A 144,179-nucleotide genomic window follows, 5' to 3' on the forward strand; every position below is an offset into this window, starting at 1 on the left:
GTTGGTGCTACAGGAAATGGGGAGATACATGGGAACCGTGAGGAAGGTGATGCCATGCAATTGACCAGTGCCACCGAGGAAGGTAACTGGCCCATAAGTAGCACTGCTCCTGAGGTAATGGGGGTGAATGGGGAGGCAGAGCCCATAGCAGCTCGGCTGATGGGTTGGTAGAAATCCCCAGGGAGACAGCCTACGTAGCTGCTGTCACCTGCAGTCAGAGTGCCCGGAAGGCAGATAACTGTCTGCCTTCCGGACCCTCCTCAGTCATCAGTGTGACTGAACCAGAGCAGGTCCAAGAGGGTTCCCGTGGGGAAGGGACCCTGACATCGCTTCTGGCTTCCCCTAGCCAGGAGTTTCAGGCCGCTCTGCGCACAGATGCGAGCCTAGAGAATTTGAGACAACTCGCCGAGATGCCCACCTCTGTGACTGTACCGGGAGACAGTACCCGGAAAATCGCAAAAGGAGTGGTTGAGGGAAAGACAGCTGGTCGTCCTGCAGCAATTTCGGGGTGAGTTGTTACGGATTGCCCATGAGATCCTGCTATCTGGACACTTGGGGATCAGCAAAACAAAGGCCCGGCTGTCTCAACACTTCTATTGGCCTAAGATGGGAACAGATGTGTCAAACTACTGCGTATCTAGGGGGGGGGGCAGCCGGGGCATGTGCCCCGGGCGCAGCCGGCAGGGGGGCGCAGTCGGGCCTCCTAATTCAGCGGTCCGCAGTGTCTCCCCCGGCGGCTGCATTCTGCCGCCCCCGGTCTGGGAGTCAGCTGTTCTCTGTGCCGACTGTCAAGCTGACAGCCGGCACAGAGAAGCTGCAGAGTGCCGGCTCCCAATGTATGCAGAGGGGGAGGGGAGCCCCTGCAGAGTGGCTGCGGCGGGCAGGGAGAAATCCCTGCAGCTCCGCTGCCCAGCGATCTGTCTTCCTGCTTCCTCTTGCTTCCTCTCACCAGTCATCATTCAGCGGCCGGCTGTGTCAGAGGAAGGCGATGGAGCTGCTGCGGCAGAGCGCGAGGAGAGGTGTGTGTGTGTGAATGTGTGTGTGTGAATGTGTGTGTGTGTGTGAATGTGTGTGTGAATGTGTGTATGTGAGTGTGTGTGTGAATGTGTGTATGTGAGTGTGTGTGTGTATGTGAGTGTGTGTGTGTATGTGAGTGTGTGTGTGTTTGTGAGTGTGTGTGTGAATGTGTGTGTATATGTGTATGTGTCTGTGTGTGTGTGAATGTGTGTATGTGAGTGTGTGTGTGTGTGTGTGTGTGCGTATGTATGTGAGTGTGTGTGTATGTGTGTGAGTGTGTGTGAATGTGAGTGTGTGTGTGAATGTGAGTGTATGTGTGTGAGTGTGTGTGTGAATGTGTGTGTGTGTGTGTGTGTGTGAGTGTGAGTGTGTGTATGTGTGAATATGTGTGTGTGTGTATGTGAGTGTGTGTGGCTCAGTATTGGGTGTGTGTGTGTGTATCGCGCTGCAGGGGAATGTGCAGAGAAGTGAATGGTGTGTGTGTGGGGGGAGGAGAGGGCAATGATGGGGCTGACGGGGAGAGAGCAATGATGGGGATGGTGGAGGAGGAGAAGACAATGATGGGGCTGACGGGGGGCATATGTCCTTGGGGCGGGGGGTGCCAAAATGAATTCTTGCCCCGGGTGCCAGAAACGCTAGATACACCTCTGGGATCATGGTGGACATTGTGGCCCCACTGGCCATCCCCAGCAGCTCTGGAAAGCAATACATCCTTACTGTGGTAGACTACGCTACCCAGTACCCAGAGGCAGTAGCTCTGTCGTCAACTAGGGCAGATAAGGTGGCGGATGCCCTGTTGGCTATCTTTTCACGTGTAAGATTTCCCAGGGAGATGCTCACTGATCAAGGGACCCAATTCATGTCTCGCCTAATGGAGGCTCTCTGTAAGAGAATGCAGGTGAAGCACCTGGTATCGAGTGCGTATCACCCACAGACCAATGGCTTGTGTGAACGCTTCAATGGTACCCTCAAACAGATGCTACTCATGCTGGTTGAGACACAAGGGCGCGACTGGGAGCGGTACCTCCCACACCTGATGTTCGCTTACCGAGAGGTTCCGCAGGCCTCGACGGGGTTCTCCCCCTTCGAGCTCCTGTACGGCAGGCGAGTCCGGGGACCCCTTGGGTTGGTAAGAGAATCCTGGGAAGAGGAGCCGAACCCTTCTGAAGTGTCCATAGTGGAGTATGTCATGCGCTTCCGTGACAAGATGCAGACCTTGACGCAGTTGGTGCATGACAACATGACGCAGGCTCAGGCTGACCAGAAGCACTGGTACAACCAGAACATCCGGGAGAAGACCTACCACGTGGGTCAAAAGGTATGGGTGCTGGTCCCCGTACCAACGGATAAGCTTCAGGCAGCCTGGGAGGGCCCGTAGGTCGTCCACCAACAGCTCAACCCTGTCACCTACGTGGTCACGCTTGACCACGCTCGGGGTAGGCGAAAGGCTTTTCACGTCAACATGATGAAGGCTCATCACGAACATGAACCTTTCGTCCTACTGGTCTGCAGCTTACCCGAAGACGGGGAGGAAGACACCCTCCTGGACATGCTGGCCCAAGCCAAGGCCGGTGGGTCCATTGAGGACGTGGAGTTAAGCGCCTCGCTAACTGAACCACAGCGGTTGCAGTTGCAAACCACACTGGAACCCTTCCGGGTTGTGTTTTCCAACCGACCTGGAAGGACTGAGTTAGCAGTCCATGAGGTGGACACCGGGAATCATGCCCCACTACGGAGAACACCCTATCGAATCTCCGACCAGGTGCAGCAGGTTATGTGCCAGGAGATCAATGAGATGTTACAGCTGGGGGTGATTCGACGGTCAAAGAGCACGTGGGCCTCACCTGTAGTTCTCGTGCCAAAGAAGGATCGGACCACCCAGTTCTGCGTGGACTACAGGGGGCTCAACGCCATTGCAGCCTCTTATGCGCACCCAATGCCGCGCATCGAAGAGCTGCTTGAGAAGTTAGCTGATGCAAAATACCTGACAATAATGGATCTGAGTCGAGGATACTGGCAGATTCCCCTGAGCCCCGAGGCGCAGGAGAAATCTGCCTTTATCACACCCTTTGGACTGTACGAGTCCACGGTCATGCCCTTCGGCATGAAGAATGCCCCTGCCACTTTCCAGCGGATGTCAATCTCCTGCTTCAGGGACTGGAGGAGTACGCCGTGGTGTACTTGGATGACATTGCCATCTTCAGTCCCTCCTGGGAGGAACACCTGCAGCATCTTGAGGAGGTGCTCAGGCGAATTCACCGAGCAGGACTATCAAGCCGGGAAAGTGCCAGATGGGCATGAGGGAGGTCCACTACCTGGGGTACCGGATAGGCATGGGCACCATGAAGCCAGAGCATGGCAATGTTGATGGGTTGGCCCACTAGGGTGAACCTGCTGAGGTGCGCATGGAGGAGCACCATGAGGTTCTGCCTCCGTAGCGCAGACCAAAAGCGGGAGGTGTGAGGATAATGTATAATATGTTTTAGTTTCTTGCCTGTTCGTGCCATGCTGTGGGCTAAACCCCCCCTTCTCTGTGTGCTTGCTGGAATGTGTGTGAAGCTTTTCTTTTCAATGGGGGTGGAAGAGTTTTTATTGCTCTGGCTGTAAACTCCGGACTTTGAGCAACTCACCCTTCATGCCCCTCCCAAAAGAATTTTTACGATCGCTTGGGTAGGCTCAAACTCTCCTCCAGCTAGAACTGGATTAGAAGTCTCCAGGATCCATGAGGGTCTTTGTTCTAATATAATAAGATATTGGGCCAACGGTTTTGTCTAGGAAAATGATGGGTCCAGTTTATGAATCTCCATCAATGGCTCTATCAGCCACGATAAAAGCGGGCTTCTAGTTCAAACAGGGACAAAATACGGATTTCTCTGGAACTGAGTGTCTCTACTAGCCCGAATTTAGTATCTATAGAGAGCAAATGTTAATACAAGATGAATGCTGGGTGTGTTATGATTCCGACATGTTCTGGAGCGGAGATACAGGCATTAGACAAACTTGTGTGGAATTTAGTTAAACTGAAGAGATAGGAGGGTCTTGGAAAACCAACCCTTTTTGTGATGTCATCAGGCTGAGCTATAAGTCTGCCAGGCACCCCAGCCTGTGGTCTGTCTGCTGGAGCCTATGTGAGTCTGACTTGAAGAGCTGTTCCTAACCAGAGTCCTGATGCATTGGGACATATGGGAACTCCACTAGCCTGGTTGTCTCAAATGATCTGAACACATGTAAGTGTTATTTCTCATTTAATCCCTGTTTGTTTTATAATTACCTTGTACATATTTGCAATTGTCTCTTTTTGAAACAACTTTATAATATTTTTCTATAAACACTGCCTAAACTTTAATGGGGTGTAATATTTATTACTAGATTCGTTCTTCATGCTCTAAAACATACCCTAAGTCTTCTGAAGGGAATTACGCTACTGTTTTGGGTTAGCTTCGGACGCGTTTAATCGAAGCTGGTGGCAGCAATACCGTGCACTGTGCCTTTGGGAGTCGTTGTAGCGACGGCGACATTGATAATTATTGTTCCTGCCTGAGCGGGAGTATTTATATCGCCTCGTTGCAGCGTGCCCAATAGCCAGTACATAGCAGGCAGCCTTTCTGGCGACTAATTACCCTAGGTGCAGTACCTAATCTGACCTGAGAGTAAGGGGGGCGCCAGAGAGCTGCAAGTTTCAAATGGAACTGTAAGCGGGATATACATAAATCCCTGCAGTTCGTGGTATATTGAAGAGCAGTGGGATACCTAAAATAAGCCCCTGCTGTAAACTAAAGGTACCGTCACACTAAGCAACGTCGCCAGCGATCTGTGACGTTGCAGCGTCCTAGGGAGCGATATCGCTGTATTTGACACGCAGCAGCGATCAGAATCCCGCTGTGAAATTGCTGGTCGCTGCTAGAAGGTCTGCACATTATTTGGTCGCTAGGTCGCCGTGTATCGCCGTGTTTGACAGCAAAAGCAACCATACCAGCGATATTTTACACTGGTAACCAGGGTAAACATCGGGTTACTAAGCGCAGGGCCGCGCTTAGTAACCCGATGTTTACCCTGGTTACCAGTGTAAAAGTTAAAAAAACAAACCGCACATACTCACCAGCGCGTCCCCCAGCGTCTGCTTCCTGACACTGACTGAGCGCCGGCCCTAAACTGAAAGTGAAAGCACAGCGGTGACGTCACCGCTGTGCTGTTAGGGCCGGAGCTCAGTCAGTGTCAGGAAGCAGAGGCTGGGGGACGCGCTGGTGAGTATGTACTGTTTGTTTTTTTAACTTTTACGCTGGTAACCAGGGTAAACATCGGGTTACTAAGCGCGGCCCTGCGCTTAGCAACCCGATGCTTACCCTGGTTACCCGGGGACCTCGGCATCGTTGGTCGCTGGAGAGCGGTCTGTGTGACAGCTCTCCAGCGACCAAACAGCGACGCTGCAGCGACCGGCATCGCTGTCGCTATCGCTGCAGCGTCGCTTAATGTGACGGTACCTTAAGAGGTTAATAGCCTTGTGTGTTTTTTTTTTCATCACATTGTAGCAGTGGAGGGATAACTAAGATAAGCCGTGATAGCCGTCTGTTGGCCTAAAGTCACCCCGATCCGTGACGTAGGGGTGATGGTCACAGTGTGAATCGTGACATATTGGTGGCGGCGGTGCAGATTCGTGACAGATGGACACATTGGATTATATGAGAGCAGATGATTCAGAATAAATTGGTGGACTTGTAACAACTTGCAAAGAATATTTTCTTCTTTTCAAATGTTGACCAGACATTGATATCAGTATAATTTGTTCTTGCTTGCTTTTATAATCCTATGTACCACTTAGTCACTGTCATTGATTAGTGCCACTTAGTACAGCAGACCTGTACTATGGCCTCCATACACGTTAGACTACCGTTGGCCGGACTCTCCAATGTCAGCTTGGTTGACCAACAGTCTAATGTGTATAGGGCCTTCCTGACTCTCTCCAACAGCTGATGTCTGGGGAGAGAAGGGTCCAGCCTACTGGGTTTTCAGCAGCTGATCCTTTTATTCTCCAGTAGATATGCTGCTGCCAATGTCGTCTGGCAGAGGATTTATAATAGAGAACATGGGAAGGCTCTGGTGTATGGGTGAGTCGGGGAAAGTAGCTGTCAGCTGGAACATCCTTTGACCAACCGCTTTCTATTGAGTGTATGGGCCTTGAACCCAGTTAAACATTACCACAGCACAACTATGGTCGATACAGTATATTGGTTAACTGAGTGTATGGACCGTGAAATATAAAAATAAACCAACTCACAAACACACTAAAATAAGAGGTCCCACTATGGGTAAAGTATCAAAGGATCAAAGTGCTGGGGTGCGCGTCTGCAGGGGTGGACTATATATCTACCTGCTGTGGCTAAACCACCACCTACATAATCCAGCCCTGTTATAATAGGAAAGGCCACAGCTGACAACTGTATTAAGATAAATTGTAAAAAACAAACAAACAGATAACTATTTTATAATAATAAACATCTGAAAACATCATCCATGCAATTATTTAATGTCTGGTGCAATATATAGCCTCGAACATCAAACTTCCTGTGATAAGAAAAGTCCTGGAAGGCATCTTCCACCAAATATCTCCAAACTCCAAATTAATCTCTGCATCCTCTCTTACACATAGCCTCCAGTACCAACCTGGAGACATCCTGGCCTATGATCTGGCGGTATCTTTTTTTTTAAAGGGTGGATAAAAACGTGATTGACCACAGTTTTGTGCACCTCTGACAAGGACATCGCTTAAACAGAGGCCAGATGGGGTCCAGAGTAACCATGCTGCCTCATTACAGTGAATGGATTCCTTGTGGGTTTCTTCTGTATCACGTCACTCAGATATTTAGATTGAAAACCCCAAATAAGTGCTCTGTGTAGAGCACAGGATAAACGTGATCCAAAATGTTATGTAAAATGTTCCCAAAGAAAGCTTCAAATTAATACACAAAAAAAGCAAGTCCCCACTCAGGTTCGTCATCTGTTAAAGGAAATATAGGGGGCTTCCACATTACAGGTAGTACAAAGGCTATGGAAAAAGTAAATGACTCCTCACCCCCGAAAAGAAATTCAGCAAATTCATGGCTCCCAAATCCAAGTGCACCTCTCCCTTCTAAGACCACAGTGTGCCACTTTATTTTTTTAATAACTGCAATTTTTATTACATTTTACAAAATGTAACAATGAGAAATAAGAGAGAACAATCACAATTTGGCTTACAAATTATAGAGAATAAGAAAGAATGGAGTACAATGAGAGTGAACTCTTGGAAGACATTTCCCCCTAGTGGCATCTAAACATATTGTGTAATAGAACAGAAAAAGACATAAAGTACAAAAGAAGTTATAATTTATGCCAAGTTAGGTGACTCCATCCCCATGCTCATATTGCAATTCTTGTAAAACCACAACACTAAATAAGAAAAGACACACACACATGGGGGGGAAGGGATAAAGAAACCTGTTTAAAAACCAACATGATCCTAATTGTTGCTTTGGGCCCTAAAATAGTCCCAGGGAGCCCAGGTGGCCTCAAATCTATCCAATCTTGCATTTAATAAGGCTGTCATGTGTTCCATCCTGCGAATGTCGTATAGTTTATTCAATAACTTCTGATAAGAGGGGGGAGTTGTGTGTCTTCAGTGAAGGGCAATCAAACACCTAGCTGCCGTCAACACATGTGGCAGCAATCTGACCGAATTCTTCTCCATCCCTCAAGGAGAAACATTTAGTAAGTATATAGCAGGATCCAGCTCAACCTCCGTATAAAGAACCTTTTTTAATAGGGTTGTCACCTTTTCCCAGAATCCAGCCAGCCCAGAGCAAGACCAGAAAATGTGGAACTGAGAACCCGGCGCTGAGCAACAACGCCAACAAATATTTAGGAGCTGATGGTTCAGTCTGTGAAGGAGCTCCGGAATTTGATACCAAAACATCAACACTGTATATTGGTTTTCCTTATAAAGGGTGCAAATAGACGATTTGGCTGCTTTTTCCCATATATTCTGCCAGCATTTGGGAGATAGTGTCCTCCCCGGGAGAGACTCCCAAATAATCAGATAAGGATGTTTCAAAGGGGGGGTCAGTCCGAGGAGAACCCAAGTGTTCTGTCCTCACTAAATGAGGCAGGCTCATTGTAGCTATCCAGTCAGCTAAACCGCTATACCGGGGTCCAATAAGGAGACTGTGGTTGAGTCTGTGCTTTATTAAACGTAGTGGTATATTGATGCGGTGAAACTGTGAACAATGATATACATGGAATCAGTACATGGTATAGAACGATACATACTACACATGATAAACATTATGCATTACATTTAGAAGGCTAGTAACTGAACTAGGAGTGCAACTGGTTAAGCTAGGCTAATATAGAGCAGAAATATCTAGAGAAAAAACATAAAGACATACCGGCAATGCAATCGCAAGGGGAATGAAGTGTAAGCGTCTTCCCTGGAAGGCAAACTAGAGGAAGTGAATGAAAACTGGAGGGAAATGTGGGCTGAGCTACCATAATGCATTGCAAAGGAGGATCAGACATAAAAAATACATAGCAGAAAAATAGAACAGTCAACATATCTCTGACCGCTAGAGGGAGCCAAAGCACTACAGATGAATAAAGGCATGAATATATCAATACTGTATACTGAGAAACTGCGATTATGCAAACAAATAATTGGAGGCAACAAATTAGATGGCGGAGACAGAACACTCCCCGTCTGACATCAACGGATGTCACTACTCCTTTCTTCCGAAGGCAACAATAGGACCAGTTCAGATACCGGTCTGGAAAATGTCTTAGGTTCATTCCCTTTGGTCATCCTTAGTTCAACTTTGCGGACATTGCCATCCTTGCTGGGGAACGTTGCGGTAACTAGACCAAGTGGCCACTGGTTCCGGTGAATTTGACAGTCTTTCACAAGAACAAGGTCACCTACGTTCAGATTAGGTTTAGTAGATTGCCACTTCGTACGTGGCTGCAGGGTAGACAAATATTGTTTGCGCCACCTGTCCCAGAAAGTATTTGCAAGACTTTGTACCTGTCTCCATTGGCGCTTGTAGAGGTCCTTAGCGTCGAATCCTCCTGGAGGGGCACTGGACAGTCCCGTTTTCTGGGTAAGTAGAGTAGCTGGAGTCAATAACAAGGGCTCCTCAGGGTCGTTAGGAACTGGAACCAGGGGTCTTGCGTTAATTATAGCTGCAGCTTCTGCCATGAAGGTGATGAGGCTTTCATGGGTGAGCCTCGCTGCCCCTTCTTGAAGAAGAGTGGAGTCAAGAATTCTCCGTACTAGACCAATCATTCGCTCCCAAGATCCTCCCATATGTGAAGAATGAGGTGGGTTGAATGACCATGTGCAACTTTGGTCACTGAGGAACCTCTCAAGAGTCTTATAGTCTAGATTTGAAGGTATTCCCAATTCCTTTGCTGCACCGACGAAGTTGGTACCTCTGTCTGAGCGTATGTGCTTGATAGGACCACGGATGGCAATAAAGCGTCTTAAGGCATTGATGAAGCTTGACGTGTCGAGGGACTCAATGACCTCTATGTGGACGGCTCTGATTGACATGCAAGTGAACATGACTGCCCAACGTTTACTATTGGCTTGGCCTCTAGTACGACGTGTAACAACTGACCAAGGCCCGAACACATCGAGACCAACGCTGGTAAAGGGAGGGTCTGGGCTGAGTCTATCTGCTGGTAGGTCAGCCATCTTTTGAGTTTGAGTCGAACCACGAAGCTTACGGCAGGTAATACATTTGTAGATGACACTACTGATGAGTCTCTTTGCACCAACGATCCACACACCGGCAGACCTGATGGCTCCTTCAGTAAATAGTCTTCCTTGGTGCTTGACCAGATTGTGGTAATGTTGTACGATTAGGTAGGCAACATGACATTTTCCGGGAAGTATAAGAGGGAATTTCTCCACAAACCCCATCTCAGCTTCTTTGAGTCGGCCTCCTACTCTCAGTAGGCCACTGTTGTCGATGAATGGGTCGAGTTTTCTCAATACGCTGCTCACTGGTATTGGAGCTTTGTTGATAAGACATTGGATTTCTGCAAAGTAGGATTCTCTTTGAACAGTGAGGATGATGTGATTTCTAGAGAACTCTAAGTCGGAGGTAACATAGGTATTTTTACAAAGATGCCAACCTTTACATTTTTCTGTGCCACAAGTTCTGGTGGTCTTGAATGAGCGAGCTATATGAGTCAGGCAGGTAATAGCTCGAGTAAGTGACTTCCAACTTGAGAATCTGTCGAACCTGCAAGATCCAAGCTGGATGACAGAGGTCATTGTATGAAGTGTAGACACCTGAGGGCGGATTTCAACATCTGAGTCCTCTCCTACTAGTTCAAAGGTGTCTGGAAAACATTCCTCAATGTGCAATAATTTTGGTCCTGACAGCCACGTTGTGCTTCCTAGTCGACTTGCGTCAACTGCTCTAGTTGCATGATCTGCAGGATTCTGGTCTGTGGGTATGTAATGCCACTGCTTTGGATGAACTGATCTCCTGATTCGTAGCACTCTGTTATTGACATAAACGTAGAATCGCCTGGTTTCGTTGTGGATATATCCCAGGACTACTTTGCTGTCCGAGTAGAACTTGGCCTGTGTCAGGTCGATATCCATTTCGGATGTGATGAACTCTGCTAACTCAATGGCTAGGACTGCGGCACAAAGCTCTAACCTGGGTATAGTGTGCTCTGGTTGTGGTGCGAGTTTGGCCTTTCCCATAATGAAACCAATGTGGCACTGACATTTGGAATCTACAGTTCTCAGGTAGGCAACAGCGGCAATCGCTTTGACAGAAGCATCTGCAAATACGTACAGTCTTTGGCTTTGTATTTCAGTAGATGGCACAGGGGCGTATGGTCTTGGCACATTCAGGTTGGAGAGTGCCGCTAACGAGTTCTTCCACTCTTCCCACTGGATCCTCTTATCAGGTGGCAGAGGTGCATCCCAGTCAGATGTTTCCCTAGTTAAGTCTCTTAGTAGGGCCTTGCCTTGTATAGTAACAGGAGCTGCGAAACCTAAGGGATCGTACAGACTGTTGATGGTAGACAGGACGCCTCTACGTGTGAAAGGCCTTTCTTCCTGGTTGACCTGAAAGGTGAAAGTGTCTGACTGTAGATTCCAGAGAAGCCCAAGGCTGCGTTGCATTGGTGCGGGGTCTGACCTCAGGTCCAGGTCTCTGAGACCATTACATAGGTCCTGAGAAGGGAACGCTTCCATGAGTTCTTGGCTGTTTGAGGCTATTTTATGAAGCCTAAGGTTCGAGCAGGCAAGCATGTCCTGGGCTCTCCTGAGAAGACTGATGGCAGTCTCAATTGAAGGCATTGCTTTGAGACAGTCGTCGACATAAAAGTCCTTTTCTATGAATCTTCTGACATCTTCTCCGTATTCTGCTTCTCCTTCCTGAGCTGACCTTTTGAGTCCGTAAATGGCGACGGCAGGGGAAGGACTGTTGCCGAAGATGTGCACTCTCATGCGGTACTCTGTGACTTCTTTAGTAGGATCATTGTCTCTGTACCAGAAGAATCTTAGGAAGTTCCTGTCTCTCTCTCTCACAAGGAAACAATGGAACATTTGCTGGATGTCAGCGATGAAGGCAATGGAATCCTTACGGAAGCGCATAAGTACTCCCAGCAGTTTGTTATTGAGGTCTGGTCCTGTTAGTAGAACGTCATTTAGGGAGACATCATTAAATTTGGCACTGGAATCGAACACGACTCTAATCTGGCCTGGTTTCTTAGGGTGGTATACTCCGAACATGGGTAGGAACCAGCATTCTTCAGAGTCTTTGAGAGTGGGAGCTAGTTCTGCGTGACAGTTTTCAAAAATCTTTGACATGAAGGAGAAAAAGTGATCTTTCATCTCTGGTTTCTTTTGCAGATTACGTTTGAGAGAGGAGAAACGTTGTAATGCCTGATTTTTGTTGTTCGGTAGACGTGGTCTGTGGGTTTTGAAGGGAAGAGGTGCGACCCAGCTGTTGGTCTCATCTTTAACGAGTCCCTTGTCCATTACCTCTAAGAACAACTTGTCCTCTACCGACATTGCCACTTGGTTGTCCTGTTTAGTTCTCTGGAAGACTGTGCACCCTAACTGATCCTCATAGCTTCCCGACACTATACTGCTGTCGTGAGTAAAGTCTATTAAATGATTGGGCAGTTGGATGCTGTGTGGCAGTTCCCTGACATGGAACTCATTGTTACAAGGTTGAAACAGAGATGGTCGTCCTTTCTCCAATGTATTTGTCAGCATGCTTGTCACAGAAGATGGGGCGTGCATGTGTCCCAAGCATACGTTGCCAATTATGACCCATCCTAGGTCTAGCTTTTGGGCATAGGGAGCATTGTGGAGTCCATTGATATGACGTCTCACTTTATGAACCTGCAGGATATCTCTCCCCAACAGCAGAATTATCTGGGCCTGATGGTCGAGTTCTGGTATAAGGTGTGCTATTTGCTTTAAGTGAGCGTGATGGATTGCTACATCTGGCGTAGGGATTTCAGATCTGTTGTCTGGGATCTGGTTACATTCGATGATCGTAGGTAGTGGTAGGCAGAATTGTTCGTCTAATGACTCGATTTGGTAGTCTGTAGCTTTCCTGCCCGCTGTTGTCACAGTACCTGCACATGTCTTTAATGAGTAGGGAGTGCTTGGCCCTTTGATGTTGAATAGGTCAAAGAAAGTTGATCTAGCCAAGGATCGATTACTTTGATCATCCAAGATAGCATACAGTCTTACAGCCTGGTCTCTATGGCCTTTTGGGTATACTCTGACAAGGCATATTTTTGAACAGGACCTACTGTCTATTGTCCCTTTGCAGACCTCGGTACATTGTGAAGTGATCTCTGGCATAGCTGTATCAGTGTTCCTTTCCTCCCCGCCATGCTCACTGTCAGCTGGCGTGTTTTGTGCACTCCATGGAGCTGGGCCTGGGTGTAGAGCAGTGTTATGGTCTGTGGTGCCACATTCTGTGCATTTTACACTGACCTTGCAGTCCTTGGCGAGATGAGTTGTGGACGAGCAGCACTTGTAGCAGATACCGTTCTCTTTCAGGAAGCTTCTGCGGTCTGGCATAGATTTTCCTCTGAAGGCTCTGCATTTCAGGAGAGGATGAGGCTTCTGATGAAGTGGGCACTGCTTGTCAGGGTCCTGCACCTTTGTCTCTGATTGGGAGCAGCCAGCAAACCTGTAATTAGAACCTGGAGAAGAAACATAAGTCTTGTGTACTGCCACAGATGTTCTGCGTGGATTTGCAGGTGGTGACGGTGTGGCATATGGCATTGCAAAGTCAAAGCTGGGATCGTTTCTAATTCTCGCTTGTTGGTGTATAAAGTCTACAAAAACGGAGAAGGGGGGAAATGGAACACTGTGTTTGTATTTGTACGTGGAACCATGTGTGAGCCACCTCTCCTGTAGATTGTAGGGCAACTTCTGGACTATAGGGTTAACACCTCTGGCTGTGTCGAGAAATGCAAGTCCCTGTAGGTCGTCCTCGTATTTGGCAACTTGGACTTCCTTTAGTAGGTCGCTTAGCTCTCTAAGTTTCTGGAGACCTTTGTTGGAAATTTTAGGAAAGTCATCGATTCTTTTGAACAAGGCTCTTTCTATTACTTCTGCTGAGCCGTAACACTCATCCAGCCTCTTCCAGATCTCTTTGAGGCCGGTCTCAGGGCGGTTTATATTAATGTCTCTGATCCTTACTGCGTGTTTGACTGACTCTCCTCCCAGGTATTTGACTAACAGGTCTATCTCTTCCCTGTGTTGTAGCCCCAAGTCTCTAATGACATTTTGGAAGGAAGCTTTCCAAGCTCTGTAACCTTCAGCTTGGTCAGTGAATTTCATGAGTCCCTTGGCAACCAGTTCACGTCGTGTGAAGAACTTGGCAAATTCTGTTGTGAACCGGTTGTCGGTGGAGTACACTGGTGATGGATCGCCCTGATAGTGATGTGAGGTGCGTTCATACCTGTTAGTGTCCTCAGGGTGGCGCCAGCCGGTGTCGTATTGCTTCGGTCTGACGTACGGTGTGTCAGCAGGGTGATCCACGTTGGTTACCTGGTGAGGGGCAAGGTAGTCATTAGCAGAGTCGTTTTGTCTCACGTTTTCGAGTTTGTTTCTGTCCTGGAGCTGAGCCTCGTGGTGACTCTCGCTCACTTCGCTGGAGACGTCGTATTCTCGTTCTGGTGCTGGTTCAGGGTTATAGTTTGGATCAGGAAGTTCATTAACATACTGAGATGTGCGTTGTGGTGTGTCTTGTAGTGGAAACTCCAGACTTGACGTACTGCTTTGGCTATGCAGCTTGGGGCTTTGCGCGGCTTCTAGCGATTCCGCTTCAGCGAGGGCTGCGGCAGCTTCCCTTTTTGCTGCTAGGCTTTCTAAGGCGGCATCCACACGTGCTTTTTCTAACTGCATCCTTCTCTCTTGATCGGCTCTCTCATGATCTATGCGTGCTCTCTCTAAGCGTGACCTTCTCTCTTCATCATCTAGGCGTGCTTTTTCTAATTTAAGTTGCATCTCTTGGTCAGCAAAGCTCGCACGTATTTTGGCGGCTTCAGCATTTGCGCGGGCAATGGCAACCGCGCTGGTGATGGATGTTGTCTTTGAGGAAACGGAAGTAACAGATCTTGTTCTATGCGATTTGTGAGACATGGTGTCTTGGGAAAGTGCTTGGCTGTGCAGAGATTGCTGTAGCTGTATTTAGTCTCTGAGTAGCCGGTGACTTGAATCCCACTAGTTGGATGGCTGCCGTTTCACTGTTCTGTCCTCACTAAATGAGGCAGGCTCATTGTAGCTATCCAGTCAGCTAAACCGCTATACCGGGGTCCAATAAGGAGACTGTGGTTGAGTCTGTGCTTTATTAAACGTAGTGGTATATTGATGCGGTGAAACTGTGAACAATGATATACATGGAATCAGTACATGGTATAGAACGATACATACTACACATGATAAACATTATGCATTACATTTAGAAGGCTAGTAACTGAACTAGGAGTGCAACTGGTTAAGCTAGGCTAATATAGAGCAGAAATATCTAGAGAAAAAACATAAAGACATACCGGCAATGCAATCGCAAGGGGAATGAAGTGTAAGCGTCTTCCCTGGAAGGCAAACTAGAGGAAGTGAATGAAAACTGGAGGGAAATGTGGGCTGAGCTACCATAATGCATTGCAAAGGAGGATCAGACATAAAAAATACATAGCAGAAAAATAGAACAGTCAACATATCTCTGACCGCTAGAGGGAGCCAAAGCACTACAGATGAATAAAGGCATGAATATATCAATACTGTATACTGAGAAACTGCGATTATGCAAACAAATAATTGGAGGCAACAAATTAGATGGCGGAGACAGAACACCAAGATCCTGTAAATATCTGATATTAATCCTTTAGCCTTTCTGACAGAGCCTCTCAAGTTAAGTTGTTTGAGAAACCGTCAATGAGCCACACAATGAAGACATAAGATGCTTAATCTGCATGAACTGGAAGAACTCTCTATCAGTTATATTAAATTTAGATTTTATAGCATCAAACGAGAGAACTTGCGGCAAGTGTACAGTCGAAACCTGTGTTTACCACAGCAAGGGATGTGATCATATACAGGTGCATCCACCTGTCCACAGCCAACGCGGGCAAGCTGACATTCACTAAAATGAACCAGGCATGGATCTCACGGAACTTGTCCGTAGCTTTGATTTACTAGAGAGAGAAGTATACCAGCTGCACTCAGTCATTGTTAAACTCCACCGCAGTTTGTTTGTTCTATTTGCCATTCTTATTGTTTTGGGGCCTCCCCAACTTAAAAAAATAAAATGAAAACCAAAAAACAGTGTTGACTACCTCCTACTTCGCTTCTTCCACCTACACCGCCATGTCAACCTCCATCTCCTCAACCTTCTCTTCCACTTGGACCTCCACCTCTTGGTTCAAGATTGTTATTAAGAAACAAAAACACTGTTCGCTACCTTCTCCTCTTCCACATATAGCACCATGTCCGCCTCCACCTCCTTATCCACTTGGACTTCCTCCTGTTGGTTCAAGATTATTATAGTGCTTTGGCACAAAGCACTATATTGTTATTCCATCGTGGTAAACTTCTTATTATTATAGTGCTTTGGAACAAAGCACTATACTGTTATTCCACCGTGGTAAACTTCTTATTATTATTATAGTGCTTTGGAACAAAGCACTATACTGTTATTCCACCGTGGTAAACTTCTTATTATAGTGCTTTGGAACAAAGCACTATACTGTTATTCCACCGTGGATAACTTATTCTTATTCTTATTATTATTCAGTCCGCACGTAATGCGGCCCGAACCGCTTCACTCACAGACTCCAGTGAGGTGTCATTTCGAAGCCAGCGTCCCCAAGAGGTGTGCTAAGTATTTTTCGTGTCGATCGGATTTGTAGTTTTGGCGCAATTTGCGTTTGAAAATGTTTTTTCCCCTCATTGTAATGCTTTTCAATAGGGAAATTTTCCCATAGGTTATAATGGCCGGGTTTCTGAGGCAATTTGAAATGTACCTGCCACCTGGCTGATTAGCTCATTGATATGCTCAGTCAGGCCCAGTTACTATGCCAACGCCTGCGAACTGTACATGACCCTAGCAGGACAGTTTTGGCAGATAATATCAGCTCTTAAAGTGATAGCACAGCACAATTTCAAAGCACTATCTATAGTCTTATTATAGTGCTTTGGAACAAAGCACTATACTGTTATTCCACCGTGGTAAACTTCTTCTTATTCTTATTATTCAGTCCGCACGTAATGCGGCCCGAACCGCTAAACTCACAGACTCCAGTGAGGTGTCATTTCGAAGCCAGCGTCCCCAAGAGGTGTGCTAAGTATTTTTCGTGCCGATCGGATTTGTAGTTTTTGCGCAATTTGTGTTTGAAAAAAGTCTTTCAATGCGTTTCAATAGGGAAATTGTCCCATACGTTTATAATGGGCTGGTTTCTGAGGCAATTTCTAAAAATAACTGCCACCTGGCTGATTAGCTCATTGATATGCGCAGTCAGACACAGTTACTATGCCAACGCCTATGAAGTCTACATCAGCTCACCAGGTCACAAGTTTTGTCAGATAATATCAGCTCTTAAAGTGACAGTACAGCACAATTCCAAACCACTATCTGTAGTCTTATGATTATTAGACTGTGGCCCGATTCTAACTCATCGGGTATTCTAGAATATGCATGTCCACGTAGTATATTGCACAGCCACGCAGTATACAGTGCAGAGCCGCGCAGTACACAGCGCAGAGCCGCGCAGTACACAGCGCAGAGCCGCGCAGTACACAGCGCAGAGCCGCGCAGTACAAAGCGCAGAGTCGCGCAGTATAAAGCGCAGAGCCGCGCAGTACACAGCGCAGAGCCGCGCAGTACACAGCACAGAGCCACGCAGTACACAGCGCAGAGCCACGCAGTACAAAGCGCAGAGTCGCGCAGTATACAGTGCAGAGCCGCGCAGTACACAGCGCAGAGCCGCGCAGTACAAAGCGCAGAGTCGCGCAGTACACAGCGCAGAGCCGCGCAGTACACAGCGCAGAGCCACGCAGTATACAGTGCAGAGCCGCGCAGTACAAAGCGCAGAGCCACGCAGTATACAGCGCAGAGCCGCGCAGTATACAGCGCAGAGCCGCGTAGTATACAGCGCAGAGCCCCGCAGTATACAGCGCAGAGCCGTGCAGTACACAGTGCAGAGCAGCGCAGTACACAGCGCAGAGCCGCGCAGTATACAGCGCAGACACACGCAGTACACAGCACGGACACGCGCAGTACACAGCGCAGAGCCGCGCAGTACACAGCGCAGAGCCGCGCAGTATACAGCGAAGAGCCACGCAGTATATAGCGCAGAGCCGCGCAGTACAAAGCGCAGAGCCGCGCAGTATACAGCGCAGAGCCGCGTAGTATACAGCGCAGAGCCGCGTAGTATACAGCGCAGAGCCACGCAGTATACAGCGCAGAGCCACGCAGTATACAGCGCAGAGCCATGTAGTTATACTGCCCAGTCACGTAGTATATTGTCCAGTCACATAGTATACTGCATATCCCTGTTAAAAAAAAAAAAAAGAATTAAAATAAAAAAGTTACATACTCACCTCCTGGAGCGGCCGGTATCTGATGGTTGTTGCACCTCCTAGAGCGGCCGGTACACGATGCTTGTTGCACCTGGAGTGGCCGGTACCCGATGCTTGTTGCGCGCTCCGGTCCCAAGAGTGCATTGCGGTCTCATGAGATGATGACGTAGCGGTGTTGTGAGACAGAAAGACGGAAGTGCCCTTAGACAATTATATAGTAGATTACCCCGCTCACCAAATCGGACCCCGAGGGGCCCGGCTCACCAAATCGGACCCAGAGTGACCCCGCCCACCAAATCGGACCCAGAGTGACCCCGCCCACCAAATCGGACCCAGAGTGGCTCCGCCCACCAAATCGAACCCAGAGTGACCCCTTCCACCAAATCAAACCCAGAGTGACCCCTTCCACCAAATCGGACCCAGAGTGACCCCACCCACCAAATCGGACCCTGAGGTGCCCAGCCCACCAAATGAGACCCTGAGGTGCCCAGCCCACCAAATCGGACCGAGTGACCCCACCCACCAAATTGGTCCCTAAGGTGCCCCGCCCACCAAATCGGACCCAGAGTGGCTCCGCCCACCGAATCGGACCCAGAGTGGCCGCGCCCACAGAATCGGACCAAAAGTGACCCCGCCCACCGAATCGGACCTAGATTTACCCCGCCCACAAAATCAGACCCAGATTGACCCAACCCACCAAATCGGACCGCCTGAGGGGCACCCAAGTGTGAAAGTCTTGCAGGGGCAGCCCGGGCACCATTCCAAAGCACTATCTGTAGTTCCTTCAGGAAATACCCATATAGTTATAATTATTGCCCCGCTCACCAAATCGGACCCAGCCCGCCAAATCGGACCCAGAGTGGCGCCGCCCGCCAAATCGGACCCAGAGTGGCGCCGCCCGCCAAATCGGACCCAGAGTGGCGCCGCCCGCCAAATCGGACCCAGAGTGGCGCCGCCCGCCAAATCGGACCCAGAGTGGCGCCGTTCGGCCAAATCGGACCCAGAGTGGCGCCGCCCGCCAAATCGGACCCAGAGTGGCGCCGCCCGCCAAATCGGACCCAGAGTGGCGCCGCCCGCCAAATCGGACCCAGAGTGGCGCCGCCCGCCAAATCGGTCCCAGAGTGACCCCGCCCGCCAAATTGGTCCCAGAGTGACCCCGCCCACCAAATCGGTCCCAGAGTGGCCTCACCCCTTTAGGGGCTACAACTACCAAGCCAGCGCCTGAGGGGCACCCAAGTGTGAAAGTCTTGCAGGGGTAGCCCGGGCACCATTCCAAAGCACTATCTGTAGTTCCTTCAGGAAATACCCATCTAGTTATTATTATTATTATTCAGTCCGCACGTAATGCGGCCTGTTGTGAATTTGGATTCTGGGCTCCCCCGGTGGCTACTGGTGGAATTGAACTGGTGTTTTCATCTTCTCTGTTCACCTGTTCCCATCAAGATGTGGGAGTCGCTATATAACCTTGCTGCTCTGTTAGTTGCTTGCCGGTCAACAATGTTATCAGAAGCCTCTCTGTGCTTGTTCCTGCTCCTAGACAACTACTAGATAAGTTGGACTCTTGTCCATGTTTGTTTTTGCATTTTTGTTCCAGTTCACAGCTGTAGTTTCGTTACTGTGTCTGGAAAGCTCTTGTGAACAGTAATTGCCACTCTGGTGTTATGAGTTAATGCCAGAGTTTTAAAGTAATTTCTGGATGGTGTTTTGATAGGGTTTTCAGCTGACCATGAAAGTGTCCTTTCTGTCTTCTGCTATGTAGTAAGTGGACCTCAAATTTGCTAAACCTATTTTCATACTACGTTTGTTATTTCATCTTTATTCACCGCCAATACATGTGGGGGGCCTCTGTCTCCTTTCGGGGTATTTCTCTAGAGGTGAGCTAGGACTTATATTTTCCTCTGCTAGCATTATTTAGTCCTCCGGCTGGTGCTGGGCATCTAGAATCAACGTAGGCATGCTACCCGGCCACTGCTAGTTGTGCGTTAGGTTTAGTTCATGGTCAGCTCAGTTCCCATCTTCCAAGAGCTAGTTCCTATATATGCTTATGCTATGATCTCTTGCCATTGAGATCATGACAGTTTGACCGGCCTACTAAAGGGTTAAATTCCTTGGCTGAGAAAGGAGAGAAATAAGAAGTCTGCTGAGAATTTTTTTTTTTTTTTTTCCTAATCTTTGAATGGCTCTGTGTCCACCTGTTTGTAATGGATCTTCAGAGTGTAACTGCAGGTTTGAATAATCTCGCCACGAAGGTACAAAATTTGCAAGACTTTGTTTTTCATGCACCTGTATCTGAGCCGAGAATTCCTTTGCCGGAATTTTTCTCGGGGAATAGATCTGGGTTTCAGAATTTTCGAAATAATTGCAAATTATTTTTGTCCCTGAGATTTCGCTCTGCTGGAGACCCTGCACAGCAGGTCAGGATTGTGATTTCCTTGCTCCGGGGCGATCCTCAAGACTGGGCTTTTTCATTGACACCAGGGGATCCTGCGTTGCTCAATGTGGATGCGTTTTTTCTGGCCTTGGGGTTGCTTTATGACGAACCTCATTTGGAGCTTCAGGCAGAAAAAACTTTGATGTCCCTATCTCAGGGGCAAGATGAAGCGGAAATTTACTGTCAAAGATTCCGTAAATGGTCTGTGCTTACTCAGTGGAATGAGTGCGCCCTGGCGGCGACTTTCAGAGAGGGTCTCTCTGTTGCCATTAAGGATGTTATGGTGGGGTTCCCTGTGCCTGCGGGTCTGAATGAGTCCATGACAATGGCTATTCAGATCGATAGGCGTTTGCGGGAGCGCAAACCAGTGCACCATCTGGCGGTGTCCACTGAGAAGTCGCCAGAGAGTATGCAGTGTGATAGAATTCTGTCCCGAAGCGAGCGGCAGAATTTTAGACGGAAAAATGGGTTGTGTTTCTATTGTGGTGATTCTACTCATGTAATATCAGCATGCTCTAAGCGCACTAAAAAGCTTGATAAATCTGTTTCCATTTGCACCTTACCGTCTAAGTTTATTCTATCTGTGACCCTGATTTGCTCTTTGTCATCTATTACCACGGACGCCTATGTCGACTCTGGCGCCGCTTTGAGTCTTATGGATTGGTCCTTTGCCAAACGCTGTGGGTATGATTTAGAGCCTTTGGAGACTCTTATTCCTCTGAAGGGGATTGACTCCACCCCATTGGCTAATAATAAACCACAATACTGGACACAAGTAACTATGCGTATTAATCCGGATCACCAGGAGATTATTCGCTTTCTGGTGCTGTATAATCTACATGATGATTTGGTGCTAGGATTGCCTTGGCTGCAATCTCACAACCCAGTCCTCGACTGGAGAGCTATGTCTGTGTTGAGCTGGGGATGTAAGGGGGCTCATGGGGATGTACCTGTGGTTTCCATTTCATCATCTATTCCCTCTGAAATTCCTGAGTTCCTGTCTGACTATCGTGACGTCTTTGAAGAATCCAAGCTTGGTTCATTACCTCCGCACCGAGAGTGCGATTGTGCCATAGATTTAATCCCGGGTAGTAAATACCCAAAGGGTCGTTTATTTAATCTGTCTGTGCCTGAACATGCTGCTATGCGAGAATATATAAAGGAGTCCTTGGAAAAGGGACATATTCGTCCATCGTCATCTCCCTTAGGAGCCGGTTTTTTCTTTGTGTCAAAAAAAGACGGCTCTTTGAGACCATGTATCGATTATCGGCTTTTGAATAAAATCACTGTAAAATATCAATACCCATTGCCGTTGCTGACTGATTTATTTGCTCGCATAAAGGGGGCCAAGTGGTTCTCTAAGATTGACCTTCGTGGGGCGTATAATTTGGTGCGAATCAGGCAGGGGGATGAGTGGAAAACCGCATTTAATACGCCCGAGGGCCACTTTGAGTATTTAGTGATGCCTTTTGGTCTTTCAAATGCTCCGTCAGTTTTCCAGTCCTTTATGCATGATATTTTTCGCGAGTATTTGGATAAATTTATGATTGTGTATCTGGATGATATTCTGATTTTTTCGGATGACTGGGACTCTCATGTCCAGCAAGTCAGGAGGGTTTTCCAGGTTTTGCGGTCTAATTCTTTGTGTGTGAAGGGTTCTAAGTGTGTTTTTGGGGTACAGAGGATTTCCTTTTTGGGATATATTTTTTCTCCCTCTTCCATTGAAATGGATCCTGTCAAGGTTCAAGCTATTTGTGATTGGACGCAGCCCTCTTCTCTTAAGAGTCTTCAGAAATTTTTGGGCTTTGCTAACTTTTATCGTCGATTTATTGCTGGTTTTTCGGATATTGCTAAGCCATTGACCGATTTGACTAAGAAGGGTGCTGATGTTGCTGATTGGTCCCCTGACGCTGTGGAGGCCTTTCGGGAGCTTAAGCGCCGTTTTTCCTCTGCCCCTGTGTTGCGTCAGCCTGATGTTGCTCTACCTTTTCAGGTTGAGGTCGACGCTTCTGAGATCGGAGCTGGGGCAGTGTTGTCGCAGAAAAGTTCTGACTGCTCCGTGATGAGGCCTTGTGCCTTCTTTTCCCGTAAATTTTCGCCCACTGAGCGGAATTATGATGTTGGGAATCGGGAGCTTTTGGCCATGAAGTGGGCTTTTGAGGAGTGGCGCCATTGGCTTGAGGGGGCCAGACATCAGGTGGTGGTATTGACTGACCACAAAAACTTGATTTATCTTGAGACCGCCAGGCGCCTGGATCCTAGACAGGCGCGCTGGTCATTATTTTTCTCTCGGTTTAATTTTGTGGTGTCATACCTACCGGGTTCTAAGAATGTTAAGGCGGATGCCCTTTCTAGGAGTTTTGAGCCTGACTCGCCTGGTAACTCTGAGCCCACAGGTATCCTTAAGGATGGAGTGGTATTGTCAGCCGTTTCTCCAGACCTGCGGCGGGCCTTGCAGGAGTTTCAGGCGGATAGACCGGATCGTTGCCCACCTGATAAACTGTTTGTTCCTGATGATTGGACCAGTAGAGTCATCTCTGAGGTTCATTCTTCTGCGTTGGCAGGTCATCCTGGCATTTTTGGTACCAGGGATTTGGTGGCAAGGTCCTTCTGGTGGCCTTCCCTGTCACGAGATGTGCGAGGCTTTGTGCAGTCTTGTGACGTTTGTGCTCGGGCCAAGCCTTGTTGCTCTCGGGCTAGTGGATTATTGTTGCCCTTGCCTATTCCTAAGAGGCCTTGGACGCACATCTCGATGGATTTTATTTCAGATCTGCCTGTTTCTCAGAAGATGTCTGTCATCTGGGTGGTGTGTGACCGTTTCTCTAAGATGGTCCATTTGGTTCCTCTGCCCAAGTTGCCTTCTTCTTCCGAGTTGGTTCCTCTGTTTTTTCAAAATGTTGTTCGTTTGCATGGTATTCCTGAGAATATCATTTCTGACAGAGGGACCCAATTCGTGTCTAGATTTTGGCGGGCATTCTGTGCTAGGATGGGCATAGATTTATCTTTTTCGTCCGCTTTCCATCCTCAGACGAATGGCCAGACCGAGCGGACTAATCAGACCCTGGAGACATATCTGAGGTGTTTTGTGTCTGCTGACCAGGATGATTGGGTTGTTTTTTTGCCATTGGCAGAGTTCGCTCTCAATAATCGGGCCAGCTCTGCCACTTTGGTGTCCCCGTTTTTCTGTAATTCGGGGTTTCATCCTCGATTTTCCTCTGGTCAGGTGGAATCTTCGGATTGTCCTGGAGTGGATGCTGTGGTGGAGAGATTGCATCAGATCTGGGGGCAGGTGGTGGACAATTTGAGGTTGTCCCAGGAGAAGACTCAGCTTTTTGCCAACCGCCACCGTCGTGTTGGTCCTCGGCTTTGTGTTGGGGATTTGGTGTGGTTGTCTTCTCGTTTTGTCCCTATGAGGGTCTCTTCTCCTAAGTTTAAGCCTCGGTTCATCGGCCCGTATAAGATATTGGAGATTCTTAACCCTGTTTCCTTCCGTTTGGACCTCCCTGCATCCTTTTCTATTCATAACGTTTTTCATCGGTCATTATTGCGCAGGTATGAGGTACCGGTTGTGCCTTCCGTTGAGCCTCCTGCTCCGGTGTTGGTTGAGGGTGAGTTGGAGTACGTTGTGGAGAAAATCTTAGACTCTCGTGTTTCCAGACGGAGACTCCAGTATTTGGTCAAGTGGAAGGGATACGGCCAGGAGGATAATTCTTGGGTGAATGCATCTGATGTTCATGCCTCTGATCTGGTTCGTGCCTTTCATAGGGCCCATCCTGATCGCCCTGGTGGTTCTGGTGAGGGTTCGGTGCCCCCTCCTTGAGGGGGGGGTACTGTTGTGAATTTGGATTCTGGGCTCCCCCGGTGGCTACTGGTGGAATTGAACTGGTGTTTTCATCTTCTCTGTTCACCTGTTCCCATCAAGATGTGGGAGTCGCTATATAACCTTGCTGCTCTGTTAGTTGCTTGCCGGTCAACAATGTTATCAGAAGCCTCTCTGTGCTTGTTCCTGCTCCTAGACAACTACTAGATAAGTTGGACTCTTGTCCATGTTTGTTTTTGCATTTTTGTTCCAGTTCACAGCTGTAGTTTCGTTACTGTGTCTGGAAAGCTCTTGTGAACAGTAATTGCCACTCTGGTGTTATGAGTTAATGCCAGAGTTTTAAAGTAATTTCTGGATGGTGTTTTGATAGGGTTTTCAGCTGACCATGAAAGTGTCCTTTCTGTCTTCTGCTATGTAGTAAGTGGACCTCAAATTTGCTAAACCTATTTTCATACTACGTTTGTTATTTCATCTTTATTCACCGCCAATACATGTGGGGGGCCTCTGTCTCCTTTCGGGGTATTTCTCTAGAGGTGAGCTAGGACTTATATTTTCCTCTGCTAGCATTATTTAGTCCTCCGGCTGGTGCTGGGCATCTAGAATCAACGTAGGCATGCTACCCGGCCACTGCTAGTTGTGCGTTAGGTTTAGTTCATGGTCAGCTCAGTTCCCATCTTCCAAGAGCTAGTTCCTATATATGCTTATGCTATGATCTCTTGCCATTGAGATCATGACAGCGGCCCGAACCGCTAAACTCACAGACTCCAGTGAGGTGTCATTTCGAAGCCAGCGTTCCTGAGAGGTGTGCTAAGTATTTTTCGTGTCGATCGGATTTGTAGTTTTGGCGCAATTTGCGTTTGAAAAAAGTGTCTCAATGCATTTCAATAGGGAAATTTTCCAATACGTTTATAATGGGCCTGATTTCTGAGGCAATTTCTAAAAATAACTGCCACCTGGCTGATTACCTCATTGATATGCGCAGTGAGACCCAGTTACTATGCCAACGCCTATAAACTCTACCAGCCCACCAGGTCACAAGTTTTGTCAGATAATATCAGCTCTTAAAGTGACAGTACAGCACAATTACAAAGCACTATCTGTAGTCTTATCATTATTGCCCCGCTCACCAAATCGGACCCAGCCCACCAAATCGGACCAGAGTGCCCCCGCTTGCCAAATCGGACCCAGAGTGCCCCCGCCCGCCAAATCGGACCCAGAGTGGCGCCGCCCATCAAGTCGGACCCAGAGTGGCGCCGCCCGCCAAATCGGACCCAGAGTGGCGCCGCCCGCCAAATCGGACCCAGAGTGGCGCCGCCCGCCAAATCGGACCCAGAGTGGCGCCGTCCGCCAAATCGGACCCAGAGTGGCGCCGCCCGCCAAATCGGACCCAGAGTGGCGCCGCCCGCCAAATCGGACCCAGAGTGGCGCCGCCCGCCAAATCGGACCCAGAGTGACCCGGGCCACCAAATCGGACCCAGAGTGACCCGGGCCGCCAAATCGGACCCAGAGTGACCCGGCCCGCCAAATCGGACCCAGAGTGGCGCCGCCCGCCAAATCGGACCCACAGTGGCGCCGCCCGCCAAATCGGACCCAGAGTGGCGCCGCCCGCCAAATCGGACCCAGAGTGGCGCCGCCCGCCAAATCGGACCCAGAGTGGCGCCGCCCGCCAAATCGGACCCAGAGTGGCGCCGCCCGCCAAATCGGACCCAGAGTGGCGCCGCCCGCCAAATCGGACCCAGAGTGGCGCCACCCGCCAAATCGGACCCAGAGTGGCGCCGCCCGCCAAATCGGACCCAGAGTGACCCGGGCCGCCAAATCGGACCCAGAGTGGCGCCGCCCGCCAAATCGGACCCAGAGTGGCGCCGCCCGCCAAATCGGACCCAGAGTGGTAAACTTATTATTATTATTATAGTGCTTTGGAACAAAGCACTATACTGTTATTCCACCGTGGTAAACTTCTTCTTATTCTTATTATTATTATTATTCAGTCCGCACGTAATGCGGCCCGAACCGCTAAACTCACAGACTTCAGTGAGGTGTCATTTCGAAGCCAGCGTTCCTGAGAGGTGTGCTAAGTATTTTTCGTGTCGATCGGATTTGTAGTTTTGGCGCAATTTGCGTTTGAAAAAAGTGTCTCAATGCATTTCAATAGGGAAATTTTCCAATACGTTTATAATGGGCCTGATTTCTGAGGCAATTTCTAAAAATAACTGCCACCTGGCTGATTACCTCATTGATATGCGCAGTGAGACCCAGTTACTATGCCAACGCCTATAAACTCTACCAGCCCACCAGGTCACAAGTTTTGTCAGATAATATCAGCTCTTAAAGTGACAGTACAGCACAATTACAAAGCACTATCTGTAGTCTTATCATTATTGCCCCGCTCACCAAATCGGACCCAGCCCACCAAATCGGACCAGAGTGCCCCCGCTTGCCAAATCGGACCCAGAGTGCCCCCGCCCGCCAAATCGGACCCAGAGTGGCGCCGCCCGTCAAGTCGGACCCAGAGTGGCGCCGCCCGCCAAATCGGACCCAGAGTGGCGCCGCCCACCAAATCGGACCCAGAGTGGTGCCGCCCGCCAAATCGGACCCAGAGTGGCGCCGCCCGCCAAATCGGACCCAGAGTGACCCGGCCCGCCAAATCGGACCCAGCGTGACCCGGCCCGCCAAATCGGACCAAGAGTGACCCGGCCCGCCAAATCGGACCCAGAGTGACCCGGCCCGCCAAATCGGACCCAGAGTGACCCGGCCCGCCAAATCGGACCCAGAGTGACCCGGCCCGCCAAATCGGACCCAGAGTGACCCGGCCCGCCAAATCGGACCCAGAGTGACCCGGCCCGCCAAATCGGACCCAGAGTGACCCGGCCCGCCAAATCGGACCCAGAGTGACCCGGCCCGCCAAATCGGACCCAGAGTGACCCGGCCCACCAAATCGGACCCAGAGTGGCGCCGCCCACCAAGTCGGACCCAGAGTGGCGCCGCCCGCCAAGTCGGACCCAGAGTGGCGCCGCCCGCCAAGTCGGACCCAGAGTGGCGCTGCCCGCCAAGTCGGACCCAGAGTGGCGCCGCCCGCCAAATCGGACCCAGAGTGGCGCCGCCCGTCAAATCGGACCCAGAGTGACCCGGGCCACCAAATCGGACCCAGAGTGACCCGGGCCACCAAATCGGACCCAGAGTGACCCGGGCCACCAAATCGGACCCAGAGTGACCCGGGCCACCAAATCGGACCCAGAGTGACCCGGGCCACCAAATCGGACCCAGAGTGACCCGGGCCACCAAATCGGACCCAGAGTGACCCGGGCCACCAAATCGGACCCAGAGTGACCCGGGCCACCAAATCGGACCCAGAGTGACCCGGGCCACCAAATCGGACCCAGAGTGACCCGGGCCACCAAATCGGGCCCAGAGTGACCCGGGCCACCAAATCGGGCCCAGAGTGACCCGGGTTGACCAAATCGGGCCCAGAGTGACCCGGGCCACCAAATCGGGCCCAGAGTGACCCGGGCCACCAAATGGGACCCAGAGTGACCCGGCCCACCAAATCGGACCCAGAGTGACCCGGCCCACCAAATGGGACCCAGAGTGACCCGGCCCACCAAATCGGACCCAGAGTGACCCGGCCCACCAAATCGGACCCAGAGTGACCCGGCCCACCAAATCGGACCCAGAGTGACCCCGCCCACCAAATCGGACCCTGAGGTGCCCCGCCCACCAAATCAGACCCAGAGTGGCTCCGCCCACCAAATCAGACCCAGAGTGACCCCGCCCACCAAATCGGTCCCAGAGTGACCCCGCCCACCAAATCGGTCCCAGAGTGACCCCGCCCACCAAATCGGACCCAGAGTGACCCGGCCCACCAAATCGGACCCAGAGTGACCCGGGCCACCAAATCGGACCCAGAGTGACCCGGGCCACCAAATTGGACCCAGAGTGACCCGGGCCACCAAATCGGACCCAGAGTGACCCGGGCCACCAAATCGGACCCAGAGTGACGCGGCCCACCAAATCGGACCCAGAGTGGTCCGGCCCACCAAATCGGACCCATAGTGGCCCGGCCCACCAAATCGGACCCAGAGTGACCCGGCCCACCAAATCGGACCCAGAGTGGCTCCACCCACCAAATCGGACCCAGAGTGGCCCCGCCCACCAAATCCTCAACCCTGAGGGGCTACAACTACCAAACCAGCATCTGAGGGGCACCCAAGTGTGAAAGTCTTGCAGGGGCAGCCCGGGCACCATTCCAAAGCACTATCTGTAGTTCCTTCAGGAAATACCCATCTAGTTCTTCTTATTATTCAGTCCGCAGTTAATGCGGCCCGAACCGCAGCACTCACAGACTCCAGTGAGGTGTCATTTCGAAGCCAGCGTTCCTGAGAGGTGTGCTAAGTATTTTTCGTGTCGATCGGATTTGTAGTTTTGGCGCAACTTGCATTTGAAAAAAGTGTCTCAATGCATTTCAATAGGGAAATTTCCCCATACGTTTATAATGGGCCTGGTTTCTGAGGCAATTTCTAAAAATAACTGCCAACTGCCACCTGGCGGATTAGCTCATTGATATGCGCAGTCAGACACAGTTACTATGCCAACGCCTACAAACTGTACATGAGCCCACCGGCACAAACGTTTTGTCAGATAATATCAGCTCTTAAAGTGACAGTACAGCACAATTCCAAAGCACTATCTGTAGTCTTATTATTATTATTACTAGATGGTGGCCCGATTCTAACGCATCGGGTATTCTAGAATATGTATGTCCACGTAGTATATTGCACAGCCGCGCAGTATACAGCGCAGAGCCGCGCAGTATACAGCGCAGAGTCCCGCAGTATACAGCGCAGAGCCCCACAGTATACAGCGCAGAGCCGCGCAGTATACAGCGCAGAGCCGCGCAGTATACAGCGCAGAGCCGCGCAGTATACAGCGCAGAGCCGCGCAGTATACAGCGCAGAGCCCCGCAGTATACAGCGCAGAGCCCCGCAGTATACAGCGCAGAGCCCCGCAGTATACAGCGCAGAGCCGTGCAGTATACAGCGCAGAGCCGCGCAGTATACAGCGCAGAGCCGCGCAGTATACAGTGCAGAGCCCCGCAGTATACAGCGCAGAGCCCCGCAGTATACAGCGCAGAGCCGCACAGTATACAGCGCAGAGCCCCGCAGTATACAGTGCAGAGCCGCGCAGTATACAGCGCAGACAGACCCAGTTACTATGCCAACACCTACGAACTCTACATGAGCACAGCACACAAGTTTTGTCAGATAATATCAGCTCTTAAAGAGATAGCACAGCACAATTCCAAAGCACTATCTGTAGTCATATTATAATTATTGCCCCGCTCACCAATTCGGACCCCGAGTGACCACGCCCACCAAATCGGACCCTGAGGTGCCCCGCCCAACCAAATCAGACCTAGAGTGGCTCCGCCCACCAAATCGGACCCAGAGTGGCTCCGCCCACCAAATCGGACCCAGAGTGGCCCCGCCCACCAAATCGGACCCTGAGGTGCCCCGCCCACCAAATCGGACCCAGAGTGGCTCCGCCCACTAAATCGGACCCAGAGTGACCCCGCCCACCAAATCGGACCCTGAGGTGCCCCGCCCACCAAATCGGACCCAGAGTGGCTCCGCCCACTAAATCGGACCCAGAGTGGCCCCGCCCACCAAATCGGACCCTGAGGTGCCCCGCCCACCAAATCGGACCCAGAGTGGCTCCGCCCACTAAATCGGACCCAGAGTGACCCCGCCCACTAAATCGGTCCCAGAGTGACCCCGCCCATCAAATCGGACCCAGAGTGACCCGGCCCACCAAATCGGACCCAGAGTGACCCGGCCCACCAAATCGGACCCAGAGTAACCCGGCCCACCAAATCGGACCCAGAGTGACCCGGGCCACCAAATCGGATCCAGAGTGACCCGGGCCACCAAATCGGTCCCAGAGTGACCCGGGCCACCAAATCGGTCTCAGAGTGACCCGGGCCACCAAATCGGTCCCAGAGTGACACGGGCCACCAAATCGGACCCAGAGTGACCCGTGCCACCAAATCGGACCCAGAGTGACCCGGGCCACCAAATCGGACCCAGAGTGACCTGGGCCACCAAATCGGACCCAGAGTGACCCGGGCCACCAAATCGGACCCAGAGTGACCCGGGCCACCAAATCGGACCCTGAGGTGCCCCGCCCACCAAATCGGACCCAGAGTGACCCCGCCCACCAAATCGGACCCAGAGTGACCCCGCCCACCAAATCGGACCCAGAGTGACCCCGCCCACCAAATCGGACCCAGAGTGACCCCGCCCACCAAATCAGACCCAGAGTGACCCCGCCCACCAAATCGGACCCAGAGTGACCCCGCCCACCAAATCGGACCCAGAGTGACCCGGGCCACCAAATCAGACCCAGAGTGACCCGGGCCACCAAATCGGACCCAGAGTGACCCGGGCCACCAAATCGGACCCAGAGTGACCCCACCCACCAAATCGGACCCAGAGTGACCCCATCCACCAAATCGGACCCAGAGTGACCCACCCACCAAATCCGTCCCAGAGTGACCCGGCCCACCAAATTGGACCCAGAGTGGCTCCGCCCACCAATTCAGACCCAGAGTGGCCCCGCCCACCAAATCCTCAACCCTGAGGGGCTACAACCACCAAACCAGCGTCTGAGGGGCACCCAAGTGTGAAAGTCTTGCAGGGGCAGCCCGGGCACCATTCCAAAGCACTATCTGTAGTTCCTTCAGGAAATACCCATCTAGTTTAATTTTTTATTCTATGTTATTTTAAGTAATTTTCCTAATCACATTAGCTTGCAGGACAATTGTCCTGCTCTTACCACCATTTATTTTGAAACCTTTTTCAGCCCCCTAGCCATTATTACGACCATTTTACAGTACAAAACTTGGGGTCCCCATTGGTTTCTATGGTGTTCAAGATCAAGTTCTGGTACTCAAACAGAACTTTGGACTGCAGTTCAACCGAACATAACGCACCTGAACATCCATTGGACGCATATCCCTACTCGTAACATTACAGAGCGGGTTCGCCGAGAGCTGAGGAGCAGAGGGCAGAAAAGTCATCAATGCTCTGCTCACTCCATAACTGCAGAGTCCAGACCCCTTCTGGTATTAATATCAGCACAAATGCGGCGCTCCTGTAACACCCCAGGTTCATGGTTGTTACAGTGGCATTGCTTTCCTCATGGGGAGAGTGATGTCACGCTTGGAAGCGATGAAGGATTTCTCTTATCAGGTAAGCACAAACATACATGTTCACACTTCAGGCCAGAAGGGGGAGCTCTGATCCAGCTTATGGGTGGCTCCCCTATATACACAGGTGGCGTCACAAACAAACTTTATTATCAAAACCCCTTTAAAGACTATCCCTTTTACTTGGGTGCCCAGGGCAATAGACCGGGTCGCAGCTACCGTGACATCCCCTTCAAGTACCAGACCCGGTACCTAGTACCCCGCGGCCCTGGCGGGCGGCCCATCTTGGCGTCACAAACAGGACTTTATTTCACAAATCCCTTTTAAGACTTTCCCTTTTACTTGGGTGCCCAGGGCCATGGACCGGGTCGCAGCCGCCGTGACATCCCCTTTAAGTACCAGTACCGAATACCCCTAAGCCTTTGCGGGCGTTCCAACTTGGCGTCACGAACAGGATGGACCGACCCGAAGAATCAGGTCATGTGCGCCTAAGAGACTGTGATTTATTGAAAGACTGTGAATTGTAAAGTGCCGCTAAAAACTGCAGCCATTACAGCATCATGTGGCGTGCAGGAGGAATAGGGCATGTTGTCGTGGGCGGCACCTGGAGGAACAGCGCGAAAACCATGGCCGCCCCCCCAGTGGCGTAACTACAAAGTTATGGGCCCCGGTGCGAACTTCCAAATGGGGCCCCCACCTTCCCCCGCCCCGCCCCCCCTACCCCCCCCCCCCCCACCTTCCCCTAGATACGCCTCGGACTGTTGCAGGAATCTCCTGCACTGCAACATGGTGTTGGGTGCCAGCACAGCCCTCACAGTGGTATATCCAGCACAGCCCTCACAGTGGTATATCCAGCACAGCCCGCACAGTGGTATATCCAGCACAGCCCGCACAGTGGTATATACAGCACAGCCCTCACAGTGGTATATCCAGCACAGCCCTCACAGTAGTATATAGAGCACAGCCTGCACAGTGGTATAAACAGCACAGCCCGCACAGTGGTATATAGAGCACAGCCCGCACAGTGGTATATACAGCAGAGCCCGCACAGTGGTATATACAGCAGAGCCCGCACAGTGGTATATACAGCAGAGCCCGCACAGTGGTATATCCAGCACAGCCCGCACAGTGTTATATACAGCACAGCCCGCACAGTGGTATATACAGCACAGCCCGCACAGTGGTATATCCAGCACAGCCCGCACAGTGGTATATCCAGCACAGCCCGCACAGTGGTATATAGAGCACAGCCCGCACAGTGGTATATACAGCACAGCCCGCACAGTGGTATATAGAGCACAGCCCGCACAGTGGTATATAGAGCACAGCCCGCACAGTGGTATATACAGAACAGCCCGCACAGTGGTATATACAGCAGAGCCCGCACAGTGGTATATCCAGCACAGCCCGCACAGTGTTATATACAGCAGAGCCCGCACAGTGTTATATACAGCAGAGCCCGCAGTGGTATATACAGCAGAGCCCGCACAGTGGTATATACAGCACAGCCCGCACAGTGGTATATACAGCACAGCCCGCACAGTGGTATATACAGCACAGCCCGCACAGTGGTATATAGAGCACAGCCCGCACAGTGGAATATAGAGCACAGCCCGCACAGTGGTATATAGAGCACAGCCCGCACAGTGGTATATAGAGCACAGCCCGCACAGTGGTATATACAGAACAGCCCGCACAGTGGTATATACAGCAGAGCCCGCACAGTGGTATATCCAGCACAGCCCGCACAGTGTTATATACAGCAGAGCCCGCACAGTGTTATATACAGCAGAGCCCGCAGTGGTATATACAGCAGAGCCCGCACAGTGGTATATACAGCACAGCCCGCACAGTGGTATATACAGCACAGCCCGCACAGTGGTATATACAGCACAGCCCGCACAGTGGTATATACAGCACAGCCCGCACAGTGGTATATAGAGCACAGCCCGCACAGTGGAATATAGAGCACAGCCCGCACAGTGGTATATAGAGCACAGCCCGCACAGTGGTATATACAGCACAGCCCGCACAGTGGTATATACAGCACAGCCCGCACAGTGGTATATACAGCAGAGCCCGCACAGTGGTATATCCAGCAGAGCCCGCACAGTGGTATATCCAGCACAGCCTGCACAGTGGTATATCCAGCAGAGCCCGCACAGTGGTATATACAGCAGAGCCCGCACAGTGGTATATCCAGCAGAGCCCGCACAGTGGTATATCCAGCACAGCCCGCACAGTGGTATATCCAGCACAGCCCGCACAGTGGTATATCCAGCACAGCCCGCACAGGGGTATATACAGCAGAACCCGCACAGGGATATATAGAGCACAGCCCACATCTCATCCCCCCCCCCGATAATGGCCCCACAGTCCGGTTAAAAAGAAAAAAAAACTCTCCTCACCTTTCCTTTTGCCCGCGCTGCTCCCGACGGCTGCAGTCTGCCCAGGACACTGCAGGTGCGCGATGATATGACATCATCGCGCACCCGCAGTGTACTGTCAGAGGCAGAGCGGGGAATGATGGGAGAGGGAGCGTCAGGTGACGCTCTCTCTTTCATCATTGCATTGAACTATACCGGTGTCATAGACGCCGGTATAGTTAAATGCGGCGGCGCCGGTGGCACGGGGGGGGGGGGGTTCCGGGGGAGGAACAGTGCAGCGGCCCACTACTGGCATCGGCTCTTCTGGCATTTGCCAGAAGTGCCCGATGGCCAGCCCGGCCCTGCTCAGACCTGCCGGCCCAGGGCCCCTGACCTGCGGGGCCCGGTCGCAATGGCGACCGCTGCGACCGCGGTAGTTACGCCCCTGCACCCCCCATCAATACTACTATGTCTGAGAAATATGCCCATCAACTAGAGAAGTCCGCCTCCTAGTCTGGGATGTCGGGAAGAAGAGGAAGAACCGCCCACAAAGACGGACGTGGTAGAATGAAACCGTGGGAAACGAGACCGAGGAGGCAGTGCCGGAAAGCAACATGGCGGAGGGAGGTGAGCGGACACCGGAGCGTGGGGTGGAGCAGGAGGACTGCCCCAGCCAGGACACCCCCAGCCGGAGGCTGCAAGAGCTGTACCTGTCACCAGAGCTAGACCTGGACCTCCTGCAGAGAGAGGTAGAAGGACTCACCCGGCAGCTCATGAAGATGCAGCTGGAGACTGTGGCCGGGTGGAAGGAGGCCTTCATCGGAAGCCTTACCGGACGACCGCCAGCTACCCCGACCAGCCCAGAGCAGAAAAGAAGAACCGGCGCTCCGGAAGCAGAGGTAAGGGGCATGACCCTGACCCCGGTGGTGGAAGAAAAAATAATATTCGGAGGGGTCAAAGAAGAGGACATCTCACATCTTTGCAGCCGTTGCAAAGTAATTTTCCTCTTATTTAAGTCCCTAGATTGTCTTTTCATTGCCCCCATAAAGTATGATGCCAACAAAAGTGTACCCCCCAATCACAGTACGATATCCCAACACAGGCTTGGAGTGGCCCTCAGGAGAGTCCCCCGGTGGGCCCCTGTGCAGGACTGGGCCACTACCCTCTTTTGTGAGCATTACCTGGCACAATATACTAGAATCACTATGTACAGATAAAAGCAGCACCTTATTCATGTGACAATCTACCCAGTTTATTGTCATATACATTTGTGATTGAGGATAATTTCACATTTGCATGTAGCTGAAAAGTGGGGCCCTGGAGTAGGTTACTGGTGGGCCCTTGGTATCCAATCCAACACTGCCCCCACAGTGAATACCTCTAAGTACCCACCACATGCACAGTTTAATGATCCTACTGTACCCCTCTTCAAACCTCTGGCAAAGCATGGTGACCTTAACACAGTATGATGCCTCAACTGTGACAAAAACACACAGCCCTCCATACTACAGTATATAATGGCTCCCACTCCCCTCCACACAGTATGAAAGCCCCTCACAATCCATCACACTGTATAATGGCCCCCATTAGCTCTCCAAACAGTATAATGGCCCCTACATAGCCACCTGAACAGCATAATGGCCCCAACAAAGATCTCCACACAGCGTGATATTCCCCACACAAACTTTCACACTGTATAATTGCTCACTTGCAGGATAATGGCCTTCCACATAGACTTGCAAACAGTATTTTGCCACCCTGCAGAGCCATGCAAACACTATAATGCCCCCTCACATTGTTCTCCATAATGTATAAAGGACCCCACTTAGCCTGCCAAATATTATAATGACCCCCGCATAGCCCTCCATATACACTGACGTGTGACTACCATCATTTTAAAGACAATCTTTTTAGCTATCTCATAAATTTGACTTGCAACTATTTACCATATGATTAGTTTTGCAGATTTATGCAGATCCTTGCCGAGCGTGGGGGGCACTGGTGCCGATGCTAGCTTCGGGCCCTCTCTGACTCATGGGCCCCAAGCAGCCATGTTGCCGGCTTCCATTGGTGGTATGCCACTGGTTGGGGGGATTTGGTAGGAAGATCCACGAAGAGCCCAGACCTCAACAGCATACGACATCTTTGGAATTAACTAGACTGAAGATTGTGCTCCCGGCCTCTCCCCAACATCAGTGTCTGACCTCACAAATGCTCTTCTGGATAAAAGAGTAAAAATTCCCACAAATGCCTCCAAAATCTTGCGAAATTCTTCTCAGAAGAGTGGAGGTGTTATGCTGCATACTGATGTCTATGGATGTAGGATGGGAAGTCAGAAAAGCTATAAAGGTAATGTGGATGTTAAGGGTTCACATATGTCCATTTGTCCATATGGTATGTAAAATTCCTGGGTCATCTTCTAAGACTGGGGTGTAACATTGGGAATTGTTGAGGTATCACCCCCTATTATGTGACAGAAACAGAAGACCGGGTTCCTCTACTTCATTATTATCTCCCTACAGATTAATAAGAATTTTTGGCCTAATTAACGCAGTTTCCCTTTAACTAAACGCCCATTTTTTGTTTTTCAGTACATGGGGTCAAAGATTGCACTCACTGGATTTAGTTAACAAAATCGGTTGTGGCAGAATATTAAAGCAGCAATCAGAGAAGGAGCCATGATCCTCTCACCGCAGAACATACTGGTTCTCCTGCTCAGTACAAGCTTTATCCGCAGCCAGGCAAACAACACCTGTCCAGGTACGTGACATTCACATTCTTATAATTCGGTGTCACATGCCACGAAGAAGCAATGCTATATCTGATGGCTTCAAAATCACATGACCCATGTGAGACAGATAAAAGATGTCTGTCTTCTACTGTCTTATTTTACCCATATACTAAGATTATAACCCCCTTGCTATATCTAATGACCTCCCCTTTGCCCCACACTGTATACAATAAGCTTGGGTTTAATATACAAAATATGATCAAGCTGTGACTCTCTACTGTAAAGTATAACCCTCTTGTATCTAGCTGACATGTACTAGGACCACCATGTGACCCCTGCTATATATTATGAATCTCTGTGAAGTTGAACCCCTCTCACATACTATTAATCCCTATGCCCCCCTCCAATTTACTATTTAATCATAATAACATTTAGGATGAGGGTTATAGCTGATAGGAAGGGGCACACGGATTCATACTACATACTATATGCAGTGGGTACGGAAAGTATTCAGACCCCTTTACATGTTTCACTCTTTGTTTTATTGCAGCCATTTGGTAAATTCAAAAAAGTTAATTTTTTTTCTCATTAGTGTACACTCTGCACTCCATCTTGACTGAAAAAAAAAATAAATTTAGAAAATTTTGTAAATTTAATAAAAAAGAAAAACTGAAATATCACATGACCATAAGTATTCAGACCCTTTGCTCATACACTCATATTTTAGTCACATGCTGTCCATTTCCTTGTGATCCTCCTTGAGATGGTTCTACTCCTTCATTGGAGTCCAACTGTGTTTAATTAAACTGATAGGACTTTATTTGGAAAGGCGCACACCTGTCTATATAAGACCTCACAGCTCACAGTGCATGTCAGACCAGATGAGAATCATGAAGTCAAAAAAACTGGCCAATGAGCTCAGAGACAGAATTGTGGCAAGGCACAGATCTGGCCAAGGTTACAACAGAATTTCTGCAGTACTCAAGGTTCCTAAGAGCACAGTGGCCTCCATAATCCTTAAATGGAAATATTTTGGGACCACCAGAAGTCTTCCTAGACCTGGCCTACAGCCAAACTGAGCAATCGTGAAAAAAGAGCCTTGTTGAGAGAGGTAAAGGAGAACCCCAAGATCACTGTGTCTGAGCTCCACCAGTCGGGCCTTCATGGCAGAGTGGCCAGACGGAAGCCTCTCCTAAGTGCAAGACATGTGAAAGCCCGCATAGAGTTTGCTAAAAAACACATGAAGGACTCCCAGACTATGAGGAATAAGATTCTTTGGTCTCTTGAGACGAAGATAGACCTTTTTGGTGATAATTGTAAGCGGTATGTGTGGAGCAAACCAGGCACTGCTCATCACTTGCCCAATACAATCCCAACAGTGAAACCTGGTGGTGGCAGCATCATGCTATGGGGGTGTTTTTCAGCTTCTGGGACAGGATGACTGGTTGTCATTGAAGGAAACATGAATGCGGCCAAGTACAGAGATATCCTGGATGAAAACCTCTTCCAGAGTGCTCTGGACCTCAGACTTGGCCGAAGGTTCACCTTCCAACAAGACAATGACCCTAAGCACACAGCTAAAATAGCATAGGAATGGCTTCAGAACAACTCTGTGACCATTCTTGACTAGCCCAGCCAGAGCCCTGACCTAAACCCAACTGAGCATCCTTGGAGAGACCTGAAAATGGCTGTCCACCAACGTTCACCATCCAACCTGATGGAACTGGAGAGGATGTGCAAGGAAGAATGGCTGAGAATCCCCAAATCCAGGTGTGAAAAACTTGTTGCATCATTCCCAAGAAGACTTAAGGCTGTACTAGCTCAAAAGGGTGCTCCTACTAAATCTAAATACTGAGAAAAGGGTGTGAATACTTATGACCATGTGATACTTCAATTTTTCTTTTCAATAAATTTGCAAAAATTACTACACGTCTGTTTTTTTTCAGTCAATATGGGGTGCAGAGTGTACATTAATGAGAAAAAAAATGAACTTTTTTGAATTTACCAAATGGCTGCAATGAAACAAAGTGAAAAATTTAAAGGGGTCTGAATACTTTCCGTACCCACTGTAAGAAGGGTACCGGCTGTCGTTATATATAAATGGAGTTAACACAGCAGTCATAGAATGTAGGAGGGGGATACAGGGATTCATGGCATATGGGAAGCGGGACATAGTACAAAAGGAGGGGATACAAAGTCATTACCCCTCTGTGCTACTTCCCCTTGTATACAACCACCCTATGTATGAGTTGTGTACTGCTGGGTGTCCCACCGTCACTTGTCACTGCCCCTCTCAGTCTATCCTCCTCCCTCATTCAACCAATTCTGGCGCTCACTGATTGGTGCCCTTGTTTGGCTGCCACACATGTGCCCTCCCCAAAGGGTGGTTTTCTTTGGCCATGATGGTGTAATGAGGCGGTAGCCGTGGGCAAGGTACTCGTTTCTTACGCCCTGACAGGTTACATGAAAATGGGAGTCCTGGCTGTGTGTGTGGACTTGTGCAGTGAGGGCGCCATGCCCATGCAGATCACATATAACCGATGTTGCTGGTTTGCTAGGACTAGGTGTTGGACAGTTCCATGAGGGAGACCACCAGTCAAAAATAAACGTTTTACTGGTCACCTATGTACTGGATATCATCTAATATATAAAGCTGAATGTGTGTATGTATGTGTGTATGTGTGTATGTATGTCCGGGATTGGCATCTGAACCGTCGCAGCTACAGCCACACGTCTGGACCCCGAGAGCGTCATAGGCTATATTGTGAGGTGAAATTTTAACCCCGCGCTTTCCAATTCACCAAACAATTTTGCCCCTATCTACATAATGGGGAAAAAATGAAAGGAAAAGTGTTGGAGGCAAATTAACAGCTGCCAGATGTAAACAAGGGGGACTTAAAGAATGAGAGCGATGGCGCCAAAGAGTATATACTGTACAGTTGCTAAGGTGGGGCCCCGACATGGGATAATCACCACACCACCAAGGGGATATGAACACACACACACAAAATGCGCCACACACTACCACGTGCTCGAACACATATACCACCCTCAGCGCACATTTCACCACACATACACCAACCTCGCCACATAAAAGTTGAAACACAAAAGTCGCCGCTCAAAACGCGCCACGCGCAAAACTCTCCACATGCAAAACTCGCCACACGTGCAAAACTCACCTCATGGAAAACTCGCCACACGCAAAACTTGCACAAGCGGAAAAATTGCCACATGCACAAAAGTTGCAACACATGCAAAAGTTGCCTCACACAAAACTTGCACATACTCAAAAGGCACCACACATAAAACTCGCCACGCGCAAAACTCGCCATGCGCAAAACTTGCTGCACACAACTTGCTACACTAACCTGTCACATGCAACTCGACACACAAAAAGTTGCTACACGCATGTCGCCACACAAAACTCATCTCACAAAAGTCGCTACATGCATGTCGCCACACGCAACTCAACACACACAACTTGACACACGAAACTCGCCCTAAAACACACACAAGTCTGGTATTATCCTTCAAAAATAAAAATCTGATTAATAAGCTGACAAACTACAAGAGCAACAAATGTACCATATAGGAATCCGGCAGCTGTCAGTCACATTATGTGTATGTGTGAGCTAATATATACTGCCAGGGGGTGGGCTTACTGTTGGCTGGGGATTTATCAGGCTGCCAATTTAGCTTACAAATACTGAGGTAAAAATACTGACCAAATAACGTGTGAACGAGGTCTAATACAGGAGGAGATGACATACAGATATATACTATATACAGGAGGAGATGACACACAGGTATATACTATTTACAGGGGAGATGACACAGGTATATACTATATGCAGGAGGAGATGACACACAGATATATACTATATACAGGAGAGATGACACACAGGTATATACTATATAGAGGAGGAGATGACATACAGGTACATACTACATACAGCAGGAGATGATATACAGGTATATACTATATACAGAAGGAGATGACACACAGGTATATACTATATACAGAAGGAGATGACACACAGGTATATACTATATACAGGAGCAGATTACCTACAGGTATATAGTATATACAGGAGGAGATGACATACAGGTATATGCTATGTATAGGAGGAGATGACATACAGGTATATACTATATACAGGAGGAGATGACACAGATATATACTATATATAGGTGAGATGACACACAGGTATATACTATATACAGGAGGAGATTACATACAGGTATATACTATATATAGGAGGAGATGACATACAGGTATATACTATATACAGGGGAGATCACACACAGCAGGTATATACTATATACAGGGGAGATGACATACAGGTATATACTATATACAGGAGATGACATACAGGTGTATACTATATATAAGGGAGATGACAAACATGTATATACTGAGGGGAAAATGAGAGGTGTGAGGTGAAAATGAAAAGGTGTGAGTGCAAAATGAGAGGAGTGAGGGAAAATAGTGGAGTGATCGGAAAATGACAGATGTGAGGTCGAAATGACAAGTGTTAGGGGGGAATGAGAGGAGTGAGGGGGAAAATAAGAGGAGTGAGGGGGAAAATGAGAGGTGTGAGGGAGAAAATGAGAGATGTGAGGGGGAAAATGAAAGATGTGATGGGGAAAATGAGAGGCGTGATGGGAAAATAAGAGAAGTGAGGTGCTATAACTAACCACAGATATTTACTATGCCCAGGCAACGCCGGGCTCTTCAGCTAGCTTAGATTTACAATCTCCATGCTTTTCTCATGGTCAACTTTATGTGGCCTGTTCAAGAGTTGGAACAGCCAAAAATCTGTTTGTCTTTGCACCTGAAGGAAAAACTAAGAATGTCGTTTATCAAAAGGCTCTCGATTAAGTAGTAGAAGATTACTTCACATTACTTGGCCAATTTAGTTAAATCTGTGTGGAATATCTCTGGTGTTGAAATATATGTTGTAAAATGCTTCTATTAGCTTAGTTTTTGCCTTTTAATAATTACATTTCTATCTATTTGTTTTGTGTTTTTTTGTGCAGAATAAATTTTTGTTAACACAATCTATTTTGCTAACAGCAGTTATTACCCCGGGCGATGCCGGGTAGTACAGCTAGTTATCTATATATTTCTATTTAGTTGGATAGTCTTATTTGGACAATCCAGTTTTTCGTTTGAAGGTGCCCCAGTTGCCTGGCAGGGATCTTCTTGAACCTGTTGTTCACCTGGTCCCATTTTCAGGTCCTGTTGGGCATCAGAGCTCCAGCCAAAAACCATCAACTGTTTTTAAGCAACTGGTTCCTTCCTCCTCTACCGCTGCTCCAGCATTATCTACTGTCTATTTCTCCGGTTGTGCTGGATTGGCAGTTGATTTCCTGCCTTGGTTGCATGCTTTGGTTTTTTTCCTGGCTCTCCTTCCTTGTGCTTTTATCCTGATTCTGACTTTTGATCGACCCTGTTCTTGACCTCTGCTTTGTTCCTGGGTATTTCCCCTACCTCAAGTTTTGGGTTGTTCAACTGGTACCAGTCTACTCCTGACTATGCCACTACCTGATCAGTGCTTCAAAAGCCAATTATTGACTATTCTGGGGACAGTGACCTGAAGACACTCCTGCAGCAAAATCAATACTGTGTTTTTGAGGTTGAGCGTAAAGCAACTATGCACCCCTGTTTAGCCAGCGTCAAATAGATTGTGGTCTAGACAATCCACTACTTTTCTGGTACATGATTGCAGCAGGGCATCTGCCATATTGTGTACCATATTGGGTACATTGGTAAAATACAGATTAAAAATTAAAAAAACCCTACTTTTTCTGTAAATCTCCAAAATGTTGTCCCATATTACAATTAAAACTGATACAAAAAGAAAACCTTTTCTATGCATCTTGTGAGTTAATTTCCCCTTTACTTTTCCTCACTGTGCTGTGTGTGGCTGTAAGGCTACTTTCACACTAGCGTCGGGCTCGGCCCATCGCTGTGCGTCGGGCCGACGTTCCCGACGCTAGCGTTGTCTCCGCCGCACAACGGGGGCAGCTGATGCATTTTTCCAGCGCATCCGCTGCCCCATTGTGAGGTGCGGGGAGGTGGGGGCGGAAAAAACGTTTACGACGTTGCAAGCAACGTTTTTTGCTCCCGACGGTCCGCCACTGCACGACGCATCCGTCGAACGACGGGTGCGACGTGTGGCAATCCGTCACAATGCGTCGCTTAATGTTAATCAATGGTGAAAAAACGCATCCTGCAAACACTTTTGCAGGATGCGTTTTTTCGGCAAAACGACGCATTGTGACGGAATGCAGTTGACGCTAGTGTGAAAGTAGCCTAAGACAACTGACTGCAGCAGAATCCTCTCCCCTTCTTCCCTGTCTCCAGTTAGAACAAAAAATAACCAAGTCACATCCCTGGTATAGACATTACACAAAAGTTTTCTATAAAACTGAATTTTTTTAGCATCATGAAGAAAATGCTAACAAACAGCAAGGACAAAAATATTTCTGATTTAATATAATAAGTTATTTCATGGTTTAATGTTCTTTTCTTGAGTATTTGGACGTGTTTTTTAATAAATCATACAGTAACAGAAAATGTGACAAGCCCTGCTTTATATCTTCTCACAGGTATTAAATTAATGGGTGTTGGGCAATCAGACAAGCTGGCTGTTCTGGGAGGATACCCAGGGATCCCTGGACCTCCAGGACTGCAGGGACCTCCAGGACCCCAGGGACTTAAAGGTAAATCATGTAAATGATTAAAGCAGTCACATATACACAAATGGTCAAAATTGTTGGTACCCCTCACTTACTGACAGAAAACCCACAAATATCGAAGAAATAACTTGAATCTGACAAAAGTAATAATTAATAAAAGATCTGTGAAAATTAACAAATGAAAGTCAGACATTGCTTTTCAACCATGCTTCCACAGAATTTTAAAAAAATAAAATAAAACTCATGAAATAGACCTGGACAGAAATGATGGTACCCTTAACTTAATATTTTGTTGCACAACCTTTTGAGGCAATCACTGCAATCAAACGATTCCTGTAGTTGTCAATGAGACTTCTGCACCTCTCGACAGGTATTTTGGCCACTCCTCAAGAGCAAACTGCTCCATTTGTCTCGTGTGTGAAGGTTGCCTTTTCCAGACGGCATGTTTCAGCTCTTTCCAAAAATGCTCAATAGTATTTAGGTCAGGGCTCATAGAAGGCCACTTCAGAATAGTCCAATCTTTTCCTCTTAGCCATTGTTGGGTGTTTTTAGCTGTGTGTTTTGGGTCATTATTCTGTTGCAAAACCCATGACCTGCGACTGAGACCAAGCTTTCTGACACTGGGCAGTACATTTCTCTCTAGAATCCCTTGATAGTCTTGAGATTTCATTGTACCCTGCACAGATTCTAGACACCCTGTGCCAGATGCAGCAAAGCAGCCCCAGAACATAACAGAGCCTCCTCCATGTTTCACAGTATGGACAGTGTTCTTTTCTTGATATGCTTCATTTTTCCATCTGTGAACATAGAGCTGATGTGCTTTGCCAAAAAGTTCCATTTTTGTCTCATCTGTCCATAGGATATTCTCCCAGAAGCTTTGTGGCTTGTCAACATGTAGTTTGGCAAATTCCAGTCTGGCATTTTTATGACTTTTTTTTCAACAATGGTGTCCTCCTTGGTCGTCTCCCATGAAGTCCACTTTGGCTCATACAGCGACGGATGGTGCGATCTGACACTGATGTTCCTTGAGCTTGAAGTTCACCTTTGATCTGTTTAGAAGTTTTTCTGAGCTCTTTTGTTACCATTCGTATTTTCTGTCTCTTTGATTTGTCATCAATTTTCCTCATGCGGCCACGTCCAGGGAGGTTGGCTACAGTCCCATGGATCTTATATTTCAAAATAATATGTGCAACTGTAGTCACAGGAACATCAAGCTGCTTGGAGATGGTCTTATAACTTTTACCTTTAACATGTTTGTCTATAAGTTTCTTTCTAATTTTCTGAGTAGTGTTGAGCGATACCTTCCGATATTCTAAAGTATCGGTATCGGATTGGATCGGCCGATACCGGCAAAATATCGGATCTCGCCGATACCGATACCCGATACCAATACAAGTCAATGGGACACAAATATCGGAAGGTATCCTGGATGGTTCCCAGGGTCTGAAGGAGAGGAAACTCTCCTTCAGGCCCTGGGATCCATATTCATGTAAAAAATAAAGAATAAAAATAAAAAATATGGATATACTCATCCCTCCGGCGGACCCTGGACCTTAGCGGTGTAACCAGCAGCCTCCGTTCCTATGAATGCAGAGTGAAGGACCTTCGATGACGTTGCGGCTTGTGATTGGTCGCGTGACCGCTCATGTGACCGCTCACGCGACCAATCACAAGCCGCGACGTCATCGCAGGTCCTACACTCACTGCATTCTTAGGAACGGAGGCTGCCGGTTACACCGCTAAGGTCCAGGGTCCGCCGGAGGGGTGAGTATATCCATATTTTTTATTTTTATTCTTTATTTTTTACATGAATATGGATCCCAGGGCCTGAAGGAGAGTCTCCTCTCCTCCAGACCCTGGGAACCATACACTGGGAACTTCCGATTCCGATATCACAAAAATATCGGAACTCGGTATCGGAATTCCGATACAGCGAATATCGGCCGATACCCGATATTTGCAGTATCGGAATGCTCAACACTACTCCTGAGACAACTCTTTCCTTTGCTCCTCTGGTCCATGTTGAGTGTGATACCCACCATGTCACCAAATAGGACAGTGAGTATCTGTAGCCCTATATACAGGCCACTCACTGATTCCAAGATTGGAGACACCTGTGATGCTAGTTAGTCGACACACCGTAATTTAACATGTCACTTTTGTCACATTATTTTCAGGGGTACCATCATTTCTGTCCAGGCCTATTTCATGAGTTTTTTTGTTTTTTTTTAACTTTGTGGAAGCATGGCTGAAAAGCAATGTCTGATTTTCATTTGTTCATTTTCATAGATCTTTTATTTATTATTACTTTTGTCAGATTCAAGATATTCCTGTGACCATTGTGGGTTTTTCTGTCATTAAACGAGGGGTACCAACAATTTTGACCACGTGTGTAAATACATGCAGCCTATTCTGTAATGTTTGTATGTATACCTCATCTATATAGCCACAGGATAGGTGACAACCAGGGGCGTAACGACCGCGGTCGCAGCGGTCGCCATTGCGACCGGGCCCCGCAGGTCAGGGGCCCCGGGCCGGCAGGTCAGAGCAGGGCCGGGCTGGCCATCGGGCACTTCTGGCAAATGCCAGAAGAGCCGATGCCAGTAGTGGGCCGCTGCACTGTTCCTCCCCCGGAACCCCCCCAGTGCCGCCGCCGTATTTAACTATACCGGCGTCTATGACACCGGTATAGTTCAATGCAATGATGGAGGAGAGAGCGTCACCTGACGCTCCCTCTCCCATCATTCCCCGCTCTGCCTCTGACAGTACACTGCGGGTGCGCGATGACGTCATATCATCGCGCACCTGCTGTGTCCTGGGCAGACTTCAGCCGCCAGGAGCAGCGCGGGCAAAAGGAAAGGTGAGGAGAGTTTTTTTTTTTTCTTTTTAACGGGACTGTGAGGCCATTATCGGGGGGGGGGGGGAGATGAGATGTGGGCTGTGCTGTATATACCCCTGTGCCGGCTGTGCTGTATATATCCCTGTGCGGGCTGTGCTGTATATACCCCTGTGCTGGCTGTGCTGTATATACCACTGTGCCAGCTGTGCTGTATATATCCCTGTGCGGGCTGTGCTGTATATACCACTGTGCGGGCTGTGCTGTATATACCCCTGTGCCGGCTGTGCTGTATATATCCCTGTGCGGGCTGTGCTGTATATACCCCTGTGCTGGCTGTGCTGTATATACCACTGTGCCAGCTGTGCTGTATATATTCCTGTGCGGGCTGTGCCTGTATATACCCCTGTGCTGGCTGTGCTGTATATACCCCTGTGCCAGCTGTGCTGTATATATCCCTGTGCGGGCTGTGCTGTATATACCCCTGTGCTGGCTGTGCTCTATATACCCCAGTGTGGGCTGTGCTGTATATATCCCTGTGCGGGCTGTGCTGTATATATCCCTGTGTGGGCTGTGCTGTATATATCCCTGTGCGGGCTGTGCTGTATATACCCCTGTGCTGGCTGTGCTCTATATACCCCAGTGTGGGCTGTGCTGTATATATCCCTGTGCGGGCTGTGCTGTATATATCCCTGTGTGGGCTGTGCTGTATATATCCCTGTGCTGGCTGTGCTCTATATACCCCAGTGCGGGCTGTGCTGTATATATCCCTGTGCGGGCTGTGCTGTATATACCCCTGTGCTGGCTGTGCTCTATATACCCCATTGCGGGCTGTGCTGTATATATCCCTGTGCGGGCTGTGCTGTATATATCCCTGTGCGGGCTGTGCTGTATATACCCCTGTGCTGGCTGTGCTCTATATACCCCATTGTGGGCTGTGCTGTATATATCCCTGTGCGGGCTGTGCTGTATATACCCCTGTGCTGGCTGTGCTCTATATACCCCAGTGCGGGCTGTGCTGTATATATCCCTGTGCGGGCTGTGCTGTATATACCCCTGTGCTGGCTGTGCTCTATATACCCCAGTGTGGGCTGTGCTGTATATATCCCTGTGCGGGCTGTGCTGTATATATCCCTGTGTGGGCTGTGCTGTATATATCCCTGTGCTGGCTGTGCTCTATATACCCCAGTGCGGGCTGTGCTGTATACATCCCTGTGCGGGCTCTGCTGTATATATCCCTGTGCGGGCTGTGCTGTATATACCCCTGTGCTGGCTGTGCTCTATATACCCCAGTGCGGGCTGTGCTGTATATATCCCTGTGCGGGCTGTGCTGTATATACCCCTGTGCTGGCTGTGCTCTATATACCCCATTGCGGGCTGTGCTGTATATATCCCTGTGCGGGCTGTGCTGTATATACCCCTGTGCTGGCTGTGCTCTATATACCCCTGTGCCGGCTGTGCTGTATATACCCCTGTGCTGGCTCTGCTCTATATACCCCAGTGTGGGCTGTGCTGTATATATCCCTGTGCGGGCTCTGCTGTATATACCCCTGTGCGGGCTCTGCTGTATATATCCCTGTGCGGGCTGTGCTGTATATACCACTGTGTGGGCTGTGCTGTATATACCCCTGTGTGGGCTGTGCTGTATATATCCCTGTGTGGGCTGTGCTGTATATATCCCTGTGCGGGCTGTGCTCTATATACGGTACCCCTGTGCAGGCTGTGCTGTATATATCCCTGTGCGGGCTGTGCTGTATATACCCCTGTGCGGGCTGTGCTGTATATACCCCTGTGCCGGCTGTGCTGTATATACCCCTGTGCCGGCTGTGCTGTATATACCCCTGTGCCGGCTGTGCTGTATATATCCCGGTGTGGGCTGTGCTGTATATACCACTGTGCCGGCTGTGCTGTATATACCACTGTGCCGGCTGTGCTGTATATACCACTGTGCGGGCTGTGCTGTGCTGATTATGTATTTCTTCTTACTTAAGGTGACCAAGGACCTCCAGGGGAAACAGGAGACAAGGGACTAACCGGAGCAAAAGGTAAGATCACGTCATGGCAACATCTAATCCATGTTTTTTTATGTTGAGTTTTCTGTTATATGTATTTACATTTGTATGAATATTCCAATACTGGGATGGTTCAGAGCCTGCTACTGGTTACAACAACCTTTTCTTTTCCATTTGGTCAAACGTTCGTGTTTATTTCCCATTGGGAAGATGGAGCAAAGGTTTGAGTTTGGTGAACTCAGCAGACCCCAATATTGACAGGATCAGACAACGTTTATCTCATGCGTACAGTCCACTTTCCACTCAGATGTTGGGTCACATGTCTGACTGCAGAGAGTGGCTACATTGTTGTCTGTTTCCAATGGCAACCAGAATAATTTTGAAAGATGAGACTATGAGTGGAGGAAAATAAATAAAATAAAATCTACAAAAGTAAAAATATTACAAGAGTAATAAGTAATAAGTATATATCATACTTGTTATAGGTAACTTATATTCACTACTTATATTTGTTCAGACCAAGAGTATTGGGAACTCCTAACTCATATATTACTGATGGTGGCTTCCTTTATCCATTTAGAGACTACAAAATGATATGTGAAATCATGTTGTTACTGTTAACTATACTTTCACTGTTTCTTTGAATCTAGGTGATAATGGAGCTTCTGGAGAAAGGGGAAAACAGGGACCCCCTGGACAAAAAGGTAATGTCGGGTGTGGGGAAAATTTGCAGCACCCTTCATCATATGCATTTGCAAGGGCAGGTGAGAGACTAGAAAAAACATGCTTTCCTTCTGGACACAATGGTGCTTATCTATCAAATATTTCTAATTCTTAAATCATGTAAAATTAGAATAGTTGTAGATGCTCTTAAAATGCGCTGGATGTATCCCAGTGGTTCATGCTGTTTGATATATCTGATTTTAAGACTACCTACTCTAACTTTGCATAACCTAAGGCTACTTTCACACTAGCGTTAACTGCATTACGTTTCAAAACGTCTTTTTTCAGAAAAAACGCATCCAGCAAAACTTTTTGCTGGATGCGTTTTTTTCCCATAGACTTGTATTGGCGACGTATGGCGACGGATTGGCATACGTCGTGTACGTTTTACGACGGATGCGTCGAAATTTGGCGACACGTCATCTCAAAAAAACGTAGATTGTAACGTTTTTTGTCTCCGCCTAAAAAACGTGTCGCGACGCATCCTGCGGCATACGTCGTTGGCTGCAATGGAAGCCTATGAGCGACGGATGCGTCGGGACACGTCGTACGACGCAATACAGCGCTGCAATACGTTTTTTTTACACTGAGCATGCTCAGAAGCTGGATTTTGTTGCCAATTGGCCAGACACCCCCAAATCTATATAAACCTGGCCTGGGCCTTCAACCCCACATATGCCTGCAAGACCCAGAGAGGAGAAGACTGCCAGCAAGACCCCAGCCTGACACAAGAGCCAGCCACAGGAAGGAGCCAGCCACAGGAAGGAGCCAGCCACAGGACTCCAGCCATAAGACCTCAGCCACAAGACCACAGCCTGACACAGGAGCCAGCCACAGGAAGGAGCCAGCCACGGGACTCCAGCCACAAGACTCCAGCCACCATAGAGCCAGTGTGAGTATTGCAATTTTTGTGTGCATCTGTGTGCCTGTGCATTTGTGTGTGTATATGAGGTACTGACTACTGAAAGAGCTTAAAACCTGAAGAGAACCTGAGGCCTGCCATCGTCCTGCACCAGCCAGAGCCATGCTAGAGTCCAGATCCACCATGATGCCAGCCACTGTGAAGACCTGCAGCTTCAGCCAAAGGATTGTCAGCCTTTTGTATGTGTGTGTGTGTGTGTGTATGCGTCTTCTGATTGGGTTCACCTTTCTGCCTTTGTTGTACATATGTGTATTTGCCTAAAGCTATGTGCGTGCATGTGTGTATTTTTGTACGGCTGTGTGCTTTTGTATCATGTGCCTGCACCATATTATGCCTTTGCCAATTTTATGCCTGTTCATGTGGGAGGGTATGTGTCCATGTGCAGGATTGCATCAGGGTGTGGTCAGGATTTTCCATCAGTATTTGTACGCCAAAACTAGGAGTGGGTGATAAAAGCAAAAGTATGCCTTTTTTCGTGTTATACTTTACCTAATTTTTACACTCCTGGTTTTGGCTTACAAATACTGATGGAAAATCCTGACCAAATTCTGATGCGATCCTGAATGTGGACACATACCAGGCATGTTTTTTGTGTGCGTCTTGTTGATTGCATGTGCATTTGTCCATGCTGTAATTGGTTATTTGCCTTTTTCTGATGTATTGACTGTATAGTGGTCTGTGCAGCATGTGGTTTTTTTTGTTTTTTTTTTAAATCTGATGTGTTTTTTAAAAAAGTCTAGCGGTCTGCAGCTTGTGGTTTGAATGTGAGTGTGGGTTTTTTCTATTTAATAAAAGTGTTGATTTTTTTTTAAATTACAGTTATAACCATTTGCAGTTGAAGTACTTGTATTTAAAATAAAGAGCATGTCAGCTCCTAATTGTGATTTTAAAAAAAAAAAAGTGAAAAAAAAATTATAATAAAATGTTTATTAAAAAAATGTCCGTAGTATTATTTCATAAAGGTAAATTTAAAACTGGTGTATGTACCAATGGTTACACATGCAATACAGGGTTGGTTGAGGGCTAATTTTTTTAATAAAGGTTAACCTGTAAATTTTTTTATTTTTTTTTTTTGGGGGGGGGGGGGAGGTTATTTTTTTTCACATAAAATGTGTCAAATATATTTTTTCTTGGTGTTAAAATTAAAAAAATTTATTTTATGGGACATGGAAATGAATGGTATAACGTGCCACTTTTTGGGGGGGTTTTGGTGTTCACCTGTATGAACATTTCTGACATCATTTTAGTAGGGTGTTTATCATTGAGCATTACCTAGTTCAGGGGGTGGTCTAACTATAGATCCATTATACATATTAACAGATAAACCAGGACCGCTGCCCACCAGGACACAGCCGCTGCCCACCAGGACACAGCTAAAGTGCTAGAAGTAAGTTTTGAAGACCCCAAATCTGCTACTTCAATGTGTAGAGCAGATTGCAAGTGTCTTTTTAACTTACAGATACACCAGGACCACAGCCGCAGCAAGCCGCCTCTAGTCCCAACCAGGACCACAGTCGCAGCAAGCCGCCTCTAGTCCCAACCAACCAGGACCACAGCCACCAATCTTTTCAAGTAAGTTTTGAAGACCCCAAATCTGCTACTTCAATGTGTAGAGCAGATTGCAAGTGTCTTTTTAACTTACAGATACACCAGGACCACAGCCGCAGCAAGCCGCCTCTAGTCCCAACCAGGACCACAGTCGCAGCAAGCCGCCTCTAGTCCCAACCAACCAGGACCACAGCCACCAATCTTTTCAAGTAAGTTTTGAAGACCCCAAATCTGCTACTTCAATGTGTAGAGCAGATTGCAAGTGTCTTTTTAACTTACAGATACACCAGGACCACAGCCGCAGCAAGCCGCCTCTAGTCCCAACCAGGACCACAGTCGCAGCAAGCCGCCTCTAGTCCCAACCAACCAGGACCACAGCCACCAATCTTTTCAAGTAAGTTTTGAAGACCCCAAATCTGCTACTTCAATGTGTAGAGCAGATTGCAAGTGTCTTTTTAACTTACAGATACACCAGGACCACAGCCGCAGCAAGCCGCCTCTAGTCCCAACCAGGACCACAGTCGCAGCAAGCCGCCTCTAGTCCCAACCAACCAGGACCACAGCCACCAATCTTTTCAAGTAAGTTTTGAAGACCCCAAATCTGCTACTTCAATGTGTAGAGCAGATTGCAAGTGTCTTTTTAACTTACAGATACACCAGGGCCGCAGCAAGCTTGAGCAACAATGTCCTCTTCTGACAGCCCTCCTCCACAGCAACAGCGTGTATCGGTAAGTTAACACAAAACTTTTTTTTTTTTTTTTAAATTTCTTTAAATTACATTTTTATGGATAACTACATGCATAAATTATGTTTCAACAGGAAGCTGAATCAGATGAGGAGCTGTCAGAAGGGGGCGAGACGGGTGGAGAGATGCTAGTGGAGGAGGAACCAAGTGTAAGTAGTGGGGAAACAGTTTTTTCGCACATCACACTGCACCATACACAAAACAGATTTTCATACATAACTAAACACAGAAAATATATGCCTACATTACTGAGAATTTGTTTCCTTTATTTCAGGCTGCTGCTGCTGCTGCTCCTGCTGCTGCCGCTGAAGGTTCTCCCAGACAATCCCAGAGTCGGCGGACTCGTCGCCGCGGTCGGCTATCAGTGAGTTTTTTTTTTTTGGGGAGGGGTATTCTATTGGTACTTTAGTGTTTCAGTGTACTAATTTGTTTGTTTTCCTTTTTTTTTTTTTTTTGGCACAGGCTTCACAGCGTGCTCCCGCAGAAGAGGATGATGATGATGACGACATTGATATCGAGAATCTCATCGAGGAGGTTCGCGAGCGGGAGCCGCTGTGGAACATGGCTGACCGCAGGCATGCTGATACCGGTGTCACCCGTCGGCTCTGGGACGAAGTGTGTCGCAACCTGTTTCCAAGGCGGGAGAGCCTTCATCCTCAGCAGCAGAGCAAACTAGGTAAGTATTCACTTTCCAGTGATGTTTTGAGGTGACTGTAATGTATTGCATTTACCAATTTTTGGTTTTTTCTTTTGATTCTTGTCTTCACAGTTGGAAAGATTAGGAAGCGGTGGCGGTCACTGAGGGATCGCTTTAAGAGGGAATTCAATGATGAGATGAAGGCCCCGAGTGGCTCTGCAGGAAGGAAGAGGAGCAAATATAAATATGGCCAGGCCCTCTCCTTCCTGAGGCGAACCATGCTAAGCAGAGTGTAAGTATTCTACAGCCCACTAATAACCATGTTAACCTGTCTACTTAGTTTGCTTTCAGTCAGGGCTTTTTCATTCCAATGTATTAATTTCATTTGTTTTTTCTTTCACAGCACCTTCTCCAGCCACCGGGCGCCTGCATCTTCCTCTGGAGCGATCCCTCCTGAGTCCGCCACTGAGGGCCACGTCGGTAGGCCCCACACCTCTGTCCCCTCCTCTGACCCCTCCTCTGACCCCTCTGTCCCCTCCACTTCATCCGTCCCAAGCAGTGGAGCATTATTGCAGCCTTCATTGCTCGCATCTGATGCTGAACAGATAGCGTTTCCTTTACCCCACCCCTCTGATCCTGCCACCTCGACACCACCATTAGGTTCGTGGCGGCAGCGACAGAGGGGTCAGGAAAAGAGCTATGCTCCTGAGTTCTTGCACCTGAATGCATCCTTCCAAGGCTCTTTCAAAATTTTGGGAGAGCAAGTGACTGCTGGTTTCAACATGGTGCAGTCACGCATCAGTGAAACAAGCCGTGAAACCAGCAGTCGCTTGGATAGGCTGCATTCAGCTGTAAGTCCCGATCCGGCCAATATTTTTTTTAACTCCATGCTCAGGACCATGGAGAAACTATCTTTTGAGCAACAGATGCGGGTAATGAATACCTGCCATAATGCTCTACTGCAGGCCGTTAACGAGTCTACCCACACACCTCGCCACACCTCCACTCCAATTCCACACCATACCCCCCATTACCAAACCCAGCCCCAATACCCACACCAGCACCATTACCAAACCCAGCCCCAATCCCCACACCAGCACCATTACCAAACCCAGTCCCACTACCCTACCCAGTCACAATACCCAACCCAGTCCCCACAACAATCCCGGCCCCCAGACCAAATTACTTCCCCAATGTTTTCCTTACTCAACTTTTCTCTTCCCCCTACCCCAACACCACCCCCCTCTGGTCAGCCTCTTGGTTTACCCCCCCCCTTCCACTGCACCCCAAACAAGTAGGGTTTCCCCACCTATCGACGTGGTCCAACCTTCCTGCCCCTCCTCCTCTCATATCTCCACCCAACAGTTTCAAGATTTGTAAATACGATGTTTAGGTTTTTTTTGCAAAATCTTCCAAAAACAAATTTGATATTAAAAAAAAATATTTTTTGTTGGCAAAAAAAAAAAAAAAAAAAAAAGAGTTAAAATAAAATTCTGAATATAAAATTCTACTCTGTGTGTGTGTCTGGATTTATTAAGGTAATATAATAAAAAAGGTTTTAATAAAAACAAACACCGAACATTTTAAAGGTATAACAAAACGGTTTTACTAGCAAGAAAACCATGCTTTTTGGCCCTTTTTTTTTTTTTTTTTTTTTTTTTTTTTTTTTTTTTTGGGCAGAAACACATTTTTTACATAAACAAAACACATGGGAAACTGGTTACACAATCATGTCTTGCCACGGGATCCGCCCGACAGGTGAGACAAAATAATCGGCAAACTGGTCCCTCATCCTTGTAACTGAACTTGTAGAGCGAACTGAGCTGCTGCGGTAGTCCCACAAGGTGGTCTCCAACTCTTCATCATCCAAGGAAACGGGCTCCTTTGAAAGGACAAAGTTGTGGAGCACCACACAGGCTTTAACGACCTCGTCTATAGTTGTTGTTTTCAACTTGATAGCCGTCAGCAGAACCCGCCACTTCGCCGTCAATATGCCAAAGGAACACTCCACGACTCTTCGTGCTCTAGTAAGCCGGTAATTAAAGACCCGCTTGGTATGGTTTAAGTTCCGGCTACTGTACGGTTTCAGTAGGTGCGGCGACAGTTGAAAGGCTTCATCACCTACAAAAACATATTCCAGGGCTGGGTCATTGGTTCCTGGCAGTGGTCTGGCTGGCGGTAAATCGTAGCTCTCTCCATAAAGGCAACGACCCATCGGAGAGTTTTTAAGAACTTGTGAATCGTTGGACCGTCCATACGCTCCTATGTCCACGGCAAGGAACCTGCAGTTGGCATCTGCAATAGCCATAAGGACGATGGAGAAATACTTCTTATAATTATAATACTCCGATCCTGTTCCTGCCGGTTTCGCAATCCTTATATGTTTCCCGTCAACTGCACCCACACAATTAGGGAAATTGCAAATTTGCTGAAACTCTTCAGCACTTCGCAACCAGATTTCCATGGATGGTTGGGGGATATACTCTGGTTGCAAAGTGGTCCAAACAGCCCGACATGTGTCCTTCACTATTCCAGAGATAGTTGAAATGCCCAGCCTGAACTGATAATGGAGCGAAGTCATAGATTCACCCGTAGCTAGGAAACTTTAAGAAAAAAAAAAAAAAAAAAAACATATTAGAAAAAATTGCACAGACCAACAAGTTTTAATATGGCACTGTTAATTTTTTTTTAAGGACGGGACACCCAATAAAACCAGCATGAAACCGGTGTAAAAAAACAGTGGAATGTCCGCCAAGAAAACCCAAATTACATGCTGCAGAAAATAGTGCGCAATATGTCAGCGCAGTATTGTCTGCAGCATGTAATATAACATTCAAAATGACCAATGACAGAAAAAAAACAGTTGCATGTCATCAAACCCAAAAAAAACAAACAAAAAAAAAAAAAAAAATGCAGAAAATGCAACGCAATATTTCAGCGCAGTATTTTCTGCAGTCTGTTATCTAACATTCAATATCAGCAATGACATTTAAATAAAGCAGTGGACTGTCCGCAAAGAAAACCAAAATTACATGCTGCAGAAAATAGTGCGCATTATGCCAGCGCAGTATTGTCTGCAGCATGTAATATAACATTCAAAATGACCAATGACAGAAAAAAAACAGTTGCATGTCATCAAACCCAAAAACCAAAAAAAAAAAAAAAAAAAACTGCAGAAAATGCAACGCAATATTTCAGCGCAGTATTTTCTGCAGTCTGTTAACATTCAATATCAGCAATGACATTTAAATAAAGCAGTTGAATGTCCGCCAAGAAAACCAAAACTACATGCTGCAGAAAATAGTGCGCAATATGCCAGCGCAGTATTTTCTGCAGCATGTAATATAACATTCAATATCAGCAATGAAATAAAAAAAAGAGGCTTACCGCAGGGTCACCATCAGCCGCTCCGCCGGTGTGATGGCAAGCCTCATCCTTGTATCCTGTCTTCGGATGACATCCTCCAGTTTTGCAAGCAAAAAATCGAAATGTTCAATCCTCATCCGCACGTAGTTGTGGAATTTGTGTGGATTGTGCCGCAACTCCAGGTACAGAGTGGACTGGACACCCCGGGTCATCCGTACTTGATTAATCGGATGAATCCACAGTCGCCTCCGTCTCCGTTGCTGCAGAAGCATCCTACGCCTTTCCGCTGCCGCCTCCTTCTCCCGCACTATGATATCCAGGCGATTTGTCTCAAAGATAACGTCGGTAACCAAACTAGCAATCCTCCCAAGAACACCTTCCATCGCTGCCACAAAACTAAAACCCACAAAGATGGGCTGTAAATACAGTACTATATAGTTTTTCAAATTTTCCAGTAGCCAATCAAATTTTGGGAGCCTCCCCTTTTAAAAACGGATCTGTCGGAAAAACGGATGCAACGGATGGTAAAACGTATGCAACGTATATAACGCATCCAGTATTTTCGACGGAAACGTTTAGCGGATTTGCGACGGATCCGTCGAAATGCTGGATGCGTGGCATACGTTTGTCACCGTTTTTCACTTTTTTGACGCATCCGTTTTTTCGGCAAAAAAACGGATTTGCGACGTAATGCAGTTAACGCTAGTGTGAAACTAGCCTAATAGTTGGTTTACTGCATGCCTTTAATGTGTGCCACAATTTTGACACATTATCTAACTCCTTTCCTGACATTTCTATGAGGCCCACCTCTTAGTTGGACAAGATGTAAAAAGTGTTTATAATACATCATAAATAAGGAAAGACTTTTTTTGGCAAAAATTATACCAGGATTTTGGCAAATTTAGCCTGATAAATATGCTCAATGTTACTTTTGTTGATAAACATGTCAGGTATTCATATGGTGGGAGTCAGACTTCTTCAACTTCCTCAAAAATATCTCTCCAAACTGCTTTCCTATTACTACCTCACACTAAGTTACTGCTGCCTCACTCTCCTTTTACTGTTAACCTCCACCCGTCATGGCCGATCTGGTGCTTTACCCCCGATGGCCCTTTCCATCTGATTCCTTCTGAGAATGTCCACCCACAGTTATCAATCCAGTGCTATGGTCACACATGCTCAGTAGCTCAGTCCCACCACTCAAATCCTGGTTTACATAAACAATGCGGATGACTGACATTTAGATGGATCTGGGTATCATCTACTTTTATTCTGCCCTTGTCTTGTGTCTACTGACATTTATGTATTACATTATGTATTTTTTATTAATAAAGGTGACCTGGGAATTTCAGGAAAAGCAGGAGACAGAGGACTAACCGGAGAGAAAGGTAGGATCAGGTCATATAAACATCTAATACAGGGGGTGTATGAGGTTAGGAAAATAAAGCTACTGTCTTCTAGACATAGTGTCACTGTTCTCCATTGTCCGTGTGTGGTAATCATATGATAGGGTTGAGGTGTAATACCAGGCACAGCCTACACTATTACATGTTTGCTATGGTGCCACCTGGGGTTTGATTTCTTCTGAGAACATCACCCTATGTGTCTGGTACTGGTGGTCACACATGCTCTGTAGCTCAGTCCCACCGCTCACATTTGTGTGTATGTGTGCGCTGGAGGGATTCCTGCTATTCTACAGGCCTGCCACTAAGAATCATTACACTAGAATTAATTATATCTTGTCAGAATGTATAAATTCTACAAAGCCCCCAGTGAAGACAATTTTTAGATGTTCTGTCCAATTCAATGTATTGGTGACCTTTATTGGCCAAATAAAACCCATGTGGATGACTGGCCTGTAGATGGATCTCAGTATCACCTACTTACATTCAGCTTCTATGGATGGAATCACAATTCTATATAGACACTTAGTTTATTATGTATTTTTTGTTAATTAAGGTGACCAGGGATCTCAAGGAAAAGTGGGAAACAAAGGACCAAAAGGGGGTAAAGGTAAGATCAGGACATATAGATTTCAAATATGGGTGATGTAGGAAAACCTGGCTACCTTGTTCTAGACTCTGTCCCAGTGTTGCCCTGCAATCCCTTCTTCATTAGCTTTTTGTCATATATACCCTGCCCCCAAAAATGAGCATCTTGGCTTGGGTTGGTGGACATCATCGGTAAAGCATTTTGGGCTTTTCAAATAACATCCTACTAAAGAGGAGCGAATCTGTCTGTTGTAACAAATCAAATTCATTATGAATTATCCAAAAATGTCAGCATCTTGGAAATCTGAAATTTTCGAGATTTCACCCTCAAGAATTCAGCAAAATAACAGCCAGCCGTCATTTTGCTGCATAATTTTGAGGGCCAAGAAGAGGATAAAGAATTATAAGCATTATATACTCACCTGTCCAAAGGCCTACCCTCATCTGACCTCTGCTGCTTGTCTCTGCATCTTTCCATGATCCTTTCTTTTCCAGGATTGGCCTCACGGTCATGTGGCTAGTGACGTACAACAATGAGATCAATGATGTATGTCAGCCCCCACATGACCACAGGAACAGAGAAGAGGAAAGGAGAAGAGGAAGGGAACACAAGAAAGGAGAACTGTAAGGAAGCACAGGAAAGGAGACCAGGAAGGGAGCATAGATAAGGAGACCAGGAACTGATCACAGGAAAAAGCATAAAACTTGAGACTAGGAAAGGAGAACAGGAACTGATCACAGGAAAAGAGCACAGGACTAGAAACCTGGAAGAAAGAACAGAAAGTGAATACAGGAAAGGAGACCAGGAAGAGAGCACAGGAAATGAACACAGGAAAAGAGACCAGGAAGGGCACACAAGAAAGGAGACCAGGAAGGAGCACAGGAAATGAACACAAGAAAGGAGACCAGGAAGGGCACACAAGAAAGGAGACCAGGAAGGGCACACAAGAAAGGAGACCAGGAAGGGAGCACAGGAAATGAACACAGGAAAGGAGACCAGGAAGGGCACACAAGAAAGAAGACCAGGAAGAGAGCACAGAAAGGGAACATAGAGAAAGAGACCAGGATTGGAGCACAGGAAGTGAACACAGGAAAGGAGATCTACAAGGAGGCACAGGAAGTGAAAACAGGAAAGGAGGCCAGAAAGGGAGCATAAGAAAAGAAAGCAAGAAAGAAGTACATTAAAAATACAAAGTAAATGAGTACAGGAAAAGAGAACAGAAAAACAGCACAGAAACGGAGCACAAGATTGGCGCATAAGAATGAAACACAAGAAAGGTGACATGACAGGAGCACAGGAAGAGAGCACAAAAAGTGAGAACAGTAAGGGAGCACAGGAAAGCATAACAGGAAGGGAGCACAAGAATAGAACATAGGAAGCAGGCACAGGGAGTAGAACAGAAAAGGAGCACTGGAAGAAAGCACAGAAAATGAGAACAGGAAGATTCAAAGAGCAGGATGGGAGGACTGGGGAGCCTTGACAGCACAAAGATAGGTGAATGTATAACGTTTATTATTTCTTCACTCCTTCCCTCTGTTTATTATGCTTAGGGGTCTGGAGAGACTTCAGGATGCATTTTTTGGTGCAATTTTTAATTCGGACTGGTTTTATTGAGACCTAATCTAATCTACTTGCCGAACTGAGCAAATCTGTCTGAAATACATTTTCTGGTGATTTGTTCATCTCCACATCCTAGTATCTCATCCTATTTTATCTGCATGGTATGTCCGTTGTTTTTACATTGTATTATATTTTTTACGTCTCTGGTATAATGTCTCTGCCATCTGTTGGTTTTTAGTTTATAACTACTAAATACAAAATATAGCAGTAGTACATTATATATTTTTAATTAAATAAGGCAACCAGGGACCTCATGGAAAAACAGGAGACAGAGGACTAACCGGCCAGAAAGGTAAGATCACATCATGTAGACTTCTAATACAGAGGTTGTGTAAGTTTAGGAAAACATGGCTACTTTCTCCTACACAGCGCCACTCTTCTCCATGCCTGACTGAGCTGCAATATCAGACACAGCCTATACTGTTACATACTTGTTAAGGCGCCACCTGGTGTTGGTTTGATTCCTTCTGAGAACATTCACCTCATGTGTCTAGTGCAGGTGGTCGCACATGCTCAATAGCTCTAGAGGAGGATCAAAAATTATCAAACAATTGTACTATCTAAAAGATAACCTTTATTAAATATATTAAAATTCAATAATAATATGGCAATAAAAATAACCATCAGCCCGAGTAGGCTTTTAAGAATTAGTTGTAAGTGGACAATTTATAGGTTAGGAAATAATTACAAAACTAATTCTGCTATTATATCCCTAATAGGACCCTGCCTTACTGCAGAGGTTGGCACCCTGATAACGCAACTGGCACTCTCGCTCAACGAAGATTGGCCCTTATGTACCATATTAAGCATTATAAGACAATTAACTGCCAGCAAGAACGTGATGTACAACAATATAGGCAATGTAAGGCAACCAACAACATAAGCATAATCCAAAAGATCTCTCCAATAGCTGAAAACAGAACATCTGATAATAGGGAATGTCCTGTGGTGCTCTAATTAGCTATTCACCAGTATGGCTTCTGACAGGTCACTGATCCCTCACTGACCTGCCCGCTATTTTACATAATGAATATTATATATATTGAAAAGAAAATCCCCTTCTGCAAGCAGGTGCTGGCAATGGTGCCAGCGCTGCAGCACGATTGCATCTATAATGTGTATTTAATTCTTTTCTTTGATGGTATCCATAAATTCATTATAAAAAAAAAAAATCAGTTTGAAAATGTCACTGGCATTATCTTGCTACAGAAAAAATAAATGGCCTCCTCCAAGATGGCGCCGTTGGCGCCTGCGCAGTAGCAGCTATCGGATCGCCAATAGCTGCTACTGTGCAGGCGCGGCCGGGGCAATTTTCAAACTGATTTTTTTTTAATTGAATTTATGGATATCAAAGAAAATAATTAAATATACGTTATAGAAGTGATCATGCTGCAGCGCAGGCGCCGCCACCTGCCTGCAGAAAGGGATTTTTTTTTCAATACATACAATAATCGGTGACCTGTCAGAAGCCATACAGATGAATAGCTAATTAGAGCACCACATAAAGCCACACCCACAAACTTGCCTACAGTCCCATCCACAGTCCGGCCCCAAAGCACGAGAACCTCATTAACTCAAAACTGAAAATAATGATTAAACAACAACCACACGATGGATTTCATCAACCAAGGTATCATTGTAATCAGTATAATGGTGCAGACCTGACACTGTCTGTAGGTTACTGAGCACAGTCCTGCTGACATGTTCCCTTTAAAGCCGCTTGCGTTACAACACTGTGTTTCATTAGGATTGCGCACATGGAGAAGGTTATCGGTATGCAGGCGTGTGCCAAAAGACTCCAAAGACATACTGATAGGGAATTTACTCCATAAAAACAGAAGAGAACATTTCCATCGTACTCACATTTTAGGAAACCCGTCTTTATTTTCCAGAGTGCCATTATAATGTTGCTCACCGACCAGAAATATCCAGTGCAAATTAAGAGGTGGACAAGCACATCTGATAATAAAAAATCTTCAAGCTTTATTCCAAATACATATCTTTAAAAATTTAGTCACAGAGCAAGAATACTGAGGTGTTATAACCACCCAAAAAACACCAAACCGCATCTTATCATGTGCTAACTAATTAATCAAGTCTTGTAGCAAATTATAAGGGAACACTCTCCATAGTTAGAGTTGGAAGAGAAGAGAGAAAAACCACACAGATAACATGTACACCGATGAAGTGTATCAACAGCTACCAAACATAGAGCATTACTATAATATGGTAAAGACAACTATATATACTGTATACAGTATATGAAGAAATGGCAAATTCATAATTGTTGTAAACTGCATTCAGTATATACACTCACCGGCCACTTTATTAGGTACACCATGCTAGTAACGGGTTGGACCCCCTTTTGCCTTCAGAACTGCCTCAATTCTTCGTGGCATAGATTCAACAAGGTGCTGGAAGCATTCCTCAGAGATTTTGGTCCATATTGACATGATGGCATCACACAGTTGCCGCAGATTTGTCGGCTGCACATCCCAAAGATGCTCCATACAAGGCAGGATGGATCCATGCTTTCATGTTGTTTACGCCAAATTCTGACCCTACCATCCGAATGTCGCAGCAGAAATCGAGACTCATCAGACCAAGCAACGTTTTTCCAATCTTCTACTGTCCAATTTCGATGAGCTTGTACAAATTGTAGCCTCAGTTTCCTGTTCTTAGCTGAAAGGAGTGGTACCCGGTGTGGTCTTCTGCTGCTGTAGCCCATCTGCCTCAAAGTTCGATGCACTGTGCGTTCAGAGATGCTCTTAGGCCTACCTTGGTTGTAACGGGTGGCGATTTGAGTCACTGTTGCCTTTCTATCAGCTCGAACCAGTCTGCCCATTCTCCTCTGACCTCTGGCATCAACAAGGCATTTCCGCCCACAGAACTGCCGCTCACTGGATTTTTTTTCTTTTTCGGACCATTCTCTGTAAACCCTAGAGATGGTTGTGCGTGAAAATCCCAGTAGATCAGCAGTTTCTGAAATACTCAGACCAGCCCTTCTGGCACCAACAACCATGCCACGTTCAAAGGCACTCAAATCACCTTTCTTCCCCATACTGATGCTCGGTTTGAACTGCAGGAGATTGTCTTGACCATGTCTACATGCCTAAATGCACTGAGTTGCCGCCATGTGATTGGCTGATTAGAAATTAAGTGTTAACAAGAAGTTGGACAGGTGTACCTAATAAAGTGGCCGGTGAGTGTATATATTGTGTCATTTCTGTAGTTCTGTAGCATTTCAGGTAACCTATAAAGAAAATAGAAATTACCGCCATATTGTGATGGGTAAATAAGATTAAACTAATCTACTATATAAAGCTGAATGTGCATGTGTGTGTGTGCGTGTGTGTGTTTGTGTGTGTGGATGTGTGTATGTCCGGGATTGGCATCTGCATCGTTGCAGCTACAGCCACAAAATTTTGCACAGTCACACGGCTGGATCCCGAGAGCGTCATAGGCTATGTTGTGAGGCGAAATTTTAACCCCGCGCGTTCCAATTCACCAAACAATTTTGCCCTATCTACATAATGTGGAAAAAGTGAAAGGAAAAGTGTTGGAGGCAAATTGACAGCTGCCAGATGTGAACAAGGGGCACTTAAAGAATGAGAGCGATGGCGCCAAAGAGTATATACCGTACAGTTGCTAAGGTGGGGCCCCGACATGGGATACTCACCACACACGGGGATATGAACACACACACAAAATGCGCCACACACTACCACGTGCTTGAACACATATATCACCCTCAGCACACATATAACCACACATACACCAACCTCGCCACATAAAAGTCGAAACACAAAACTCACCGCTAAAAACTCGCCATGAGCAAAACTCGCCACATGCAAAACTCGCCACATGCAAAACTCACCACACGTGCAAAACTCACCTCATGGAGAACTCGCCACATGCAAAACTTGCACATGCAGAAAAATTGCCACATGCACAAAAGTTGCAACACATGCAAAAGTTGCCTCACACAAAACTTGCACATACTCAAAACGCACCACACATAAAACTCGCCACGCCCAAAACTCACCATGCGCAAAACTTGCTGCACACAACTTGCTACACTAACCTGTCACATGCATGTCGCCACACGCAACTCAACACACACAACGTGACACATGAAACTCGCCCTAAAACACACACAAGTCTGGTATTATCCTTCAAAAATAAAAATCTGATTAATAAGCAGACAAACTACAAGAGCAACAAATGTACCATATAGGAAATACGGCAGCTGTCAGTCACATGACCTCTCTATTATGTGTATGTGTGAGCTAATATATACTGCCAGGGGGAGGGCTTCCTGTTGGCTGGGGATTTATCAGGCTGCCAATTTAGCTTACAAATACTGAGGTAAAAATATTGACCAAATAACGTGTGAACGAGGTCTAATACAGGAGGAGATGATGCACAGATATATACTATATACAGGAGGAGATAACACACAGGTATATACTATATACAGGGGAGATGACACACACATATATACTATATAAAGGGGAGATGACACACAGGTATATACTATATACAGGAGGAGATGACATACAGGTATAAACTATATACAGGTGGAGATGACACACACATATACTATATACAGGGGAGATGAAACACAGGTATATACTATATACCAGACGAGATGACACACTGGTATATACTATATACAGGAGGAGATGACACACTGGTATATACTATATACAGGAGGAGATGACACACTGGTATATACTATATACAGGGGAGATGACATACAGGTACATACTATATACAGGGGAGAAGACACACAGGTATATACTATATAAAGGAGGAGATGACACACAGGTATATACTATATACAGGAGGAGATGACATACAGGTACATACTATATACAGGAGGAGATGACACACAGGTATATACTATATACAGGAGGAGATGACATACAGGTACATACTATATACAGGGGAGATGACACACACATATATACTATATACAGGGGAGATGACACACAGGTATATACTATATACAGGAGGAGATGACACAGGTACATACTATATACAGGAGCAGATGACACACAGGTATATACTATATACAGGAGGAGATGACATACAGGTATATACTATATACAGGGGAGATGACACACACATATATACTATATACAGGGGAGATGACACACAGGTATATACTATATACAGGAGGAGATGACATACAGGTATATACTATATACAGGAGGAGATGACACACACATATATACTATATACAGGTGAGATGACACACAGGTATATACTATATACCGGAGGAGATGACACACTGGTATATACTATATACAGGGGAGATGACATACAGGTACATACTATATACAGAGGAGATGACACACAGGTATATACTATATACAGGGGAGATGACACACAGGTATATACTATATACAGGGGAGATGACACACAGGTATATACTATATACAGGAGGAGATGACATACAGGTATATACTATATACAGGGGAGATGACACACAGGTATATACTATATACAGGGGGAGATGACACACAGGTATATACTACGTATATACAGTAGATGACACACAGGTATATACTATATACAGGAGGAGATGACATACAGGTATATACTATATACAGGGGAGATAACACACAGGTATATACTATATACAGGGAGATGACACACATATATACTATATACAGGAGGAGATGACACACAGATATATACTATATACAGGAGCAGATGACACACAAGTATATACTATATACAGGAGGAGATAACACACAGGTATATACTATATACAGGAGGACATGACATATAGGTACATACTATATACAGGAGGAGATGACACAGGTATATACTATATACAGGAGCAGATGACACACAGGTATATACTATATACAGGAGATGACTTACAGGTATATACTATATACAGGAGGAGATGACACAGGTATATACTATATACAGGAGGAGATGACATACAGGTATATACTATATGCAGGAGGAGATGACACACGTATATACTATATACAGGAGGACATGACATACAGGTATATACTATATAAAAGAGGAGATGACACATAGGTATATAGAGGAGATGACATACAGCAGGTATATACTATATACAGGGAAGATGACATACAGGTATATACTATATACAGGAGATGACATACAGGTATATACTATATATAGGAGGAGATGACATACAGGTATATAGTATATACAGAAGAGATGACATACAGGTATATACTATATACAGGAGGAGATAACACACAGGTATATACTATATACAGGGGAGATGACACACACATATATACTATATAAAGGGGAGATGACACACAGGTATATACAATATACAGGAGGAGATGACACAGCAGGTATATACTATTTACAGGGGAGATGACATACAGGTATATACTATATACAGGAGATAAGATACAGGTGTATACTATATATAAGGGAGATGACAAACATGTACAGTATATACTGAGGGGAAAATGAGAGGTGTGAGGTGAAAATGAGGGGTGTGAGGTGAAATTGAAAAGGTGTGAGAGTGCAAAATGAGAGGAGTGAGGGAAAATAGTGGAGTGATCGGAAAATGACAGATGTGAGGTCAAAATGACAAGTGTTAGGGGGGAATGAGAGAAGTGAGGGGGAAAATGAGAGGTGTAAAGGAGAAAATGAGAGATGTGAGGGGGAAAATGAGAGACGTGATGGGAAAATAAGAAAAGTGAGGTGTTATAACTAACCACAGATATTTACTATGCCCAGGCAACGCTGGGCTCTTCAGCTAGTTAATAATAATAATAATAATAATAATAATAATAATTTTATTTATACAGCGCTAACATATTCCGCAGTGCTTTACAAATGATAGAGGGGATTTGTACAGACAATAGACATTAAAGCATAACAAAAATCACAGTTCAAAACAGATACCAAGAGGAATGAGGACCCTGCTCGCAAGCTTACAAACTATGAGGAAAAAGGGGAGACACGAGAGGTGGATGGTAACAATTGCTTTTGTTGTTTGGACCAGCCATAGTGTAAGGATCGAGTGTTCATGTAAAGCTGCATGAACCAGGTAACAGCCTAAGTATGTATGTATGAGAACATGATGCAAGGAACCTGATTTTGGTTTAACTTGCGTTGAGGCGGTAGGCCAGTCTGAACAAGTGCGTTTTTAGGGCACGCTTAAAACTGTGGAGATTGGGGATTAATCGTATTATCCTGGGTAGTGCATTCCAAAGAATTGGCGAAGCACGAGAAAAGTCTTGGAGACGGGAGTGGGAGGTTCTGGTTATTGAGGATGCTAACCTCAGGTCATTAGCAGAACGGAGAGCATGGGTAGGGTGGTAGGCTGAGACCAAAGAGGAGATGTAGGGTGGTGCTGAGCCATGGAGCGCTTTGTGAATGAGGGTAATAGTTTTGTACTGGATTCTGGAGTGGATGGGTAACCAGTGTAATGACTGGCACAGGGTAGAGGCATCGGTGTAATGGTTGGTGAGGAATATGATCCTGGCAGCAGCATTCAGTACAGATTGGAGCGGGAAGAGTTTGGTAAGAAAGAGGCCTTTTAGGAGAGAGTTACAAAAGTCCAGATGAGAATGAATGAGTGAAACAGTAAGAGTTTTTGCAGAGTCGAATGTTAGAAAAGAGCGAATTCTAGAAATGTTTTTGAGATGCAGATAAGAAGAGCGAGCCAATGATCGGATGTGGGGGGTGAAGGAAAGCTCGGAATCAAGTATGACCCCAAGGCAGCGGGCATGTTGCTTGGGAGTAATGGTGGAACCACACACGGAGATGGCAATGTCAGGCAATGGTAGGTTAGTAGAGGGAGAGAACACAAGGAGTTTAGTTTTTGACAGGTTCAGTTTCAATAGAGGGAGGACAGGATGCTAGAGACAGTGGTAAGACAATCACTGGTGTTTTCTATAAAGGCAGGCGTGAGATCAGGAGAAGAAGTGTATAATTGGGTGCCATCAACATAGAGATGGTACTGGAACCCAAATCTACTGATTGTTTGTCCAATAATTAATTACCCGTTAGGGTCAATGAGTATAGGGCAGGCATCTTTATCAGGGGTAAAAACCGAAGGTCTTAATGACCACATGACATCAACCAGAACAGAAAACAAGGGACCACCTAGATGAAGCAGCCAAAGTGAAGTTGATCGTTTAAACCATGAGGGGCAATCATGCTCATACAATACATCCATTTCACCTTTTTTCTGCTAATTACAATCCCAGTTGCCCTCCTGGGTGATGGTGTGATCTCCTCAATAGCACTGACGCTAAAACAACTCAAATTCCCACTATGTACTTCTCTGACGTGAAATGGAAGTGTCTCTAGCATGTCTGATATCACCCAGATGTCCACTATTCTTTTTCTAAATTCTCTCTTCGACTTTCCAATATAATCTATTGGGCCTGAACACTTAATCGGGTCAATCACCCCTTGGGCTACCTCATTAATCAGGTAGACCACCTCTTGGGCTACCTCATCAATCAGGTAGATCACCCCATGGGCTACCTCATTATTCAGGTAGACCACCCCTTGAGCTACCTCATCAATCAGGTAGATCACCCCATGGGCTACCTCATTATTCAGGTAGACCACCCCTTGGGCTACCACATTAATTAGGTAGACCACCCCATGGGCTACCTCATTATTCAGGTAGACCACCCCGTGGTATACTTCATCAATCAGGTAGATCACACTATGGGCTACCTCATCAATCAGGTAGATCACCCCATGGGCTAACTCATTATTCAGGTAGGCCACCCCTTGGGCTACATCTTCAATCAGGTAGACCACCCCTTGGGCTACCTCATCAATCAAGTAGATCACCCCTTGGGCTACCTCATTATTCAGGTAGGCCACCCCTTGAGCTACCTCATTAATCAGGTAGACCTATCCCTTGAGCTACCTCATTAATCAGGTATACCACCCCTTGGGTTTTACAATTGGCAGAGTGCATACATTGATATACTCTTCCAGTTGTTGCACTTTGAAAAGTCTCAGCAGCTCGAATAATGACAGTAGATGCAGTTGCCACACCTAAACGTACCAATACTTCTATGATCCAACCAGGTTTTGGCTGGTCTAGGAAGAATATACATGCTATGCACTGATAAGATGATTTGATGGTGATTTTGACCCTCTGGGTGGCCCACGCTATGTTGGTGGTAATTATTGAATTTCAATATACAGTATTTAATAAAGGTTATCTTTTAGATGGTGCTTTTTTTCTCCTTTTGAATATTTGTACCGGCTACACCTTTCTTTGGTTACTCCTAGCAAATATTATCTCTATATTAACTACTTAACAAATACCAGTGTACTAAGACCAAAAAGACTAATAATAACATTATATGAAAATGAAATATTACCGCCAGATCCTGAACGCATACCAGGTGAGTGAAGAGTACTGCTATTCAGTGACCGTTAAGTGCTAGATACCAATTCTAAGTAAAGGAAAGACTAGCAGCCATAGGGTAGTAGGTATGCGAGGTGGGGGTGAAATGTTGAAATGTTGCTCACCTGATATAGATTGTCACAACTGGAATTTATGCTTTTTAATTGAGTCAGTCATTGCAGTCCACCAGCAGACAGAAAATCCTCTTCTTCTACACAAAATGCACAATGAAATGGAGGAAAGGTGATAGAGTTACCGCGCTGTGGAAGTAGAGGAAGAATCCAGACTCCGGTGTAGTAAAGAAGTAGTTTTATCGCTCATAAGGAGCAATTTTTCATAGATAAACTGCATGTAACTGTAACACCACAGGGCCCAGGTTGTTATAGTGGCATTGCTTTCCTCACAGTGAGAGTGATGTCACACTTGGAAGCAAGGGAAGATCTCTTCTATCAGGTAAACACAAACATGCAACATGTTCACACTCCAGGCCAGAAGGGGGAGCTTTGAACCCGGTTTTCAGGGGAGCTGCTCCTGATATACACTCACCGGCCACTTTATTAAGTACACCATGCTAGTAACGGGTTGGACCCCCTTTTGCCTTCAGAACTGCCTCAATTCTTCGTGGCATAGATTCAACGAGGTGCTGGAAGCATTCCTCAGAGATTTTGGTCCATATTGACATGATGGCATCACACAGTTGCCGCAGATTTGTCGGCTGCACATCCCAAAGATGCTCCATACAAGGCAGGATGGATCCATGCTTTCATGTTGTTTACGCCAAATTCTGACCCTACCATCCGAATGTCGCAGCAGAAATCGAGACTCATCAGACCAAGCAACGTTTTTCCAATCTTCTACTGTCCAATTTCGATGAGCTTGTACAAATTGTAGCCTCAGTTTCCTGTTCTTAGCTGAAAGGAGTGGTACCCGGTGTGGTCTTCTGCTGCTGTAGCCCATCTGCCTCAAAGTTCGACGCACTGTGCGTTCAGAGATGCTCTTAGGCCTACCTTGGTTGTAACGGGTGGCGATTTGAGTCACTGTTGCCTTTCTATCAGCTCGAACCAGTCTGCCCATTCTCCTCTGACCTCTGGCATCAACAAGGCATTTCCGCCCACAGAACTGCCGCTCACTGGATTTTTTTTCTTTTTCGGACCATTCTCTGTAAACCCTAGAGATGGTTGTGCGTGAAAATCCCAGTAGATCAGCAGTTTCTGAAATACTCAGACCAGCCCTTCTGGCACCAACAACCATGCCACGTTCAAAGGCACTCAAATCACCTTTCTTCCCCATACTGATGCTCGGTTTGAACTGCAGGAGATTGTCTTGACCATGTCTACATGCCTAAATGCACTGAGTTGCCGCCATGTGATTGGCTGATTAGAAATTAAGTGTTAACAAGAAGTTGGAGAGGTGTACCTAATAAAGTGGCCGGTGAGTGTATATTCTGGCTGGAGGGGAAGTCAGTGAGTAGTCTGTCAGGAGGACAGAGAAGAGAGCAGTCAGACAGTGGGTGTCAGAAGGTCTGATGGGGCTGTGTAGCCAGAGTTGCTTCAGCTCCTGGAGAAAGAGAATAAAGAAGGAAAGAACAAATTGTAGAGAACGTGCAGGAGAGCAAAGCACAGGAGAGTGACATCTGGGAAGGATAGCTGTGACTGGGCTACCTCCCTGGCAGAGCGCAGATACCGGTAGCCGGAAGACCGAGGTTGTGTCAGACTTTAGGAGGCACAGCAGAAACCTGCAGGACAGCTGGACTCTGCGTTACCTGTCCGCCCTAATATCCAGGAGGCACAGTGGCGCATTTAGCCCGGTTCGTGATAGAGACCCTATAAAAAGGCTCGAGCCAGCTGTCATATGGGTTTGTGTCCCACCTTTATAGAGGACAAAGAGGAACTGTGAGGACCTTGCTAGAAGTCATAGGCAGTAAGTGACTACAATACCACCGCGCTATGAGGAAGGCTTTCATCTCCACCTGATAAAGGGACTCCGAACTTGCTTCCAAGCCGGCCGGACACTGCTTGTACCTGTGATCTGGTGCCCTGGACTGTGGATACCTGAAGTCTCCAGTAAACCAGGTAAAGAAACTGCAAACCTGTGTCCTCGTTCTTTACTGCACCATTCACTATCTTCACCTACATACCGGGAGCCCTGGGGACCTACTTCATCTGTGGGAAGTGATACCATCCTAGCTGCCATGACATCACCCCAGAGGACCCCTTTAAGCAGCGTCGGTCCCTACTGACCGAATACCACAGGTGGCGTCACGAACACAAACTTTATTACAACTCCCTTAAAAGACCTTTCCCTTTTACTTGGGCTCCCAGGGCCATGGACCAGGTCACCGCCACCATGACATCCCCGAGTACCCCACGGCCCTGGCGGGCGACTCATAACAGCAGAAGTTTATATTGGAAAAAAAGCTAATCCCAGAATGAAATGCGTAAAAAAAGTAATTCTTCCTCTCCTGCAGCAGCGCGGTCACTCTAACGCCTTTCCTCCATTTCATTGTGCAGATACCAGTTCTACACAGGAATCTTTAGACCATATGAGTGACTACTGCACTCTTGGATCCAGTGACTCCTGGCTGAAGTGTAGACGCCCTCTGTCCTTTACTTCTCCATTCATCCCTGACCGTCACAACAACTTCTTTTAGCCACAACTTGTTTCAGTATAAATGTTGTTCAGAATTGTTTGGCTCCTAACTTCTGGCATGTGGCCTGGATGGAAGGACTAGTAAAGCCACTGAGACCTCCCAATAAGAATATGTGAACTGGAAGTGGTTTCTTCTCAACAGCACTGACCATCTAAGGTGGACGTTCTTAAATTGTAGTTCGAAGAATAGCAACGGGCGCCAGTCTGCATCTGCCACATCCACATATACCCAGGCCATGAGACTGCTCCTCTACCAGGGGGAGATCTAAATTTGGGTTAGGGGTAATTGTAAATGCAGCCAGAGAAACCAGATGCACTGCCCAATGCTAGTGACTGGAGACACCATAGGCCTATTAATATGCATTGTGGCTTATTGGCTAGTAGATTATCTAGGCATTCCGAATTTGTATTTGGCTCCTATCAGATGGATGCGGGAATATCACATCTCTACAGATATTTATATATTTTTCATTATTAAGGTGACCAAGGAGTGCCAGGTGGAAAAGGTGACATAGGACTAAGCGGAGAGAAAGGTAAGATTGTGCCATGTAGACATCTAATACAGGACCACATTCACTTGTCCAGGGGCCACGTCTGGTATTCATATGATGGGACTGAGCAGCAGAACCAGACAGTCTGTAGTGTGACATTCTATGTTATAGCGCCACTTGGTGTTTGCTTAGTTCATTTTGAGAATGTCCACCTTGTGTATCCCGTCCTGGGGGTCACACATGCTCAGTAGCTCAGCCCCATCACTCAGATGTAATGATGCCGGTCTTACATACAATGCTCAAATTCAATTTGTTAATAACATTTATCGACCAGTTAAGACTCACTGTGAATGGCTGGTATGTAGATGGATCTGGGTTTTCTGCTCCTACTGGGTGGATACATGAGGTATCACATCTCTCCTGTTCATTGGCCACAGATACCAATAAATTATTGTCACAGTCACTTTTATCATCCTTCTTTAGGAAGCAGAGGAGAAAAAGCTACAGAATATCAAGGTAAGAGATGGTTATGACTTAAACTAATTTACCAGGAGAAAGGACATATACGTTTCTATCGTTTCCAACTTCTGATCTGGTTGGGTTGATGAAGACTTTTTCTGGATACAACTTATTCTTTATTTTTTGGAAATAACTCTCCATTGCAGGTCATAATAAAAGGTCCACATTATTTATCCTGTACTGATCCTAAATTACATCCTGTATTATACTCCAGAGCTGCACTCATTATTCTGATGGTGCAGTCACTGTGTACATGCATTACATTACTGATCCTGTACTGATCCTGCGTTACATCCTGTATTATACTCCAGAGCTGCACTCACTATTCTGCTGGTGGGGTCACTGTGTACATACATTACATTACTTATCCTGTACTGATCCTGAGTTACATCCTGTACTATACTCCAGAGCTGCACTCACTATTCTGCTGGTACAGTCACTGTGTACATACATTACATTACTGTTCCTGTACTGATCCTGAGTTACATGCTGTATTATACTCCAGAGCTGCACTCACTATTCTGCTGGTGGGGTCACTGTGTACATACATTACATTACTTATCCTGTTCTGATCCTGAGTTACATCCTGTATTATACTCCAGAGCTGCACTCACTATTCTGCTGGTGCAGTTGCATTACTGATGCTTGTCCATTTGATATTCTCCTTAATATTTTGAGACAACATAAAAATAAAAAATGTAAATGTCCATCTATTTTATAGGTGCAAAGAACTGTAAGGAGCTGAGGGACCGAGGTGTTGTTTTCAGCGGCTGGTACACAATATACCCAGATGACATGCCGCCCTTGATGGTGCTGTGTGACATGGTCACGGATGGAGGAGGTTGGATAGTAAGTTTACGATGAGTATTACACTGCCAGTCATCTTCTCGATTCCTATCTGTCAAATACTGTAGCTTTGTGGTCATTTTCAGATCAGCAGCTGTAGAAATGGCAAAATAATCATATTATTGAATGGAAGAAGAAAAGTGAGAAGGGAGAGGGGAGATACAAAGGATTACGGTAATGGAGAAGAAGGTGAAAGATCTAATAAAAAAGCGTTGAAAGATCTGCGAGATAAGAAAGAATGGGACGGGATAGAGAATAAAGTTTTGATGTTAGGCTATTACAAGGAGGCATGGTACTAAAAATAATCTGAAGGAGGATAGAAATTGTTTGATCCATTTTTGTATTCGTGGCAGCTCTAGTTCCACTATAATTTAAATTAAGCTTTTTTCCTTTCAGGCCAGCAGGGGATAATGTTAGTTCTCCTTGCTGGCAGCGTGCTGCAGCTGCTGGTTTGCTAGGTCAGCTGATGTGGATGGTGACCACTCCCACCATCCTTTAAATGGTCACCTGATGCATCAGCTGACTGTTGGTGATAGAGTTATTCTATGGAGACCAGCCTTGTAGTTGCAGCTCTCTGGTGTCAGTGCTGTATCAGCTACTTCTGGTGTTCAGGGTCCTGTTTCCGTGTCCTCTGTGGAGCTTGGCAGCAGAGTCTGGAAGCTAAGTGTTGTGTTTTTACTTTGTCTTTCTCGTGCTTGTCAGCACCCCCTGTGTTGTACTATCCGCAATGGAGAAGCTAGCGCCCTTGCCGGCCAGTGCACTAGCCAGGGCAGTGCCACATGATAGCGAGGGACGGGGATCGTGATGGCGGCAGGGGGAAGGACCCGCTTAGGGAGTTAGGGGAGTGCAGGAACAGGCTCAGGTTGGAGCTCAGGAGGTGTCCTATCCCTCCTTCCCTATCGGTAGGGCCTTCCTCTCCCCATTTCCATCCCGTTGAGTGTGTGTTATGTCGTCTGCTGACTGAACTCCAGTGGGATCATGACAGAAATTGTCTGAATGAAATTGTCAAATCCATTATCGACAAAGCTTTGTTTTCAAAGAAAGATGGGAATACGGGGAGCATCCAGGCCCGGCCTACGAGTCTGCCCTACCACAAGATGGCCGCTGGGCTGCCGGCACACTGTGCTGCTTGGACCGGTCATGTATAGACAGACCAGGTACAGTCCCACAGGCTGGACGCGGCTTGCAGAGCTGTCCGGGATGTGCCAGCTTCTTCTTTCTATATTCAAATTTATTCAAGTCTTTCAGTCACGAATATATTTGAACACTGTGGCACAGACACTGAGGAAGAGCAGAGCAGCGCTCGTCAACCCGCGCCCCAACATGTAGCAGTGTGATGACATCAGCACGCTGCTGGAGGCGCAGAGGAGCAGAGACCATGCAGGCAGTGGTAAACATTCAGGGAGGATACAAAGATTTTATATTTCTCATTGTGGATGGGGTAAAGGACAATTGTAAAAGGGCCGGGTGCACAGTTTTACTAGAGGCAGTGTGGGGAGATGGGGGCTGCTTTATTCAGATGGGCAGTGTGTGGGGGAATATTTTGCAGAGGGGCAGTGTGTGGGGGAGATATTTTGTAGAGGGGCAGTGAATGTGTGTGAGAGGGGATATTTTGCAGAGTGGCAGTGTGTGTGGGGGGGTATTTTGCAGAGGTGTGGTGTATGGGGGAGATATTTTGCAGAGGGGTGGTGTGTGGGGGGAATATTTTGCAGAGGGGTGGTGTGTGGGGGAGGGATATTTTGCAGAGTGGTGTATGTGTGCACGGGGGGGGATATTTTGTAGAGGGGCAGTGTATGTGTGTGCGGGGGGGATATTTTGTAGAGGGGCAGTGTATGTGTTTGCGGGGGGGATATTTTGTAGAGGGGCAACATATGTGTGTACGGGGGGATATTTTGCATAGGGGCAGTGTAGGAGGAATATTTTGTAGAGGGGCAGTGTGGGGGGATGTTATGGAGCAGATCAATTATTTATTCAGGGGTGCAGCATGGGAGATATTTTTTATTTATCAGGCAGGGTATTGTGTCGGGAAGTGCTGTTGAAGACTGAGAACAGGGGAGTCTTGACTTTTGGATATGGGATGGACCCCACTCCTTCTTAAAACCACCATAACTACTGTAAACCTAGGTACTAAAATAAATACACAAACACATTATTTTGGTTGTCAAAATGGCCACAGCTTTTATTCAAATCACAGGATTAAATAATCACAGTAGGAGTCAGGTGGAGTGCTAGTACATTGGGATTCACAAGTACTGCGATATCCCCATCTGTCTGACATACAGCACCAGGACAGACAGCCATAAAGGGGCGGCACGCACTGGCTTGCCATTCAAGCAGAGCCAGTAAACTTTCAGGGCACCAATGACCCTATTATCCTCACTCCTGTGCTTAACCACTGTGCCCGCCCCTGATTGATGTTACCATTACAACGTCCTTGAGGCTGGCCACCAAAGCCGAGCCTGCTCACCACCATGAGGTTTTACATCCTCTATTAGTTAAAATGAGTCCACCTTAACTTGTCTGCAACTTCCACCTGACTCCTAAACCACAAAGCCGTGACGGGTTAAATATTCCAAGTCTCATTTGACACCTTTTTTTTTTTTTTATAAATAATTAAATCATTTTTGTAAACTTAAAAACTAGAAGTCCCTGCAAAAGCATTAATGGGACTAAACTTGGCAAACCCCCGACTCACAAAGAGTCATCCTACAGCGCTCAGGAGAGGAAAAACCCCCTGTGGAGGAAACCTCCAGGGAACCATGGCTGAAGGATTGCCCTTCCCTTGGGCTTAGAAGGTTACCACAAATAATAACTCTTTATAGCCAATATACAATTGAACATGGTACAAGATATACAATGACAAATTCAAAAATACAATGAAAAATTTATCATTATACAAGCAATAATTAAAAAGTTTAAAGATTATAAACAGGGCGGGAGGGCGGGTAATGTTTCCTCCTGTCCATCCTGTGAGAGAGAGAGGGAGAGCCAGAGTTGCCTCCCCTATATAAGCCCCACCCTCCTCACAGTAATACACCAGGCACAAACATCTAAACTTCCTCTTAAAGCAACAACACTCTTGTTTAAAATCTACACCGCAATACAAACAAAAGCTGCAGGAGTTCTCGGTCCACCCATCCCCAAGTCATGTCCACCTCCATCTAGTCTCCGGTGGTTTCTTGACTTTTGGATAAGGGATGGACCCCACTCCTTCTTAAAACCACCATAACTACTGTAAACCTAGGTACTAAAATAAATACACAAACACATTATTTTGGTTGTCAAAATGGCCACAGCTTTTATTCAAATCACAGGATTAAATAATCACAGTAGGAGTCAGGTGGAGTGCTAGTACATTGGGATTCACAAGTACTGCGATATCCCCATCTGTCTGACATACAGCACCAGGACAGACAGCCATAAAGGGGCGGCACGCACTGGCTTGCCATTCAAGCAGAGCCAGTAAACTTTCAGGGCACCAATGACCCTATTATCCTCACTCCTGTGCTTAACCACTGTGCCCGCCCCTGATTGATGTTACCATTACAACGTCCTTGAGGCTGGCCACCAAAGCCGAGCCTGCTCACCACCATGAGGTTTTACATCCTCTATTAGTTAAAATGAGTCCACCTTAACTTGTCTGCAACTTCCACCTGACTCCTAAACCGCCACCAGCGAGGCCATTTGACACCTTGAATGGACTCGACCCCCATCACCCATGCCTAATAAAGTCATCAACGAGTTCTGCATGCTATGGAAAGACTGTGCATATAAGTAACAAAATTCCAGGACTACAGATTAATTTTAACAATGCAACACTACCAAATTATGATCAATAATACGGTAACTACAGCAAAATAACAGCCGCTAAACATGCTGCAATGTGGATCCTATAATGGGTAATGCAGAAACTAAACCATAATAAAGGGGGTAGCCACAGTCTGACTACCTGTATAATGACATCTGTCATGCCTCAAAAACTATTATACCGCATGTATTGTAGCCAGCTCTAATAACTCACTAATTCACAGATTTTAGTTCTAGAAACCACCATTACATACAGTTGCTGGGCTGTGTAGTAACCAATTCTTAAACCCACTTACTATTACTACCCAAAAAGTGATGAGTGTATATAAAGAGAAAGATATTATAAACAAGGAGAAATTAAAAGCCATACACAATATAATATCAACATTATAACCGATCATTAAATAATTTGAACAATTTCTGTAATATTCGGACATAGTAAATGAAATAAGCCTATAGCAGAAAATTCTACAAAGGCATTATTAATAACCTTGCCACGCCATTGTTAATTGCTTTACAGGCATTTGATAACAAATACCATTAACCCTCTCCAACTGGGACAAAGGCATTGGGAATAGGCACATCGCCCTTCGTGTTAATGCGCTTGATTTCTTCACCCTTAGCCGCTCCCACTGGCTCAAGGGCATCGAGATGCACTTTATTACTTTTCCCTTAGTCACTCCCACTGACTCCAGGGCACCCATATTAGGTACATTGCTCTTCAGTTTAATTCCCCAGATTACTGCATTGTCCAGAGGACAACCTTGAAAGAAACAAGAGTTAGTCAATATAAACAGTCAAAATCTGTGCCTCAGCATTCTCAAGTCACATGAAAAAAGAGAGCGTCCTTGAAGCTAACGATTGTATTGAAATGCATGCCTTTTTTTTTTTTTTTAAGCTATTGTTCCTAGCTCATAGGACCCAATTTAATTTGTAGGCATGTAGAATATGATTGCCATGTCCACAGGGACTTTACCCTAACTGGGTCTTGTAGGATATAAATGCTTCTGGAGACCAGGGGGCCATACTGTGATGGTCACTCCTCCACACCAGGGGGCCATACCAAAGATGGCTACCCCTCCATACCAGGGGGTCATACTATGATGTACACCCCTCCATCCAGGGGTCATACCCGAGATGTTTTCTCCTCCACACAAAGGGTCATACTATGATGAATACCCCCCCTAAACAGAGGGTCCATACCTGAGATGGTTACCCCTACTGACCAAATCATAATTAGCTTCAAGGACCCACTAAAAAAGAAACAAATAAGTGCTTTTTTTTTTTTTAATACCTTTATTAAAACAAACATACAATAACCCAACAAAGCATAAATAACCTTAGCTCGCTGGGAGGAGTCCTTGAAGCTCATAAGATCTGGCGATTACCAAACATAAAGTGAACATAAAATGTACCAACAATTACTCCCAGCCGTTACCCCACCAGCTCGGGAGCACCATAACCACAGGGTTCCAATGTTCACTTGCACTTCCTGAGGATCCGACAAACCCTTGCCGAAACTCCCCTCCACATTTCACCAGATCCAGAACCATATTTAATACCAAACGGAAGAATCCATATCCCAATGGATCCCCCAGACCAATTTGCAACCAACTTCAAGGACCCCCCCAACTGCCCGGCTCCAGGTAATCCACTCAGTCTGTGCTATCCACCATCTTAGGTAATATAAAATTAAGCACTCGGTGGGTATACACCATTCCTGCAAATATATGAAGGGGACAATATAATTAAAACAGCATACAATAAAACATCAAAGCATAAAGAACATTAACATGCTGGGAGGAGTCCTTGAAGCTCATAAGATCTGGTGATTACCAAACAAAAAGTGAACATAAAATGTACCAATTACTCCCAGCCGTTACCCCACTAGCTCGGGAGCACCACAACCACAGGGTTCCAATGTTCACTTGAACTTCCTGAGGATTCAACAAACCCTTGCTGAAAATCCCCTCCACCATTCACCAGATCAAGAACCAAATTAAATTCCAAAAAGAGGAATCCATATCCCAATGGATCCCCCAGACCAATTTATAACCAACTTCAAGGACCCCCCCCCCCCCCCCAACTGCACAAGATGTGGGAGAAGTGAAGATGAAAACACCATGTAAGTTTACAACCAAGGTATATTACAGGTTGATACTGGAAAATGTCCCATCATAAGGTCAGATAAATTCGATGATGGGCAATGCTGTGTTATATGCTGTAACAATAAAGAAGCCGCCTGCTCCTCTACAGCAGTTACAGACAGGCTCTCTAACCACCAGCTGCACATATATCGTAAGAAAATATAATATGTAGGTCTAGTATAAGCTGCATGCAGCCATAAGTGTACGTGCAGAAAACTGCAAGGTCTGTGTCCCCAGTCAGTCACACCACCTACATACAATAGACAGGGCTGAAAACTGGGCCCATGATGTGTTCTCCAGAGCAAGGTGCAGCATCACACTAGGAGTGCCCACTCACTGCCCGCCATGTGCTGAGTTATTAGTGCCCACTCACTGCCCCGCCATGTGCTGAGCTATTAGTGCCCACTCACTGCCTCCGCCATGTGCTGAGCTATGTCCACTCACTGCCTGCCATATGCTGCATTATTAGTGCCCCACTCACCACCATGCCATGTGCTGAATTACTCCCTGAATATTTATTGACACCTGATAATATATATATAGTAAGGCTCCAGGTAATGCACTCAGGCTTGTGCTATCCACCATCTTAGATATATAGAAAAAGGGGGGTGGATATATCAGGCAGGACAGCATGCAACATAATAGGACTAAAGGCTGCCATATCTCCAGAAATAAAGCACGGATTTGGAAGTCATGCACAAATCATATATGCAGCAAGGAAAGTAACCTGGAGACCCAGGATCTAACATGTACTCAAAGTCTGTATACATGATAAGCATGCTGCACAGAGATGGAGCCTTTACTCTTATATCACATATATATAGTGAGAGTAACCTGTCACACTGGATCTGTACACCCAGCATCATCAGACTATTGTACAGAGATGAGGTTACATACAGGTCACCAGACTCCATAAATGGGAAGGGGGGGAATCAGAACACAGCAGCATGCAATGCACAGACATGAAGTGCAGCCTCTTACCCTCATATATATACGGTATATATATACACCATCCCATTACTGCTCCCTCTCACCAGTGACTAGTCCCTGTAACTGCCCAGCTCCGCGCTAGCAATAGCAGACACTGTATATGTCAATGCTCTGACCCATCACACTGATACCCAAAACTCATGAAGACTCTGTATAATACAGCAGAAATGTGATACAGCAGCCATGTCTGTAAGGAGGTCACACAGGAGCTGTCTCTGCAGTGTGTGAGGCAACTTGTAACAGACCCATGAAGGAACATGGCAGCTACATGAATCTCTGAGGTAATATTGCTCCCAAATAAGATGTAAGAGCTGAGACTACACTAATACATGATGAATGTGGAGTAGTATATCAGCCATGTCTGCAGGGAGGTACACATGAGGGAACATGGCGGCTACATGAATTTCTGAGGTAAAATTGATCCCATATATGATGTAGGAGCAGACACTACACTAATACATGATGTGTGAGGTGAATGTACTCCTATCAGCTATAATGTGAGGTGATAACCCCAGTATTATACTCCCTGACACTGCAGACATGTTTCCTTAATGTTTCCTCCTGTCCATCCTGTGAGAGAGAGAGGGAGAGCCAGAGTTGCCTCCCCTATATAAGCCCCACCCTCCTCACAGTAATACACCAGGCACAAACATCTAAACTTCCTCTTAAAGCAACAACACTCTTGTTTAAAATCTACACCGCAATACAAACAAAAGCTGCAGGAGTTCTCGGTCCACCCATCCCCAAGTCATGTCCACCTCCATCTAGTCTCCGGTGGTTTCTGGAGAGATGAGCTCTGGGCATGAAATCTAGTTGTAGGTCATATGATACAATTGTATATGGGGCTGACCTGACATTGTAATTGATCGCTGTACTAAGCTTGGTGATTTATTAATGTACTGACAGTGGGTCTGACGCCGCATTCAAGTACTGATAGTAGTTCTGGCACTGTTGACATGTATTGATGTTGGTTCTGGCTCTGCATTCTTGTATTGACAGTGGTTCTGGCACTACTTTTATGTGCTGATGATGGGTTTGTCACTGCATTCATGTACTGAAGATGGTTTTGGCGCATCATTCGTGTACTGACAGTGGTACTGATATTGAACACATTGTAAGGCAGTGACAGGTGTTATATGCGAGGGTCACTATGTGTCACCCAGGATGCGCCTAGAAGCGTATTGAGGCCGCTGGAGTGCATTGCAGTGCAAAATAAAAGTAAGTTAGATCTTGGACAAACTATTTGCCCAAGGCAAATTTAAGTATGGGCTTTTATTTTTGGAGCGATCTACAGGATGGTAGTGGGGCAGTTCGCTCCCTCCAGACCGGGTCTTACAAGTGACCCATGGCCACAGATTTCATTTAAAAACCCTGCAGCAAAGGGTTGGGGGTGTCAGTCTTGGTTTGCAAACTGCAGAGCAGGTGGCTTTGCAAGGCTCAGCCGGTGTGAAATAACACGGAGCCAAGTGGAGTCAAGAGGCCTGGCACCCCTCAGCGTGACACGGTCTGGTCTGAGATATGTATAATTATACCATATTATCTACATAAAATCAGTTTTGTGGTGACATATTTTGAGTACAAATCCTGTTTTATTTTTGTTTATAACATGGGCACGTGAGGAGGTAAATGGGCCATGGAATTCCCAATGTTTTATGTTGCTAGATTAAAGGGAATCTATCACCAGGTTCTTGCTTTGTTATCTAAGAGCAGTATGATGAAGGGACAGAGACCCTGATTCCAGCGATGTATCACTTACTGGGCTGCTTGGTATAGTTTTGATAAAATCACTGTTTTCTTTGCTGCAGATCTAGCAGTGCTCTGATTGCTGAGCCCTGTATAACCCTGCAGCTTTCTGTGTACAGTGTACATTGACAGAAGGATTGCTAATCATTGGTGTGGGAGGTGATACACAGAGAAGGAGAACTACATGGCACGAGACAATTAGTCATCTTGTAATAAAATCCTACTGATAAAACAGTGATTTTTATTGCAACAACAGCAAGCAGCCCAGTAAGTAACACATCGTTGGAATCGGGGTCTCTGCCCTTACGTCAGGCTGCTCTCTGAATAAACAGATTCCCTTTAAATCCAAAAAAAAGGCTTTTATTCAGTAGACAAACATGGTAAAATGGGATATTCCAAGTTTACCATCTTGAGTCTTTTCCTTTTGCCATTTTATGTCATTTCTTTAGTGATGCCCCATATGCCCCATTTCCGATTCATACATATACTAATGACAGTCATAAAGACAATCTACACTTTGGTTTTCCCGGGACCGTTCTGCTCTGTCCAGTTCTAGTTTGAGAAGTGAGAGAATATGAGGAAATTGCATTTTGAGGACGAGAAGATGAATAAATCCAAGTTTCCTTCCAGGTGTTTCAGAGACGAGTTGACGGTTCGATAGATTTCTACCAGGATTGGGAAACTTACAAAAGAGGATTTGGTAATCAACTCACCGAGTTCTGGTTGGGCAACGAGAATATTCACCGTCTTACATCCGGAGGTAGAGATCATGTCCTGGTGATGGTATCACTGCCGCCGTCATTGTAGTTTTCAGCGATAACAGCAGTCGTACTGTTAGTAAATGTCGCCGGTGATGACCATAGTGGTCTCTAATGCCCCCTGACACAGGGAATAGTAAGGGTATATTGCTGTCATTCTGGGTTTCCCATTCTCTGTAGCCAATCCAGATTAAATTGAGCACCAGAGACTTCTGACCATCTGATTATTGAAGAAACAATGGCTGATGATGACTGCAGGATTTCAAAGAAATTGTCCGTCAGCACAACCCTACTGACCGGGTTATCTCAGATGGGCCGATCTTTAGATTGAAGTCACGTGGGCACAGAGCTGAACGGTGGCGGCCATAATAATTACATTTTAGAAATCCATTGAAATGTTGTCCACGGGATACCCACATCACGGTCTGATGTTTCCTCCTATAGGTAGCTTTCAGCTCCGGGTGGATTTACAGGATTTTGACAATAATCGAACTTACGCCACATACTCAGATTTCAGTATTAATGGAGAAGGAGATTTCTACAGGTTGAAGCTTGGTAAATTCATTGCTGGTACCGCAGGTAAGAGAAGCAGATGCTCTGGAATTTAACAACTTTTGTGCCCTACCTTAACAATACCCATAATGCAAAAAAGAGATAGCAAATTATGAAAATTTAGCCCTTGTGTGTCTGTTGTGTCCAAAATGGAGCTAGATGTTAAGGATGATAAGCCATAAAGTGATATATAGTGATTATATGTTATCGATTCCCCAACATTTCAGGAAGGTTCACCAGGTGAAAGATCCACTTTTTCATATTGTTCAGTCTTTAGTAATTTTTCATTATCGCCCAAAGTATATGAAAGATGAAATGCCGGAATCTCTTACACAGAGGAAATGCTGTGTCAAAGATCACACACGTGAAGCTTGGAGAATGCTCGTTATTAGATTATATCAGTCATATATTTTTTCGCCCCAAAGCTACAAATGTCGACAAGTCAGATATCGAGAGAGCAAGGGAGAGGCCCTGATATGGAGACGATGGTCCGTGCACATAGTATTATGATAACGCTCACAATGTCACTTACTAGGCTACGTTCACATTAGCGTTGTGTGACGCAGCGTCGGGCGCCGCTGCGTCGCCGCATGCGTCATGCACCCCTATATTTAACATGGGGGCGCATGGACATGCGTTGCATTTGCGTTTTGTGACGCATGCGTCGCTGCGGCGCACGCGTCAGGGCGCACAGGACGCAGCAAGTTGCATTTTTTGTGCGTCCAAAATCAAGCAAAAAAAGGACGCATGCGTCACAAAACGCTACGTTGTGCATGCGTTCACATTTGCGTTGTGCGTTGCGTCGCCGACGCTGCGGCGCACAACGCAAATGTGAACGTAGCCTAAGAATGTGACCAGCACATAAGAGGACTTAGGCTGCAACTTATAGGGACACAGGGCCCATCACTGGAGATATATGACTGTCACTTATAGGGACACAGAGCCCATCACTGGAGATACGTGACTGTCACTTATAGGGACACTGACCCCAACACTGGAGATATAGGACTGTCACTTATAGGGACACTGACCCCAACACTGGAGATACATGACTGTCACTTACAGGGACACTGACCCCAACACTGGAGATACGTGACTGTCACTTATAAGGACACAGAGTCCATCACTGGAGATACGTGACTGTCACTTATAGGGACACAGAGCCCAACACTGGAGATACATGACTGTCACTTATAGGGACACAGAGCCCAACACTGGAGATACGCGACTGTCACTTATAGGGACACAGAGCCCAACACTCGAGATACGTGACTGTCACTTATAGGGACAGTGACTCCAACACTGGAGATACGTGACTGCCACTTATAGGGACACTGAGCCCAACACTGGAGTTACGTTACTGTCACTTATAGGGACACTGAGCCCAACACTGGAGATATATGACTGTCACTTATAGGGACACTGAGCCCAACACTGGAGTTACGTGACTGTCACTTATAGGAACACTGAGCCCAACACTGGAGATACGCGACTGTCACTTATAGGGACACTGAGCCCAACACTGGAGTTACGTTACTGTCACTTATAGGGACACTGAGCCCAACACTGGAGATATATGACTGTCACTTATAGGGACACTGAGCCCAACACTGGAGTTACGTGACTGTCACTTATAGGAACACTGAGCCCAACACTGGAGATACGCGACTGTCACTTATAGGGACACTGAGCCCAACACTGGAGTTACGTGACTGTCACTTATAGGGACACTGAGCCGAACACTGGAGATACGTGACTGTCACTTATAGGGACACTGAGCCCAACACTGGAGATACGTGACTGTCACTTATAGGGACACAGAGCCCAACACTGGAGATACGTGACTGTCACTTATAGGGACACTGAGCCCAACACTGGAGATACGTGACTGTCACTTATAGGGACACAGAGCCCAACACTGGAGATACGTGACTGTCACTTATAGGGACACTGAGCCCAACACTGGAGATACGTGACTGTCACTTATAGGGACACAGAGCCCAACACTGGAGATACGTGACTGTCACTTATAGGGACACTGACTCCAACACTGGAGATACGTGACTGTCACTTATAGGGACACTGAGCCCAACACTGGAGATACGTGACTGTCACTTATAGGGACACTGAGCCCAACACTGGAGATACGCGACTGTCACTTATAGGGACACAGAGCCCAACACTGGAGATACGCGACTGTCACTTATAGGGACACAGAGCCCAACACTGGAGATACGCGACTGTCACTTATAGGGACACAGAGCCCAACACTGGAGATACGCGACTGTCACTTATAGGGACACTGACTCCAACACTGGAGATACGTGACTGCCACTTATAGGGACACTGACTCCAACACTGGAGATACGTGACTGTCACTTATAGGGACACAGACCCCAACACTGGAGATACGTGACTGTCACTTATAGGGACACTGAGCCCAACACTGGAGATACGTGACTGTCACTTATAGGGGCACAGAGCCCAACACTGGAGATACGTGACTGTCACTTATAGGGACACTGAGCCCAACACTGGAGATACGTGACTGTCACTTATAGGGACACAGAGCCCAACACTGGAGATACGTGACTGTCACTTATAGGGACACTGACTCCAACACTGGAGATACGTGACTGTCACTTATAGGGACACAGAGCCCAACACTGGAGATACGTGACTGTCACTTATAGGGACACTGACCCCAACACTGGAGATACGTGACTGTCACTTATAGGGACACAGAGCCCAACACTGGAGATACGTGACTGTCACTTATAGGGACACTGACTCCAACACTGGAGATACGTGACTGCCACTTATAGGGACACTGACTCCAACACTGGAGATACGTGACTGTCACTTATAGGGACACAGACCCCAACACTGGAGATACGTGACTGTCACTTATAGGGACACTGAGCCCAACACTGGAGATACGTGACTGTCACTTATAGGGACACAGAGCCCAACACTGGAGATATGTGACTGTCACTTATAGGGACACTGAGCCCAACACTGGAGATACGTGACTGTCACTTATAGGGACACAGAGCCCAACACTGGAGATACGTGACTGTCACTTATAGGGACACTGACTCCAACACTGGAGATACGTGACTGTCACTTATAGGGACACTGACTCCAACACTGGGGATACGTGACTGTCACTTATAGGGACACTGAGCCCATCACTGGAGATACGTGACTGTCACTTATAGGGACACAGAGCCCAACACTGGAGATACGTGACTGTCACTTATAGGGACACAGAGCCCATCACTGGGGATACGTGACTGTCACTTATAGGGACACTGAGCCCATCACTGGAGATACATGACTGTCACTTATAGGGACACAGAGCCCAACACTGGAGATACGTGACTGTCACTTATAGGGACACTGAGCCCAACACTGGAGATACGTGAATATCACTTATAGGGACACTGAGCCCAACACTAGAGATACGCGACTGTCACTTATAGGGACACAGAGCCCAACACTGGAGTTACGTGACTATCACTTATAGGGACACTGAGCCCAACACTGGAGATACGTGACTGTCACTTATAGGGGCACAGAGCCCAACACTGGAGTTACGTGACTATCACTTATAGGGACACTGAGCCCAACACTGGAGTTACGTTACTGTCACTTATAGGGACACTGAGCCCAACACTGGAGATATATGACTGCCACTTATAGGGACACTGAGCCCAACACTGGAGATACGTGACTGTCACTTATAGGGACACTGAGCCCAACACTGGAGTTACGTGACTGTCACTTATAGGGACACTGAGCCCAACACTGGAGATACGTGACTGTCACTTATAGGGACACTGAGCCCAACACTGGAGATACGTGACTGTCACTTATAGGGACACAGAGCCCAACACTGGAGATACGTGACTGTCACTTATAGGGACACTGAGCCCAACACTGGAGATACGTGACTGTCACTTATAGGGACACTGAGCTCAACACTGGAGTTACGTGACTGTCACTTATAGGGACACTGAGCCCAACACTGGAGATACGTGACTGTCACTTATAGGGACACAGAGCCCAACACTGGAGATACGTGACTGTCACTTATAGGGACACTGATCCCAACACTGGAGATACGTGACTGTCACTTATAGGGACAGAGAGCCCAACACTGGAGATACGTGACTGTCACTTATAGGGACACTGACTCCAACACTGGAGATACGTGACTGCCACTTATAGGGACACTGACTCCAACACTGGAGATACGTGACTGTCACTTATAGGGACACAGACCCCAACACTGGAGATACGTGACTGTCACTTATAGGGACACTGAGCCCAACACTGGAGATACGTGACTGTCACTTATAGGGACACAGAGCCCAACACTGGAGATATGTGACTGTCACTTATAGGGACACTGAGCCCAACACTGGAGATACGTGACTGTCACTTATAGGGACACAGAGCCCAACACTAGAGATACGCGACTGTCACTTATAGGGACACAGAGCCCAACACTGGAGTTACGTGACTATCACTTATAGGGACACTGAGCCCAACACTGGAGATACGTGACTGTCACTTATAGGGGCACAGAGCCCAACACTGGAGTTACGTGACTATCACTTATAGGGACACTGAGCCCAACACTGGAGATACGTGACTGTCACTTATAGGGGCACAGAGCCCAACACTGGAGATACGTGACTGTCACTTATAGGGACACTGAGCCCAACACTGGAGATACGTGACTGTCACTTATAGGGACACTGACTCCAACACTGGAGATACGTGACTGTCACTTATAGGGACACAGAGCCCAACACTGGAGATACGTGACTGTCACTTATAGGGACACTGACCCCAACACTGGAGATACGTGACTGTCACTTATAGGGACACAGAGCCCAACACTGGAGATACGTGACTGTCACTTATAGGGACACTGACTCCAACACTGGAGATACGTGACTGCCACTTATAGGGACACTGACTCCAACACTGGAGATACGTGACTGTCACTTATAGGGACACAGACCCCAACACTGGAGATACGTGACTGTCACTTATAGGGACACTGAGCCCAACACTGGAGATACGCGACTGTCACTTATAGGGACACAGAGCCCATCACTGGAGATACAAGACTGTCACTTATAGGGACACTAAGCCCAACACTGGAGATACATGACTGTCACTTATAGGGACACAGAGCCCATCACTGGGGATACGTGACTGTCACTTATAGGGACACTGAGCCCATCACTGGAGATACGTGACTGTCACTTATAGAGACACAGAGCCCAACACTGGAGATACGTGACTGTCACTTATAGGGACACTGAGCCCAACACAGGAGATACGTGACTGTCACTTATAGGGACACAGAGCCCATCACTGGGGATACGTGACTGTCACTTATAGGGACACTGAGCCCATCACTGGAGATACGTGACTGTCACTTATAGGGACACAGAGCCCAACACTGGAGATACGTGACTGTCACTTATAGGGACACTGAGCCCAACACTGGAGATACGTGAATATCACTTATAGGGACACTGAGCCCAACACTGGAGTTACATTACTGTCACTTATAGGGACACTGAGCCCAACACTGGAGATACGTGACTGTCACTTATAGGGGCACAGAGCCCAACACTGGAGATACGTGACTGTCACTTATAGGGACACTGAGCCCAACACTGGAGTTACGTTACTGTCACTTATAGAGACACTGAGCCCAACACTGGAGATATATGACTGTCACTTATAGGGACACTGAGCCCAACACTGGAGTTACGTGACTGTCACTTATAGGAACACTGAGCCCAACACTGGAGATACGCGACTGTCACTTATAGGGATACTGAGCCTGTGAAGAAAGCCCCTGTTCCTTCCACGTCACCAATCCGTGACGTCACTACACAGGCACAGCTCTCCGGCGCCCCCTTTGTCTCTCAGGTCAGTAAGGGAACTGCACCTAGAGCAAATGGCCGCCGGAATGACTGCCCTGTTACCCACACTGGGTATTCTAAGATTCGCAATCAGAGTAAAAGGATCAGCCCAAAATTAATTTATGATTTAATTGCCTTAAGGGCGCACTAGGTAATTACAAGAAATATACAATCACAATATATCAAGAGTTACAGTCAGAGTACAATATAACAACAATGATACAAGGCTTAAGGTATAAAGCTGGAGGTCACTTTACCAGGTTAGAGGTCGCTTGTGGAAGCCGGGGGGCGCAGCGTTCCGCAGGTCCAAAACTTTAGTTGCCGGGCAGCCCCCAGAAAGCGTGTGCTTGCCCCCTCTGGCTGGCGTATGCCCTGTTTCTTAGCTGGTCATCTTCTGAGTGTCACCCACTCTCCACATGGTCCAGCTCTTAACCCTGCCGTGTCCCTCCCCCTGTAGCTGGGTGGGCTTAGCAATCTCCACCCCTCTGCCTCCCTGCAAGATTTATTCCAATATCTAATAAATGGGATAACTGCTCTCAGGATGATCGGATCAGCCCACGGGCAGTACCAGCGCCTGTGGTTTGTTCTGCCGGTCGTACTGGGATCAAACCTGGACCCATTCGGTCCCTGTGGGAGGCTGATCTCTATATCTCGGGTTTCAGACCTCCCACGGATACCGGAGTCGCACTATTAGATGCACCATTTCTTTAGGACGAGGGGAATATTTTTTATGAGCCGGTACCTCGGACGATGCGTCCATAATTCACGATTCCATGTCAGAGACGGTTCGGCTGGACGACCATACTAGATGTGTATCCAGTGGCTACTTGACATGCGTGCTTTAATTAAGCCCCCATGCATTTCCAAGCCCCCTGCTGGTGTGGTTTCCTCCCTGAGCTTTGAAGTACCTTCTGCAATCTACACTGAGCTCAGCCAATTACCATACTAATAGGCACTATGTTCATTAGAAAAGGTGGGGGCCAGGAGCACTCCTCTCTGCAGACCTGTGACCAGGAGACAAAATGGAGTCACGCCAATCTGTGTTAGTATGCCCGTCCAAGATGGCGGCTGTTCCCTCATCACACCTCCCTGCTTTAGAGGGCGCTAGGGGGCATCACATTCCTGTGTTCCCCCGTGCGCCCTTCCGCACTTTCTCCTTGCCGGGACAACCCATCAGCATTACCATGGTCTCTGCCCCCTCCTCTGTCTCTCTCCGAGGCTGTCTCTGCCTCCTCCTCTGTCTCTCTGAGGCAGTCTCTGCCTCCTCCTCTGTCTCTCTCTGAGGCTGTCTCTGCCCCCTCCTCTCTCTCTGAGGCTGTCCCTGCCCCCTCCTCTCTGTCTCTGAAGCTGTCCCTGCCTCCTCCTCTGTCCCTCTCTGAGGCTGTCTCTGCCTCTCCCTCTCTCTTTCTGAGGCTGTCCCTGCCTCCTCCTCTGTCTCTCTCTGAGGCTGTCTCTGCCTCCTTCTCTCTTTCCCTGAGGCTGTCCCTGCCTCCTCTGTCCCTCTCTGAGGCTGTCTCTGCCTCTCCCTCTCTCTTTCTGAGGCTGTCCCTGCCTCCTCCTCTGTCTCTCTCTGAGGCTGTCTCTGCCTCCTCCTCTCTGTCTCTGAGGCTGTCCCTGCCTCCTCCTCTGTCCCTCTCTGAGGCTGTCTCTGCCTCTCCCTCTCTCTCTGAGGCTGTCTCTGCCTCCTTCTCTCTTTCCCTGAGGCAGTCTCTGCCTCCTCCTCTGTCTCTCTCTGAGGCTGTCTCTGCCTCCTCCTCTCTGTCTCTGAGGCTGTCCCTGCCTCCTCCTCTGTCCCTCTCTGAGGCTGTCTCTGCCTCCTTCTCTCTTTCCCTGAGGCTGTCCCTGCCTCCTCCTCTGTCCCTCTCTGAGGCTGTCTCTGCCTCTCCCTCTCTCTTTCTGAGGCTGTCCCTGCCTCCTCCTCTGTCTCTCTCTGAGGCTGTCTCTGCCTCCTCCTCTCTGTCTCTGAGGCTGTCCCTGCCTCCTCCTCTGTCCCTCTCTGAGGCTGTCTCTGCCTCTCCCTCTCTCTCTGAGGCTGTCTCTGCCTCCTTCTCTCTTTCCCTGAGGCAGTCTCTGCCTCCTCCTCTGTCTCTCTCTGAGGCTGTTTCTGCCCCCTCCTCCCCCTTTCTGAGCGGATAGGGTAGCCCTAACTGTCGGTCCCTGGGCCACGCCTCCGGTGAACCCTGCTGGACCGTTACCTGGAACAGCCATCCCTGGTCCCAGACCACCTGCTCGCGGTCTGACTCCCCAGGAGGCTGTGCCGCCTGCTCCTTGAGAGCTTTCAGGCTAGCATCAGCTTCCAACGCTGCCTGAAATCCCTGACTCGATGTGGCGAGAATGGACGACACTGCCACATCCGCTGTCAGCTCCCCGGGATCTGTCTCCTGGCCGCTGTCTGACTCGGCCGCCACTTGGTCAGAGAGGGGGAAGCCGTCGGACCTCTGCAAGGCTCCTTGGGCTCCGGCGCTCCCACTCCTGGTGACAGCGGCCACGACCGCTGTGCCCATGGGTAGCGCCTGCTTCCCCCCGGCTCCTGACCAAGTCGCCGGGTCAGGCAGACTTCCCTGCCCTCCTGACATCCCGGGTGTGGGGAACTCCTGCCCTGGGGTCTTACCTGGTGGCTCCTCTCCTGGGACGCCTCCTCCCCCCATGGCCTGTTCCTCTTCCTGCAGGGGCCCTAGACTCAGCAGGCTGGATTCACTTAGGGGCCCTACACTGCCCATAGCAGCCCCTCCCTCCACCTCTGTGCTCTCCCCTACAGTCTCCTCACCTGTCCTCCCTGTGAGCCCTGTGTGTGTGGTGTCAGTGTATGGATTACCCTCAGGTTTCAATCCCTCCTCCACTGTTGGAGGCACATTCAACACATCAACATTCACAGTAGAGTCATGACATTCTTGGGGAGCCGAACTTGGGGGTTCAGTGGCCACATACTGAGACACTATCCGCCCCAAATCGGTCCCAAGTAATACATTGGCAGGAATATTTGACGTTACTCCCACCTCCCGCACTCCCCTCCCGGCGCCCCAGTCCAAAAACACCTTGGCGACAGGCAGCGCTGGTTCCACGCCTCCAATTCCGGAGACGGAAAGGGTTTTTCCCGGTACCAAGTCTTGAGGGGACACCACCTCAGGACGTACCAGGGTTCGTTCAGCGCCTGTGTCCCGCAGTCCCATGACCGCTGAGCGGCCGATAGTGACGGGTTGGTAATTGTCCAGGGACCTCCCACCACCCCCTCCCACACATAAAACAGTGGACGGTTCCAGGGACAGGGATGGGGCCTTAAGACGCTGGGGACATGCAGACTTGAAGTGTCCCAGCTGGTTGCAGTGATGACAACGTCTGGGTTCTGCGCCTGGCCTGGAGAGGGCAGCAGGGGGGTACACCCCTTGCACTCTGGGGGCTGGGGAAACAGGGGCAGGATTGGGCTTACCCCCTCTCCAGGTGCTGCTGGCAGGCTTCTTCGGCTCAGGCACCCTGTTATTGGCATACTCGTCTGCCAGGGCGGCTGTAGCAGAAGCCCCCTTCGGTTTCTGGTCACGAAGGAACTGCTGGAGGTCCTCTGAGCAGTTCCACAAAAACTGCTCCGTGACGAACAGTTCCTGGACCTCCTGGCGGGTGGCGAGCGCTAGACCCGAGGTCCAGTGCTCTGCAGCTCTCAGCAACGCCCGCATGTGGTCGGTCCAGGTGTCCTTTGGGCCCCGCTGCAGGCTCCGGAACTTCTTGCGGTAGGACTCCGGGGTGAGGTTGTAGTGCTGGATCAGGGCCCGCTTGATGCTGCTGTAGTCCTGCTCCTCCCCGGCAGGTAAGTCCCCCAAAACTTCCAGGGACTTACCCCTCAAACGGGGGGTCAGGTATCTTGCCCACTGATCCGGGGCCAGATGGTGTTGAAGGCAGGTCCTTTCAAAGGCCAGCAAAAAGGAATCCAGGTCTCCATCCTTCTCAAGCAGAGGGAAGTCCTCGGCCCGGACTTTGGAAACCCTGGACTCTGGTGGTGCTGGGGCGTCCAACGGGAGCCCGTGTTGAGCCATCTCCAGTCGGTGCTGGCGCTCCGCTGCTCTCTCTGCCGCCGCTTGCTCCGCTGCCCGCTCTGCAGCTTTCTCTGCCCGCTCCGCTGCCTCACGGCGTTCTGCACGCTCGGCCTCCGCTTGCTCCGCTGCCCGCTCTGCAGCTTTCTCTGCCCGCTCCGCTGCCTCACGGCGTTCTGCACGCTCGGCCTCCGCTGCTTTCTCTGCAGCTGCCATGAGTCTCATATAGGCGTCTTCATTACCCTCCTCGAGACGTGCCACTGCCGCTGCAACAAGGGTCGCTGATGTGGACAGGCTGGGGCGGGTAGGTGGTGGGTAGTCCCTTGCCGGACTAAGCACAGGTGGCTGGCTCCTTGGGGAGTCTGGGCTGAGCTCCCCCTCGCCTTGAACAGTACCATCCACCACCACCTCCTCCTCGACCATAGCACTGGCCTGCGCCCTCACTGCACTCCTGGTGCCCTCTGCCATCTTTGGAACCTCTGGTTACTGACACAGCTGTAACCCTGACCTTGCACACAACTTATTATATTTACACTCTGACCGTCTAGTGCTGGGCTGACCTTAAGACCCCAGCAGCGAAAGTTACCACTGGTAGTCTTTAGTGTCTGGGAGTAGGGGTCCCACGCACACTATTACTCTGATCCCACGTACGCTGCCACCACTGTGAAGGAAGCCCCTGTTCCTTCCACGTCACCAATCCGTGACGTCACTACACAGGCACAGCTCTCCGGCGCCCCCTTTGTCTCTCAGGTCAGTAAGGGAACTGCACCTAGAGCAAATGGCCGCCGGAATGACTGCCCTGTTACCCACACTGGGTATTCTAAGATTCGCAATCAGAGTAAAAGGATCAGCCCAAAATTAATTTATGATTTAATTGCCTTAAGGGCGCACTAGGTAATTACAATCACAATATATCAAGAGTTACAGTCAGAGTACAATATAACAACAATGATACAAGGCTTAAGGTATAAAGCTGGAGGTCACTTTACCAGGTTAGAGGTCGCTTGTGGAAGCCGGGGGGCGCAGCGTTCCGCAGGTCCAAAACTTTAGTTGCCGGGCAGCCCCCAGAAAGCGTGTGCTTGCCCCCTCTGGCTGGCGTATGCCCTGTTTCTTAGCTGGTCATCTTCTGAGTGTCACCCACTCTCCACATGGTCCAGCTCTTAACCCTGCCGTGTCCCTCCCCCTGTAGCTGGGTGGGCTTAGCAATCTCCACCCCTCTGCCTCCCTGCAAGATTTATTCCAATATCTAATAAATGGGATAACTGCTCTCAGGATGATCGGATCAGCCCACGGGCAGTACCAGCGCCTGTGGTTTGTTCTGCCGGTCGTACTGGGATCAAACCTGGACCCATTCGGTCCCTGTGGGAGGCTGATCTCTATATCTCGGGTTTCAGACCTCCCACGGATACCGGAGTCGCACTATTAGATGCACCATTTCTTTAGGACGAGGGGAATATTTTTTATGAGCCGGTACCTCGGACGATGCGTCCATAATTCACGATTCCATGTCAGAGACGGTTCGGCTGGACGACCATACTAGATGTGTATCCAGTGGCTACTTGACATGCGTGCTTTAATTAAGCCCCCATGCATTTCCAAGCCCCCTGCTGGTGTGGTTTCCTCCCTGAGCTTTGAAGTACCTTCTGCAATCTACACTGAGCTCAGCCAATTACCATACTAATAAGCACTATGTTCATTAGAAAAGGTGGGGGCCAGGAGCACTCCTCTCTGCAGACCTGTGACCAGGAGACAAAATGGAGTCACGCCAATCTGTGTTAGTATGCCCGTCCAAGATGGCGGCTGTTCCCTCATCACAGAGCCCAACACTGGAGTTACGTGACTGTCACTTATAGGGACACTGAGCCCAACACTGGAGATATATGACTGTCACTTATAGGGACACAGAGCCCAACACTGGAGTTACGTGACTATCACTTATAGGGACACTGAGCCCAACACTGGAGTTACGTTACTGTCACTTATAGGGACACTGAGCCCAACACTGGAGATATATGACTGTCACTTATAGGGACACTGAGCCCAACACTGGAGTTACGTGACTGTCACTTATAGGAACACTGAGCCCAACACTGGAGATAAGCGACTGTCACTTATAGGGACACTGAGCCCAACACTGGAGTTACGTGACTGTCACTTATAGGGACACTGAGCCCAACACTGGAGATATATGACTGTCACTTATAGGGACACAGAGCCCAACACTGGAGATACGTGACTGTCACTTATAGGGACACTGACTCCAACACTGGAGATACGTGACTGTCACTTATAGGGACACTGAGCCCAACACTGGAGATACGTGACTGTCACTTATAGGGACACTGAGCCCAACACTGGAGATACGCGACTGTCACTTATAGGGACACAGAGACCAACACTGGAGATACGTGACTGTCACTTATAGGGACACTGACTCCAACACTGGAGATACGTGACTGCCACTTATAGGGACACTGACTCCAACACTGGAGATACGTGACTGTCACTTATAGGGACACTGAGCCCAACACTGGAGATACGCGACTGTCACTTATAGGGACACAGAGCCCAACACTGGAGATACGCGACTTTCACTTATAGGGACACAGGGCCCAACACTGGAGATACGCGACTGTCACTTATAGGGACACAGAGCCCATCACTGGAGATACATGACTGTCACTTATAGGGACACTAAGCCCAACACTGGAGATACGTGACTGTCACTTATAGGGACACTAAGCCCAACACTGGAGATACGCGACTGTCACTTATAGGGACACAGAGCCCATCACTGGGGATACGTGACTGTCACTTATAGGGACACTGAGCCCATCACTGGAGATACGTGACTGTCACTTATAGGGACACTGAGCCAAACACTGGAGATACGTGACTGTCACTTATAGGGACACAGAGCCCATCACTGGGGATACGTGACTGTCACTTATAGGGACACTGAGCCCATCACTGGAGATACGTGACTGTCACTTATAGGGACACAGAGCCCAACACTGGAGATTCGTGACTGTCACTTATAGGGACACTGAGCCCAACACAGGAGATACGTGACTGTCACTTATAGGGACACAGAGCCCATCACTGGGGATACGTGACTGTCACTTATAGGGACACTGAGCCCATCACTGGAGATACGTGACTGTCACTTATAGGGACACAGAGCCCAACACTGGAGACACGTGACTGTCACTTATAGGGACAGTGAGCCCAACACTGGAGATACGTGAATATTACTTATAGGGACACTGAGCCCAACACTGGAGTTACATTACTGTCACTTATAGGGACACTGATCCCAACACTGGAGATACGTGACTGTCACTTATAGGGACACAGAGCCCATCACTGGGGATACGTGACTGTCACTTATAGGGACACTGAGCCCATCACTGGAGATACATGACTGTCACTTATAGGGACACAGAGCCCAACACTGGAGATACGTGACTGTCACTTATAGGGACACAGAGCCCATCACTGGGGATACGTGACTGTCACTTATAGGGACACTGAGCCCATCACTGGAGATACGTGACTGTCACTTATAGGGACACAGAGCCCAACACTGGAGATACGTGACTGTCACTTATAGGGACACTGAGCCCAACACTGGAGATACGTGAATATCACTTATAGGGACACTGAGCCCAACACTGGAGATACGTGAATATCACTTATAGGGACACAGAGCCCAACACTGGAGTTACGTGACTATCACTTATAGGGACACTGAGCCCAACACTGGAGATACGTGACTGTCACTTATAGGGGCACAGAGCCAAACACTGGAGTTACGTGACTATCACTTATAGGGACACTGAGCCCAACACTGGAGTTACGTTACTGTCACTTATAGGGACACTGAGCCCAACACTGGAGATATATGACTGCCACTTATAGGGACACTGAGCCCAACACTGGAGTTACGTGACTGTCACTTATAGGAACACTGAGCCCAACACTGGAGTTACGTGACTGTCACTTATAGGGACACTGAGCCCTACACTGTAGATACGCGACTGTCACTTATAGGGACATTGAGCCCAACACTGGAGATACGTGACTGTCACTTATAGGGACACAGAGCCCATCACTGGGGATACGTGACTGTCACTTATAGGGACACTGAGCCCAACACTGGAGATACGTGACTGTCACTTATAGGGACACTGAGCCCAACACTGGAGATACGTGACTGTCACTTATAGGGACACTGAGCCCAACACTGGAGATACGTGACTGTCACTTATAGGGACACAGAGCCCATCACTGGGGATACGTGACTGTCACTTATAGGGGCACAGAGCCCAACACTGGAGATACGTGACTGTCACTTATAGGGACACTGAGCCCAACACTGGAGATACGTGACTGTCACTTATAGGGACACTGAGCCCAACACTGGAGATATGTTACTGTCACTTATAGGGACACTGAGCCCAACACTGGAGTTACGTTACTGTCACTTATAGGGACACTGAGCCCAACACTGGAGATACGTGACTGTCACTTATAGGGACACTGAGCCCAACACTGGAGTTACGTGACTGTCACTTATAGGGACACTGAGCCCAACACTGGAGATACGTGACTGTCACTTATAGGGACACTGAGCCCAACACTGGAGATACGTGACTGTCACTTATAGGGACACTGAGCCCAACACTGGAGATACGTGACTGTCACTTATAGGGACACTGAGCCCAACACTGGAGATACGTGACTGTCACTTATAGGGACACTAAGCCCAACACTGGAGATACGTGACTGTCACTTATAGGGACACTGAGCCCAACACTGGAGATACGTGACTGTCACTTATAGGGACACAGAGCCCAACACTGGACATACGTGACTGTCACTTATAGGGACACTGAGCCCAACACAGGAGATACGTGACTGTCACTTATAGGGACACAGAGCCCATCACTGGGGATACGTGACTGTCACTTATAGGGACACAGAGCCCAACACTGGAGATACGTGACTGTCACTTATAGGGACACTGAGCCCAACACTGGAGATACGTGACTGTCACTTATAGGGACACTGAGCCAAACACTGGAGATACGTGACTGTCACTTATAGGGACACTAAGCCCAACACTGGAGATACGTGACTGTCACTTATAGGGACACTGAGCCCAACACTGGAGATACGTGACTGTCACTTATAGGGACACAGAGCCCAACACTGGAGATACGTGACTGTCACTTATAGGGACACTGAGCCCAACACAGGAGATACGTGACTGTCACTTATAGGGACACAGAGCCCATCACTGGGGATACGTGACTGTCACTTATAGGGACACAGAGCCCAACACTGGAGATACGTGACTATCACTTATAGGGACACTGAGCCAAACACTGGAGATACGTGACTGTCACTTATAGGGACACAGAGCCCATCACTGGGGATACGTGACTGTCACTTATAGGGACACTGAGCCCATCACTGGAGATACGTGACTGTCACTTATAGGGACACAGAGCCCAACACTGGAGATACGTGACTGTCACTTATAGGGACACAGAGCCCATCACTGGGGATACGTGACTGTCACTTATAGGGACACTGAGCCCATCACTGGAGATACGTGACTGTCACTTATAGGGACACAGAGCCCAACACTGGAGATACGTGACTGTCACTTATAGGGACACTGAGCCCAACACTGGAGATACGTGAATATCACTTATAGGGACACTGAGCCCAACACTGGAGATACACGACTGTCACTTATAGGGACACAGAGCCCAACACTGGAGTTACGTGACTATCACTTATAGGGACACTGAGCCCAACACTGGAGATACGTGACTGTCACTTATAGGGGCACAGAGCCCAACACTGGAGTTACGTGACTATCACTTATAGGGACACTGAGCCCAACACTGGAGTTACGTTACTGTCACTTATAGGGACACTGAGCCCAACACTGGAGATATATGACTGCCACTTATAGGGACACTGAGCCCAACACTGGAGTTACGTGACTGTCACTTATAGGAACACTGAGCCCACCACTGGAGATACGCGACTGTCACTTATAGGGACACAGAGCCCATCACTGGGGATACGTGACTGTCACTTATAGGGACACTGAGCCCATCACTGGAGATACGTGACTGTCACTTATAGGGACACAGAGCCCAACACTGGAGATACGTGACTGTCACTTATAGGGACACTGAGCCCAACACTGGAGATACGTGAATATCACTTATAGGGACACTGAGCCCAACACTGGAGATACGCGACTGTCACTTATAGGGACACAGAGCCCAACACTGGAGTTACGTGACTATCACTTATAGGGACACTGAGCCCAACACTGGAGATACGTGACTGTCACTTATAGGGGCACAGAGCCCAACACTGGAGTTACGTGACTATCACTTATAGGGACACTGAGCCCAACACTGGAGTTACGTTACTGTCACTTATAGGGACACTGAGCCCAACACTGGAGATATATGACTGCCACTTATAGGGACACTGAGCCCAACACTGGAGTTACGTGACTGTCACTTATAGGAACACTGAGCCCAACACTGGAGATACGTGACTGTCACTTATAGGGACACTGAGCCCAACAGTGGAGTTACGTGACTGTCACTTATAGGGACACTGAGCCCAACACTGGAGATACGTGACTGTCACTTATAGGGACACTGAGCCCAACACTGGAGATACGTGACTGTCACTTATAGGGACACAGAGCCCAACACTGGAGATACGTGACTGTCACTTATAGGGACACTGAGCCCAACACTGGAGATACGTGACTGTCACTTATAGGGACACTGAGCTCAACACTGGAGATATGTGACTGTCACTTATAGGGACACTGAGCCCAACACTGGAGATATGTGACTGTCACTTATAGGGACACTGAGCCCAACACTGGAGTTACGTTACTGTCACTTATAGGGGCACAGAGCCCAACACTGGAGATACGTGACTGTCACTTATAGGGACACTGACCCCAACACTGGAGATACGTGACTGTCACTTATAGGGACACTGAGCCCAACACTGGAGATACGTGACTGTCACTTATAGGGACACAGAGCCCAACACTGGGGATACGTGACTGTCACTTATAGGGACACAGAGCCCAACACTGGAGATACGTGACTGTCACTTATAGGGACACTGACTCCAACACTGGAGATACGTGACTGTCACTTATAGGGACACTGAGCCCAACACTGGAGATACGCGACTGTCACTTATAGGGACACAGAGCCCAACACTGGAGATACGTGACTGTCACTTATAGGGACACTGACTCCAACACTGGAGATACGTGACTGCCACTTATAGGGACACTGACTCCAACACTGGAGATACGTGACTGTCACTTATAGGGACACAGACCCCAACACTGGAGATACGTGACTGTCACTTATAGGGACACTGAGCCCAACACTGGAGATACGTGACTGTCACTTATAGGGACACAGAGCCCAACACTGGAGATACGCGACTGTCACTTATAGGGACACAGAGCCCATCACTGGAGATACAAGACTGTCACTTATAGGGACACTAAGCCCAACACTGGAGATACATGACTGTCACTTATAGGGACACTGAGCCAAACACTGGAGATACGTGACTGTCACTTATAGGGACACAGAGCCCATCACTGGGGATACGTGACTGTCACTTATAGGGACACTGAGCCCATCACTGGAGATACGTGACTGTCACTTATAGGGACACAGAGCCCAACACTGGAGATTCGTGACTGTCACTTATAGGGACACTGAGCCCAACACAGGAGATACGTGACTGTCACTTATAGGGACACAGAGCCCATCACTGGGGATACGTGACTGTCACTTATAGGGACACTGAGCCCATCACTGGAGATACGTGACTGTCACTTATAGGGACACAGAGCCCAACACTGGAGACACGTGACTGTCACTTATAGGGACAGTGAGCCCAACACTGGAGATACGTGAATATTACTTATAGGGACACTGAGCCCAACACTGGAGTTACATTACTGTCACTTATAGGGACACTGAGCCCAACACTGGAGATACGTGACTGTCACTTATAGGGACACAGAGCCCATCACTGGGGATACGTGACTGTCACTTATAGGGACACTGAGCCCATCACTGGAGATACATGACTGTCACTTATAGGGACACAGAGCCCAACACTGGAGATATGTTACTGTCACTTATAGGGACACTGAGCCCAACACTGGAGTTACGTTACTGTCACTTATAGGGACACTGAGCCCAACACTGGAGATACGTGACTGTCACTTATAGGGACACTGAGCCCAACACTGGAGTTACGTGACTGTCACTTATAGGGACACTGAGCCCAACACTGGAGATACGTGACTGTCACTTATAGGGACACTGAGCCCAACACTGGAGATACGTGACTGTCACTTATAGGGACACTGAGCCCAACACTGGAGATACGTGACTGTCACTTATAGGGACACTGAGCCCAACACTGGAGATACGTGACTGTCACTTATAGGGACACTAAGCCCAACACTGGAGATATGTGACTGTCACTTATAGGGACACTGAGCCCAACACTGGAGATACGTGACTGTCACTTATAGGGACACAGAGCCCAACACTGGACATACGTGACTGTCACTTATAGGGACACTGAGCCCAACACAGGAGATACGTGACTGTCACTTATAGGGACACAGAGCCCATCACTGGGGATACGTGACTGTCACTTATAGGGACACAGAGCCCAACACTGGAGATACGTGACTGTCACTTATAGGGACACTGAGCCCAACACTGGAGATACGTGACTGTCACTTATAGGGACACTGAGCCAAACACTGGAGATACGTGACTGTCACTTATAGGGACACTAAGCCCAACACTGGAGATACGTGACTGTCACTTATAGGGACACTGAGCCCATCACTGGAGATACGTGACTGTCACTTATAGGGACACAGAGCCCAACACTGGAGATACGTGACTGTCACTTATAGGGACACTGAGCCCAACACTGGAGATACGTGAATATCACTTATAGGGACACTGAGCCCAACACTGGAGATACACGACTGTCACTTATAGGGACACAGAGCCCAACACTGGAGTTACGTGACTATCACTTATAGGGACACTGAGCCCAACACTGGAGATACGTGACTGTCACTTATAGGGGCACAGAGCCCAACACTGGAGTTACGTGACTATCACTTATAGGGACACTGAGCCCAACACTGGAGATATATGACTGCCACTTATAGGGACACTGAGCCCAACACTGGAGTTACGTGACTGTCACTTATAGGAACACTGAGCCCACCACTGGAGATACGCGACTGTCACTTATAGGGACACAGAGCCCATCACTGGGGATACGTGACTGTCACTTATAGGGACACTGAGCCCATCACTGGAGATACGTGACTGTCACTTATAGGGACACAGAGCCCAACACTGGAGATACGTGACTGTCACTTATAGGGACACTGAGCCCAACACTGGAGATACGTGAATATCACTTATAGGGACACTGAGCCCAACACTGGAGATACGCGACTGTCACTTATAGGGACACAGAGCCCAACACTGGAGTTACGTGACTATCACTTATAGGGACACTGAGCCCAACACTGGAGATACGTGACTGTCACTTATAGGGGCACAGAGCCCAACACTGGAGTTACGTGACTATCACTTATAGGGACACTGAGCCCAACACTGGAGTTACGTTACTGTCACTTATAGGGACACTGAGCCCAACACTGGAGATATATGACTGCCACTTATAGGGACACTGAGCCCAACACTGGAGTTACGTGACTGTCACTTATAGGAACACTGAGCCCAACACTGGAGATACGTGACTGTCACTTATAGGGACACTGAGCCCAACAGTGGAGTTACGTGACTGTCACTTATAGGGACACTGAGCCCAACACTGGAGATACGTGACTGTCACTTATAGGGACACTGAGCCCAACACTGGAGATACGTGACTGTCACTTATAGGGACACAGAGCCCAACACTGGAGATACGTGACTGTCACTTATAGGGACACTGAGCCCAACACTGGAGATACGTGACTGTCACTTATAGGGACACTGAGCTCAACACTGGAGTTACGTGACTGTCACTTATAGGGACACTGAGCCCAATACTGGAGATACGTGACTGTCACTTATAGGGACACAGAGCCCAACACTGGAGATACGTGACTGTCACTTATAGGGACACTGACCCCAACACTGGAGATACGTGACTGTCACTTATAGGGACACAGAGCCCAACACTGGAGATACGTGACTGTCACTTATAGGGACACTGACTCCAACACTGGAGATACGTGACTGCCACTTATAGGGACACTGACTCCAACACTGGAGATACGTGACTGTCACTTATAGGGACACAGACCCCAACACTGGAGATACGTGACTGTCACTTATAGGGACACTGAGCCCAACACTGGAGATACGTGACTGTCACTTATAGGGACACAGAGCCCAACACTGGAGATATGTGACTGTCACTTATAGGGACACTGAGCCCAACACTGGAGATACGTGACTGTCACTTATAGGGACACAGAGCCCAACACTGGAGATACGTGACTGTCACTTATAGGGACACTGAGCCCAACACTGGATATACGCGACTGTCACTTATAGGGACACAGAGCCCAACACTGGAGATACGTGACTGTCACTTATTGGGACACTGACTCCAACACTGGAGATACGTGACTGCCACTTATAGGGACACTGACTCCAACACTGGAGATACGTGACTGTCACTTATAGGGACACAGACCCCAACACTGGAGATACGTGACTGTCACTTATAGGGACACTGAGCCCAACACTGGAGATACGTGACTGTCACTTATAGAGACACTGAGCCCAACACTGGAGATATATGACTGTCACTTATAGGGACACTGAGCCCAACACTGGAGTTACGTGACTGTCACTTATAGGAACACTGAGCCCAACACTGGAGATACGCGACTGTCACTTATAGGGACACTGAGCCCAACACTGGAATTACGTGACTGTCACTTATAGGGACACTGAGCCCAACACTGGAGATATATGACTGTCACTTATAGGGACACAGAGCCCAACACTGGAGTTACGTGACTGTCACTTATAGGGACACTGAGCCCAACACTGGAGTTACGTTACTGTCACTTATAGGGACACTGAGCCCAACACTGGAGATATATGACTGTCACTTATAGGGACACTGAGCCCAACACTGGAGTTACGTGACTGTCACTTATAGGAACACTGAGCCCAACACTGGAGATACGCGACTGTCACTTATAGGTACACTGAGACCAACACTGGAGTTACGTGACTGTCACTTATAGGGACACTGAGCCCAACACTGGAGATACGTGACTGTCACTTATAGGGACACTGAGCCCAACACTGGAGATACGTGACTGTCACTTATAGGGACACAGAGCCCAACACTGGAGATACGTGACTGTCACTTATAGGGACACTGAGCCCTACACTGGAGATACGCGACTGTCACTTATAGGGACATTGAGCCCAACACTGGAGATACGTGACTGTCACTTATAGGGACACAGAGCCCATCACTGGGGATACGTGACTGTCACTTATAGGGACACTGAGCCCAACACTGGAGATACGTGACTGTCACTTATAGGGACACTGAGCCCAACACTGGAGATACGTGACTGTCACTTATAGGGACACAGAGCCCATCACTGGGGATACGTGACTGTCACTTATAGGGGCACAGAGCCCAACACTGGAGATACGTGACTGTCACTTATAGGGACACTGAGCCCAACACTGGAGATACGTGACTGTCACTTATAGGGACACTGAGCCCAACACTGGAGATATGTGACTGTCACTTATAGGGACACTGAGCCCAACACTGGAGTTACGTTACTGTCACTTATAGGGACACTGAGCCCAACACTGGAGATACGTGACTGTCACTTATAGGGACACTGAGCCCAACACTGGAGTTACGTGACTGTCACTTATAGGGACACTGAGCCCAACACTGGAGATACGGACCTATCAGTTATAATGACACAGAGCCCAACACTGGAGATACGTGACTGTCACTTATAGGGACACTGAGCCCAACACTGGAGATACGAGAATATCAGTTATAATGACACAGAGCCCAACACTGGAGATACGTGACTGTCACTTATAGGGACACTGAGCCCAACACTGGAGATACGTGACTGTCACTTATAGGGACACAGAGCCCAACACTGGAGATACGCGACTGCCACTTATAGGGACACAGAGCCCATCACTGGAGATACGTGACTGTCACTTATAGGGACACTGAGCCCAACACTGGAGATTCGTGACTGCCACTTATAGGGACACTGAGCCCAACACTGGAGATACGTGACTGTCACTTATAGGGACACAGAGCCCAACACTGGAGATACGTGACTGTCACTTATAGGGACACTGACTCCAACACTGGAGATACGTGACTGTCACTTATAGGGACACTGACTCCAACATTGGAGATACGTGACTGTCACTTATAGGGACACTGATCCCAACACTGGAGATACGTGACTGTCACTTATAGGGACACTGAGCCCAACACTGGAGATACGTGACTGTCACTTATAGGGACACAGAGCCCAACACTGGAGATATGTGACTGTCACTTATAGGGACACTGACTCCAACACTGGAGATACGTGACTGTCACTTATAGGGACACTGAGCCCAACACTGGAGATACGTGACTGTCACTTATAGGGACACTGAGCCCAACACTGGAGATACGTGACTGTCACTTATAGGGACACTGAGCCCAACACTGGAGATACGCGACTGCCACTTATAGGGACACAGAGCCCAACACTGGAGATACGCGACTGTCACTTATAGGGACACAGAGCCCAACACTGGAGATACGTGACTGTCACTTATAGGGACACAGAGCCCAACACTGGAGATACGTGACTGTCACTTATAGGGACACTGAGCCCAACACTGGAGATACGTGACTGTCACTTATAGGGACACTGAGCCCAACACTGGAGATACGTGACTGTCACTTATAGGGACACTGACTCCAACACTGGAGATACGTGACTGTCACTTATAGGGACACTGACTCCAACACTGGAGATATGTGACTGTCACTTATAGGGACACTGACTCCAACACTGGAGATACGTGACTGTCACTTATAGGGACACTGACTCTGGAGCGCCCCCACACCGCCGCAGGGCCGAGGGGTACCCGGAGCCGGGCCTCTGAGTCTCAGTTCTGGGGTTATCACGGTGGCTAGACCCGGTCCGTGGCCCTGTCTGTCAGTGGGGGACGTCCGGTGCAATAAGTGGTGTTGTAACGGTGCAGTTGTGGGGTGCAGGTCGCGGTAAATAACGAGGACACCAGGTTGCAGTCTCTTTACCTCTTTACTGGAGATCTCTGAGTCCTCAGTCCAGAGTACGGCTCACCAGGCTGCGCAAGTCCGGCCGGTCCAATGGCACCTCCAGAGTCCTCTTCACAGGTGGAAATCGGTGCCTTCCTTCTTAGCGCTATGTGTTGTAGTCCTCCCCTGCTGTGCTTACGGAAAGTACCCCACAACTGTTGTGTCTGTTTCTTAAGTTCCCTCACAACTCGATTAAATGATGTTCTTCTAATCGTCCGTCCCTCCCTGATGTTACGGTTAGAACGGCACCCGTTTGTCGGGTAGGCCTGGAGTTCTTCCGGGACCCTAGAGACGCCCCTCTCCCGCAATTGCCTCCCAAGACTTCATAGGTGATATGTGTTAGACAGCCCGCCTTAAACTGACTGTCCTGCCGCTGTTTAGAGTATTGCTTGAAGCTGAATGTTATAATACTCCCTCGGCGTTCCGGTCACCGGTAGTGCGCCTCAGTAGGGTGTTGCTTCGGTCTTACAGCACGACCCCTGCTGGAATTCTCCTATCGCTTGATCTCGTTTCTCACTCAGCACAATCTATCTCGCTTCTAGTCCTTTCTTGAATCCCGCCGCTTCCCGGAGCTGGCGCGGACCCGTTACGTTCTTTCCAATGCCAAGCCTCTGTCAGGATCCCACCCCTGACAGAGACCCTACTGTCTCTTCCTCCACAACACCCTCTGCCACTAGGTGTTGCTTCGTCCAATCCAGTCAGCTTTCTGATCTAACTTCCTGCCTGACCCCCAGTTTACCCACTATGGTGGGGAGTGGCCTAATGAATAGAACCCTTAGCTCCCCCCGGAGGCCCGGCTGTGAAATGTATTGGTGTCTGTGATACCTGATCAGATGAACCCCTTCAGTGCCATCAGACGCACCATAGCTCCCCATAGTGGCGGAGCCACAGTACTGCAACGACCAGGACTCTGGGGCGCTGCACTCCCCCCTGGTTAAACACAGTACTCCGGGACTGGGAAGAAAACAACAATACAAGTTAGCAAAAAGACATACAATTTTTGTTGAGTGTAATAACAATAAGCATATTTAAACAGGCTTCCCTTTATGGGAGGTAAGGACACTTGAACGTTACAAACATGGTTAACATTATAAATTACAGGCTATAAATAACTCCTGTTACCCAACCGGGTATTCTACTAAGTGCAAACATTATTGAACAATAATTTAACTTTGCCTTTAAGGATATACACTCTTAGTCCATTAAAGACCTTCCTATAGTCACATTATAAGGTATTTCAACTTTTTTCATTCTCCTTCTTTAAATCTGCAAGACCGCCTGTCCTATCGGCACCAGACCTACTGCCTCTCCTTTCAGTTACAGGACCGCCCCGTTCAGCCAGGGCCTACTGCCTTTTCAACTACTATACACAGTATAGAACATAACTTTTCTTTCAGTTTGAGAACACCGAGCCGGCTCTACTTGGCTCCTATAAGGACTCACCCACTAACCCTTACGGGTTCACTTTCTGTCCTTAGTAACACATTACTAACTTTCGATGGGGAACGCAGGGTTTACCTTCTATCCCCCCCCTTTTCTTATCAACATTATCAACTATCTTCTTTTCACAACATTAAACTTTCTCATTACTTCCTTTTACTTTTTCTTTCAGAGAACATTATCAGCATTCCTTTACAATTAACTAATGGCATACATATAACTTTTACATGTAAATATTATCAGCATTTTCTTCCATTGACATTATTGCTACTTGTCTTAAGCAATATCGGCAAATGAACATACCCTTTAAGAGGGGATCAAGTCTTTCTGAGGTAGTTCATCTTTTCAGACTACCAGTCCATGCTCAGCAAAGGTTCCAGTGCGGTATCTTCGCAAAGAGTCCTTCTTTAAGTATTACCAGCAGGGAGCTCCTTTAAGAAGGTGCAAACTATTTACAAGCAGTTTGTATCATGCACTGTTCATGATTCAGCAGTTTTTATAACATTGTGGAACAAAAAGCAAAAATGAAAGTGAAAGCAAAAATAAAAAGCAATAGGGATCCCGGGTAAACAAAGGGATCCCTTTAAGAGTTAACCCAGGACGGGTTTTAGCAGCAAAACAGCAAGGAAATAAACAGTTAACTATTTACAGTTTCAGGTTTCCGAGGCTTAGTTGGACGGCTTCCAGGGCTGCACCTGGCACTTAACCCTTCTCGGCCTGGGAAAAGTGAGGTCCAGGGTTACACCCAGTGCTGGACAAACGCCGTTAATCCGTCTTTCATGTATGGTTAAATCATGCGCAGCGATGGAGGTCTGCGCAGCTTGAGTAGGGGCATTTGTTGCAGCAGAGGTAGAGGCTGCTGCAAGATCAGTCACTGGAACGGGGTCAGCAGCTGTGGCACTAGCAGTCACTGGAGTGGTGTTGGTCGTCAGGGCAGGGTCGTCCTTCATACCTGCTTCCGATGCGGTCCCTCCGGTGCCGGTCTGCTCCGTCTCCACTGGGGTCTGGAACGCTGGTTGCGGGGCCTTGTGCTGCGACGCTATCATCTCCGTTTGCAGCACCTCGCTTTCCGGCAGGGCCTTGCTTTCTGGCTTCGGAGCGCTGGAACTTCTTTCTTGCTCCGGACCAGATGAGGCTGCCGACAGATGTCTGGTGAGGCTCCTGATGATGGCCTTCTTCCACCCGGCCTCAGTGCTCCGCGGCGTCCGCCGGAGTTGGTCGCCGAGCTCGTCCGCTCTGGCCTGCAGGAATTCAATATCAGCAGTGGAGGCCTGGTTGCGGTGCCCCTCCGGGTAGATGGGGGAGTCCTCGGCTCCGACCCCACGCTCCGGCTCCGGGTGGCTCGCCATGGCGCCCTCCATGTCTCTGACTTCTTCTTCCTGGTCCTTTTCCCGCTCTCTCCTTCGTGGGCGGTTTCGTTTTCTCTGTCTCTGCCCACCATTGAGGATCAGGAGGCGGATCTCGGCTGCTGACGGACACGTCCTCAAGGGGCCGAGATATTTAGACTGGGCGGCCATTGTCTTTCGCGCTCTTCACCTTGTTCACGCCCACTTCCACGCCCTTCTTCTTCTCCTGCGCTCTCCTTAGAGCTGTAATGGCGGCGGTTTTTGGCGGGAACTTTTGGCGGCAAATGGCAACACACAGTCTTTGCAATAAAGCACAGTCCAAGCACAATAAATCACAATTCCAAGGCACACATGACCTGATTCCTCAGGCTTAAGTAGATCCTGTTCGTGACGCCAAGTTTGGAGCGCCCCCACACCGCCGCAGGGCCGAGGGGTACCCGGAGCCGGGCCTCTGAGTCTCAGTTCTGGGGTTATCACGGTGGCTAGACCCGGTCCGTGGCCCTGTCTGTCAGTGGGGGACGTCCGGTGCAATAAGTGGTGTTGTAACGGTGCAGTTGTGGGGTGCAGGTCGCGGTAAATAACGAGGACACCAGGTTGCAGTCTCTTTACCTCTTTACTGGAGATCTCTGAGTCCTCAGTCCAGAGTACGGCTCACCAGGCTGCGCAAGTCCGGCCGGTCCAATGGCACCTCCAGAGTTCTCTTCACAGGAGGAAATCTGTGCCTTCCTTCTTAGCGCTATGTGTTGTAGTCCTCCCCTGCTGTGCTTACGGAAAGTACCCCACAACTGTTGTGTCTGTTTCTTAAGTTCCCTCACAACTCGATTAAATGATGTTCTTCTAATCGTCCATCCCTCCCTGATGTTACGGTTAGAACGGCACCCGTTTGTCGGGTAGGCCTGGAGTTCTTCCGGGACCCTAGAGACGCCCCTCTCCCGCAATTGCCTCCCAAGACTTCATAGGTGATATGTGTTAGACAGCCCGCCTTAAACTGACTGTCCTGCCGCTGTTTAGAGTATTGCTTGAAGCTGAATGTTATAATACTCCCTCGGCGTTCCGGCCACCGGTAGTGCGCCTCAGTAGGATGTTGCTTCGGTCTTACAGCACGACCCCTGCTGGAATTCTCCTATCGCTTGATCTCGTTTCTCACTCAGCACAATCTATCTCGCTTCTAGTCCTTTCTTGAATCCCGCCGCTTCCCGGAGCTGGCGCGGACCCGTTACGTTCTTTCCAATGCCAAGCCTCTGTCAGGATCCCACCCCTGACAGAGACCCTACTGTCTCTTCCTCCACAACACCCTCTGCCACTAGGTGTTGCTTCGTCCAATCCAGTCAGCTTTCTGATCTAACTTCCTGCCTGACCCCCAGTTTACCCACTATGGTGGGGAGTGGCCTAATGAATAGAACCCTTAGCTCCCCCCGGAGGCCCGGCTGTGAAATGTATTGGTGTCTGTGATACCTGATCAGATGAACTCCTTCAGTGCCATCGGACGCACCATGGCTCCCCATAGTGGCGGAGCCACAGTACTGAAACGACCAGGACTCTGGGGCGCTGCAACTCCAACACTGGAGATATGTGACTGTCACTTATAGGGACACAGAGCCCAACAGTGGAGATACGTGACTGTCACTTATAGGGACACTGAGCCCAACACTGGAGATACGTGACTGTCACTTATAGCCGGGACACAGAGCCCAACACTGGAGATACGTGACTGTCACTTTTAGGGACACAGAGCCCAACACTGGAGATACGTGACTGTCACTTATAGGGACACAGAGCCCAACACTGGAGATACGTGACTATCAGTTATAATGACACAGAGCCCAACACTGGAGATACGTGACTGTCACTTATCGGGACACTGACCCCAACACTGGAGATACGTGACTGCCACTTATAGGAACACTGAGCCCAACACTGGAGATACGCGACTGCCACTTATAGGGACACTGAGCCCACACTGGAGATACGTGACTGTCAGTTATAATGACACAGAGCCCAACACTGGAGATACGTGACTGTCACTTATAGGGACACTGACCCCAACACTGGAGATACATGACTGTCACTTATAGGGACACTGACCCCAACACTGGAGATACGTGACTGTCACTTATAGGGACACTAAGCCCAACACTGGAGATACGTGACTGTCACTTATAGGGACACTGAGCCCACACTGGAGATACGTGACTGTCACTTATAGGGACACTGACTCCAACACTGGAGATACGTGACTGTCACTTATAGGGACACTGACTCCAACACTGGAGATACGTGACTGTCACTTATAGGGACACTGACTCCAACACTGGAGATACGTGACTGTCACTTATAGGGACACTGACTCCAACACTGGAGATATGTGACTGTCACTTATAGGGACACTGACTCCAACACTGGAGATACGTGACTGTCACTTATAGGGACACAGAGCCCAACAGTGGAGATACGTGACTGTCACTTATAGGGACACTGACTCCAACACTGGAGATACGTGACTGTCACTTATAGGGACACTGACTCCAACACTGGAGATATGTGACTGTCACTTATAGGGACACTGACTCCAACACTGGAGATACGTGACTGTCACTTATAGGGACACAGAGCCCAACAGTGGAGATACGTGACTGTCACTTATAGGGACACTGAGCCCAACACTGGAGATACGTGACTGTCACTTATAGGGACACAGAGCCCAACACTGGAGATACGTGACTGTCACTTATAGGGACACTGACTCCAACACTGGAGATACATGACTGTCACTTATAGGGACACTGAGCCCAACACTGGAGATACGTGACTGTCAGTTATAATGACACAGAGCCCAACACTAGAGATACATGACTGTCACTTATAGGGACACAGAGCCCAACACTGGAGATACGTGACTGTCAGTTATAATGACACAGAGCCCAACATTGGAGATACGTGACTGTCACTTATAGGGACACTGAGCCCAACACTGGAGATACGTGACTGTCACTTATAGGGACACTGAGCCCAACACCGGAGATACGTGACTGTCAGTTATAATGACACAGAGCCCAACACTGGAGATACGTGACTGTCACTTATAGGGACACAGAGCCCAACACTGGAGATACGTGACTGTCACTTATAGGGACACAGAGCCCAACACTGGAGATACGTGACTGCCACTTATAGGGACACATAGCCCAACACTGGAGATACGTGACTGCCACGTATAGGGACACAGAGCCCAACGCTGGAGATACGTGACTGTCACTTATAGGGACACTGACCCCAACACTGGAGATACGTGACTGTCACTTATAGGGACACAGAGTCCAACACTGGAGATACGTGACTGTCACTTATAGGGACACAGAGCCCAACACTGGAGATACGTGACTGTCACTTATAGGGACACAGAGCCCAACACTGGAGATACGTGACTGTCACTTATAGGGACACAGAGCCCAACACTGGAGATACGTGACTGTCACTTATAGGGACACAGAGCCCAACACTGGAGATACGTGACTGTCACTTATAGGGACACTGACTCCAACACTGGAGATACGTGACTGTCACTTATAGGGACACTGACTCCAACACTGGAGATACGTGACTGTCACTTATAGGGACACAGAGCCCAACACTGGAGATACGTGACTGTCACTTATAGGGACACTGACCCCAACACTGGAGATACGTGACTGCCACTTATAGGGACACAGAGCCCAACACTGGAGATACGTGACTGTCCCTTATAGGGACACTGACCCCAACACTGTAGATACGTGACTGTCACTTAGGCCGGGATCACACATACGTGAGATACGGCCGAGTCTCGCAGGTGAAAACCCAGCTCTGGCGCCGGCACTCCGGAGCGGAGCGTGCAGCCGCACAGCAATACATGGAGCTGCACGCTCCGCTCCGGAGTGCCGGCGCCAGAGCTGGGTTTTCACCTGCGAGACTCGGCCGTATCTCACGTATGTGTTATCCCGGCCTTATAGTGATACCCAACCTGGCCCTGGAGCAAGCATCACATATCTATTTCGTGGAAGGTAGGACCATTTAATATTGTGGAGTAGTCATTTATTTGTGTTGTCTTCTTCCTTGATTTTCTTCTAGGTGATTCACTAGGAATCCACAAGGATGACGCCTTCTCCACCAAAGACAAGAAAAATGACAAGACTAAGGAAGGATTCACACCCTGTGCTGAATACTACAAAGGAGCCTGGTGGTTTATAAACTGCCTTGACAGCCACCTGAATGGGCAATATTTGAGGGGCAAACACACAAAAATAGGAGGAGTCACTTGGTTTACATTCAGAGGCTTAACATACTCCCTAAAGTTTACGGAAATGAAGTTTCGCTCTGTTCAAAAGTAGACGGTCCATAGTCTGCGAAGTGTGACCTGATTCTTGCTTGTAAATGCCCAGGGACAAAACAGTGAATGTGTATGTATTATAGACGGTATTAATCTATGCAAATTCAGATCAGTATCAGGGCCCCTGATATTCCCATAGACCTAATGTTTGGGGGCCACTCAAGTTGTCCTCATCCTCCTCCATCATAGTCAGTGTGAACTTCTCACTTTGGTCTTATCTTCAAAAATAGGGGAAATTAAGCTTTTCCTGGAAAGTCCACCGTGTGTATGTCATGTGTGAACATAATCTGAAGCCCCCAGCTTGGAGGGTGCTTTGTGTCCCTCTCTATGGTTTACTCAGTGAGGTTAATGCTGGAAGATGAAGCATCTCTGCAGACCTTTGATTAACTTTATATCACCATTTGTTTCTTGCACTTCCAGTGTGAGCCAAAATTTTGTATATATATATTATGTCTCACACTTTTCCATTTGACTATAATAATATCACTTTACGTCTTACAGTACATGCTACAATTTTTTTTGTAATTGTTTTAATTTAAAAAAAAAATTGAGATTACATTTATATCTATACTCCTCAACATTGAAATTGTAACAGCAAATAATGAAAAAATGAGGACAACTTTTGTAAAACGTCTCAATTCAGTCAGTCTGGAGTATGAGCCAAATGCAGAAATCCCGGCACTTACAGCCTCGGCTTCTATCATGGAGGTTATTAATGGTCGTCTGAGGAAGGTTCTGTCACTGAATGCACTTGGGCAAATCATCAAGATCCGCTGCTGGCAGCTCCTGAGTAATCACCAACCAATGACGTCCCAAATGTGCTCGATAGGAGACAAGTCCGGAGAGGCTGCAGCCATGGGAACACATTTAGGCCACGCAGGCCGTTCACAGGAGCACAAGCAACATGCAATTTTGGTATTTTGTGTTGAAAACTAGCTTCTGAGACATTGGAGAAATGGCTGGACCTCTGGTTCCACCAACAAATCAATGTAACACTGAGCTGGAAGAAAGATTAGAGGGGTCTAGTTACAGTACATTATGTCACCTCACACATTAACCCTGGGAGTAGGACTGGTGTGACGTTCTCTCGTGAAGGTCTCTTCATGGTATAGTGATCTCATTTGTAATGCAAGTGAAATTAGATGTCACATATTAAGTCAAATTTGTCACACAGCATCGACAGAAATAATTAGAAAACATTTGCACAAGATTGGGCTAAATATACCAAAAAAATATATTTTTGATCTACAATTATTAGTTAGTAAATACATATGGGCATATAAGAAACCACGCATAGCAAGGGCGTTACTATATCTACCTATGGAAGAAGGGGGGATGGGAGTTCCGGATCTAATGGCATATCATAGAGCCTCAATATTAGGTTTAAAAGAATGGTGGCAGATGACTGGAAACCACAGATGGATGCAGATAGAAAAATTTTATTCTAGACGGGGCTCCACGCGTCTGGCGCTAGAGACAGAGTTAATTCAAACCGGACCCACCTCCCCCTTATTGCCAACAATGCAGGCGGCAATCCGGTTATGGAGATTGTTATTGCCCTCGCTGTTAGGGATACCATGTGAAACATTATCAATATATGCCATTGAGCCCCATATTCCTTATTTAAACCTCCAACAATGGCGAGGGGCAGGTATACAAACTTTAGCAGATATAATGTAAATCACTGGAGTTATTCCTTTTGATCAATTGGCTAATAAATATATTGGAATACGAAAATATTTTTATCAGTATTTACAAATTAGGAATTTTCTAAATAAAATTGTAATAGCGAGACACTCTGGTACTACGGGAGAGGGAAAGATGGGAAAACTTATAGTAACAGCAGGTCCAATTATAAAAGGAATATCAGTGTTTTATAGAGCTTTAATTAATCCAGTGGAAGAGATTAAACTGCCCTATATGAAAAAATGGGAATTAGAGTTAGGGGAGGTATTAGAATTAAAACTATGGGGAAATAGTATAAAGGAGGTTAAGAGAGTGTCATCTTGTATAAATCACGTGGAACAATTAAAGAAAACTCAAATGAGATGGTATCTATGCCCAGAGAGAATTGCAAAATTTAATCCGCAATCCTCCCATTTGTGTTGGCGAGGATGTGGATTAGTAGGCAACCAGAGACATATCTGGTACTTGTGCCCGAAGCTTTTATCCTTCTGGGGCGGTGTGTTGAAGCTGATTATGGAGATTACGGGGGTAATGGTACAAATTACTCCCTCAATGGCGATTTTACACATCGGTTTGGAAATATTTCCTAAACAAATTAGAGGGTTGATATCACATATATTGATAGCGGCTCGGATACTGTTGGCTAGAAAATGGAAGGAGACCTTTCCTCCAACCCTAAAAGAGCTGACCGAAAAGCTGAATGTGAACTGTAAATATGAATTAATGTTGTCTCAGTCTCGCATTAGGAGAAAAAAGGTAGCAAAGATTTGGCAAACCTGGACTGTGAGTAAATATTATTTGTCTTAACATAGCTGTTAAAAATTTTTTTTTATTTTTTTTTTTCTAATGTAATTATAATTTGTAATGGAAATAATTTATGTTTTTGTTGTTATGTGTCACTTTTTGAAAATAAAATAAATATTAAACTGGAAAAAAAAGATTGGGCTACGGGCCTAATCCAGCTACAGGTGACCATTGACCTCATAGCACCACTCTCAAAGGCTATCATGGATCATGGTGCAGAGTAAGACGGCAATGTTGGTTGGCATGGAGGAATGGACGTCTATCTTCTTCAGCAATGAGTCTTGCTTTTGTCTTGGATGCAATGATAGGTGGAATTTTTTTTCTGGCGATAATGTGGACAATGCCATGATCAGGTCTCCAAGAGGCAACGCGAAATTGTCCTAAAAGAATCACAACACCATAGCACCGGGCCACATGTTGCTTGTGCTCCTGTGAGCAGCCTGTGTGGCTTAAATGTGCTCCCATGGCTACAGCATCTCCAGACTTGTCTCCCGTCCATCACATCTGGGACCTCATTGATCAGTGATTACTCAGGAGCATTGGATCTTGATGATTTGGCCAGAACGCATTTGGAAGCAAAATCTTCCTCAGACAACCATTAATGATCTCAGTGATTACAGCTGAGGCTGGGAGTGCCGGGATTTCTATATGTGGCTCATACTCCAGATTGAAGAAATCGGGATGTTTTGAAAACTTTGTTTCAATATTTTCATTATTTGCAGATCAGTAATGTGTCCATGCTGTGGGTTCCAGAATTCCAAGACCTTTCCTTCTTGGTTTTGCAATTTAAATGTGAAGAAGTGTCGAAACTCCCATTACTTAAAACATGGAAAAATATATCAATCTTGTATTAAAGAAATAAAAATGTCTAGGATTCAAAAGTATGTTCCTATTACGCACCCTACCGGTCCACAGAAGCTGACACTCTAGAATACGCAATGGCGCCCCTGCTCATGAGGACTGTCCCTGACAGTCCTTAATGGGCCAATGCTATAACAAAGGTCTACAAAAAAAATTCCTTCAGGTGCCAAGGTTGTTTTAATGGATTTAGGGTATTTTGAGGGCACGGAATTAAAAAATCCCATCAATTTTGCTGAATTGGTTCTAGTTTATGAGCTAATTCATCCATGAAAATAACGCATTCCCCCAATGCGACTTGTGTGAGACAAATGCAATAGCTTTTGGCCTTTTGACTGTAACAGTGTCTTAGGTAATGGAATATCCCACAAAATTATTTTCTATTTCAATTTGTAGGTGTACAATGCTATAAAAGCCACTTTTTGAAGTAAAAATTCTACAGTAATGAACTATTAAATATCTCAGAAACTAGAGCCAATCTGGCAAAATCAAAGTCATATGCTTAATCAGCACCATAAACTTAAAGGGGTTGTCCACTACTAGGATAACCCCTTCTTGACCTAAATGCTTGGCCCTGATAAAATAATAAAGCCTATACTCACCTCCTGTGCCAGCACCGTTCCAGCAGTATTGGCGCTCGCGATCCTGGGGTTTACGTGAGGTTGTTATGACACATGAGCCTGGCACCCAAGCCTTCATACGGTTAAGGTGTTGACAGGAAGCGAGGGCTGCGACTGCCGCTAACTTCCTGGTAATCACTTAACCATCCGAAGGTGATGCCAGCGCTGATTGGGTGCCAGGCTCATGTGTCATAACAACCTCACGTGAACCCCGTGACCGTGAGTGCCGACACTGCTGGAACGTCTCCGGCTCAGGAGGTGTGTATAAACTTTATTATTTTATCTGAGCCAAACATTTAGATCAAGAAGGGGTTGTCCTAGTAGTGGACAAAACCTTTAATATAAAACCGTTCAGACATCGTTGGCACCAAAATTACTGTATACCAGTGTAATCGAAGGAGCAAGTGACCAAGATTGTTAGAACAATTACTACATGGAGCCATATTAGAACGACAACCATATGCAGCCTCGTAAAGTCGTGATTCAGTCATACAGAGGTAGCGAAACTGGATGCAAATCCTAGTACCTAAGAAGGTAAGACTTTATGAGGCTGTATATGGTTGTTTTTTTGTGACACATTATACTTTATGATAATGGTAAATTTAGGTCGATATGTTTTGTGTTTATTTATAAAAAATATCAGAAATTTGACAAAAATGTAAAAAAAATTGCAATTTTCAAACTTTGATTATCCCTTTAATCCAGATAGTCATATAACACAAAAACATTAATAAATAACATTTCCCACATGTCGGCTCTACATCAGCACCATTTGTAAAATGTTATTTTATTTTGTTAGCATTTTCGGAGGTTTAAAAATGAAGCAGCAATTTTTCATTTTTTCATGGAAATGTACAAAAAAATTTTTTTTTAGGGACATATCCAGGTTTGAAGTGACTTTAGGGGTACAATATACTGGGAAACCCCCAAAAGTGATGCCATTGAAAAACAGCGCCCCCCGACATATTGGAAACTGCTGTCGGGAAGTTTATTAGCCCTTCAGGTGATTTTCAGGAATGAATGCAATGTGACATGACAGGAATGGAAAAGCGTATATTTACCCCCTAACTGCTGCTAACTTCTGAACAGGTTACAACAGCCGTCAGACTCTAAGGGTACTGTCACACAGTGGCAAGAAAGTTCCAAACGATCTGCTACGACGTACGATTCTCAGCAGGGTCCCTGATCGCTGCTGCGTGTCAGACACTGCGATATCGTATGGATATCGCTGGAACGTCACGGATCGTACCGTCGTAGCGACAAAAGTGCCACTGTGTGACAGTACCCTAAGGCCGCTATTTGGCAGTGAATTGCCATGGCAAACATCAGGACCACACAATCATGATCTCAGGGCACCAATGGGGATAAAGAGGAAGCCCCCACACTCTGTTAACCATTTATATGATGTAGTCATTATTGACAGCAGCATCTAAGGGGCTAAACAGATATGGACGGTGCAAACACTGATTGTGGCTGATGCAGCAAGTTGTCAGCTATAGTGTACAGCCAACAGCTGCTGGATTGTCACCTGTATGGGGAGGATATTCTCTTATATCTCAGGTCAGTAAAAAGATGCATTGGCGGTCACTAAGGGGTTGGTCACCTGCTCTTTTGATTAGACTGTAGAATTGGCCCATTAAGGACTGTCAGGGACAGTCCACGTTGAGCGGGGGCACCATTGCGTATTCTAGGGTGCCAATTTTCACAGATCGGGGTGTCTAACAGGGACATACTTCTGAACCCTAGACTTTTTGATGTCTTTGGTGTGTTATGTGGTGCCATTTGGGGCTGGTTGCTCAGCCTCCAGTGTTTTTACTTGTTGTTTGATTACAATTTGAACATTAATCCTTTTCATACATATCTAATAATGAATTATTTTTTAATGGTCTAGTTTTTCTGTGAATGTTTCCTTATTTGATAAACCATTCCCTACCTACACTCTGTCAGTTAGCCCTCTCATATTATACAAGCGTAACAGAATGAAGATCTTGAAAGAACAACAATCTGGGGACACAATTATCCAGACTGATAGATAAGTGAGTACACCCTGCTCACCAGCAACTAGTAATAATCCTTGCCTCAGTATTGCTGTATGGTTCCAGGTATTGTGCTGTACTCATAACATGACTGCTGTCATCTTTTCATATATGTCATAGCAGAGGTGTATCTAGGGTTTCTGGCACCTGGGGCAAGAATTTAGTTTGGCGCCCCCCCCAGAACGTATGCGATATTCACACTTAGCCATGTACCGACGAGCTCCTCGCCCTAATGCTCTCAATGTTCAGTGAAAAACTGAGAGAAGCAGAAGAGAAACTCGTTGTCACAGGACCATAAGTGTGAAAGTCGCATATGAGTGAAGTGTCCATGTGACGACGACTGGAACCTGCAGAGCTGAATCCTGACATCGCAGCTTCTGAATTCTCACAACTAATGCACTGCACACTTTTAGGATTCTCCCTTGCCAGTGGACAGTCATGTGAGCACAAGCATGTGATTTGTATACTTCTGACCACATTCCGACTAGACGTGCCTGGCCTCGCTCAGTTCATTTTCATTGAGTGAGGCCGCACATGTCTAGTCAGCACATGACCGCATGTATCTAAATCGCCAGCCCAAGAGAATCCTGACAGCGTGCAGTGAACACTGTGAGAATTCAGAAGTCTGCAGTCACATAGAATGACTGCAGACTCATTACAAACCTGGACATCCCCTTTAATGCTCCTAACATAAATAAAAACATGAGAATTAGTCAGTATCACAAATAACATTTACATCCAGGTACCTTATAGATGACGTGGTCTCTGGAGCCGATCTCCTTTTCTTCATCTTGTCCAGACCCCATGATGAGTTTCCTCATCCACAGCCGTCTCTGCAGACTTCCATCTTCTCCGCTCTTTTGCAGAAAATCTCCACATGATGCCCTTAAAGATACAAGTGTCATTATAATGCTCCTGAATGAATAATTGCCCCTCACTATATTGTCTGCACAAATTATGAACCCCACACTGTCCCTCTTATGTTACATGCTCTTCACACTGACCTCTCCTTTCCATACCGGCCCCTTCTTCACACTGTCCTCTCACACTGTGTCCCCCATATAGGGCCCAGTATTTATACTGTACTCTCTCATCACATTCCCCCTCCTTTGTATACTGTCCCCTCCTGGCTGTGCCCTTACACTGTCCCTCCATGCTACGCATGCACACATCCCAACACTCTCACTCCCCGTACTCTGTCCACATACGTTTTTCACATCGCTACTCATACTGTGTCTGCATACATTCCCCCGTTTGCTCCCCAAACTGTCTGCATCCATCCCCCATACTGTTTCCTCATATATGCCCCCCATTCCCCAGTATTGTTTCCTCATACATGCCCCCCATCTCCCCCTTTGCTCTTTATTTTGTGTCCTCAAATCTCCCCCACACATTAAATCCCCCCATCCCCACTCCAAATATCACCCCACACATTAAATCCCCCATCCCCATGAGAAATCTCCCACCACACACATTCAGTCCCCCATCTACAGTCCAATTCTCCCCACACAATAAATCCCCCCATCCCCACTCATATTAAATATCCCCCATCCAATAATAAATCCCCCATCCCCACTCATATTAAATATCCCCCATCCAATAATAAATCCCCCCATCCCCACTCACATTAAATCTCCCCGCCACAATAAATCCCCCCATCTCCACTCACATTAAATCCCTTCCCCACAATAAATCCCCCCATCTCCACTCATATTAAATATCCCCCATCCAATAATATATCCCACCATCCCCACTCACATTAAATCCCCCCCTGCACCTTCGGTGTCTTCAGCTCCACTGGAGCACTTACCACCGCTCTGTGTCTCTGCCTCTGCTCTGCCGCGCGGGTGAGTGACGTCAGCAGCGTGATTACATGACCTGATCACGCTGCTGGCATCACTCTGACCCGGCAGTCAGAGCTTCAATTGTACTCGCATCTCAGATGCAGTACAATTGAACACTGGGAGCCGGCGCTCTGCAGCTTCTCTGTGCCGGCTGTCAGCTTGACAGTCGGCACAGAGAACAGCTGACTCCCAGTGCGGGGGGCAGCAGAATGCAGCCGCCGGGGAAGACACTGCAGACCGCCGCTTTAGGCGGCCCGACTGCGCCCCCCTGCCGGCTGCGCCCGGGGCACATGCCCCGGCTGCCCCCCCCTAGATACGCCACTGTGTCATAGTAAATTTATTTGATTCTTTTGAAGAAATGCAGCCTTTTAGTTTCCTTGTGTCTTTTTATTTCTGTTCTACCTAGAGACGTCAGTAAAATAGCAAAAAAAATATTATATGATAAGAAAACATTCAATAAGGATCATTCAGACATTTTGTAATTGATTCTAAAGTAAGTCCACCAGCTTCATCCGTACAAAGAAATCTTATAAATAATGTATACAGTTATATTGTGAAATCTAGTGACAGATCTGCTTTAATCGCATTGGGCAGTTTAAAAATTATTCTTTTTCTATAGCATGGGAGACAAGTTATTGATCATTGGGTGTCCAACTGTTGGGATCCCTGCGATCCTGTAAAAGAGGTTCTTCACCTTCGTTCCATTAATTGTCTATGGAACGGCCAGGAAACCTGATAACTGTATTGGGCCTTATCTGGCAGGACCATAGACAATAAATGAAAAGGAGGGCACATGCTCAACCTCTGCTTCCTTCTCACAGGGCTTTGCAGAGCCCGCTCTTGGAATCGCTGGGGGTCTCAGTGGTTGCACTACCAGTGATCAATAAGTTATCCGCTATCCATAGAATAGGAACCTTAAAACTTGGCACACACCTTTTAATGAAGGAAACCTTTCCCCAGTCTCCTCTGTATGACCTCAAGGAGCAATAGAGGGAAAGGTGAGTGGCAACGGAGCTAGGTGAAGTGGCTTCTTCTGTATTTGGTCTATGCAAGAAATAATTTGTATGCAGCAGATCTGAACATGACGAGAAGGTCATGACGAGGGTTTTTACACTTTGGGTACTAAACTGTATATATAAGTTGAAAGTGCGAATCTCTCCAATATTCACTTTACTTTTGTAGCATTGAAAATTCCTAAATAACATTGGGAGCGACTTCTGGTAATTCTCTTCAACAATGTGGAGGGAAATAGAAGTAAGTAAAGGCTCATGTAGAGGAACCAAAAATCAGAACTGAGCTTTCGTTAGATCTTTCGAACATCAATTACATCGATTTAAGTAAAACACTCTCTCACGTAAGGGAGCGGATCTTAAGGTTTGGTCGCCAGATGCTATTGGGGCATTTAATAAATTGAAACAGTGTTTCATGTCCGCTCTAGTGTTAATCCAACCCGATCTCCACAATCCGTTCATTGTGGAGGGGGATGCTTCAGATGTCGGGGTAGAGGCTGTATTAGCTAAAGGTTCCAAAACTCTGTGGTCCCAGCTCTTGTCAGGTCATTGACTGTGTCCTCCTGTGTAGTTCTGGGCTGATTCCTGACCTTTCACAGAACCATCCATACCCCACGAGGTGAGTTCTTGCATGGAGACCCAGATCGAGAGAGATTGACAGTCATCTTGTGTGTCTTACATTTTCTAATAATTTGCCAACTGTTGCCTTCTCACCAAGCTGCTAGCGTATTGTCCTATGGCCCATGCCAGCCTTGTGCAGGTCTACAATTTTGTCCCTGGTGTCCTTAGACAGCTCTTTGGTCTTGGCCATGGTGGAGAGGTTGGAGTGTGATTGAGTGTGTGGACAGGTGTCTTTTATACAGGTAACAAGTTCAAACAGGAGCAATTAATACAGGTAATGAATGCAGAGTAGGAGGGCTTCTTAAAGAAAAACTAACAGGTCTGTGAGAGCCAGAATTCTTCCTGGTTGGTAGGTGATCAAATACTTATTTCAAATTATCCCATTTGATTTTCTGGTTGTTATTTTTCGATTCAGTCTCTCACAGTTAAAGTGTACCTACGATAAAAATTACAGCCCTCTCCATTCCTTATAGGTGGGAGAACATGCAAAATCAGCAGTGTATCAAATACTTATTTTCCCCACTGTATATAATAGACTATACAACCTGGCAAAAATTATGGAATCACCGACCTTAAAGGATATTCATTCAGTTGTTTAATTTTGTAGAAAAAAAGCAGATCTCAGACATGGCACAAAACTAAAGTAATTTCAAATGGCAACTTTCTGGCTTTAGGAAACACTAAAAGAAATCAAGAACAAAAAATGTGGTAGTCAGTAATGGTTACTTTTTTAACCAAACATAGGGGAAAAATTATGGAATCACTCAATTCTGAGGAAAAACTTATAGAATCACCCTGTAAATTTTCATACCCAAAAATAACACCTGCATCAAATTAGATCTGCTCATTAGTCTGTATCTTAAAAGGAGTGATCACACCTTGGAGAGCTGTTGCGCCATGTGGACTGACATGAATCATGGCTCCAACACGAGAGATGTCAATTGAAACAAAGGAGAGGATTATCAAACTCTTAAAAGAGGGTAAATCGTCACGCAATTTTGCAAAATGTTGGTTGCTCACAGTCAGCTGTGTCTAAAATCTGGACCAAATACAAACAACATGGGAAGGTTGTTAAAGGCAAACATACTGGTAGACCAAGGAAGACATCAAAGCGTCAAGACCGGAAACTTAAAGCAATATGTCTCCAAAACAGGAAATGCACAACAAAACAAATGAGGAACGAATGGGTGGAAACTGGAGTCAACATCTGTTACCGATCTGTAAGAAATCGCCTAAAGGAAATGGGATTTACATACAGAAAAGCTAAACGAAAGCCATCATTGACACCTAAACAGAAAAAACAAGGTTACAATGGGCTAAGAAAAGCTATCGTGGACTGTGGATGACTGGATGAAAGTCATATTCAGTGATGAATCACGAATCTGCATTGGGCAAGGTGATGATGCTGGAAGTTTTGTTTGGTGCCGTTCCAATGAGATTTATAAAGATGACTGCCTGAAGAGAACATGCAAATTTCCACAGTCATTGATGATATGGGGCTGCATGTCAGGTAAAGGCACTGGGGAGATGGCTGTCATTGCATCTTCAATAAATGCACAAGTTTATGTTGATATTTTGGACACTTTTCTTATCCCATCAATTGAAAGGATGTTTGGGGATGATGAAATCATTTTTCAAGATGATAATGCATCCTGCCATAAAGCAAAAACTGTGAAAACACTCCTTGAAAAAAGACACATAAGGTCAATGTTGTGGCCTGCAAATAGTCCGGATCTCAATCCAATTGAAAATCTTTGGTGGAAGAAAATGGTCCATGACAAGGCTCCAACCTGCAAAGCTGATCTGACAACAGCAATCAGAGAAAGTTGGAGCCAGATTGATGAAGAGTACTGTTTGACACTCATTAAGTCCATGCCTCAGAGACTGCAAGCTGTTAGAAAAGCCAGAGGTGGTGCAACAAAATACTAGTGATGTATTGGAGTGTTTGTTTTTTTTTGTTTTTCATTATGCCATAATTTTTTCCTCAGAATTGAGTGATTAATTTTTTCCCTATACCTGGTTGAAAAAAGTTACCATTACTGACTACCACATTTTTTGTTCTTGATTTCTTTTAGTGTTTCTTAAAGCCAGAAAGTTGCCATTTGAAATTACTTTAGCTTTGTGCCATGTCTGTAATCGACTTTTTTTCTACAAAATTAAACAACTGAATGAACATCCTCCAAGGCCGGTGATTCCATAATTTTTGCCAGGGGTTGTAGTTTAACAACCATAGATGGTTTGTCTTAATTATTCACTTATGAACCATTGAAAAACTGCTGAAATTAATCTTGGTAAAAGCAAGATGAACCACAATTTAAAGAAGGCATCACAGCAGTGTACTCAATTCTATGGCGGAGGGAGAGGGAGGAGTAGAGAAAGGTGCAGACAGATAGCCCTGTCCTCAGCTTTCCAGTAAGTGTTTATCTCACCCCAGCACTGGATTCACATCATGTACATTGCATAAAGATGTGATATGACTTTGGCCATAAAAAGCCTAATGATGTATGCAAACAAAGCAATAGTTTAGGATTTTGCTGTTATTCAGGATTTTGCTAACATTTCTAAAGTTCAGGAGAGGGGTTCAATTTATTTATTTCAGGTCCAACTTGGTGGCAAATCTGCAGAGTGGGACACACTTTGAGGTTAGCTGAGAGGCTATGATACACTTTACCAGTGACAGCAGCAAAACAATATTAGAGGTGTTGGGTCATTTGCTATCGCTCCCGAGCGGCCATAAGTGGTGCAGGGTATGGGGGTTTGCACAGGAGATAGATTTCAGTAATGTTTATTTAATACACAACTGAAATTCGAGTTTTAATCCAAATATCAAGTCATAAAGTTAAAAAATTAATAGAAATGAAAAACAATAGTAAGAAAAATTCCAAACAATGTATACAACCTGGTAGTACTACAGAGAAAAGCCCCAAACGTATCCCATGTATCACTAGTGCCAAGCGCAGCTCCAACAGGGGTGAGAAAACACCATTTTGCCAGTGGCTTACGGCTCCAAGGATCAGGCATAGGCTTTGAGGAAATAAGGCAGAATTTACTAAAGAAGTCTGATGTGGAATAAGATGAGCAATGAAAATTTAAAAAAAACCAGAGAATGGCGCTTTCACCACAATGGAATGAATAAAATTGATAATATAAAATATGCAGTTTTTAGTAAAACTGACAGATAAAAACAACGCGTTTCGGCAACAGATAACCTTCCTCAGGTGTCGTATACAGCCCTCTTATTCAGGTACAAAAGTGGGTGGAGTTTATAAATGAACAAATGGTCAGATGAGAATGGTTCTCTATTTCTTCTATACATGTATTCTCAGTAACTTTCTATATGAAAGTCCTAAAAAACGTTTCCTTTATATAATAAACAATGTGTCTTTGGTCAATAAATAAATATATGTAAATGCATAGGCACGCTGAAGGATTCCTATCAATGGATGAACTATGGTGTGTGAACGACTCCAGATAATGAGCGTTATTTTTTATTAACCATAAAATTTTTATTTTATTAAACATTGTATAACAAAACAGTGTCGTACAAGTATTTAGTTTCTGTATAGTGTGCATGAATAGTAAACGATATAAACGATGTAAGGCTATAAATGACCTTAATTTTACAAAGACGTAAATGACAAAGACAAAACAAGACAGTAAGGGGTAGAAGGAGGGGAGGGGGAAAAAAATAAAAAAAAAAGGGAAAAACCTCAGTTAAATCGACTAATCAAATCCGAACTCAGCCGCACTACAGGTCGGATCCCGCTGCATAATAATCCCACGGGGACCATATTGCCTGGAAGCGCACCACCGAGTCATTTAGTAAGGCTGTAAGGTGTTCCATCCTTCTGACATCCATGATCCGTCTAATGAGGATCTGAAGCGAAGAGGGACTCAGCTGCCTCCAAAGACGCGCAATCAGGCATCTGGTCGCCGTAAGGATATGTTGCAATAATCTATTGGGAGAGTTTGCCCATACCCGGCGCCCCGTGACCCAGGAGAAGCACCAGCGGGTTTAGTTCTATATGCAATACCTTGTCAATGAGGGACTTAGCTTGACCCCAAAAAGGCACAATTTTTGGGCATGACCAGAATATGTGCATGAGGGACCCAGTGCTTCCTCCACATCTCCAACAGGAGGGAGGGACAGAGGGATTCAGTCCATGCAGAAACTCTGGAGTGTGATACCAGTGCATTAGTATCTTATAGATATTTTCTCTATAGAGAGTACACACTGATGATTTTGCGGCATTCCTCCAAATGACAGACCACTCTCGGGGAGAAATACGCCGCTCCAGGGCGGCCTCCCACTTGCGCATGTATAGAAAAGATTCACCAGACCCATCCCGTGGATCCGATAAAAGGTTATAAATTTCTGAGATCAGACCCCTGGTGTTCACGCCCCTCCTGCAAATTTTCTCGAAATCCGTGGGGATCAAAGCTCCCGCTTTACCATATAGGGAGTTAGCAAAATCTCTGATTTGTAGGTATTGAAAGAATTCCCTGTTGGAAATCGAGAAATGTTGCTTAAGATAATCAAAGGAGTGAATCTCCATGGTCTCCCCGTCTATAATATCCGCAAATCTAAATAGGCCCGCTTTAAGCCAAGGGTGAACCATAGGAGACTCTAAACTGCTTGGGAGCTGTGGATGATAGATGGACACCAGGGGGGAGCAAGGGGACATGAGGGCGAATCTCCGTGTGCAGGTATTCCAAATGTCACGGGTGAACTGCATGGGGCCTAAAAGGGGTGGAAAGGACTTACATTGTGCTGGCGACCATAAAAGAGAGTTAGGGTGTATTGGGGCAAGCCTTAATTTCTCTATTTCATTCCACTTGCTGTAGGCCCATAGGGACGTCCAGCATGGGATTCTCCTCAGGTGAGTAGCCCAGTAGTATTTAAGAATATTTGGCACAGAAAGCCCTCCCCTGGTCTTATGAGCTGTGAGAACCTCCTTAGCCACTCTATGGCGCTTTTGTTGCCATATGAACCTAATAATAGCCGCCTGAAGGGACTTCAATTCCGAGACCGGAACTCCAACTGGGAGGGTCTCAAAGGCGTAGATCCATCTGGGTAAAAGGCTCATTTTTACCGCCGCTATCCGACCCATCCACGAGAGAGGGAGTGATTGCCATTTAGTCAGGGGGGCTTTTGATTCTTTAAAGAGGGGAAATTTAGTTTGTAGAGGGTCTCATATGAGGACGTAATATTCACCCCCAGATATTTCACAGCATCCTGTTTCCACCTGAATTTAAAATTCAGGCGTAGGTGGTCCCATACCTCAGGGGGGATGTTCGGCGGCATAGCCTCTGTTTTGCTGGAATTGATTTTATATCCAGATAAGTCCCCATATCTCCTCAAAGCCCTCATGAGGTTCGGAAGAGACACGTGGAGATTAGTGAGCGTCAATAGGACATCATCAGCAAATAGTGTGAGATATCCACCAAGTCCACAACCCTCCTGGTGTTATCACCCCCTTGACGGCATGGAATAAAGCCTACTTGGTCTTTATGAATAATCGAGGGTAGCCATTTATTAAGTCTGGAGGCCAGTAGCTTGGTGAACACCTTCAAATCCGTATTCAAAAGGGCTATTGGCCTATAGTTTGCACAGTCCAAGGGGTCCCCAGGCGGCTTTGGAAGGAGGATGAGGTGGGAATGTAGCATTGTGGATGGGATTGGGTCGCCTTGCAAGAAGGAGTTAAATAATGAGGCCAAGTGAGGAAGAAGTGTTTTGGCGAATGTCTTATAGTAAAAGTACGTCAGACCATCAGGGCCAGGTGATTTTCCCATCGGCAGGGACTCCAAAACCTCCTCTACCTCTTCAGAGGAAACTGCACTATTTAGAGATTCAATCGCTTCACTAGGTAGGGAGGGAAGGTCTAAGGTAGCAAGATAGTCTTCAATAGCCCCTGAACCCTGGGATCCATCAGCCGATGGGGGACCAAGATTGTACAATTTTTTGTAGAAAAATATCAGCTATGGCATCAGGGTGATAGTGCGTCACCCCTGCAGCGTCCCGCAAGGCCTGAGGACAATGAGCGTTATTTAATTAACTGTTCTTGCACAATGAGCAACTCTCAAGTGTGTGCCAGGGGGTCGATGATAAAGAATGGGCTATGGAAGCCTGTGGGACTAAAAAAGGTATGGAAAGCGTTGTTCATTTAATCGCTTCTGCACGAAGGAGCTGCCCACAAGCATATTCCAGGGTGGGAGAATACATCACATAGGGATTGATCAATAAAGTTCATTCCATTATAATGCGCAACTAGCTGGTCATTTATTTGTTGATTAACATCATACAAAACGGAAAATGACTTTATAAATGGGCTGCTAGGAGTGGATGGATGGATGGATTCAATCCTGATGGATTAAATGATGTCATAGAACAAAGCTAGTTGATCTATATGCACAAATCATTCCTAGGTTTTCAAGTTTCCTGTTTGAGGTGCAAAGAAACTTACTTTAAGGCCGGCGTCACACACAACGTATAAAAAAATCGGTCCGTTTTACATGGTCAAGAATCGCACAAATGTTTCATGAATAGTGATCCGTGTGCAATGCGAGGATGCAATTTTTTCTCAAAAAATGATCCGTGTGTCATCTGTATGGCGAGATTTTCTCGCCGGCTTTGAAAATGGACATATAATGGATTCATGGGCTCAAATATTCGTGAAAACATATATACAGTATATACATATATCTATATATATACTAGATGTTTCCAGCCAGCTAATGCTCGGCATGCTCATTGCTATCTAATTAACGCTGCTGGTGATTAAACTAAAGTAAATAATGACAACATTCAATAGCGCTTACACAGGTGGTAATTTTACTTAAAATGAAGTTAATAACAATAGTGTGGTGATGTGGTGGGGGGCGGGATTATGTGTGGTGATGTGTTGGGGGCAGGATTATTTGTGGTGATGTGGTGGGGGGCAGGATTATGTGTGGTAATGGGGTGGGGGGGCGGGTTAATGTGTGGTAATGGGGTGGGGGGCGGGATTATGTGTGGTAATGGGCTGGGGGGCGGGATTATGTGTAGTGATGTGTTGGGGGGCGGGATTGTGTGGTGATGTGTTGGGGGCGGGATTATGTGTGGTGATGTGTTGAAGGGGCGGGATTATGTGTGGTTATGTTGGGGGGGCGGGATTATGTGTGGTGATGTGGTAGGGGGGCGGGATTTGTGGGGGGCGGGATTGTGTGGTGATGTCGTGCGGATTGTGTGTCTTAATGTGGTGGGGGCAGGATTATGTGTGGTGATGTGTGGGGGGTGGAGCTACTATGCAGGGGGCGGGATTAGTGAGTAATCACGATGCCTCTTATATATATATATAGATATATATATATATGTATATATATCAGTGACACACATACTGTATACAATATATATATATTTATATTTCATGCAGAGCTAAATAGCAGAAAAGCCAGTAATTCATTTGTCGGCTTTTGCTAATTCATTACCGAACCCGACAGGATATGAGACATGGTTTACATACAGTAAACCATTGCATATCCATTATATTTTTAAATGTCCCTCAATAATAATGTTAGTAATGTGTGTGTGCAAAATTTTGGAGCTGTGGGTGTTAAATTAAAGGATTAATTCACGAGAAAAACTGGCCTGGGCTCCCGCGCAATTTTCTCCGCCAGAGAGGGAAAGCCAGTGACTAAGGGCAGATATTAATAGCCTAGAGAGGGACTATGGTTATTGGCCCCCCTCTGGCTAAAAACATCGCATCTGGAAGATGCGCCTATTCCGGCACTTAGGCTACTTTCACACTAGCGTCGGGAACAACCCGTCGCTGTGCGTCGGGCCGACGTTCCCGACGCTAGCGTGGTCTCCGCCGCACAATGGGGGCAGCGGATGCATTTTTCCCACGCATCCGCTGCCCCATTGTGAGGTGCGGGGAAGTGCGGGGAGGTGGGGGCGGAGTTCCGGCCGCGCATGCGCGGTCGGAAAAAGCGGACCGTCGGGAGCAAAAAACGTTACATGTAACATTTTTTTCTCCCGACGGTCCGCTACCACACGCCCAAGCGTCGCAAAACGGACGCAACGTTTGGCAATGCGTCGCAAATGCGTCGCTAATGTTAGTCTATGACGAAAAAACGTATCCAGCAAGAACTTTTGCTGGATGCGTATTTTCGGCAAAACGACGCATTTGCGACGTATTGCAGTTAACGCTAGTGTGAAAGTAGCCTAAGCCTCTCTCTTTCCATTGCCCTGTAGCATTGGCATATGGGGTAATAAGGGGTTAATGTCACCTTGCTATTGTAAGGTGACATTATGCCTGGTTAATAATGGAGAGGCATCAATAAGACACCTATCCATTATTAATCCAATAGCATGAAAGGGTTAAAAATACACACACATTAAGAATAAAATATTTTAGTGAAATAATTACACACACAGGTTTTAACATCTTTATTGCACGCTCAATCCAAGCGAAGCCCTCGTTCTCCTGTAAAAAAAATCCAAAATAAAAAAGCAAAAATATCCCATACCTGTCTGTTGCACAGTCAAGTCCCACGCTGTAAATCCATCTCAAGGGGTTAATTAGTTTACAACTTGGAGCTGTGCTAATGCGACCGGCCGGGCTGTAAACCACGGAGGAATTAATGAAAAGCTGCCTGCGCAGCCTCCCCGCCAATAACCATGGTCCCTCTCTAGGCTATTAATATCTTCCCTCGGTCACTGGCTTTCCCACTCTGGCGGAGAAAATTGCGTGGGAGCCCACGCCAGTTTTTTCCGTGAATTAACCCTTTAATTTAACACCTACAGCTCCAAAATTTTACACACACATACACTACTAACATTATTAGTGAGGGACATATAAAAATCTAACTGTTCTGCAATGGTTTACTGTATGTAAACCATGTCTCATAACCTGATGCAATGATTTTACAGAACCCGACAATTGAATTATCGGCTATTCTGCTATCTAACTCTCTATGAAATATAAATATATATATATATATATCTATACTATGTGTAGACATTTATTTTATCTACTAGATAGTGGCCCGATTCTAACGCATCGGGTATTCTAGAATATGCATGTCCACGTAGTATATAGCACAGCCCACGTAGTATATTGGTCAGCCACGTAGTATATTGCCCAGTGACGTAGTATATTGCCCAGCCACATAGTATATTGCCCAGCCACGTAGTATATTGCCCAGTGACGTAGTATATTGCCCAGCCACGTAGTATATTGCCCAGCGTAGTATATTGCCCAGTGACATAGTATACAGCACAGAGCCACGTAGTATATTGCTAGTATATTGCCCAGTGACGTAGTATATTGCCCAGTGACGTAGTACTCAGCACAGAGCCACGTAGTATATTGCCCAGCCACGTAGTATATAGCCCAGCCATGTAGTATATTGCCCAGTGACGTAGTATATTGCCCAGTGATGTAGTATATTGCACAGAGCCACGCAGTATATTGCACAGTGATGTAGTATACAGCACAGAGCCGCGTAGTATATTGCCCAGCCACATAGTATATTGCCCAGCCACGTATGTCACAGGTTAAAAAATAAAAAATAAACATACTCACCTTCCGATCCGAGGGCCTCTTGTAGTTCTAACATACTCACCATACTTGTAGTTCACGCAGGGCCTGTGATGACGTCGCGGTCACATGACCATGACATCACGGCAGGTCCTTTCCGCGCAGGCGCGTAGGACTTGCGATGACGTCGCGGTCACATGACCGTGACGTCATGGCAGGTCCTTCTGCCAGACCATCCGTGCCAACGGAACGTGCCAGTTGCATCGCGAGGAGCGGGAAAGGCGGCGTAGGTGAGTATATAATCATTTTTTATTTTTTTATTATTTTTAACAGATGTTTTTACTATTGGCGCTGCATAGGCTGCGTCAATAGTAAAAAACTTGGTCACACAGGGTTAATAGCAGCGGTAATGGAGTGCGTTACCCGCGGCATAACGCGGTCCGTTACCGCCGGCATTAACCCTGTGTGAGCGGTGAGCGGAGGGGTGTATGCGGGCGCTGGGCAGTGAGTGCGGGGAGTAAGGAGCGGCCATTTTCTTCCGGACTGTGCGCGTCGCTGATTGGTCGCGGCAGCCATGACAGGCAGCTGGCGAGACCAATCAGCGAACGAATAACCGCGACAGACAGAAGGACAGACAGAAGGAAGTGACCCTTAGACAATTATATAGTAGATTCTATTCTAACCAGTCAGTGTGATTTTACTGTACACTGCACTGCATTGCCAGCTTTTCTATAGAACACCGGTGTGTATTTCTCGCAAGTCACACTGATGGTTCGTGTGGTGTGCGAGGTTTTCTCGCACCCATAGACTTTCATTGGCCATTCTCGGACGAGATATGCTGGAAATCGCAGCATGCTGCGATTTCTCCCACATGTAGAATACGGCCGAGAAAACAACGGATGATGGGAGCTGCCCCATATATTAACATTGGTCCGAGTCCGATTTTTTATCGCATAGCACTTGTACGTATTACGGTCTAGTGTGACTCCGGCCTAAAGCAGATGCAGTCCCCTCATCAGCTTTGGTATTACTTGCAGAGTCCTGTCTGTAGACACAGCTATTCTTAAGAGGTTGTCACTTTCTACACAAGATGTTCTTCATTTCACCAGGATCACAAAGCAATTGAGTTGAGATTTGTTAGCCTCAGATGCCTTCTTGAGAAAGTTAAAACAGCAAATCCTTGTGTCAAAAACTTGATGTGACCAATGGAGATTTAGATATATACACAAGTGTTGGCGATGGGAAGAATGGCAGGAGGAATGGTGCATCTCAGGCATTGGAAAAAGCTTTGGGACAAAGTGATGACTGACAAGCACACATGTGGCGCCCCAGGGTCCTAGTCGTCGCAATAATGTTGCTCTCCTCCTGGGGAGAGTGATGCTACGTTTGGAGGCAAGAAAGGATAACTGTAGCCAGGTACCACAAGCATGCAACATATTCACACTCCAGGCCACCAGGGGGAGCTTTTGATCCTATTTTACTAGGTGACTCCCCTACATATATATATATATAGTGGTTTTTGGAGGGAAAGTTAGTCAGTCCTTCAGGGAAGCTGTTCCTGGCAGGAGCGAGTTCCTGTCAGAAGACAGAGGAAAGAGTTCACAGAGCTGTGTGTAGCGCCCCCACCGCCGCAGGGCCGAGGGGTACCCGGTACCAGACCTCTGAGTCTCTGCTCTGGGGTTGTCACGGTGGCTAGGCCCGGTCCGTGACCCTGCTGAGGGGCGTACAGTAATAGATGTGGGTAGATGATGGTGGTGGTGGTGATGCTGTGGTGGTGCGGTGCAGTAAATAACAAGGACACCAGGTTGCAGTCTCTTTACCTCTTTACTGAAGATCTCTGGGTCCAGTTGTAACGCCCCCACCGCCGCAGGGGCGAGGGGTACCCGGTACCGGGCCTCTGAGTCTCTGCTCTGGGGTTGTCACGGTGGCTAGGCCCGGTCCGTGACCCTGCTGAGGGGCGTACAGTAATAGATGTGGGTAGATGATGGTGGTGGTGATGCTGTGGTGGTGCGGTGCAGTAAATAACAAGGACACCAGGTTGCAGTCTCTTTACCTCTTTACTGAAGATCTCTGGGTCCTCAGTCCGGAATTTAGATAACCAGGCTGTGCAAGTCTGGCCGGTCCAATGGCACCTCCAGAGTTCTCTTAACAGGTGGAAATCTGCGCCTTCCTACTAGCGCTATGTGTTGTGGTCCTTCCCTGCTGTGCTTACGGAAAGTCCCCACAACTGTTGTGTCCGTTTCTTAAGTTCCCTCACAACTCGATTAGATGATGTTCTGCTAATCCTCCGTCCCTCCCTGATGTTACGGTTGGAACGGCACCCGTATGACGGGTAGGCTCGGAGCTCTTCCGGGACCCTAGAGTCGCCCCTCTCCACAAGTTGCCCCCCAAGACTGCATAGGTGATTTAGGTGAGACAGCCCGCCTTAGACTGACTGTCCTGCCGTTGGTTTAGAGTATTGCTTGAAGCTGAATATTGTAATACTCCCTCGGCGTTCCGGCCGCCGGTTGTGCGCCTCAGTAGGATGTTGCCTCGGTCTTACAGCACGACTCCTACCGGTATTCTCCTTGTTGCTTTGATCTCGTTTCTCACTCAGCACAATCTATCTCGCTTCCAGTCCCTCCTTGGGTACCGCCGCTATACTGAGCAGGCACGGTCCCGTTACGTTCGCTCAAGTTGCCAAGCCTCTGTCAGGATCACACCCCTGACAGGGACCCTACCGAATCTTCTCCTACAACACCCTCTGCCACAAGGTGTTGCCTCGTTCCAACCCAGTCAGCTTTCTGTCTAACTTCCTGCCTGACCCCCAGTTTACCCACAATGGTGGGGAGTGGCCTAATGAATAGAACCCTTAGCTCCCCCTGGTGGCCCGGCTGTGAAATGTATTGGTGTCTGTGATACCTGGTCAGATGAACTCCTTCAGTGCCATCAGACGTACCATAGCTCCCCTTAGTGGCGGAGCCACAGTACTGCAACGACCAGGACTCTGGGGCGCTGCACTCCCCCCCGGTTAAATCCAGTACTCCCGGACTGGGAAGAAAACAACAATACAGGTTAGCATAAAGACATACAATTTTGTTGAGTGCAATAACAATAAGCATACTTGAACAGAGCTTCCCTTTATGGGAGGTGAGGACACTTGAACGTTACAAACATGGTTAAATATCATAGCAACATGCTATAAGTAACTTTTCTTACCCAACCGGGTATTCTACTTAGTACAAAGGTTCAAACAATAGTTTAACATTGCCTTTAAGGACGTACACTCTGAATCCACTAAAGACCTTCTTATAATCACATTATAAGGCAATTTTAACTTTTCATTCTCCTTCTTTAAATCTGCAGGACCGCCTGTCCTAACGGCACCAGACCTTCTGCCTCTCCTTTCTGTTACAGGACCGCCCTGTTCAGCCCGGGCCTACTGCCTTTTCAACTACTATACACAGTATAGAACATAACATTACTTTCAGTTTTGGATCCATGAGCCATCTCTATAGGGCTCCTAAGAGGACTCACTAACTAACCCCGTACGGGTTCACTATCTGTCCCCAGGTTTCTATCATCATTATTAAACATTTCTCACAATTAACTTGTTAAATACACATAACTTCTTCATATAAACATCATCATCATTTTCTTCTGTCAAGACATTATTACTTTCTGTCTTAAAGCAATATCACCCTTTAAGTGCAACAGGTGAACGTCCTCTTTAAAAGGTGACCAAGTCTCCATGAGGTAGCATATCTTCTCAAGCTACCAGTCCGTACTCAGCAAAGGTTCCAGTGTGGTATCTTCACAAAGAGTCCTTCTTTAAGTAAAACCAGTAGGGAGCACCTTTAAGAAGGTGCAAACTATTTACAAAAAGTTTGTATCATGCACTGTTCATGATTGCGGCAGTTCTAGAAACTTGTGCAAAACTTGGAAAAAGCAAACAAAACAATAGGGATCCCGGGTCAACAAGGGGATCCCTTTAAGAGTTAACCCTAAACGGGTTTAGCAAAATCAGGAATCAAACAAACAGTTAAGGAACTATTTACATTCTCATGGTATCGAGGTTTATTCTCCTAGTAAATCACAAGACATCAGTCGGAAGTGGACACCTTCCGACTGTGCAGGCTTCAATCCTTGATCAACGGCTGATGCCACACCAGTGTCGCTGGTGAATTTCCCGGGTGCAGTCAGACCACCTGATGCCTGAACCTGAAGGCGGACTCTAGCCGCCAGCTCAGTCGCTGCAATGAGACGTATGGTGGCAATATTGCTAAGATCAGTCACGTCTGGTTCCATCATGGTTGAAGTAATGGATGACACCCTCCCAAGTTCACAGCGGCGAACGTTCTGGGCATACCACCCGTATGCATTCCGATGACGGGTGTAAGTCACCTGATCCCCCTTTTGCAATGGATCACCATCTCGGCTGCAGCAGGGAGTCTTCACGTTGCAACTAGTAACGAAGACGTCAGTTGGTAGCCCCGGTTCCTGTATGGAGCCCCATCCCCTCTTCGGGTGGAAGGCCAATACGGTTCCCCGCTTTACCACGTCCTTATTACCACATGCACGAGGTGATTGTTGTGCTCTCGGTGGGTCAGTCAGCTCTGCCTCTTTTTGCCTTTTCCAATGTAGGATCAAGCATTGTTTGTATTGTTCCCAGGTAAGCACAGCAAGGGTGAACCCTTCCTCCCGAGCTCCATCCGGCCCAATCCGGGGGGTGTCCCACTGGAGAATCACCCCATCTGGGCCCACGTCTATGGGTTCTCCCATCCTGGTCAGCAGCGGTGGTACCAGCTTCCCCATTGCATCGGGGGTAACACCACTAGCTCTGCCGAGAGAAGGCGGCTTTTACTGGGATGGGGGCCGGTCGTGGGAGCGGGATCGAGCGGGGGAGCAGGGGCGTCTTCCATACCTGCGCCTGATGTGATTCCACCGATGTCGATCCGGTCCGTTGACGAGGACACTGGAATTGGCTGCAGCCCGGACCGCGGCTCCTCCTCTGCGGCCTCCGGATGCAACTCCGCTCCCCATGGCTCCTCCTCGGCTGGCTCCGATGTCGGGATAGGTGGGTTCAGCTCCCCTGTCGTCGGCTCCAAGGAGTTCAGATTCTCCCGCTGCGGTGGTTGAAGGCAAGCCGGGATTGCTCCTTCCTCTTTCAGGCACTTGCTGCTCATCATCGCTGTCTGATAGTCTGTTGTGGATTCTGTTTGTGGGCTCCCTCTGGTGGTTACTGCTGGTACTGGGTGACTTTGGTGGGTTGCGGCCTTTGGTTTCCACCTCCATCAGAGGCTGGGTGTTTCCTATTTTACCTGGCCTTTCTGTCATTCCCTTGCCGGCTATCAATGTATTCAGATGTGCTCTGTTTGGTTCCTGCCTACCTGCTCCCAGATCTTTCAGGATAAGCTAAGTGCTGATTTTCAGTTGTTTGGTTTTTTGTCCAGCTTGCTTATTATGTCTCTATGCTAGGTGGTAGCTCTAGGGGACTGAGGTTCTCCCCATGTGCCATGAGTTGGCACATGGGTTCTTGTAATCTCAGGATGATTTTTTTGATTAGGGTTTTTTGCTGACCGCTCAGTCCCCTTTTGTATCATTCTGCTTTCTAGTTTACAGCGGGCCTCAATTTGCTAAAACTATATATATCATCTCTATGTGTGTGCCTTCCTCTCATTTCACCGTCAATACATGTGAAGGGGCAACTATATCTTTTGGGGTTCATTCCTCTGGAGGCAAGTGAGGTCTTTATTTTCTCTGCAGTACTAGTTAGCTCTTAGGCTGGTGCGTGGCGTCTAGAACCAACGTAGGCACGCTCCCTGGCTATCTCTAGTTGCGTTTGTCAGGCGTAGGGCAGCGGTCAGCCCAGGTTCCATCACCCTAGAGCTCGTCCGTTATCTATTTGTACTTTGCTTGTCCTGTGCTATCCCTAGCCATTGGGGATTCATGACAGTATAGCCGGCCCACAAAGTGTTAATTGTTTGGGCTGAAGCAGGAGAAAAAGAAGTGCTTAAGGGAAATTTTTTTTTTTTTTTTTCCCTTCAGAGTTTTGCTGCCTAGCCCTTAATTGCTGTCTAGCTGCTTCTTACCTCCTCTTAACCCCTGAATGGCTCTGATCTTAGCTGTTTAACATGGATGTCCAGAGTTTGGCTTCCAGCCTGAGTAATCTCGCGGCAAAAGTTCAAAACATACAGGATTTTGTTGTTCACACTCCCATGTCTGAACCTAGAATTCCTATTCCAGAGTTCTTTTCTGGAGATAGATCTACCTTCCTGAATTTCAGGAACAATTGTAAATTGTTTCTTTCTTTAAAATCTCGCTCCTCTGGAGACCCTGCTCAACAGGTCAAGATTGTAATATCTTTCCTGCGGGGCGACCCTCAGAATTGGGCATTTGCATTGGCACCAGGGGATCCTGCATTGCTCAGTGTGGATGCGTTTTTTCTGGCATTGGGATTGCTCTATGAGGAACCTAACCTAGAGATTCAGGCTGAAAAGGCTTTATTAGCCCTCTCTCAGGGGCATGATGAAGCGGAAATATATTGTCAAAAATTTCGGAAATGGTCGGTGCTTACTCAGTGGAATGAGTGCGCCCTGGCTGCAAACTTCAGAAATGGTCTTTCTGAGGCCATTAAGGATATTATGGTGGGGTTCCCTACGCCTACAGGTCTGAATGAGTCTATGGCTATGGCCATTCAGATTGATCGGCGTTTACGGGAGCGCAAACCCGTGCACCAGTTGGCGGTGTCTTCTGAACAGGCACCTGAGACTGTGCAATGTGATAGAATTCAGTCCAGAAGTGAACGGCAAAATTATAGGCGGAAAAATGGATTGTGTTTTTATTGTGGTGATTCAGCTCATGTTATATCAGCATGCTCTAAACGCACAAAAAGGGTTGATAAATCTTTTGCCATTGGTACTCTGCAGCCTAAGTTCATTTTGTCTGTGACTCTGATTTTTTCACTGTCTTCCATTTCCGTCGATGCCTATGTGGATTCGGGCGCTGCCCTGAGTCTTATGGATTGGTCATTTGCTAAACGCTGCGGTTTTAGTCTGGAGCCTCTGGAAGTTCCTATTCCTCTGAAGGGAATTGACTCTACACCATTGGCTATGAATAAACCGCAGTATTGGACACAAGTGACCATGCGCATGACTCCCGTTCATCAGGAGGTGATTCGCTTCCTTGTACTGTATAATTTACATGATGTACTAGTGCTTGGTCTGCCATGGTTACAAACTCATAATCCTGTCCTGGACTGGAAAACAATGTCTGTGTTAAGCTGGGGATGTCAGGGGGTTCATGATGATGCACCTCCGATTTCAATCGCTTCATCTACTCCTTCTGAGATCCCTGCGTTTTTGTCTGACTATAGGGATGTTTTTGAGGAGCCTAAGCTCAATTCGCTCCCTCCTCATAGAGAGTGTGACTGTGCTATAGAATTGATTCCTGGCAGTAAGTTCCCTAAGGGTCGTTTATTTAATCTGTCACTGCCAGAGCATACTGCTATGCGGAATTATATTAAGGAGTCCTTGGAAAAGGGACATATTCGTCCATCTTCGTCCCCTCTGGGAGCAGGTTTCTTTTTCGTGGCAAAAAAAGATGGTTCCCTGAGGCCTTGTATAGATTATCGCCTTCTGAATAAGATTACAGTCAAATACCAGTATCCATTGCCATTATTAACTGATTTGTTTGCTCGCATTAAGGGGGCTAGGTGGTTCACTAAGATAGATCTTCGCGGTGCGTATAATCTGGTGCGGATAAAACAGGGTGATGAGTGGAAAACCGCATTTAATACGCCTGAGGGCCATTTTGAGTATTTGGTAATGCCTTTTGGACTCTCCAATGCTCCGTCAGTCTTTCAGTCCTTTATGCACAATATTTTCCGTGAATATCTGGATAAGTTTATGATTGTGTATTTGGATGATATTTTGGTGTTTTCTGATGACTGGGAGTCTCATGTTCTACAGGTCAGGAAGGTGTTTCAGGTTCTGCAGGCCAATTCTCTGTTTGTGAAGGGTTCAAAGTGTCTCTTCGGAGTCCAGAAGATTTCTTTTTTGGGGTACATTTTTTCTCCTTCTACTATTGAGATGGATCCCGTCAAGGTTCAGGCTATTTGTGACTGGACACAACCTACATCTGTTAAGAGCCTTCAGAAGTTCTTGGGGTTTGCTAATTTTTATCGTCGGTTCATTGCTAATTTTTCCAGTATTGCCAAACCTTTGACTGATTTGACTAAAAAGGGTGCTGATGTTGCTGATTGGTCTCCTGCGGCCGTGGAGGCCTTTCAGGAACTTAAGCGCCGGTTTTCTTCTGCTCCTGTGTTGTGTCAACCAGATGTTTCACTTCCTTTTCAGGTTGAGGTTGATGCTTCCGAGATTGGAGCGGGGGCGGTTTTGTCACAGAAGCCATGTGCATTCTTCTCTAGAAAATTCTCGCCCGCCGAGCGCAATTATGATGTGGGTAATCGGGAGCTTTTGGCCATGAAGTGGGCATTTGAGGAGTGGCGTCATTGGCTTGAGGGTGCTAAACATCGTGTGGTGGTCTTGACTGATCACAAGAATCTCATTTACCTTGAGTCTGCCAGGCGTTTGAATCCTAGACAGGCTCGTTGGTCGTTGTTTTTTTCTCGTTTCAATTTCGTGGTTTCATACCTGCCAGGTTCAAAGAATGTGAAGGCAGATGCTCTTTCCAGGAGTTTTGTGCCTGACTCTCCTGGAGACTCTGGGCCTACTGGTATCCTTAGGGATGGGGTAATATTGTCCGCTGTATCCCCAGACTTGCGACGTGCATTGCAGGAGTTTCAGGTGGATAAACCGGATCGTTGTCCACCAGAAAGACTGTTTGTTCCGGATGATTGGACCAGTAGAGTCATCTCCGAGGTCCATTCTTCTGTGTTGGCTGGTCATCCTGGAATATTTGGTACTAGAGACTTGGTGGCCAGGTCTTTTTGGTGGCCTTCCTTGTCTAGGGATGTGCGTACCTTTGTGCAGTCTTGTGAAGTGTGTGCTCGAGCTAAGCCTTGCTGTTCTCGGGCCAGTGGGTTGTTGTTATCCTTGCCCATCCCGAAGAGGCCTTGGACGCACATTTCCATGGATTTTATTTCTGATCTTCCGGTTTCACAGAAAATGTCCGTTATCTGGGTTGTGTGTGACCGCTTTTCTAAGATGGTTCATTTGGTGCCCTTGCCTAAGTTGCCCTCCTCCTCTGAGTTGGTCCCTTTATTTTTTCAGAACGTGGTCCGTTTGCATGGGATTCCGGAGAATATCGTTTCTGACAGGGGATCCCAGTTTGTGTCTAGATTTTGGCGGACGTTTTGTGCCAAGATGGGCATTGATTTTTTCTCGTCTGCATTCCATCCTCAGACGAATGGCCAGACGGAGCGAACTAATCAGACCTTGGAAACTTATTTGAGGTGTTTTGTTTCTGCTGATCAAGATGACTGGGTTGCTTTTTTGCCACTGGCCGAATTTGCTCTTAATAATCGGGCTAGTTCTGCCACGTTGGTCTCTCCTTTTTTTTGTAATTCGGGGTTTCATCCTCGTTTTTCCTCTGGTCAGGTGGAGTCTTCGGATTGTCCTGGAGTGGACGTGGTGGTGGACAGGCTACATCAGATTTGGAATCAGGTGGTGGACAATTTGAAGTTATCTCAGGAGAAGACTCAGCAGTTTGCTAATCGCCGTCGCCGCGTGGGTCCCCGACTTCTTGTTGGGGATTTGGTGTGGTTGTCTTCTCGTTTTGTCCCTATGAAGGTCTCTTCTCCTAAGTTCAAGCCTCGGTTCATCGGTCCTTATAGGATCTCGGAGATTCTTAACCCTGTATCTTTTCGTTTGGATCTCCCAGCATCGTTTGCTATTCATAATGTGTTCCATCGGTCATTGTTGCGGAGGTATGAGGTGCCCGTTGTTCCTTCGGTTGAGCCTCCTGCTCCGGTGCTGGTGGAGGGAGAATTGGAGTATGTTGTTGAGAAGATCTTGGATTCTCGTGTTTCCAGACGCAAACTCCAGTATTTGGTTAAGTGGAAGGGTTATGGTCAGGAGGATAATTCCTGGGTGGTCGCCTCCGATGTTCATGCGACTGATTTGGTCCGCGCCTTCCATAGAGCTCACCCTGATCGCCCTGGGGGTTCTCGTGAGGGTTCGGTGACCCCTCCTCAAGGGGGGGGTACTGTTGTGGATTCTGTTTGTGGGCTCCCTCTGGTGGTTACTGCTGGTACTGGGTGACTTTGGTGGGTTGCGGCCTTTGGTTTCCACCTGTCCATCAGAGGCTGGGTGTTTCCTATTTTACCTGGCCTTTCTGTCATTCCCTTGCCGGCTATCAATGTATTCAGATGTGCTCTGTTTGGTTCCTGCCTACCTGCTCCCAGATCTTTCAGGATAAGCTAAGTGCTGATTTTCAGTTGTTTGGTTTTTTGTCCAGCTTGCTTATTATGTCTCTATGCTAGCTGGTAGCTCTAGGGGACTGAGGTTCTCCCCATGTGCCATGAGTTGGCACATGGGTTCTTGTAATCTCAGGATGGTTTTTTTGATTAGGGTTTTTTGCTGACCGCTCAGTCCCCTTTTGTATCATTCTGCTTTCTAGTTTACAGCGGGCCTCAATTTGCTAAAACTATATATATCATCTCTATGTGTGTGCCTTCCTCTCATTTCACCGTCAATACATGTGAGGGGGCAACTATATCTTTTGGGGTTCATTCCTCTGGAGGCAAGTGAGGTCTTTATTTTCTCTGCAGTACTAGTTAGCTCTTAGGCTGGTGCGTGGCGTCTAGAACCAACGTAGGCACGCTCCCTGGCTATCTCTAGTTGCGTTTGTCAGGCGTAGGGCAGCGGTCAGCCCAGGTTCCATCACCCTAGAGCTCGTCCGTTATCTATTTGTACTTTGCTTGTCCTGTGCTATCCCTAGCCAT

At 47.1% G+C, this 144,179-nt stretch overlaps 1 protein-coding gene across 1 annotated transcript; it reads left to right on the plus strand.

The window, feature by feature from the left end:
- Nucleotides 1-970: 970 nt before the first annotated feature.
- On the plus strand, nt 971-114,828 carry LOC143805196 (ficolin-1-B-like). The gene is made up of 14 exons (XM_077284174.1): nt 971-1,019; nt 36,531-36,699; nt 43,286-43,399; nt 48,203-48,256; nt 48,874-48,927; nt 57,499-57,552; nt 58,124-58,177; nt 60,015-60,068; nt 72,302-72,355; nt 72,797-72,829; nt 73,554-73,681; nt 82,996-83,125; nt 83,568-83,702; nt 114,036-114,828. The coding sequence occupies exons 2-14, from the start codon at nt 36,618-36,620 to the stop codon at nt 114,293-114,295; spliced, it is 1,206 nt and encodes a 401-aa protein (XP_077140289.1). The 5' UTR covers nt 971-1,019; nt 36,531-36,617; the 3' UTR covers nt 114,296-114,828.
- The last annotated feature ends 29,351 nt before the right edge of the window (nt 114,829-144,179 follow it).

Source organism: Ranitomeya variabilis, chromosome 2 (assembly GCF_051348905.1).
Source record: "Ranitomeya variabilis isolate aRanVar5 chromosome 2, aRanVar5.hap1, whole genome shotgun sequence".
Lineage (NCBI taxonomy): Eukaryota > Metazoa > Chordata > Amphibia > Anura > Dendrobatidae > Ranitomeya > Ranitomeya variabilis.

What these genes read in the sequence shown, in the direction of transcription:
- LOC143805196 (XM_077284174.1), top strand. Translation starts at nt 36,618, where the DNA reads ATGATCCTCTCACCGCAGAACATACTGGTTCTCCTGCTCAGTACAAGC. An exon ending in AGGACTAACCGGAGAGAAAG is followed by an intron (nt 57,553 to 58,123) that starts GTAGGATCAGGT and finishes TTGTTAATTAAG; the next exon opens with GTGACCAGGGATCTCAAGGA. An exon ending in AAAAGCTACAGAATATCAAG is followed by an intron (nt 72,830 to 73,553) that starts GTAAGAGATGGT and finishes TCTATTTTATAG; the next exon opens with GTGCAAAGAACTGTAAGGAG.